The 123,103-nt window shown below is 39.9% G+C and overlaps 2 protein-coding genes and 1 long non-coding RNA gene across 8 annotated transcripts; 1 reads left to right on the top strand and 2 right to left on the bottom strand.

The window, feature by feature from the left end:
* Positions 1-1,945: 1,945 nt before the first annotated feature.
* Positions 1,946-7,187, bottom strand: LOC132019466 (uncharacterized). Its single transcript, XR_009404788.1, has 2 exons — positions 6,588-7,187; positions 1,946-2,856 (listed from the first exon to the last, which is right to left on the bottom strand). It is a non-coding gene; the product is annotated as an uncharacterized LOC132019466 (long non-coding RNA).
* A 4,427-nt stretch (positions 7,188-11,614) lies between these two features.
* On the bottom strand, positions 11,615-98,127 carry RIMKLB (ribosomal modification protein rimK like family member B). Of its 2 annotated transcripts, none has more exons than XM_059402558.1 (6): positions 97,120-98,127; positions 60,685-60,916; positions 28,353-28,583; positions 25,015-25,101; positions 22,884-23,087; positions 11,615-14,074 (listed from the first exon to the last, which is right to left on the bottom strand). In XM_059402558.1, the coding sequence occupies exons 2-6, from the start codon at positions 60,857-60,859 to the stop codon at positions 13,611-13,613; spliced, it is 1,161 nt and encodes a 386-aa protein (XP_059258541.1). In that variant the 5' UTR covers positions 60,860-60,916; positions 97,120-98,127; the 3' UTR covers positions 11,615-13,610. The 2 variants fall into 2 exon arrangements, with proteins under 2 accessions (XP_059258541.1, XP_059258540.1); XM_059402557.1 differs by lacking the exon at positions 97,120-98,127 and adding an exon at positions 73,509-73,824.
* A 5,607-nt stretch (positions 98,128-103,734) lies between these two features.
* On the top strand, positions 103,735-118,826 carry MFAP5 (microfibril associated protein 5). 5 transcript variants are annotated; one of them, XM_059402552.1, is made up of 10 exons: positions 103,735-104,532; positions 105,024-105,110; positions 106,081-106,116; positions 110,931-110,975; positions 111,466-111,498; positions 112,101-112,136; positions 114,018-114,047; positions 114,771-114,858; positions 115,441-115,514; positions 116,954-118,826. In XM_059402552.1, the coding sequence occupies exons 2-10, from the start codon at positions 105,053-105,055 to the stop codon at positions 117,064-117,066; spliced, it is 513 nt and encodes a 170-aa protein (XP_059258535.1). In that variant the 5' UTR covers positions 103,735-104,532; positions 105,024-105,052; the 3' UTR covers positions 117,067-118,826. The 5 variants fall into 5 exon arrangements, with proteins under 5 accessions (XP_059258535.1, XP_059258538.1, XP_059258539.1 ...); XM_059402551.1 differs by having other exon boundaries at positions 103,786-104,532; positions 105,051-105,110; XM_059402555.1 differs by lacking the exon at positions 110,931-110,975 and having other exon boundaries at positions 103,769-104,532; positions 105,051-105,110.
* The last annotated feature ends 4,277 nt before the right edge of the window (positions 118,827-123,103 follow it).

Here is a 123,103-nt window from a genome sequence, read left to right as displayed (position 1 = left end):
GCAGCGGCTTAACCCACTGAGCCACCCAGGCGCCCCTAAACTTTTATTTTTTAAAGACTGTATTTATTTGGGATGTTTGCATTGCTCAGTTGACTAAGTGTCTGCCTTTGGCTCAGATTATGATCCCAAGGTCCTCGAATCAAGTTCATCAGTTTCCTTGCTCAACAGAAGGCCTGTTTCTCCCTCTGCCTGCAGCTCTCCCTGCTTGTGTGCTCTCTGACAAATAAGATCTTTAAAATAATAAAAATATATTGTTATTTATTCTAGAGAGACAGTGGGAAACCACATCAGAGAGGGGAAAGGGACAAAAGAAGAGGGAAATCTCAAACAGACTCCAGCACAGAGCCCAACAGAGGGCTTGACTCCACAACCCTGAGGTCATGATCTGAGCCAAATTCGACACTTAACTGATTGAGCTACCCAGGTGTTCCTGAGCTAAGATTTTTAAAAAAATATTGGGGTGCCTGGGTGGCTCAGCAGGTTAAAGCCTCTGCCTTCAGCTCAGGTCATCATCCCAGGGTCCTGGGATCGAGTTCCACATCGGGCTCTCTGCTCAGCAGGGAGCCTGCTTCCTCTTCTCTCTCTGCCTCCCTCTCTGCCTACTTGGGATCTCTGTCTGTCAAATAAATAAATAAAATCTTTAAAAAAAAAAGATTTTTAAAAAATATTTTTGAAGGGTTATTTTATAGGCGGTTGTAGATCACTGAGAAAATTTGTTTTTAAAGATTTTATTTATTTATTTGACAGTCAGAGATCACAAGTAGGCAGAGGCAAGCAGAGAAAAAGAGAGGAGGAAGCAGGCTTACCGCTCGCCGAGCAAAGACCTCGATGTGGGGTTTGATTCCAGGACCCTGAGATCATGACCTGAGCTGAAGGCAGAGGCTTTAACACACTGAGCCACCCCGGTGCCCCCAAGAAAATTTAAATTTTATGACTGAATCAGCTTAGACCATCGAGAGGATTTCTTTCTGAGCTGGCTTTAATGGATTGCATTTTAGTGTCATAGTACTGATCTACATCGTGGGATAGCTCAAAATCAGAACATACTGCCTCAGTTGCCTAGGTGGCTCAGTGGGTTAAAGCCTCTGCCTTCGGCTCAAGTCATGGTCTCGGGGTCCTGGGATCGAGCCCTACATCAGGCTCTCTGCTCGGCAAGGAGTCTGCTTCCCCCTCTCTCTGCCTGCTGCTCTGCCTACTTGTAATCACTGTCAAGTAAGAAAGTAAAATCTTAAAAAAAAGAGAACATACTGCTTCTCTTGTGCAATTAAGATTTATTGTGAGCACAAGAGAGAGCGAGCATGCAAGCAGGGCTCAATCTCACGATCCTGAGAGCACAACCTGAGCCAAAAATTAAGAGTTGGCTGCCCAACCAAGTCATACAGGTGTCCCTGTAATTTTCTTATTCCACTCTTTGCCAATTTTGTTACACCTCTAAGCAAATGTATAAGACCTAATCCTATGTATGATTCTAACCCTTCTTTTACCATTTTTTGCCCTTTATTATGGCTTCTCCACCATTTGATTTGGTACAACTTTGGTAAGTCACATTAAATCATTTTTAGGGAAACAAGTCAGACTATCCTAAAATTACTCCTTATGGTGCGTGGTATGCGTATTCCTCACTTGTTTAATTCTCCTGATTAAGAAAAAGTTATTGTTATGAGCTGGCAGGGAATAACTGGAGACGATATGAAATAAAAGTTTTCTTATATAAAATTCCTTAGTCAGTCAATGAAGTGTAGAGATAAGGAATAATCAGTCTAGGAGAAATGCCACAAATGTGTACACACACATACATGCATACACACAGTGTTCCAACCACAAAATCTTATGAAAGGAGCTTACATAGGAAAACCAAGGAGTAATCAAGAAAGAAAATCTTATGGACTTTAATTCTGAGATGAAAAGATTCAGCAGCTCTTGAATAAGATATCAATAACCAAAATTTACAGAATTAAAGATCAGTATTTATTATTCAACTATGTGCTAAGCACTATACATGTATTATAGCAAAGCTATACTTATACTTTAATCTAGTAAAGTGGGTACAATTATTCCAATTTTACAAATACTCCCTTACAGCTTGAAGAGGGTGATTTGTCCAAAGTCCATGTAACCAGTAAATAATGGAATTAGAATTTGTATCAATATCTGACTACAAAGAATATCAGTATTTTTTGTCTTAAGTATTAGGGCTGCCTCTGTATACACACATATGTTATCAGATCTTCTAAAGACTCTAGTTAAAGAAGATTAAAACATAGTGAGTGATACTGTGATGAGTGTATGTCAGGGAGCTGTCAGAGTGAAAAAGAAAAAAGTTGCACTTCTTCAGAAATTAAAAAAAACACAGAAACAATTGTTTGGCATGGACATATAAAGTGGGAATGGAAAGAGGTAGGAGTAAATCCATGTAGCACATATTTACATGTAAAATGATACATATTTTAGTGCCTATGTACTAAAAGGAGAAAGTAATCATTTCCAAATATATCACAGAAAAATCAGTATGTCAAGAACCAAAGGAGTTTGCAAAGTAAATAAAACAAAAGGATAAAGAGAATGACACATGTGGAGCTAGACTTCAAGTCTAGCCATATGGACTGAAGTGAATTCATAGAAGATGGAGTGGGCAGGAATAACTGCCAAAAGAACAAATCACACTCCATACTATTTCATTCCCAGTTCTGATGTTTTTATTTTAGAGAACACATCGATCAAACAGGTTAGTGCTACTGCTTCCTTGTTCTGGGTATTTCTATACTCCATTTCAAAAAACATACAGTCAAATCTATCTTCGTCCATTCTGTGAATGAAGTAATAAGCAAAAAGGATCACTGGTTACTTCAAAAGAACCTAGAGGGGAAAAACACATACAGCTCACTTAAATCAGATTTAAACAGTCTTTATAATTAAGATGAGAAAAAAGAAATAAAAACTGAAAATTAACTAATGTGACAATAAAATATTACAAACTGTCTAGACTACCAAAAAAATTTACAACTGTTTTTTTTTGTGTGTGTGTGATTACCACATTTGCCTTTGTGATCTCATCTGAAAAAGATATACTAAGTATACTAAGGCATGGTCTGTTTTTCTGACATATAAAGATGTATTAGCAATATTATCCCTTAACAATCCTATTAATATAGACAACTGTGATTTTAGTCAGAAAAACTGTACCAAGAGGAAAACCTTGAGGCAAAAATAATTCTTGCAAAACTTCACACAAAATAAAACACAAAATTATAGTAGAAAACCTCAACAAATAAAATGAAATTTAAATGTTATGCTCTTACCCTATTACCCTAGGTAATTTTTTTTTTTTTAATTTTAAGTAGGCTCCATGCCCAATGTGCAGCTTGAACTCACAACTCTGACATCAAGATTCACATGCTCTATGGACTGAGCCAGTTAGGCCTCCCTACTTTACATTTTCAGTAAGTTATACAATAAACAATTAAATTTTGTTTCAGATTAAAATTCAAGCTGGTCATCTTCTTTCAATTCTAAAGCACTGACATCTCTATATGAACTATATATGAAAATTTGTAATAGAAAGAAAACTGTCCAAAAAGATTTAGAAATTCCAACCGTATTAACTTAGGGTGTATAGTTTTGTGTTCCATAAGTATTTCTTAATAGAAGATAAGTTCCTTTTATACCTTTTTTTTTTTTTAAAGGAAAGAATACTACATATTTAGACAATGGTATCAGTTATTCTAGCTTCATGTTACTATTCATCCATGGTATAGTGATCTAAGGAATCCATTCCTCTTCTCCTTAACCTGAAACTGCAAAGAACCTGAAGGTTCTTTGTGTCTTACCTTAACAAGGGATACCTTTTCATTACCAAACCTTACAAATGATATGCTCATTAATTTTACATATAAGCCACCTAAAATGGTCACCCATAGCTTGCCTTAATAACCTTTATTTGAACAGATTCCCCACCATAGGAGATAACCACAAGCACAAACAGTGGTAACTTTTTATTGGTATATCACAGCTCTCATCACAGAGCATTTCATTTCTTCAGATACTACAACAGATTTAGAAAAATGCATGATATATAATGCAATGAGCACTTTATTAGCAGGTAGGAGACTTGGGCCCTTGTTGTGGTTCTATAACCTTGGGAAAGTTACTAACTTCTGTGAACCTTAGTTTCCTTACCAGCATATTCAAGATTGTAATATATAGCCTCTAAGCTTTCCAGCTTAAAAACTCTAAACTTCGGGGCGCCTGGGTGGCTCAGTGGGTTAAAGCCTCTGCCTTCAGCTCAGGTCATGATCCCAGGGTCCTGGGATCGAGCCCCGCATCGTGCTCTCTGCTCAGCAGGGAGCCTGCTTCCTCCTTTCTCTCTGCCTGCCTCTCAGCCTACTTGTAATCTCTGCCTGTCAAATAAATAAATAAAATCTTTAAAAAACAAAACAAAACAAAACAAACCTCTAAACTCAATCACAGGCACTTGTATGCGGTAGTTCAATCTGTTATTACATATGTTAACAGGAAACAGGACTCCTTTTCTTTAAATAATAATTTCTCTTCTGGATACCCTGTTTTTACCATCTATAAAACTTGAAAACAATTATTTATGTACTACTTTAATGAGGCTAATTAACACTTCTAAATGTTTACATGTATATCCTAGAAAAAAAGACTTATTGTTTCAATTACTTTTATCTGAACGACTAAACGTTTATTTTCTCTCCAGTGATAAAATACCTAAGTCATAATGCCATACTGCATATTTCAAAGTTGCTGAGAGTAGATTTTTAAAGTCCTCATCACAAGAAAAAAAGAATTCTGTAATTACATATAGTGATGCATGTTACCTAGACTTACTATGGTGACCATGTCCCAATGTATATAAATATTAAATCATTGTGTTGTACATCTAAAACTTATATGTCGATTATATCTCACTAAAAAGATTTATTCTCTAGTAAACATCTATAAATTAGTAACTGCTTTCCTGATTTCATTAGAAACTTGAAAAAAATCAGAATCAATCTGAACTTAAGTCTAGATGAAATTAAGAACCACAGGACTTTTCTTTCTGTCCAATTGATCTTAGAACAGCTTGTTTCCAGCAACAATAGATACTATAGTTAAAATAAACTCGCGGCTGAATGAGTAAATGGATCTGCATCTTACTATAAATTTCAATTCTGAAATTTAATCTTTCCAGGGACTTTAAAAATCCCCATTTCAGGGCACCTGGGTGGCTCAGTGGGTTAAAGCCTCTGCCTTCGGCTCAGGTCATGATTCCAGGGTCCTGGGATGGAGCCCCGCACTGGGCTCTCTGCTCAGCAGGGAGCCTGCTTCCTCCTCTCTTTCTGCCTGCCTCTCTGCCTACTTGTAATCTTTGTCTGTTAAATAAATAAATAAAATCTTCAAAAAAAAAAAAAAATCCCCATTTCTTCTATGTAGCCTCTCCAAATTCTAAAATAGGTAATTACAATGTGGATACTCTGATTAAAGTGTCTTAAGGTAGTTGTTGATGCAAAGAAAAATAAAGCTATTTACCCTGAAAGATATAAACACAGAGAACGCAAATGAGAAGGGGAGGACACACACATACAGAAAAAAAAGTGAGGCAGAGATGAAAAATGTCAACACTGGGGAAGTTAACTTGAGGAAATGAATGAAAGAAGCATACAGGGCGACCAAGAGGAGGAAGAATACACAGATAGGGAAGAAAAAACACAAATCAAGAAAATGCAAGAGAGGGGCGCCTGGGTGGCTCAGTGGGTTAAGCCTCTGTTTTAGGCTCAGGTCATGATCCCAGGGTTCTGGGCTCAAGCCCTACATCGGGCTCTCTGCTCAGTGGGGAGCCTGCTTCCCCCATTCTCTCTGCCTGCCTCTCTGCCTACTTGTGATCTGTCAAATAAATCAATAAAATCTTAAACAAGAAAAAAAGAAAATGGAAGAAAGTAAGCACAGAGACAGAAAAGCAATGAAGAAAGGTGAACAGAGTAGAACGGATAAGCAGACACAATGACAAGGAAATGGGACTAGATAGATAAGACAACTAGTTAAAGAAAAAATTATTTTCACCCCATAAGTTTTCCAAATTACCTACTTTTGTTGCTATCTCCCCAGTGTTGCTAATAAAAAGGAGACAGTTTATTTTCTACAAAATGGTTAAACAATATATATGTCATTTATCTGGCAGATTTTTAAAAACCTGACTTACTGTGAGAGGCATAATTTTTGCCATCATTGAGATTCACATGTTAGATGTGAAAGAATAACTTGATTGGGGGGGGATACTCTTACAATGTATACATCTATCAAATCATTATGTTGTATACTTTATATATCTCACACTTGTCAATTATACCTCAATAAAGCTGGAAACGTTCATATATATCAATATACTGGGGAAAGGTCCCTAATTTTACATACTGCTAGTTTTTTGTTTTGTTTTTTCTCCCCCCCAAAATAAAAAAAATGATAGTACCTTCGTTAGGCCAAATTCATCCTAAGGTAAGGACCTATAAAGCCATTTATGATTTCATACCACAATGCCTTATATACCAGTAGACTGATTAACACATTCTTAGTAGAAAATAACTTACCATTTAGAGTCAAAATCCAAACATTTTAGTCCTGTTTCCATTTTTTGCCCCCTTTCCTTTACTTGGTATGTTATGCTCTATCTCTTCTATGTAGATTCTTTCAGTAGCCGTCAATCTGAAGAATTCCTTCTTCTGCTGCCACCTACCAGTTTATCTCTCTGCTGCAGCAGAAGGGTATATAGAAAAAGTTCTTGCTTACTATTCAGAATAAATGGAAAAATTCCTTTAACATTTCATATTTTCACATGTGTATGAGCTTCCTCACTGATTCCCCAAGATCTCCCCACCCAAGTCAAAACAACAAAAATCCCAATCACAAAAAATTAAACAATGTATGATCAATATTCATGCTAAGCTGGGAATTTTTTAAGAGGAAAGATGTAGATACTCAGCAGTTGCCATCTCAAGGAACCATTTATTTTGTTATACTTTCCTTTTTCACCTATCCCTACAATCTTATGTATAAGTGAGCAACTTAAAATTTTAATGAGAGAGTCCACAACTCCTGTAAATTTTAAGTTCAGAGACTATTAAAGAATTGTGGAAGATGCAGCAATAAAGGAATTTTTAATAGTAATTCTAGAAACTAAAGGCATTAGGTGCTTTACCTGCATGAGTTTTCAATGTTCTGGACTGCTTATTGCTCAATGGCTCTGAATACATTAAAACACGAACACATACGCCACCTATATTTAAAATAGGGTAGCATTTGTATGCCCATATAAACACTGGGTATATCTTTTGCAAGATTAAGTCACTGAGTCCTTTTAAAAGGACTGATCACAAATGCACATTTCCTCAAACTATATATATATACACAAAAAAAATCAGGGTGAAAAAGGGAGACAGAGGGACAAATGTAATAGCAATTGTAGAACTGGAAACTAACACAACATAAAATGTTTTCTGTTTGTTAAAGTCCTGAGATTAATTTCTATTCCCATTCCCTTTGTCACTGAAGGTTTAGGTTTCAAGGTTATTCTTTATTAGCTATTAAAGAACAGTATCCACTAATGAATAATAATAATGGCTTGTTTTTGTTCCACCCCCCCCTACTACCTTTACCCCAAAATAGTTCTGCCAACATAAGAAATAAAACAAACACTGACATAAGCACCAAAGGCTAGTCAACAGTGGCATTGCAGTTACATTGTTTCTACTTTCTCATTCCTTCCCCCGATCTCAAACCCCACCCTTTGACCTCTGTATATGGGATGAGCCTGAGCAGGAGAGTTGGTGATGTCAGGACTGCGCCGTTCCCACGGATGCTCCTAGAGGCCTGCTGTGCTTCTGGGAACTGGGGCACAGTGATGTCTGTCTGACTGAAACCTAAAACAACAACAATTCACCCCACCCCTCATGTTCCCAAACCCCACAGTAGCAGCCAGGTATATACACTATATAAGGCCCAGCTAATAAGTTTGAATATGATGAAATCTGAAAGCAAGACCGTTCTTAACAAGTCCGTGACTTTCATGGGGAAGCTGAATGGAGACTGTGAAATTCTCCAAGTCCCACACAATCACATAGTCCACACATTCTAATGCTTGCCATTCTTAGTAAGAGAACAAGGTTCTCTGGTACAAGCCCTTTTTAGTATATATCACAAATTCCTTCAGGAGGCAGTTGGGATTCCTCTGTTAGTAAATTTTACTTCAACACATACATATTTTTGTCTTAGGATATTTAGGGGAGAGATGGCCCTATCTTATATGAGTGAATTGAAGCACAAAACAGGTTAATGATTCATTTTATGCCTTCAGCTGTAAAATGCATAACAAGCCATGATATCCTATTAGCTAACTAGTGAACTTAAAACCTCTTCAGATAGGATATCTAAAGTCACAGAATAAAATTGTGCAGAAGTCTATCCTGAAAAGGTCCTGATCACTGTCACTAAAGTTCTACCTAACAGGAAAGAAAAAAAAAAAAAAAGATTATCTTCCCAACAGCAACAACTCATATTAGAACTAAAACTTTGGTTAACACAGGAGGAGAAAAGAGGAAAGGGTAAGGGACTGGTGTAGACAGAGAAAGGTATACTACATTAAGTAACAGAAAGGCTATATTAAAATGGACAAGTTGTATTGCTATTCCTGCCACTAACTTTGTTTTATATTTTATAGCCTTGGTTAATGCACTTAATGATTTGTGCTTCAGAAATGCCCTCCAATCTGTTTGAACCTGTAATTTAAAAAATTTGAACCACTATGATAACCTGAAACTGTTCATATCTACCTCTTTGTTAGAAGAATTATCTTAGAAATACTAAAATGATTAGTTCCTGAGATCACACTGTTCCTAAAATAACTGAAATGCTTTCTATTATCTTTGTCTCATCATTCCTTTTCACTTTCATAATGATGTCACAGAAAGAGAAGCACTAAGATCAACTCAACACTATGGTGAGTTTTTACCATATATATAACCTAGAGCCTAATTTTACCTTTTCAAAACTCTAGTTTTCCATACCTGTCAACTCCTAATTGATGTCTTTATACTGTGAGCTCACTGTGTATTCCGAACACCAACCCCTGAAAAAGCTTAAGCCAGAGTAGCACAATGGAAGAAACAAACAAACCCAAAACAAAAACAAAGCCAAAAGTCACACTCTGAAATAATTATAGACATATAAGCAAGGAATGGAGTTATCTAAATGGCTAAAGTAAATCCCCAAAGTCCTGAGTTCATCCCAACCAATTCAAACTTTACCCCCAAAAGTTCTTCCTTAATCAAATTATTTGTTAGATATACTTAGGCATTATTTTCTATACGAGAGTTTTTACAAATCCATGGTTGCCTTTTAAAGTACATAAAGAAAGAAAAAACTTTAAAAAGAAAGTAAAGTTAGCCTTGCGATGGAAAGAAAGGAGAATCAAATTACCTGCAAGCAGGCTGGGGCTGTGCCTGAATCCAAACCGCTGCATTTACCATTCATTATACAGCTGCATTATTGGGGGAAGGGGAGTTTAGAAGGGCACTGACCCCGAAAGTTCTCAATACTTCTCACTCATCATCAGGAAGGGGGAAGAAGGAAAGTTTTTTCTCTGGGTATTTTTTTGTTTGTTTGTTTTTGTTTTTTTGGCTCCTGAAAAGGCTGGCAAAGAACAGTAACAGTGCAAGCAGTTAGAATATTTCTTTAAAAACAATTTTAAAAAATGCAAAACATTAAGGAATTTAAAACACCAAATTTCCGTTAATATAGAAAGAATTTTCACTAGAGTTAGGCAGCCACCCCAAAACAGCATGGCAAAAGGGCACTGATATAAAGGAAATAAAATACCACACAAAAATCCAAAACAAAACTAAAAACATTTCAAATTAAACCTGGAAGACTAGAAGATTCCAACAGCAGATTTCTGGCCACTACTGAAACATTCCAAAATCCAAGCTTCAAAGGCGCCTAAATGTATCTTAAATGAAACTTTGGTGTTTTTTTTTTTTTTAAAGAGAAAAAAAAAAAAAGAAAGAAAGAAAGAAAGAAAGCAGTGAACCTGGTTATAAATCCTGCAATATATTACATTTAAAAATATCCTAGTACAACAAAACAAATTTTAAAAGAAATTAAACAAACAAACAAACAAATAAAAACAGTAGCAGCAGAGGTTACCTGTCTGAGCACCTACATTTTCTTAGGAGGGGATCGTGTCTCACCAGCCATATAGCCCATAAACCTTCTCAAAAAGAGTGAGCCAGGAGAAAAATGTAACACAAGATTTGATTTCACAATGTCTCTACGCTCCCCAGACCCCAAACTGGGGATTCACTGAATGAAGAGAATTTGTTTTTCCACTGTTTTCTTCTTGAGAAAAAGAAGAGATGATTTTGAAAAGTCAATTCTTTCAATGCCTTCGATACCTTCTTAAAAGTCTGATAAAGTGCTTGATGAAAACAAGTCTCTTGGTGATTTTTTTCTAACGTTCCAGCATATTTTCTTATTGATAGCATATACACAAAGATTTCAAAGTTCAGTGGAGCAAAAGCCAGCAGAAATGACCAATCAATTATTAGGCACCAAAAAAAGAAAAAAACTATTAAAAATCTTAAGTGAATAGGTCGTGCGTGTATGTGTGCATGTCTGTGTGTGCGCGCGTGTATGTAGTCCAGTTTTCATCATAGGTAACATAAAAACAGTATCAGAATTACTTTTAAAATACAATTAAGAATTACAATTTTAACAATACACAATTTCACAATAATTCAGATTTGGGCATAAGAATTACACATAATTGATAAATACATTTTTACCTCTCATAATAGCAATGAAGATTATACAAATTATTAAACAATATGAAAATATATTTAACTTTCACTTAAATATCTGAGGTGTTTCATCTGGGTTCTTCCAGAATGATTTGTTCATATTCTTTACCTTAATTTGAGGGAGTTCAAGAAGATATTCACGTTTTTAAACTCTAAGATGATCATTCCTAACGTCTTTATTCTAACGTGTGTGTACAAATCCAGAAATAGGTTGGTAAAGCTATGTTTTAATATAGTGTGAATGCACAAAACATTGATCAGTAGTGAATAAAACTAAAGGTGAAATAATCTGATAATCGTATATGGTTAGTGTGGTAAAATAGTTTTAAAGGCTATCTACATTTTTCCTGATACCTTATCCCACCCAACACAAACCCCTGAACTTTTTATCAAGTAGAGAGGGTGTTCTATTAATGTTTTTAAATTTGCAAATCTATATACATGTGATATATGTAGGTATTTAATGTATCATAATTTATGTGACAACCAGATGCTCTCTACACGATCATATAAATGAATTAATTAAGCACTTCTTTCTCCCTCATTTATTTCTCTATCCCAAATATGCATCCTCCTATGGTCATTCAGTGAAAGAAGTACCAAGTATTTCTTTCTGTTAATGAGTCAGAGGTACTTATAAACATACGTAAGGCCCAAAATAACCCTATGCAAGTCAAACTCTTTTATATGCGATTAGAATATATTAAAATAAATTAGAAAATCTTATTATCATCTTTTTGAGGTGAAATGAGACACTGCACAGATTAGAGGTACTATTCTATTTGCCAACAATCAACCTTTCACTCAACTTTAATATTATTTAATTCTATGGAAAAAAAACAAATTTTATTACATTCCTTTTTAAAATGGGGGCAAAACTGTACAAGCATGATCAAACCTCTGTTAGAGCTGGTTAATACTGATCTTTATTATTGCCTCGAAGTCTCTCTAGTAGTGTCCGAGAAATTATGTTTAAGGTCCATCTGAAGGAAAAAAGCACTGGAGAGGCAAGAAAGGACTCGGGTAAAAGCTTCAGAGGATTGCAGTAAGATGGAACTTGCTGTTTAAAAAAAATTACGTTGAGCTCTGGAGCATCTCCATTTCTTAACACAGCTTCCAAACCCATTATTCAAATAGATTTACCCATGTTTTAAAGGCTCGTGTTATATGCCATTTGGGGCTTTTATAAATTCAGAAATTAAAGGAATATAAAAAGTGGACAGTACTGAAGGCTTCAGAGTTGGGCTATAAGAGACTTAATACTGTAAAATAAGTCCCCAAACAAAAACGTCCAATCCACCCCACCCTAAAACCTATGTATAATAGGAGAAAATGCACAGCCAGAAGCATAGAAAAGCATGTAGCCTTAAAGAAATCATACACTGAACAGTCTAGAACCAAAGAAAAAACCAAACAACATACATATACATAAAAAGGCCTAAGAAGCATCTAGTCTCTTTATGTCTTTAGTGAGTACCTCTAACCCAGTGTAGCTATTAAAACAAGTTATCTGATATTTAAAGTAAAAACTGTGTTTCCCCATCATGCTCCATTTTCTAGAATCTATCCTTTTTTGACTGGTTGGTGTAAACAAAAAGCAAAATACATACACATGCATGCGTGCACACACACACACACACACACACATATATATATATATACTCCCTCCTAAAATGTGAAAAATGCAAATATATAATGCTGGTATTATAAAATCACTTCAGCTTTATACTTAAGAACTTATAGGCCCTTAATCTGCCCCCCAAAAATATTTTTCCTTGTCCTTATACTTTAAATGCCCAACCACCAAAAGAAAAAAAGGAAGGCTTTAAATGCACATGTTTCAAGTCAGTGTCTTGTTAACAAAAAAGGTAGCACTTTCTTCACTTTGGCCATTGTTAAAGATGCAGGCATAGATCAGGGAATGTTAGACTAGCATGTATTAAAAAAAAATTGCAACATTAACAGAGCATATCTTTCAAAAAAGGTTAAAACACTAACAAATACAAGTCAACGCACATATTTTAAACTAGTGTAATTTTATCTACATTGGAATAAATGTCATTTTGTGTACCACACATTGCAATACTGTTCATTTCCCTTTCATCATACGAAAATGCCAATTCTGTCATTAAGAAACCTTTATTGGATTATATCAATGTTGCCCTCCCACCCAAATTAAAGGAAAACCAAAAAACAGAAATAATAAAATTCCAGTAAAAGAGCGCCTCAAGACTTCATAAACTATGAACATAAACTTGCTAGTTAATATGGTAGAGGCAGAACTTTCAGATTTGTAAAAATTCCTATAATTTAGGTAGATCTTTTCCTCTCTCATTACAAACCTTTGCAACGTAATGTGAAGTTACGCTATGCCAAAATCTGTGCAATTGTACAAAAGCAAAAGCGAGGGGCCGTGAAAAAAACTGTTCTTCATGGCCTTCATGTGAGAGCACACACACTGAGTAATTTTAAAGGGTAAGTATAAAAGCCTGACACTTCTCTGTGTCTCACCTCTTCCGCCATTCTACCTGTGGTATCTGTAAATGAAAGTCAATAACATCTTAATAGCAGAGGTCTAATCTAGCTCCCCTTGCTTCTCTCCTGACTAACTCTACTAAATTTTCTCTCATCTTCCTGAGTACCTTCCATGAACAGCATTGCAAGTTGGTTAAAAAAAAAAAAAAGAAAGAAAGAAAGAAAAAAGAAGAAAAAGAACATGAGTTTTACAAGGGAGTTGTTGGTAATTATTTACCGGTGGAGTCACTCCACCAGGAGTTTGATCTCATTGGCTATCAGCTGGTTCATGTTGAACAGGCCCCCTGGGAGCTTGGTGAGCAGCTCTCGCTCGGTGCTTTCAGGGTCGCTGTCAACAGAGCTGGAACTTGCGCTCATGTTGTCGACAGCAGTGCTGGCTGGGGGACCCAGCTCCGGCTCACTAGTCTCACTGGCCGTGGACACCACGGAGAGCAGGGACATACGCCGGGTGAGCCGGCCAGAGGGCAGGAGGGAGGCGGCATAGTCCGCTATGATACCAGCTACATCTAGATTACAAGCCTTATCAAAGGCGATGAAACCTACATTTGCATTGGCCTCGCAGACACAGAAGGAGCCGTCATCTTTCATCAATAGGTCAATGCCACACACATCCATCCCCAGGATATTAGACACCTGGATAGCTAGCTGCTTCCCCTGTTCACTCAAGGAGCACATCATCCCCACACCACCTGGCAAAAAAGAAACAAGGTAAGTTACCAAAATGATAAATTTCTGGAGTAAAACTAAAGCTTGCCTGTAATGTTAATTGTCTTTTGAATCAGTAGTGATAACAAATGACATTTTACTGTACCACTGTGACTTCCTAAGCCTAAGTTTCCTTCATTAGAGAATCCCTGTCCAATTCAATCAAAGAAATAATTTAGTACTTTTTATTATTTTTTTAATTTTTTTTAAAGATTTTTATTTATTTACTTATTTGACAGACAGAGATCTCAAGTAGGCAGAGAGGCAGGCAGAGATAGAGGAGGAAGCAGGCTCCCCACTGAGCAGAGAGCCTGATGCGGGCCTCGATTCCAGGACCCTTAGATCATGACCTGAGCTGAAGGCAGAGGCTTTAACCCACTGAGCCACCCAGGCGCCCTACTTTTTCAATATGCTATTCTGAAGATGGCATTAAACTTTCACAGAAACCTATTTTATTTGAAACAATACAAATTGAGGCAAAGGTATTTTAAAGACTTTATATTTTTATGAAGACAGAGGAGAGGAGAAAACGGAGAGTATCAGAGAAAAACTATTCTCAAATAACAGGAAGAAATACGTGTCTGATTTAAGCATAGGGAAAGAGAAGTCAACCATTAATGGAATGTAAAACCACGGATGAGCATCCAGATTGACCAATCTGGGGTGGAATCAGAGTTGGAAATGGAATTAATGGTAGGTTACAAACCAGAGAACTTAATAGAACTGAAGGAATAAAATGAATTATAGAACTGAAGGAATAAAATGAATTATATTGGCAATTACACTAAAACAAACTGAAATTTCCCACAGTATAAAAGACAAAGTTTATCAGGGCGCCTGGGTGGTTCAGTGGGTTAAAGCCTCTGCCTTCGGCTCAGGTCATGGTCTCAGGGTCCAGGGACTGAGCCCCGCATCGGGCTCTCTGCTCAGTCGGGAGCCTGCTTCTTCCTCACTGCCTGCCTCTCTACTTGTTCTCTATCAAATAAATAAATAAAATCTTCAAAAAAAAAAAAAAAAGACAAAGTTTATCTATATCCTATACCAAAATGAAAAAATTTTTGAAAATAAAGGGATGGGGAAAGAGATAACGAACAAAGGCAAAAACAAGCTTCACTTAAGAGCCTTACAGTATATATCCATATACCCATTTTTCCTTTATCAAATATTGACAACAATCAATCATGTTTTTGCCCAAAACAAACAAAACCTTAACTCTTTTTTTTTTTTTTTTAAAGAGAAAGAGAGAGCTTGTGAGTGGGGGGTTGGGACAGATGGAAAGGGAGAGAAAGAATCCTGTGGAGGCCCCATGCTCAGCTCAGCGAGGGATCTCACAACCCTGACATTAGGAACCGAGGGATCTCACAACCATGAGATAAGGAACCGAGCATAATCAAGAATCCGATGCTCAGCCGATGGAACTGAGATGCCCCAACACATTATAAAACACTTTTTACAGGCAACATTCTCTGACAATAACGCAAGATTAGAAATTAGAAATTAATGACTTAAGTAACCAAAAGGTTAAGGACTTAGAAATTGGAACACTGATCCCCTAAATTAAAGGAAAACAAATACCATCTGTAAAAACACTTCATACCAAAATTTTTATTTTGAAATTAGAAAGAAGAAATTAAGTACTCTTAGAAAAAGAAACTAAAAAGAGAGTTTTAATAAAAGATTGAATAACTAGAATAGAAAAAATAGAAAGGAGAAAAAAAACCAAATGCTACTCTGACAAAATTATGAATGATATCAAAGACGGAATTGCAGACAAAAGAGAGATTCAAGTAAACATAAGCAATCATCTCATAAAGAAATTGAGACTGAAACCTTAAAAAATGGCTGATTTCTAAGCAAATGAGAAATCACCAATACTGATCCAAGAAGAAGCAAACTTTATTAAACAGGCCAATCACTATTACAGAAGAGACCAGAAAAGGTGATAGAAGAGCTACTTCTACAAAAAGAATCAGGACCTGATGGGTTCAAAGTGGAGTTGTCTTTAGCTATCCTTTAATCCGATGTCAACTTTACCTGTAGAATGCCCTAGGAAAAGACTGAAAATTCCAATACACTGATTAAAACCAATGTTATATAACCTTGATATCAAAAGTGATCAAGACATTTTAAAAAGTAACATTAGAGACCAATCTTCAATTAAAACAGATGTAAATATTTTCGTAAAATACTAAAGGAGGGGCGCCTGGGTGGCTCAGTGGGTTAAAGCCTCTGCCTTCGGCTTGGGTCATGATCCCAGGGTCCTGGGATCGAGCCCAGCATCGGGCTCTCTGCTCAGCAGGGAGTCTGCTTCCTCCTCTCTCTCTGCCTGACTCTCTGCTTCCTTGTGATTTCTGTCTGTCAAACAAATAAATCTTAAAAAAAAAAAAAATACTAAAGGAATCCCAATTTTAAAACATGCTAATACCTATTTAAAGGTTTATTCTAGAAATGCAAGAATAGTTCAAAAACTGTTTTAAATTTAAAATTTATCAACATAATCCATTACACATCAAGAAATTAAAGGTGGAAAGCACACTAATCAATACAAGGATTCCAAAAGGCATAGGATAAAATTAGACAGTCATTCCTACTTAAAAACTCCAGGAGAATGAAGCTACTTAAATATTCTGAATAGCAAAACATTAAACAATCTCAATGAAAATCAGAAACTTAGATACTTAAAATCATTACTTAACACTGTTCTAGAGGTACTCAAGCAGTGGTTCTCAAAAGGGGGAGAATTTAAAAACTGAAATGTGGCATTTTGGATTGGTCAACTGAGATTAGAGGAGGAGGGCTCTATAGCAGGCATTTAGTGGTTACTGGAAATGTTAAACAAAAAGAGATGACAAATATGATAAAAAGCAATTCATATAGAAGTACATATAAATTACCAAGAAGCTATGAAAAATATGCCCATCATTAACAGGGAAATAAAATTAAATTAACCTATGCCTGGGTGGGTTAAGCCTCTGCCTTCAGCTCAGGTCATGATCTCAGGGTCCTGGGATCAAGCCCCACATCGAGCTCTCTGCTCTCTGCTCAGTGGGGAGCCTGCTTCCTCCTTTCTCTGCCCACCTCTCTGCCTGCTTGTGATCTCTGTCTCTCTGTCAAATAAATAAATAAAAAATAAATCTTAAAAAAATTAAAATAATAGTGAGATAGCATTTAACTTCATTAAATGGGCAAAAACTTAGGATAAAAAAAGTAAGAGTTCTTATGAGGGGGAGAAGAAAAAAGGGTATTTTAATATGTTAGATATAGAAATACACTTCTCGCCTTCTGGTAAATTAATCTGACTACATCTCAAACAATTAAAATATTTTGATCCAGCAATACTAATCTTGAAGACTCCTCAACACAAAAGTACCAGTACGTAAAAGCATTATTCACAAAGATATGTATTTAAAGTAAATGCTCACAGTGGCAAAAAACTGAAAATAAGTGCAAATCAATAAGGGGACAGATGTATACAGTAGGTGAAAGGAGTAGAAGAGGTAAGGAAAATTAGGGGGGAGGATGAAAGGATGATATTTAAATAATTTTATAAATTATTTCTGTGTATAAAACTAAAATGTTTTAAAGTCAACCAAAACCTATTCATTATGGAAAAAACCAAAAGTCTTTGCAAAAACAGCTTGAAAGCTCATTTCCAGTACTAACCATAATTATCTAACATTTAGTTAACTATCCATCAGATGTGTCTACATAATTTCACATAACTGAGATCATATTATAGTTAATAAACATTAAGAGTACAGAGGCACACAGCTTAACAGTTTAAAAAAAAAAGCTAAATTCATGTCATTTACTTGGAAATCTAAATGGTATCTGTAATCCATGTAATTTTTTCAATTTTGGAAATCAACATATTCAAAGAGTTGTTAAGAGCACAACTCTGGAGCCAAATAGTACATTTGCATTCTGGCTGCACCATTATTAGATCTGTTATCTCAAGCAAGTTATTTAACTGTTCTGGGCCTTCCTCATCTCTGAAATAAAATGGGAATACTAACAATACCTAGCAATACCTAAAGAAGTTAATAGTCATTAAGAACTTACTACAGTACCAGAACTTGAGAGGTATACTTTTACTGTAAATATTGAATGTAAGAGAATATTCATATAAAAAAAGGCCTCTGAACAACCTGCTGTCAAAGGGGAGAGGGTGGGGGCTGGGTAATATAGGTGAAGGGGATTAAGAGGTACATACTTCCAATTATAAAACAAAGAGGTCATGGTGGCGCCTGGGTGGCACAGTCCTTAAGCACCTAACTGGTTTCAGCTCAGGAGATTTCGGGTTCATGATTGAGCCCTGCCCCTAGGATCTCTTCTTTGCTCCCTTCCTCTTCTTCACCCGCCCTCCCATGCAAACATGTGTATATCTTTATAAAAAATAAATAAATGAATAAACGGGTCATGGAGATAAAGGTATAGATGAAGAATATAGTCAGTAACAGTGTAATAATGTTATATGGTGATTACTATGCTTATTGTGGTGAACACCAAGTAATTTACAGAATTATCAAATCACTGTGTTGTACACCTGAAACTAGTATGTCCACTACACTGCAATGATAAATATTTTAAAAATGTGAGATATGGGGACACCGGGCTGGCTCAGTGGGTTAAGCCTCTGTCTTCAGCTCAGGTCATGATCTCAGGAACCTGGGATAGAGCCCCTCATCAGGCTCTCTGCACAGCAGGGAACCTGCTTCCCCTTCTCTCCCTACCAGCCTCTCTGCCTACCTGTGATCTCTCTGTCAAATAAATAAAATCTTTTAAAAAATATATGAGATACAAACACACACACACACACACACACACACACACAGAAGAATATTTTTTTTAGCCATTAAAAAAAAAAGAAGTCCTACCATTTGTAGCATGGATAAATTATACTAAGTGAAAAAGTCAAACAGAGAAAGACAAATACTGTATGATTATATGTGGAATTAAACAAACAAACAAGCTCACAGAAACACCTAACAGATTGGTGGTTACCAGAATGGGGCTAGGGGGAAGGCAGGGGAAATGGGTGAAGGTGGTCAATGGGTACAAGCTTCCAGTTATAAAATAAATAACTTCTGGGGATATAATGTATAGAATTGATAGCTACTGTTAACAATACTATATTATATATTTGAAAATTGCTAAAAGTAGATTTTTTAAAAAGATTTATCTTATTTATTTCAAAGAGAGTGAGAGAAGGGAGACCTCCTGCCAAGCACAGAGCCCCACAACACGGAGCTTAATCTCACAACCCTGAGATACTGACCTGAGCCAAAAATCAAGAATCAGACACTTAACCGAATGAGCCAGCCACACGTCCTGAGAGTAGTTTTTTTTTTTTTAAAGTTCACACACACACACACACCAGTAATAAATGAAGTAATGGATGTGTTAACTAATCTTATTGTGGTAATCATTTTGCAATACATACATATATAAAATCACTATGTTGTACATTTCAAACTATACAATGTTATATGTCAATTATATCTCAATAAAGATGGAAAAATAAATATCAGGATTTAAAAAAAAAAAAGGCCTCCCTGAGGACAGAATAATGAGGGCATTCAATTTTGGAGAATAAGGCAGAGGTACTTTTGCTCTACCAGATAGTAGGCATAATGGTAGAGGAATTCACATTGCTAATCATACAGGGAATGAAGAGTATATAACAGACCACAGGACCCTGAAACAGAAGAAAGATGGCATTATAAATCAGTAATGAACAAGCCATTCAATAAATAGTGTTGGGAAAACCAGGTGTTACTCATTTGGAAAAAAGAAAATGGGAATCTCTACCTTACACTGAACAAAATCAATTTCTGGTTGCTTAACAAACATAAACATGGAAGCTAAACTTCAAAAAATTTTAGAGAACTATAATAAGAATAGATTACAACCATGTGGTGAAAAAGAATTTCTTTAATAGAAAATAATGTAAAGAAAACCATGAATATGCTTGATACGAAAACTGTAAATTTCTGTTCACTAAAATATATAAGCCAAAAAAGATGAGGAGTGCCTAAGGGGGGGCCTAATCGATTAAGCAGCTGCTTTCAGCTCAGGTCGAGACCTCGAGTCCTAGGATGGTTGGGCTCCCTGCTGGGTGGGGAATCTGTTTCTCTCTCTGGACTCCCCTTTCTCTCTAAAATAAATAAAATCTTTGGAAGAAATAAAAAAGATGAGATATCATAAGCTGGGATGAAAAACTGCATTTACAATTCATGTAAACGATGAAGGATCTGAAGTACATAAAGGACTCTTTTCCAAGTCTTATTAAAAGAACAACAACAAAAAAATTCCAGTAATAAAGGAGGTAAAAGACCTCAACAGGCAATTCAGAAAAGATAGCTGGATAGGGTCAGGAGTACAAATTAAAATAACATAATATACCATCATACCAGGCTGACAAAATGTTTAAAGTCTATCAATATCCCAAGTTGGCAAAAAGGTGGCACTATAAGAAACATATAATGACTTTGGACACTCATTTGGTAATATCTAGTAAAGGTGAAGTTGTATAACTCACTATGATACAGAAATCTCACTTTTGAGTGAATGGGTTAACCTAGAAACACTCTTGGGCCTATATCTAAAGATACAAAAAATTTCCATAGCAATACTGTTTATAAAAGGTCCAAATTGGAAGCAGTTAAAAGGTAAAATTACGCCGCAGGCAAAATCAGTCAACTACTGCTAAATGTTGAATACACGAATCTCAAAAATAATGGTAAGGGGGGAGGGCGCCTGGGTGGTTCAGTTGGTTCAACTGCCTTCAGCTCAGTCATTATTCTGGAGTCCCAGGGTCAGAGTCCCAGGATCAGGTTCCCGCATTGGACTCTGTGCTCATCGGGGAGTCTGCTTCTCTCTTTGCCTTCTCCCCTTTCATGCTCTATCATATAAATAAATACCATCTTTGAAATATATATATATATCGTTATAAATCATTTATATAAGGTTTTATAACATATGAAATAATATCTTGTTTAGGAAAACAGAAGAACTGAAAGTACTTTTAAGGGAAAGAGAAACAGGAAGTTCAGAACTTGGGGAGAGGAAGAAATGAGCAGGAAAGGGAGTCAACAGAGAACTAAATCAACAACTTATTTTGCAAGCTGGTTAATGGGTACAAATAAATCCTTTATATTATCCTTCATACTTTTCTGTAATTCTCAGTTACTTCAAAATTTTAAAAGTATTACTTAATATATAATTAACTTACCTTTGTTATTTCTTTGCTTAAAGGATAAAAATTGTTAATTAAATTTCACGGTAGAATACTAAGAAGGTAAAGATGTCCCAGAAATGAAAAGATGTCATTCAGCTCTGTAGCTGCTAATAAGCATAATATGATGGGACGGAAACTGGGATATGAAGAACTAATGCCAGGAGGCAGAAATTATTTTTTCAAGAGTACAAAAGAGGCTTTATATCACGATTACCTTTCAAATTCCCTGTGCTCCTATTCCATGGCACTATGCTGAATTTCACACTTGTCAGTATTGTTTTTCTTTACACCTGACTATGTAAATTTCTATTCCCAGCAAACTTTGACTGATTTTACATATATTTAAATTTTATATAAATGGAAAACTATAGGTATTCTCTTCTAAGACTTTCATTTCTTGACTCAACATTATGTTTCTGAGATTTACTGCTGTAGCTGTAGATCTCAGTAATAACCAGGGGTCAAATCATGCAGGGATTGTTAATCTACTGTAAGACCACTATAGACTACTGTACTTTGAATGAAACAAGGAACCACTGGAGGATTTTAAACAAAGCCTGGCTTGAGATGTATTTTAAAAAGATCTATCACATTACTGCGGTGTTAGACTGTAAGAGAATAAAGGTTGGAAGCAAAACAACCAATTAGGGGCTACTACAAGTAATCCAAGTATGGTAAAACAATATTAACGGCAGAAATAATGAGAAATTGTCAGATTTGGATACACTTTGAGAGTAGAAATAAAGAAATTGAAATCTGACAGTTTTGATTTGTGGTATAAGACTTGAAGACTAAGGATTTTGGACTAAATTGGAGAGACAGAGTTGTTGTTAAATGATAAGGAGAAAACTGGGAATGAAATACACTGTGAGGGGGAGTTTATATGGGGAGTACACTTTTGGACAGGATTGTGTTATACAACTACTGGTAGAAAACTGAACAGGCAGCTATTTTTATGTACTTGGAGTTCAGAAAGAAAGCCCAACGTGGAGATATAAATTTGAAAATAACAACACAGATAGTATTTAAGGTCACAATCCAAGTCAGATGACTAAGGAAATGAAATACACAGGAAAAACACCCAGACTAAGTTCTAAGGTACTTTAACAATAAGACATCAAGAAAATACACAGTAAAGTAAATCAAAAGCAGTAATCTTCTTTTGACCAATGGGTAAAACAGGTTAGGACCCAGCCTGAGTGAACTACAATTACATGCAAATTAAATATTATCACCAGATGGAATCTTTAACTCTGGTCAGACATTTCATACAAGTGTGAACTGGGTTACAAATTGAGCATAGGTAAAAAGCAAATTTATGTTTCAGAGAAAACCAATTTTATTATTAGAAAACAACTCAAAAGTACATTTATTATATTCATATAATAATATAATTATATTATAACTACTGATCATAGTTACAAGTGAAAGTTAATGTTTTTAAACTTAAGTTTATCTTAAGTTTACCTTAAGTTACATGTAGTTACATATGAATACTCATTGGAGAAGCTATAGTATTATATATACAAGAAAGACACCTGTACTGTTTTTACCTAGTGAGCAGTTGCTTTGCATCCTTCCATCTGTTGAACAACGTAACATGGTGCCAACCACACGGCCTCCCACAACAATGACACGCACATCCCGTCCATGAGACTCCTTAACATACTTCTGGAACAGGTATGGAGCTTCATGGCGAATAAGATGGCTTAGATCAGCCAAATGGTGCTTATCTCGAGCCAAGAAAACCGCTTTGCCTGTGGTTGAAAAAGAATAAAAAATATATGTAAGTGAAACTGCTCACAGTTGATGTGCACCACCTGCATTTTCTTGAGTCTCAACCTGCTCTTTCAGAATCTATTATCTTTTAACCTAAGTAACAGTTATAGTAATGAGTGAAACAATGCAAAAATGTGTATAAAGTTAATTCTCTCCTACCACTACCTTAATTCCTACAGTAATCTAGAGTTTATTTTGGTATATGTCATAAAGCAGGGGTCTAACATTTATATTCCTCCAGGTCAGCCAATAATGCCAGCCTAATTTATTAGCATAACATTGCCCTCTGAGTAAAAATGAGTCATATATTATTATAAATATATATAACATTTGCATAGAAAAAAATAGCAGTATGTTACTACATACCTAGTTTTATTTCTGAATTCACTAGTCAATTCCATTACTGTATTTGTCAATTCTGGTGCCAAAGCAAGTGGCTGGCTTTTGTTTCTTTTTAAAGATTTCATTTATTTATTTGACAGAGAGAGAGATCACAAGTAGGCAGAGAGGCAGAGAGGAGAAGTAGGCTCTCTGCTCAGCAGGGACTCAATCCCAGGACCCTGAGATCATGACCTGAGCCGAAGACAGAGGCTTAACCCATTGAGCCACCCAGGTGCCCACAAGTGGCTGTTTTTCAAACACCGGTGTGGGGCACTTGTGTGGCTAAGTCAGTTAAGTATCTACCTTCAACATGATCATCTAGATCATGATGCTAGAATCCTAGGATCAGCCCTGCATTACGCTCCCTCTCTTCCTCTGTCCCAGTGCCCGCTTAAGATCGTGTGCTCTCTCTCTCTCTCTCTATCAAATAAATAAATAAATAAATAAAATCCTTAAAAAAAAAAAAAAAGGGTATGAATCCTTTGACATTCTTCCCACGAAGAAGAGGGGGGAATCTTTGTCCCTTTGAATCAAGGAGGGCCTGTGATTGCTTCAAACAACGGAACACAGCAGAACCTTTTCTGTATGACTTCTGAGGCTAATTCATAAGAGATCATGCAGCTTCTGTGTTCACTGGAGCCTCTCTGTGGAGCCCTAAGACTTCTTGGCTGCCATCCTGTCAAGGCATTAAGCTTTATGAAGTACTTGGATTCATGAAAATTTTATGCCTTAAGAAATCCTTACTCTGGGGGCGCCTGGGTGGCTCAGTGGGTTAAAACTTCTGCCTTCAGCTCAGGTCATGATCTCAGGGTCACGGGATCAAGCCTCACATCAGGTTCTCTGCTCAGCGGGAAGCCTTCTTCCTCCTCTCTCTCTGCCTACTTGTGCTCTCTGTCTTTGTCTCAGGGCTCTGTGAATGAGTCCCGCATCGGGCTCTCTGCTCGGTGGGGAGCCTGCTTCCCTCTCTCTCTCTCTCTGCCTGCCTCTCTGCTTACTTGATCTCTCTCTGTCAAATAAATTTAAAAAAAAAGTAAATCCTTACTTGAAGTCATTAAGATATCTTTATATACTTTCTTCTGTAGCTTCATAGCTTTACTTTATATACTTAAGTTTTCAAGCTATATAAATTGGGACAGGGATCACTGGAATTAGTGATCTAAGGTCCTTGCATTATTAAAGAGGAAGATAAAGATATAATTTGAAAGTTGGTCTAAATTAAATATGCACCTTAAAATCTACAGGACAACCACTAAATGAATAGAAATCGCTTCTAGCCAAAACAGACTTCCAGAAGCCTGAAGTACCATGCACCAACAATTTCCTTTTATTCTCCCGAAGTCCTTCAAAAGCTATATATTTCAACTGGTAAGACTGTCTAGTCAATAACCATGAGAAAATACAAAGAAAATAATAATAGCATTGATCAGATTAAGAAAAATTTGTTTTATTTTGTATAACCAACCTCATTATTAATTCTCAAGAATAATTTCAAAATGATGTACCATAGGAACAATTCATACACACCTCTATGACCTCGTGTATTCTTCACTACCATTGGAAACTCCAGTACTTCTGCTTCATCAATCATTTTAGCAAAATTTTCATGACCGCCTGGTTTGAACAAAAAAGAAATTAAGAACAGTAACACAGGTGTTTTGTGATAAGTTTTATCTATACTAAAGTAAGCAACACAGAGAAGGTAGAAGATTAAGAACCTGATGGCTAAATTTTGTTTTTCTTAAAGAAAGTTATTAAAAGTTGACAGGTGCCTAGGGCACCTGGGTGGCTCAGTCAGTTGAGCATCTGCCTTCGGTTCAGGACATGATCCTGGGATCCTGGGATTGAGCCCTGCATCAGGCTCCCTGCTCAGTTGGGAGTCTGCTCCTCCCTCTCCCAACTACTCACTCTCGTTCTCTCTCACACGCTAATAAATGAACAAAATATTTTTATTTTTAAAAAAAGAAAAGTTAAAACTGCCTGGGTGGCTCAGGCAGTTAAACATCCAACTCTCGATCTCAGGTCAGGTCTTGACCTCATGATCTCACAGTTCTGAATTCAAGCCCCATGCACATCATGGAGCCTACTTTAAAAAGCTGTAAGGTGCCTGGGTGGCTCAGTGGGTTAAAGCCTCTGCCTTTGCCTCGGGTTGTGACCTCAGGGTCCTGGGATCGAGCCCCGCATCCAGCTCTCTGCTTGGCGGGGAGCCTGCTTCCCCCTCTCTCTCTGCCTGCCTCTGCCTATTTGTGATCCCTCTCTCTCTCCCTGTCAAATCAATAAATAAATAGGTATTAAAAAAGAAAAAAAAAAGCTGTAAGAACAGTTAAATACTAGTTTAAAATAACCCCTTTTAAAATGGATGAAAGGGGGCGCCTGGGTGGCTCAGTGGGTTAAACCTCTGCCTTCGGTTCAGGTCATGATCTCAGGGTCCTGGGATCGAGCCCTGCGTCAGGCTCTCTGCTCAGTGGAGAGCCTGCTTCCCTCTCTGCCTACTTGTGATCTCTCTGTCAAATAAATAAATAAAATCCTTAAAAAAAAAAAACAAAACACACTTATTTAAAAAAAAAAAGATGAAAGCTATCTTAAACTATAAATATTCTAATATCAAACTTAAAAAATTAATTATCTTTCCACTCAGTTACCTAATTCTATACAGTATTTTATATTTTTATCCCTTATTCTTCCGCTACACAAGATAACAGAAGCACCAAGTTCTTCTTCAGTGTACTCATTGCCCAGTTTAGATTAAGAAACAGAAGACTAAGTCTGGGGCGCCTGGGTGGCTCAGTGGGTTAAGCCACTGCCTTCAGCTCAGGTCATGATCTCAGGGTCCTAGGATCGAGTCCCGCATCGGGCTCTCTGCTCAGCAGGGAGCCTGCTTCCCTCTCTCTCTCTCTCTCTGCCTGCCTCTCCATCTACTTGTGATTTCTCTCTGTCAAATAAATAAATAAAATCTTTAAAAAAAAAAAAAAAAAAAGAAGACTAAGTCTGTTTACAAGACTTATCCAAGGTTGATGCTACCTGTGTTCTCTCCCTCTCATGAAACTTACAAATTAATTTTTCTTATCTCCATTAATCAGAGTTCTTTCTACACTGAGCCACCCAGTACCCATTAGTTAAGTTTTATCCTTTACTGTTTTTATTGCCTAAAAACAAATGATACAGTAACAAGATTAGAGCAAAAATGAACTACAGCTATAAAAACTCAGCATGGTGATATAAAAGAATTTAACCCAGAAAAAGTTCATTAATCAACTGCAATATCATACATTTGCAGCTTAGAGACATTAAGATGATTCTGTCCCCTAATTTTAAACCTTCAACATTAGAGTATAAGTAACATTTGTTAATTTGTTTAACCCTTTTCTCCTTTCCACTTTCCTGAAATCCAAAGTATAGACCCCTAATATAAGCTAGATCCCAAAAGCATCTCACAGAATTCTCAAACTATTCATATTGTCTCTTCTTGTGCAATTGCTAAAATCATCAACTATATCCACACATGCCATACAGACTTGGGGAGCTCCTTTCTATAAAATATTTAAGTTGGGGCCCCTGAGTGACTCACTCAGTTAAATGTCTAACTCTAAATTTTGGCTCAGGTCACAATCTCAGGGTCATGAGACTGAGCCCTGTGTCGGGCTCCAAACTCAGTGCAGAATTTGCACATCCCTTTCCAATGGCTCCTCCCCACACGTGCGTGCGTGTGCGTGTTCTCTCACTCATAAATAAATCTTTTTTTTTTTTTAAAGAGGCCTCATTAACTCTCCAAGAACACTACTGAACATTTATTTGAAGAATTGTCTTTATGGAAAATTGTGATAATTTATAGCAAGTCTGATCCTTTCCAAACAAAAGAAATGGACAGATAGGAAATATACTAACATAGTATTATTTATGGCAGTGCTACTCAAAAGTGTCCGGTAACCTGTGCCTGCTTGTAACTTCTCTACTACTGATATGTGACCAGATAAATATGAAAAGAGTAGCACTGGAAGCTTGTATAGCCATCTTGCATTGCTCAGACATTTTTATCATATTTCATAAGAGTACTGAACCAAAGGGGCACCTTGATGGCTCAGTTGTTAAGCAGCTGCCTTCGGCTCAGATCATGATACCAGGGTCCTGGGATCAAGCCCCGCATCGGGCTCCCTGCTCAGCGGGAAGCCTGCTTCTCCTTCTTCCACTCCCATTCCCCCTGCTTGTGTTCCCTCTCTCACTGTGTCTCTCTCTGTCAAATAAATAAACAAAATCTTTATAAAAAAAAAAAAAAAAGAAGTACTGAAACACAGCATGTTGGTCTTAAAAAAAAAAAAAAAGACCCTTTACCTTTACCATAGACAGTTTTGGAGCACTGGTTTTCAAGTATATCTAGAATACTGTCATTTTTTTAAAAGAAAACAATTTTTGAAGAATTATCATGAAAATATAATCAGACATTAAACAGAGATGTCACCAAATTGTATTATCTTTTACCATGGCATTGGCAAACTAAGGCCTTTAAGACAGATTTGGTCCAGTGTCTTTTTTTTTTTAATGAAGTTTTATTGGAGCACAGCTTTCACACTACAACAGCATTACTGAGGGCCACAAGAGAGAACTTATAGCCCAGAAAGTGCAAAATATTTACTATTTGGCCCTTTACAAACAGTTTACTAAATCCACTCTACAATATCATTGAATTAAATCTTAACGCAGAATATATAATTCTTGGGCCCAGTTTGTTAAGACTGAAAGCTATTTCTGTAAGAAATTCCTTCATGTTCACAATTTCCTTATATCACATAACCCTATTAATTTAGTACAGCTTTCGGAACTATAAGTGGTGTAAAACTTGGGCTATAAATTCTTATTAGTGCACTTACCATAAGAGAAAGTATCTGGCAGAGGAACACCATGGCCAGCCAACTCTTGAAAAGTCCAAAATTTATTAACACAGTTCAGGATGGCTTGAGGTCGGTTCATCAACCGACATCCCATCTTCTCTAAATGGCGCAAAACAGTTATGTCACTATCACTTTGCACCCAAGGGGTTGGTACTCTCACTACCACCACTTGGGGATAGGCAGTTATTAGTTCTCCATTGATCCGAAGACCTGAAATACATAGGAATGAAGCCAAGATTATTAAAAGGGAATATACCAAAATATTTAAGAGTTTGGATCACAAAACTAAAAGTACAATTTTGTTAAGATTTCACTGGAACAAGACGTCTATTCCTTATATTCTTTACAAGAAAAAAGAAAACTTGAGAAAAATTCCTGCAGTGATTAAATTAGTATGTGTCAATAAAATGAAACCCCAAAAAGCCTTTAAAAAAAAGTCATGGGGCACCTGGCTGGCTCAGGTGGTAGAGCCTAGGACTCTTGATCTCAGAATCATGCATTCAAGGCCCCACATCAAGTGTAGAGCTTACTTAATAAAACTAAAAAGACCGTCATAATCTCTATGTTCAGAGACAAAAAAAAAAGTCCAGATATATATGCTGAATTTTAAAAAAAAGTTGGGGGGGCGCCTGGGTGGCTCAGCAGGTTAAGCCTCTGCCTTCAGCTCAGGTCATGATCTCAGGATCCTGGGATCAAGTGCCATATCGGGCTCCCTGCACAGTGGGGAGCCTGCTTCTCCCCACCCTCTGCCTGCCTCTCTGCCTACCTGTGATCTCTCCCTGTCAAATAAATAAATAAAATCTTGATGATGATGAAAAGAAGAAGAAAGAAGAAGAAGAAGAAAGAAGAAGAAGGAAGGAAGGAGAAGGAGAAGGAGAAGGAGAAGAAGAAGAAGAAGAAGAAGAAGAAGAAGAAGAAGAAGAAGAAGAAGTAGTAGTAGTAGTAGTAGTAGTAGTAGTAGTGAAAACTGGCACTTGAATGTTTAAAAAGCAAATCTTGGGACACCTGGCTGGCTCAGTTGGTACAGCCTCGATCTCAGGGTTGTAGGTTCCAGCCCCAATGCTGTGACTAGAAATTACTTATAAATACTTAAAAAGGGGGTGCCTGGGTGGCTAAGTGGGTTAAGCCTCTGCCTTTGGCTTGGGTCATGATCTCAGGGTCCTGGGATAGAGCCCAACATCTGCCTGCCTCTCTGCCTACTTGTGATCTCTGTCAAATAAATAAATAAAATCTTAAGAAAATATATTAAAAAAAGGCAAATCGATGTATGGAATTGAAGCACTACACTGTACATCTGAAATTAATACGACACTGTATGCTAACATTAAATTAACTCTATTAATTTTATGTGTTCATTTTAGATAAAGCAAAAAAAGGAAGTTGCCTTCTTTTATGGTTTTTGTTATGAATTTATACCTAGGTGTTGCATTTTATTCAACACCTGTTAAAATGTATTCTTTAAAAAAAAAAATCCAAGGGCACCTGGGTGGCTCAGTGGGTTAAGCCGCTGCCTTCGGCTCAGGTCATGATCTCAGGGTCCTGGGATCGAGTCCCGTGTCGGGCTCTCTGCTCAGCAGGGAGCCTGCTTCCTCCCCTCTCTCTCTCTGCCTACTGTGATCTCTCTCTGTCAAATAAATAAATAAAATCTTTAAAAAAAAAAAAAAATCCAAAACCTGGGAGCCCAGGAGTCTCCTTGGGACTGCATGTAACCCTTGTTCTCCAGGTTGTAAGTCTGAGCCCTAAGTTGGGTATAAGATTACTTAAAAATTATAAAGTCTTGTGGTGCCTGGGTGGCTCAGTGGGTTAAACCCTCTGCCTTCGGCTCAGGTCATGATCCCGGGTTCCTAGAATCAAGCCCCACATCGGACTCTCTGCTCCGCAGGGAGCCTGCTTCCTCCTCTCTCTCTCTCTGCCTGCCTCTCTGCCTACCTGTGATCTCTGTCAAATAAAAAAATAAAATCTTAAAAAAAAAATTATCAAGTCTTAAAAAAAAAACCTGTTTGCATTAAAAAATAGTATGCTTGTTTTAAAACATTCAAATACAAAAAATATATAATGTATTTAGCTCCCAATCAACATCCTAGGTACTCAGTGTTTTGTTTTGTTTTTTAAAGATTTTATTTATTTGATAGACAGAGATCACAAGTAGGCAAAGAGGCTGGCAGAGACAGAGAGGGGGAAACAGCCTCCCCGCTGAGCAGAGAGCCCAATGCGAGGCTTGATCCCAGGATCCTGGGGTCCTGGGATCATGGCCTGAACCGAAGGCAGCAGCTTTAACCCACTGAGCCACCCCGGTGCCCCGGTACTCAGTGTTAACAGTGGTATATATTTTTCCCACTGCTAAGTATAGAAAAATATTTAAGATATTTTACTCTCTCTCATCACTCAAAATTATATCAGAGATCTCTTCCTCTATCAGTACATTTAAAGTTTTATTTCCTTCTCTTTTTAGTGAATTAACTGGAATTCTATCCTTTCAGAGATAAACCATATAACCAATATCTTACTCATTCACTTACTATTAAGCAATTACTGTGTGTCAGATTATTTTGTAAAGATTAGAAATAGATTGGCAAATAAGGCAGGTCCTTATTGTTAGAAGAATCCACTCTAGTGGGAGAGACACTTTTAAATGGAAGTTCTGATATAGGAGAGAAAAGTAGATTAACACCTGAGTTAGGTATGTGTGTGTTTAAAGAAAAGAGGAAGAAAACTTCACATTACGTGAGCTGGAAGTCACAGAGTAAAAGATCAGTAAGAAAAATACGTGGTTCGGGGCGCCTGGGTGGCTCAGTGGGTTAAGCCTCTGCCTTCAGCTCAGGTCATGATCTCAGGGTTCTGGGATCGAGCCCTGCATCGGGCTCTCTGCTCAGCGGGGAGCCTGCTTCCTCCTCTCTCTCTGCCTGCCTCTCTGCCTGCTTGTGATCTCTGTCTGTCAAATAAATAAATAAAACCTTTTAAAGAAAAAAAAAAAATACGTGGTTCAACTACAATTTTTACAGGAGCACCTGGGTGGCTCAGTGGGTTAAAGCCCCTGTCTTTGGCTCAGGTCATGATCTCAAGGTCCTGGGATCGAGTCCTCCATTGGGCTCGGCAGGAAGCCTGCTTCTCCCCCTCTCTCTGCCTGCTTCTCTGCCTACTTGTGATCTCTGACTGTCAAATAAATAAATCTTTTTAAAAAACAACAAACAACTACAATTTTTACTGACAGAATGTAAAAAATAAGGCTGGTCATTTAAGGTGTCAAACATGAAAAGCCCAAGGTTTTTTTTTAAGGTATCACTGCCACATAATACTGTATTAGTTTTAGGTGTACAAAAGAATGATTTACTACATGAAATACATTGGGAAAGGATAACTGCATCTATCACCTCACAATTACAAATTTTCTGTGATCAGATCTACTCTCTTAGCAACATTAAAATATACAATATAGGAGTCTCTGCATGACTTAGTCTGTTGAGCGACCAACTCTTAATTTCAGCTCAGGTCTTAACCCCAGGGTTGTGAGACTGAGTCCTGTGTCAGGGTCTACAGTGGGTGTGGAGTCGGCTTAAGATTCTCTATCTCTCTCCCTTCCCTTCCTTTTTTTTTTTTTTAAGATTTTATTTATTTATCTGACAGACAGAGATCACAAGTAGGCAGAGACGCAGGAAGAGAGAGGAGGAAGCAGGCTCCATGCTGAGCAGAGAGCCTGATGTGCTTGATCCCAGGACCTTGGGATCATGACCTGAGCCAAAGGCAGAGGCTTTAACCCACTGAGCCACCCAGGCACCCCTCCGTTCCCTTCTGCACCTCCCCACCCATGCTCTCTTTAAAAAAGAAATATACATTACTGTATCGTTAGTCACAGTCACCAAGTTGAACACTACATCCCTAAGATTTACTTATAACTTGGAAGTCTGTACCGTTTGATCATCATTTCCCATTTCCCCCATCCCACTACCCACCACTGACAACAACCAAACTGTTTTCTGTATCTATGATCTGTACATATGAGTTCAGCTTTTTTTTGATTCCACATTTAAGACTGTACAGCATCTGCCTTTCCCTGTGTGACTTATTTCTCTTAATATAATACCTGCAAGGTCCTCTCTATATTGTCACAAGTGGCAGAATTTCATTCTTTTTAATGGCTGAATAATATTCAAATATATGTACATATATATCACATTTTCTTTATTCATTCATCTGTCAACGGACACTTAGGTTATTCCTGTTTTACCTATCATAAATAATAATGCACTGAACACGGGGCATGCAGATAAATCTTCAAGACAGTTTCATTCAGGTAACTACTCAGATCTGGAATTGCTAGATACAAAATTCTAAGCTAAAGAATTTATATTTGTTCTAAAGGAACTGAGGGTATGCGCTGCATACTACCTGCTGATACTTCACACTATCCGCCCCCCCACTTTTACAAAAATTCTATTTACCCATTTAACAGACAGAGACACAGTAAGAGAAGGAACACAAGCTGGTGGAGTGGGAGAGGGAGAAGTAGACTTCCCGCTGAGCAGAGAGCCCGATTTGGGGCTCCAACCCAGGACCCTGGGATCTCATGACCTGAGCCAAAGGCAGATGCTTAATGACTGAGCCACCCAGGCGCCCCTATCCTACCTTTTAATCCTTCTCAATATGGCAGGATCTAGAAGCATTTCCCACACTCCCTTACCAGCAGGGTTCAATTCTGAAAATCTACCACCAATAGAGAATTACACAAAAATTTAAAGGTCAAAGAGAAGTAGAAGTCATTATCCTCCAGGGTCAGCTGCACCATAGGTAGGTGGTCATCAGGAGATGTGAGGTTTTGTCAGTGTATTCAGGGATTCTTGTAACTGTTCATAGTACTGCTACAAGTATCTTGAGATTGGCACCACAGTTTTCTGCAATCCCACACTTTCTCATTAAAAAAAAAAAAAAAGTTTTTTATTTATTTGAGACAGAGTGTCATGATCCCAAAATCACAACCTGAGCAGAAATCAAGAGTCAGAGGCTTAACAAAAAGAGAGAGAGAGAGGCTTAACTGACTGAGCCACCCAGGCACCCCTGCACTTCTCCATTTCTTAGGTTTTCTCAGTGACTTGCATCAAAAGGCAAATGTAAAAAGCATTTTTTTTTAAGTCAGAAGAAACTTAATGATCAGACTGGGAGTTACAAGTTTTTAAACTAGGACATGAAGAATGGGAAATTTAAAAAAGAAAAGCCATTTTAGGGCAAAAGATGCTGAATTCAGATATAAAAGATTTTGGTGATAACATGAGGACATCAAAGTAGAACTATTCTGTAGGCAGAAGTGTGTGTTAAAACTATACATATGTTTGTGTACATAATTCATATTGGTAATGTGGAGTATGTATACATGTGAGCATAGTTACTTATTTGTCTGTTTACTGGAATTTGCCCACAACATAATAGCTAAAGAAATGGATATATAGGCTGAAAAGGGTGGGGGGGGGGTGAAGAAACCTAAGACCAAGATTTGGTAGATTCAATAAAAGTCAGGAAAAGGAACTGAAAACCTAAGGGGGAAAAATCAGCCAAAAAACTAGGAAAATCTTAAAAAAAAAAAAAGATTTTATTTGAAAGGGAGAGAGACAGCCAGAGAGAACACAAGCAGTTGGACTGGGAGAGGGAGAAGCAGGATTCCCACACAGCAAGGACCCGGGGATCACGACCTGAGCTGAAGGCAGATGCTTCACCACTAAGCCACCCAGGTGCCCCTAGGAAAATCTACTTTTAAGTAATACTGTGAAAAACGAGAAAGGTCAGTATAATCAGGAGAGAATGATCAAATTCATTAAATAAAACAGAAGAAATAGGAAGGCTGAATGCTAAGAAGTTTGAGTGATCAGAAAAAGATATTGTGAATTGCCAAAAGAAAAATTCAACCATCATTACATTTTCATCGCATTTCCCTAAACTGCACTTTTAAGAAATGTGGTAAATTCAGGGCACCTGGCTGGCACAATTGCTTAAGCAGTCAACTTGGTTTCAGTTCAGGTTGTGATCTCTGGGTCATGAGATCGAGCCCCAAGTCAGGCTTAGCACAAAATTTGCTTAGGACTCTCTCCCCTTCCCTTGTGCATTCTCTCTCTCTCAAAATACACATAAAAGTTAAAGAAAGCAATGGAGATACTCCCTCGCTTAGTCCACACCACCAATAGAAACCACCTATCTGTTGCCACCAAAACTTGGGAGTATGGGAGTACTTTACCCAAAGTGCAGATCTGCATACTACACTATGGGGTATTACTGATGAACAGAAATTCATCATCTCTTATTATCAGAAACAAACACTTCATTATTTTAGACAAGTGGAAGGTGAACCAAGGCTAGAAAGAAGGGCAGGTACAAATCAATGTGAGCCCCAAAAGGCAAAGCAACTTCTCTCACAGCTCTGCCTTAAATGTTACTCATCTCTTGGGCACTATTAGCAAAAGCTACCATTATCTTTGATGTAGAGCTTATAAAACTGAAATATAAGATCCCTGTTATTCAGTACATACATGCATGTAAATGTGTAGAATTTTCCCCACAGTTCTACTACACTCATTATATAACAGGTAGTGCAGATGAATGTGCTACCACTCAATTTGACTCCACTTTCTCAGAAATATATTACCTTTTTTACTTAACTTAAACCTCACCTTGTGAAACTGTTCATCTAATTTTATTTTGGACTGGGATGAACATTTCAGTACAAGTATTTCAGAGTTTATATTTTAGATTAAGTGCATGATCAAGCATTAACAGCCCATAATAAGTGAATCTTAGAAAAGCAAAATTCCTCTATTTTTGACATAAAAAATTTATTATGTAAGGGCACCAGGGTGGCTCAGTCAGTTAAGTACCCAACTCCTGATCTCAGCTTAGGTCTTGATCTCAGGGTCATGAGGTCAAGCCCTACAGTGGGCTCTATGCTGGGTATGGGGCCTACTTAAAAAAAAAAAAAAAAAGTAGAAAAAAGTGTTGGCATAGATTTTGAGAAAAAAGAACACTCTTGCACTGTTGGTGGGAGTGCAAATTGGTGCAACTGCTGTGGGAAACAATATGGAGGTTCCTCAAAAGGTAAAAATGGAAGTACCCTATGATCCAGAATTGTATAGACAGGGTATTTACCAAAAAATTCAACAACAGTAATTCAAAGGGATACATGCACCCCTCTGTTTATTGGAGCACTATTTACAATAGCTGAACTATGAAAGCAGCCCCAGTGTCCACTGATAGATGAATGGCTACAGAAGATGTGGCATATATATAAAATGAGTTATTATTCAGCCATAAAAAAGAATGAAATCTTGCCATTCACAATGACATGGATGGAACCAGAGAGTATTATGCTAAATGAAGTTGAGTCAGTCAGAGAAAGAAATATATGATCTCACTCATATGTGGAATTTTAAGAAACAAAACAAATGAGCAAAGGAAAAAAAGAGACAAAGAGACTCTCAACTATGGATAACAAATTGATGGTTACCAGAAGGGTGGGCAGGTAAGGGACAGGGAAAAAGGTGATAGTAAAAAGTATACTTATGATGAAAAAAAAATTTTTTTTCAAAGTCTGTTACATATTAAAAGCCTACTGTTTTTGTGAAAAGGTGTTATGGGCTGATTATTTTCCAAGCTGAATGATTCTTTTGGGATATTAACAATCTCCTTGCTAAAAATTAAGTGGAGAATCTCTTATGTAGCTCTAATGTAAACCTGTCCTTTCTGAGAGTAGAATTTGGCTATACCAATAAGAGTAAGTACTAGCAGTTTTTTTGGTGGGGAGGGGGGCACTAGTGTTTTTGTCCTCAGGAAACAAGAAATTGGTTCTTTTCTGACTGATATTTTTTTTTCCATCTTCTTCTTCTTTTTTTTTTTTAAGATTTTATTTATTTATTTGACAGAGCTCACAAGTAGGCAGAAAGGCAGGCGGGGGGCAGGGAAGGCAGGCTCCCCACTGAGCAGAGAGCCCAATGTGGGGCTCAATCCCAGGACCCTGGGACCATGACCTCAGCCGAAGGCAAAGGCTTTATTTAACCCACTGAGCCACCCAGGCACCCCTTTTTTCCATCTTCTAATGTTCCAGAGGATTCTTAAGGATTTCTGAGATACTTAGAGCTTACAGAATTTTAAGAATTTTATTTATTTATTGTGGCTCTGAATATTTTATCTTCAAAAAGAAAAAAAACTGTCAGAATTTTAACTGGAAGTTTTAAGTGAAAACACTGTATGTGCACAATTAAAAACCCACACAATCTCTTATGTCAGAGATCATGAAGCACTCAAAGACTAAGGGAGATGTGTCCCTAAAACACAGGTGACAGTTTGGAGGGGTTCAAAATTAGCCAAATTTCAGATGATATGACCATCAAAAAGGTCAATTAACTAATAACATTTTTTTAAAGATTTTATTTATTTGACAGACAGATAATAAGTAGGCAGAGATGCAGGCAGAGAGAGAGGAGGAAGCAGGCTCCATGCTGAGCAGAGAGCCCGATGTGGAGCTCGATCCCAGGACCCTCGGATCATGACCCGAGCCGAAGGCAGAAGCTTTAACCCACTGAGCCACCCAGATACCCCAGCTGATAACATTTTAAATTAAAAAAAAAAAAAAAAAAAAGTTCATGAATTCATAATAATTATAGAGAAGGACCAAAAAAAGGGCCTCATTTGCTATCACTTAAGGGACTACTACATAATTCCTTATTCTAAAAACAAGTAGTTAAGGAAAAATTACATTTATCCCACCATTTCTGCAGGAACTACAGTTTACTAAGAAAAGCTCTTTTTTGGAGATGAATGCCATTAACATAGAGTAACAAAAATTGAAACCCTCATGCAGCAAGTGAATCAGGCAAAGATCAAAGATGTTAAAAGCATTAAGAAAAGATCGATGAATATTTGTATAGTGCTAAAATATCAGAGATTTGCTAGGCAAAAAGTAAAAATAGGTTTTTGTAATAGACCACACAGATTACTTACCCAGGAACCGAACTCAGCATCACTATCAGTGACAAACAGCCATTTTGTGCCTCCTGGTTAAATGCACTATGAAGTACCTACCATCACCCTGTCAGTAATTTTTTGCTCAAAATGCATAACATGTATGTAATCACGCCAATTCACAGGAAACTTCAGAAGGCAGACATCACAAGGAAACTATCAGACAAACCCAGAGTATGAGACATTAAAGATAACTGTTCCGATCACTTGAAAAATTTGATGTCACTGAAGAAAAAAATTGAAAAACCATCTCTTGGTCTTTCTAACTCTAGAAAGACCAAGACATTACATCCAAATACCTTTGCATAGACCCTTACAGAGCCTGATCTAAAAAGAATAACTGAAAGATATTTAGATTCAGCTATAAATATCCAACTCTAAATTATCAGATGCCAGGGGTGCCTGTGTGGCTCAGTGGGTTAGGGCCACTGCCTTCAGCTCAGGTCATGATCCCGGGTTCCTGAGATCAAGCCCCGCATCAGGCTCTCTGCTCGGTGGGGAGCCTGCTTCCTCCTCTCTCTCTGCCTGCCTCTCTGCCTACTTGTGATCACTGTCTGTCAAATAAATAAAATATTTTTTTTTAAATGAAATAAATAAATAAAGTATCAGATGCCATTAAAGAGTTACTCATTTCTTAAGGTGCGCTAATGGTATTAAAGTATACAGGACAGTGTCCTTACTTTTTTAGTTACAGATACTGAAACATTTAGGGGGAACTTGAAAATAGCTACTTATTGTAAAAGGCTAATAACTCTCTCAAAAAGCTGTGTTTAATGTATATAATATTTATACATATTAGGAGAAAGAGACATAAAGAACAAAAGGTTACTACTGAACACTCCATCTAGGCATCGAGAATATAGCTGCCCGTAATTCTTTTCTTTCAACTTCTCTATTCACTTACAACTTTAAATACAGGGGCGCCTGGGTGGCTCAGTGGGTTAAAGCCTCTGCCTTTGGCTTGGGTCATCATCCCAGGGTCCTGGGATTGAGCCCCACATCGGGCTCTCTGCTCGGCAGGGAGCCTGCTTCCTTCTCTCTCTACCTGCCTCTACCTCTCTGCCTTCTTGTGATCTCTGCCTGTCAAATAAAATAAATAAAATCTTTAAAAAAAAAAAAAATAAACTTTAAATACAAGGTGGGGGTTGAGTGGGGGCCAAAACCAAGACATCATATCAAATTCATCTAGAGAAAACTGATACTGGTCATTCCTATTTAAAAATCTCCTGGGTCATGGTACCTGGGTGGCTCAATGGATTCAACCTCTGCCTTTGGTTCAGGTCATGGTCTCAAGGTCCTGGGATTGAGCCCCACATCAGGCTCTCTGATCAGCAGGGAGCCTGTTTCCCCCTCCCTGCCTGCCTCTCTGCCTACTTGTGATGGATGGATCTCTCTGTCCAATAAATAAATCAAATTAAAAAAAAAAAATCTCCAGTGTTTGTTGCACAGCTTTCCTCTCTTATTTGTTAATAGTTTTTCATCCTTTCACCAATACTGAAAGTTCATTTACTGTTCCACTGCTATCCTACTTTCCTTGCCATTTATGTTCAAAATGTTATTAGTGCAGTAAAATTACTTATTAGCTCATCTTGGAAGAAGTGAGAATGGAAAAGTAACTAATAGCTAGAATAGCTTGCTAAAGGTAATCACAACCAAATCTAGGACGTGAAATGTTTCTCAGTCTGTGAGTTCTAGTTAGAAAAAGTACATTTACAGTATAAGAGATTAACAAGTTTGAGCTCCATACTCCCAGCTAAATTCACATAAAAAAATATAATTGTTTGGGTCAACACTCCAGGAAACTGTTCCAATACTTAACTGACAAAACTACTGAAAATTTACCACCAAAAAGTGGTATTTCCCTCATTTTAAAAGAGTCATATCACCAAAAAACAATAATAATAATAATAATTAAGAACATTTTATGATACTCAAGACATTAAAACCCATTTTCCAATTGGTCACACAGGATTAATGCCTACCATTAAATACAAATTGCATATCTGTCTTCACATATATCTAACACATGAGAAATGTCCTCTTAAATTTTTTTTTTTTAATTACTGGTTTGTTTCCCTGACCAGGTTCCAAACTGTCAAAATGAAGTAAGAAAATTACCTAAATTTCAAAGAGCACAATTGGATAATGGGAATTTATAGTACAAAAGGACAGATAATTCTGAAGAATTATATAAAACACTGGAAAGTCTTTATTAAAATTGGGTAAGAATTCAAATAGCTACTAATTATCAAACACCAAAAACTGGAATACTAAGAATCCATTCGACAAAGAATATATATGATGTCTTTCCTATTTGCTTACTTGCTTCCTAACAGGATATATTTTGTGTTTCCTATCAAAATATCCTTCTTTAACCCTTCTCAGCAATCCTTTTGCCCTACAATTTGTTTCTCAGTCTTAGCTAATAATCTCAGGTAGAGACAAAATTATTTTTCTCAAAGGTAAGTCCTTTTGGGAATGATGAAAATTCCTTTTCAGATCCCTCACCAGTGGCAGAGAAAGAAACAATTAACTACTGTTAATAGTCTACCTCATCATCCCTGAGCACTGCTGCACTGCAGCTAACAGTCATGTGTTTTAAGAGAGAGTGGGCACCTGGGTGGCTCAGTCGTTAAGCGTCTGCCTTCGGCTCCGGTCCCGATCCAGAGTCCTGGAATCCAGCCCAGCAACACCTTGCTCAGCAGGAAGCCTGCTTCTCTCTTTCCCACTCCCCCTGCTTGTATTCCCTCTTGCTGTGTATCAAATAAATGAAATCTTTAAAAAAAGACAGAAAGTGGGTGAACTATTTGGTAGGGTTTTTTCTGACTTAAACAAAATGAAGAAAAGTTTTAAAGAAGAGAAAAGAAGAGGGAAACCAAAAGCAGGTAAACAAGCAATCAAATTATCACTGTCCATTTTATAAAAGCACCTTTATTGAAGGTTGTGACTGGTAGTTTCTTTTCCAAGTATCTTTAACAAATAAAGAATCTGAGGTCAATATAACCAACTCTATACCAAAAACTGGCAGAAAGAGCTAAGACACCAATTAACAGAAATGTGATGGTACTAACTAAAATAATCCATCTCTTAAAAAAAATAAAATTATTTATCTCCTTAAATTTTATAGATGCGGACATTCAAACTCTGCAGGTTTGAGTACATTCTCTTCAGCATTTCCACATATAGTTTTAAGATAATTATCTTAGGAGAAATACTTCCTGAAATTGATAAACAAAAAAGACAAAATAGCTTTAAGGGACTCTTCCATTTATATAGTCCTTCTTTCATCTGTTCAGAAACATTTGCTGAAAACCCACTTTAATATAATCTGAGTCTCGGGATAAAATCCTAGCCCTACTTGAGAGTTTTTAAAGAGGACAACAGTTGGGGGGTGGGGGGAATGATGCATGTATGTAAAGTACTTAATAAATGATTGGCATATAGTAAGTGCTTAATAATTGTTATGGCTATAAATTATTCCGAGTTTACATTGCTGGGGAGGGTAGGTGGATAGCACAAATGGTGACTGTTAATAGCAATAAAACCTGGGAACTTGTTTCTTTGTTCCCTTTTGTCCCTAGTCCCAATCAAACTGATTTTTAAAATATTTGACACACAAGAACTCACTATTAGAAACAAGATATACTTCTATTTTGCTAACTTAGCATGAAAGCTTTATGAAGTTTACCTCTACTATCCTAATAGGATTTAAAAATTAAAAGCTGGGTGCCTGGGTGGCTCAGTCATTAAGTGTCTGTCTTCAGCTCACGTCATGATCCCAGGGTCCTGGGATCAAGTCCCACATTGGGCTCCCTGCTCCCAGCTCCCTGCCTGCTTCCCCCTCTCCCACTCCCCCGCTTGTGTTCCCTCTCCTCCTGTGTCTCTATCAAGTAAATAAATAAAATCTTAAAAAAAAAAAAAAATTAGAGGTGCCTGACTGGCTCAGTGGGTTAAAGCCTCTGCCTTCGGCTCAGGTCATGATCCAAGGGTCCTGGGATCAAACCCGGCATTGGGCTTTCTGCTCAGCAGGGAGCCTTCTTGCCTTCCTCTCTTTTTGCCTGCCTCTCTGCCTACATGTGATCTCTGTCAAATAAATAAATAAAATCTTTAAAAAAAAATTAAAAGTTGAAATACTATATCTAATCTAATTAATATATTTTGTTCCCTCATAAAATAGTATCTTTCCTGAAATGGTAAAGAAAGGCTATATAGAAGGTAAGTAAATGTATAATTCAAGTCACTGTAAATGACTTGTAAAAGCCATAAAACTTTGGGGCGCCTGGGTGGCTCAGTCATTAAGCATCTGCCTTCGGTTCAGGTCACGGTCCCAGGGTCCTGGGATCGAGTCCCACATCAGGTTTCCTCCCTTTCCCACTGTTCCTGCTTGTATTCCTTCTCTCGCTGTGTCTCTGTCAAATAAATAAATAAAATCTTAAAAAAAAAAAGAAAAGAAAATTTACTGTAGTCTTCCAGCAATAGACTGCTATAGAAGAAAGGGGGGTGTGTGGGCAGCAGAGCTTCCTTGTGATGTAGACAAAGCCCCTTCCATCCACTTTAGAAAGGGCAAACTTCTTTGTAACAGTGGTTCAGGGTTGAACACAAATATATCAATCTGTTCTACCAACTTCTGGCAATCAATACCAGCTTATACATCTAATGATAACTTAAAACTTTCTGAAAGCAACTATAATAAATACAAATATACAAGTATATTTATATAATTTTATTTATTTTTTTAAGATTTTATTTATTTGACATGTATCACAAGTAGGCAGAAACGTAGGCAGCGGCGGCGGGGCGGGCGGGGGGGCAGGCTCCACAGCTTAACCTCCACAGCTGCCACTCTCTGCTAAGCAGAGAGCCTGATTCGGGGCTTGATCCCAGGATCCTGGGATCATGACCTGAGCCGAAGGCAGAGGCTTTAACCCAGTGAGCCACCCAGGCGCCCCTATTTATGTAATTTTAAATAAATATAAATGAAAGATTATGGAATAATTAATAAAAAAGGAACTATATCAAACTCTCTGAATACTGAATGTTCCAAAGAAAACTACAGAGAATGTAGGCGATTAGGGTTTTTCCTCTCAAATGTTTCGTTTAGACCCAAAACCAGCAAGGAATAATGGTGAGGGGATAGCAAAGGCAAAAAAAAGAAAGATCTATTGCCAAGTCCTCTCTGGCATGCCTATAACAAAAACCCCACATCTGATTCGAACCTAGTTCCACCATTTATCCACTGTGCAACCTCAGGCTAAAGTTACTTTACTTATCTGTGTCTCAAGTTCCTCATCTGTAAAACGGGAAAAGTAAAAATAGTTCCTTTACAGAGTTGCTGTGAGAACTAAGATGGTTAACATTAGTGAAAAAGTACCCGGCACATAACAGGCACTAAACTTAATCATCACTGTCATCGACTACTCCCTCTTGCAGCCGGGGAAAATCAGAGCTAGAGAAAGTAACAAGTAAATTCCATAAGAGTAGAAATCTTGACTATCTTCTTAACAGCTATGTCTCTCAGCACTATATGGCATATAAGAAAAGGTCAATTATTATTTATTGAAATCTGAACTTATCTCACAGTTTTCAAGAAGGAGAAAAGGGACTGAAACCCATGTCTGAGCCTGAAGCTATACTGTCAGAAAACAAAATTGTCTCTATAAACTGCTTTAGAAAAACTAGGGAACTTGGGACACCTGGGTGGCTCGGTCAGTTTAGTGTCTGCCTTTGGCTCAGGTCATGATCCCAGGGTTCTGGAATCCAGTTCCACTTTGGGCTTCCTGCTCAGGGGGGAGGCGGGGTGCCTGCTTCTCCCTCTATGCTCTGCCGGTCACTCTCCCTGCTTGTACTCTTTCTCTGACAAATAAAATAAAATTTTAAAAAGAAAAACTAGCAAACTCAATACACTAAAGAGAAGTCAAATCACATTAACATCTAAAAAACCCAAAGAACAAGGAAACAAAATTTAAGAGCAGAAATTAATGGAATGAAAAGCCAACATCACTAGAAAAGACAACCAAACGAAAAGTTTGCCCCCCAAAACAAATACATTTGTTTAAATCCCTGGTAAGACTGATATAGAGTTAAAAAAAAAGGCACAAAGTTGAGAATGAAAAGGGAGCTTCACAGTATATCCTGTAGACATTAAAAGGATAATGAAATGATTCTATAAATAACACATCTGAGAACTTAGATAAAATGTACAAAAATTTCCAGAAAAAAATACAATTTACCTAAACTGCAAGAAGAAATAAACCACTAAAACAAATTACCCATTAACTAAAACTTTTCCCAAAAAAATCTCTAGACACAAAAGCTTTCAAAAATGAATTCCAGTGGCACCTGGGTGGCTCACTGGGTTAAAGCCTCTGCCTTCAGCTCAGGTCATGATCCCAGGGTCCTGGAATGGAGCCCTGCATCGGGCTCTATGCTCAGCAGGGAGCCTGCTTCACTCTCTGTCTTTGCCTGCCTCTCTGCCTACTTGTGACCTCTGTCTGTCAAATAAATAAATAAATAAATAAATCTTTTTTTTTTTTTTCTTAAGTGAATTCCATCATTTAAGGAAAAAATAAAGGTGTTACCATATTGTCTTCTGGAACAAAAAACACTCCCCAGCCCTTTTTGTGAGGCCAAACACAACTTAGCAGAAACTGAAAATGACTAGTTCGCAAAAGTAAAGTTACAAGGCAATCTCATTTATGAACATAAATGCAAAATTCTTCAACAACTATTAACAAATTAAACCCACCACAATAATAATCATCATCATACAGAAGTTGGGCTTATTCTAAAATTTTTAGTTTGGTTTAACTTAAAAAAACCAACCAAATAATTTACAGTACTATAAAAATATGTATAACCATTTAATAGATGTATGGACATTGATAAAACTCAACAAGCATTCAGTATTTTTTTTTTATTCTTTTAGCATACATACAGAAAACTTCCTTAATCTGATAAAGGATATCTTAAAAATCCTATAGCCAACAACATTTTTTTTTTAAGATTTTATTTATTTATTTGACAGACAGAGATCACAAGTAGGCAGACAGGCAGGCAGAAAGAGGAAGATGCAGGCTCCCTGTTGAGCAGAGAGCCCGATGCAGGGCTCAATCCCAGGTCCCTGGGATCATGACCTGAGCCAAAGGCAGAGGCTTTAACCCACTGAGCCACCCAGGTGCCCCGCTAACAACATTTTTAATGGTTTAATGTTGAAAGCTTTCCCCTGAGATCGTAAGACTAAGATATTCACTATAACTATTTAATCCAACAATGTCCCAAAGGTCCTGCTCTATGCTGTTAAGAAAGTGAGATATAAGGATTGGAAATGAAATAGAAAACTGTTATTACTTGTAAATGATATAATTTTAAAAGCAAGTAATTCAAAATAATCATAAATTACTGACATAAATGAATTACCTATCAGTATATTATTAAACTTAACCAGCAATGAAGTAGAAACAAAAAAACTTTTTTTTAAGATTTTATTTATTTATTGGACAGAGGGAGATCACCAGTAGGCAGAGAAGCAGGCAGAGAGAGAGGAAGAAGCAGGCTCCCCGCTGAGCAGAGAACCCAATGCAGGGCTTGATCCCAGGACCCTGGGATCATGACCTGAGCCGAAGGCAGAGGCTTTAACCCACTGAGCCACCCAGGTGCCCCGAAACAAAAAATTTTTATTGTTACCATTTATAATAACAACAAATTCACAGAAACAAAGTTACATCTAATAAAAGATGTGCAAGACATGTGGGAATAAAATTACAAAATATCATTAGAAACATTAAAGAGAACGAGAGAGAATGAACCCAAGAGCACATGTAAACATCTGCATAATGAAGGTTCAATAGTATGAATGTGTCATTTCTTCCCAAATTGATCTACAAATTCAATAAAAAACTAATCAAAATTTCAAATGGAATTTATGTGAAACTTGATAAGCTGACTATAAAATTTATGAATCGGGGTGCCTGGATGGTACAGTTGGTTAAATGCCCGCCTCCCAGTTTCTGCTCAGATCATGATCTCAGAGTCCTGAGATCAAGCCCCACACTGGGTTCTACATTTAGTGTGTTATCTCCTTGAGAGTCTTTCTCCCTTTGCCCCACCCCCCGCTCATCCCCTCTCTCTCTTTCTCTCTCTCTAAAATAAATAAATAAATCTTAAGAATAAAATTTATATATATAAAATGCAAAAGAACATGAATAACTAGATAATCTTGAAAAAAATAGAAGACTCGCTTTACTGGATTCTTAACACTGTCGTGATTAAGCCTCTGTCAAAGCTGGTGAAAAGAATCAAAATTAGGCAAAAGAGCAGAATAAATCCACCCATGTATAGATACTTGATTTATTATAAAGTAACACTGGAGAGCGGGGCGGGGGGAAAGGTCAGTCTCCCTTACTACAGAGTGCTGTGACAACCAAACATTGAAATGTAAAGAAAATGAAACTTTATCATTACCTATCACCATACACAAACATCAATTCTAGGTGGATTATAAATCTACATGTAAATGACAAAACCCTTAGTTAACTGTCTAAAAGCTAACATAGAGGTTATCTTCATGACCTCAACACAGGAAAAAAATATTTTATGTAGGTTATGGAAAGAATCAACCATAAACAAGATTAGTTAAAATACATTAAATTCTTTTTTTTTATCAAAACATCATTAAGAAGGTAAAAAGCAAGCTACAAATGATGCATTTAGAAAAGTAAAATAATCAGACAACCAACCCAACAGCAAAATAGACAAGAGATTGAACAAGCACTCCACAACAGAGGATACCCAAATGAATATATAAGAAGATAACCTTGGAGTGCCTGGGTAGCACACTCCGTTAAAGGTTGTCTTAGTTTCAGCTCAGGTCATGATCTCAGGATCATAAGATAGAGCCCTACACCTGGCTCAGACTCAGTACAGAGTGTCCTTAAGATTCTCTCTCCCTCTGCTCACTCCTTCCCCTGCTCAAATAAATAAATGAAATCTTAAAAAAAAAAAAGAGAGATATTCAACCTTTTTTTTTTTTTAAGATTTCATTTATTTATTTGACAGAGAGACACAGCAAGAGAAGAAAACAAGCAGAGGGAGTGGGAGAGAAGCAAGCTTCCCACTGAGCAGAGAGCCTAATGTGGGTCTCGAACCCAGGACCCTGGGATCATAACCTGAGCTGAAGACAGACACTTAACAACTGAGGCACCCCAGATATTCGACCTTATTAGTAAGCTGGGATATAAAACCACAAAGACACTATTTCATACCCACTAAAATAGCTAGAACCGACAGCTGACCATTAACAAGTTCTGATGAGTATGTGGTTTAAAGAGAAACACTTCAGGCAGTTGGATGACTCAGTCACTTAACTGCCTACCTTAGGCTCAAGTAATGATCCCAGTACTGAGCTCACTGCTAAGTGGGGAAACTGCTTCCCCTCTAGCCTGTTCACAATCTCTCTATCTCAAATAAATAAAATCGTTAATAATTTAAAAAATAAAAAAAGTTTTAACCACTTCTTTGGTCACCAGGAAGAAAAGGGAACTTTCTTGGTAAAGGTTATTTGCCAAAAAAATTTTATAGTAAGTGCCAGGTTTATTTACTGGAATAAACTTAGAGTACTCCCTTTTAAGATCAGGCAGAAGAAAACTGTCATCATTTGCAGGCATTATTTGCATAACATATTCTAGAGAACCTGGGGCACCCAGGTGGCTCAATTGGTTAATCATCTGCCTATGGCTCACGTCATGATCCCAGGGACCAGAGATTGAGCTCCACGCTGGGCTCTCTGCTCAGCAGAGTCTGCTGCTCCCCTTGCTTCTTCTCCCTCTCTGTCAAATAAATACACAAAAATCTTAAAAAAAAAAAAAATCCTAGAGAACCAAAATGAGGAAAAAAACAGGAAGGAATATTTATAATATACCACTTTATATGTGGGAAAAGAGAAGAAATATGAATATATTCCAAGATCAAAAGACAGACTGCCTGATTCTAAATCTTGACTCCAGCACTTACAGCTTTATGATCTAGGGTAAAAAACATTTAACCAATCTAGGATTCCATTTTCTCATTTGTAAAACAGAAACAAATAACACCACTAACCTCATGGGATTATGGCCAGGATCAAATGAGTTGATATTTGTAACAGGCTTCGTATACTGCTATGTGAGTGTTTGTAAAAGAAATTTAATTTTATAATTTGAATTCTAAGACCTCAGACTATTATTCTTTACCTGAGTTTAGTAACTACTAGTTAGTTTAGTAACTACTAGTTTAGTTTAACACTACTACTCTAAGTTCTCCGGTGACTTGTCACTAGGGTACCTATCACAGAACAGTCATCAAAAATCAGATCATCCAATTTCACAAGTATCGAAAATACTGTGTGTACAGGGCACCTGACTGGCTCAGTCAGTACAACATGTACATTCTTGATCTGAGGGTTGTGAATTCAAGTCCCACAAGGGATATAGAGCATACTTAAAAAATAAATACAAAAATAATGTTTAAAAAGTACTCTGCATAAACAGAAGATTATCATGTTTTCCTGTTGCCAATTAATAACAGTATCATTTACTGTATACTTACTACGTGTGAGATACCATGCCAGGGAATCTTATATACAGCTAAAGTAATCCTGAGTGCAACATTATAGAGTAGGCCTTTAAATTTTTATTCCACTTATTATAAAGAGAACCTACCAACAGATTTAATTTTCCAGCAAATAAATGAAACCATACAACCAATCTGACCAACTGACAAAGGTTTAATAACTAGATCAGCCAGGACAATTAAATCTAGCTAGTTCTAAAGCACAACCTCTTTATGTCACGTAATTCCCAACTCTAGCTGTGCTAATTCACTAAGCAGCATGATAGGTGGCAGTCTCTTTTCAGCAGGAATATACTCTAATGGTTAAGTTAGACCTATAGTCCCAGATACGAAAAAGCCCCTGAATTTTATTATTTGCCTTAAAAAAAGAATTGAGATATTTGAACTAATTTATTCCTTTAAGTTCCTCCAATTCCTTCAAAAGGCCATTCTAGTCTCCCACTTCCAAATTCCTTTTTTTTTTTTTTTAGTTTATTTATTTATTTGACAGAGAAAGAGAGATAGCAAGAGAGGAAACACAAGCAGGAGGAGTGGGAGAGGGAGAAGCAGGCTTGGCACTGAGCAGAAACCCAATGCAGGGCTTAATCCCAGGATCCTAGGATCATGACCTGAGCCAAAGGCAGACACTTAACTGACTGAGCCACCCAGGTGCCCCCAAATTCCTCATACTTCCTTAAAAATGTTTTCTGTGGCAACACCAACACAACCATGGTTCTAAGTAAATAAAGGTTAACTACTTAATCACCATTTTTAACACTGTGTATCATGGGTTATTAGATCACCATTCCAGAATTATCCTAATTTGATTTCTATCCTATCTATGCCAAGTAATCAATTCTCTGAAGGTCTACAATCTGCAGTACATTCTCTGGAATTAATTTCTGCATTGTTTAAGGTTATCTGATTTGTAAGGAATAAATTATCTCTAGTTAAGTTGAGCAAGAAAAAACAATTAATAGTTGGACACAGGATTGTGTTTAGAATTAAAAAGAATGATGATGGAACAAGCACAGAAAAAAGACAAGGGCCATTCTGGGAATCTAAGACCAAGAACGAACCTAGAATCTCTAGGTGCATACCAACATTATTAAATTTCAAACATTCTCCTTCTATCCTTTAGTTAAACTGCTCAAATTCCAAGGGAAAAGAGGGTCCCTGGGTGGCTCAGTAGGTTGAGCACCCAACTCTTATTTTGGCTGAGGTCATGATCTCTGGGTTGGGAGATCAAGCCCCACATGGGGCTCCAAGATCACTGCAGAGTCTGCTTCAGAGTCTCTTACTCTCCCCCATTGCTCCACTCTTTCTCTAAAATTAAAAAAATTAAAAAAAATTAAAAAAAAAATCTTAAAACAAGGTGGGATATCTGGGTGGCTCAGTCCTTTAAGCATCTGCCTTTGGCTCAGGTCATGATCCCAGGGTCCTGGGATGGAGTCTCCCATGGAGCTTCTTGCTCAGCGGGGAGCCTATTTCTCCCTCCCAACACTATCTGTACTCTCTCTGAGAGAAATAAATAAAATCTTAAAAAAAAAAAAAAGGCAGGGGAGGAGGGTGGAGAGGGACAAAGACTTCCAAACTACTACCTAGCTTGACTATCAAGGGGCAAGGCACCATTGACTTACAGTCCCACCAAGACTGTACAACATAGTGGTGTATGGGTGGTTCAGTGGGTCAAGCCTCTGCCTTCAGCTCAGGTCAGGGTCTCAGGGTCCTGGGATGGAGCCCACATTGGGCTCTCTGCTCAGCAGGGAGCCTGCTTCCCCCTCTCCCTCTGCGTGCCTCTCTGCCTACTTGTGATCTCTGTAAAATAAATAAAATCTTAAAAAAAAAAAAAAGACTGTACAACATAGAAGAGGGAATTTCTCAAAAGAAAATCCGTATGGTGTTTCTACAAAAGCAGGGTGGGGGTGGGGGGATAGATACTGAAGGCCAACAAATAAGAATGTACCACAGGCCAAGAACTGAACCAGCAACTTTATCTACATTTTATATAGTCCATACAACTTAATAGTATTTGGTAAGACAGTTTTGATTATCTTTAATGAACATAGTTTGGGGGCACTGACCAGGGATACTCAACGTCTTCATCACTATCTCATCCTATATCATAACCAAGGGAATTATTTTGACATGGCATCTATAATTAAGAACCTGCTTTTTTACTTGCCAGAATATCACATCTCTTAATTTATCTCACTTCTTCTCTGTAAATTATCACTGTAACTTTTATTCATATGAACATACATTATCTATTCATACCTTAATCTATAATATTCAATATCATATGTAAAAAAGACATTTGCCTAAGAAAATTGATCCCTAAATCAGAAAGTTTAAAGCATTAAAGGTACAACTAATCCAACTGCTTCACTTTCCTGAACTACTTTGGAAAGGGATATGGGATAGGCAATTGCTCTGATTTCTGACTGGTATAGGGACATTTGGTGCTGTTAGAGAAGACAAAATTTGATTCAAGTATCCACTGGAGAATTAATAAACATTCAGACCAATTGAGCATGGAGACTAAACATAATCAAAGCTCCCAACCATTTTGATAATGGGAGTAGAGGACCTGAGCTCAAAAAAGAAAAGATATTTCTTCCTGACGACTGAAGACATTAAAGGTTTTTCCTTTGATACTCAACTTATTTTCTGACTTAAGGAAATACTCAACTGTAAATCTCACTGTCCAGCTGGGTTTGGAATCACAGTCCAAGTTCCTAAAAGATTAAGCAGAAAAGTGATTCAACCAGGGCCATTGTTGTCTAACATTAAAATGCAAACAATCACAATGAAAAGGATACTGAAAAAGGACAGAGTAATACAAACTTTCTGGAGGACAGTCTGACAACAGCAATTCCTCTTCCAGAACTACCTAAAACCAACACATATAGTCTCCCTCTCACTGTAACTCTGGATAATGCCTACTCATCTTTCAGGTTTTATTATTTTTAAAGACTTTTTTTTTTTAAGATTTTATTTATTTATATGACAGAGAGAGACACAGGGAGAGAGAAAACACAAGCAGGGGGAGTGGGAGAGGGAGAAGAAGGCTCCAAGGATCAGGGAGTCTGATGCGGGGCTCAATTCCAGGACCCTGAGATGATGAGCTGAGCCCAAGGCAGAGGCTTAACCCACTGAGACACCCAGGCACACCCATCTTTACGTTTTAGTTTCACTTCCTTGAGAGGCCTTTTCTAATTTTTAAATAAATTAGATTCCATTGGGGAAACCTGGCTTAGTTGGTAGAGCATTCCACTCTTGATCTCAGGGTTGTGGGTTCATGCCCCGATATGGGTATAAAGATTACTTAAAAATTTTTTAAAAATCTTAAAAATAAAGTCAATTCCCTGGTTCCATCTGATTACTGATTCCATAGATCACATTTTATTCCCATATCACACTTTACTTTTCTTTTATACCACTTAAGTGAATAATTATTTCATCTTTTCTATAATGTCCATGTCTCCCACTTACCTTAAAGAGGGCATGAAGCAGTTAATACAGGGCTATTTTGCTAAACTCTGTATGTCCAATACTTATCTTGGCACACAGCTAACAACACTGATAAGCAAAAAATAATTTAGCGAACAGTATTGTTACAATTCATTTCTGTGTATGTATTTAGCACTGATTTATGGATGGTAAAACTATCCAATGATATTTGCTTTAAATTGCAGTACTGTTTATGTCACTTAATAATTAATAAAAATATAAAGCTAGGGGCGCCTGGGTGGCTCAGTGGGTTAAAGCCTCTGCCTTTGGCTCGGGTCATGATCCCAGGGTCCTGGGATCGAGCCCCCCATCGGGCTCTCTGCTCAGCAGGGAGCCTGCTTCCTCCTCTCTCTGCCTGCCTCTCTGCCTACTTGTGATCTCGGTCTGTCAAATAAATAAATAAATAAAAATAATTTTAAAATAAATAAATAAATAAAAATAGAAAGCTGTTAGTATTTTTAAAAAGAGAAAAAATGAGATATATGTGCCTAGTGCTATGCTTTATATAGTACTACTCTCAAACTATTCCTTTCTCTTTCCTTAGCAATCAGCTAAGAGGAAACTTCCCGGGAATGTTTAAGGAAAATCTTCAGAATAAATTAAAATATTTTAATTATATGAAATAACTGTTATTTGGGGATAGGTTTGTCAACTAATGCAACAATGGGGGAAAACTGCCCAAAAGTGGGAATTAGACCAATAAATTAGGGCCTGCTGAGGTGTCACTGGCAGTAACTGCTTCAAACAACCAAATCAATTTTATGACAGCACTATAACATCAAGAGTGGGGTGGGTGGAACATGGGCGGTGGCAACAAAGTATATGTCTAATTAAAATGAGGTAATTTATAAATCTAGAAATTAAAACCAAACACCAAAGTAAAGCAATAGATATAAAAGCAAACGGATTTCTTCTTACAAAACCATTTTTTAAAATGAGAAAAAACTAGGGCACCTGGGTGGCTCAGTGGGTTAAGCCTCTGCCTTTGGCTCAGGTCATGATCTCAGGGTCCTGGAATTAAGCCCCACGTGAGGCTCTCTGCTCAGCAGGGAGCCTGCTTCCTCCCCCCTCTCTTTGCCTACTTGTGATCTGTCAAAAAAATAAATAAAATCTTAAAAAAAAAAAGAGAGAGAGAGAGAGAAAACTAGACTCAAATTTCCAGACTGAACATCTTTCCAGAGACAACATGTGAAAAAGAGATTACAGACTATTTCAGGTATGAAATGAGTTCTGGAGAATATAAATCAAGTTGTTGCCATCTCTTCCTAAAGAAGACAACAAAGGTCGTCATGGGTAAAGTATAAAATCACAGGGTCCCAGCAAAGGTTATAATTACATATAGGTCTCCTTTAGAAAATGGTACCATACGGTATGTCTTTTTCTCCAACTTCATAATTTCACTTAACATTGTCATATTTTATCAAGTAGATATTTCAGTATGTGTCTCAAAGGAATTCTTGGGTTCATAACCAGGACACAAAGAGCATTAACCAAAAAAATATAGGGCACCTGGGTGGCTCAGCTGGTTAAACATCTGCTTTCAGCTCAGGTCATGATCCCAGGATCCTGTATCACATCCCAGGTCCCAGGGCTTTCTGCTCCACAGGGAGTCTGCTTCTCTCTCAGCCCCTCCCCCACTCATGCTTTTTCTCTCTCTCTCAAATAAATAAAATGTTTAAAAATAAAAAAAGAAATATCAATTGTTCCTAATTAAAATTAACAACTTCCACCCACCAAAAGATTCCATTAACAGACTGAAAAGGCAAGCCACGGAGTGATTCACAATATATATATATCCAGCAAGAGATTTACTCCCAAGGGGCACCTGGGTGGCTCAGTGGGCTGAGCCTCTGCCTTTGGCTCATGTTGTGGTCTTGGGGTTCTGGAATCAAACCCCACATAGGGCTCTCTGCTCAGCGGGGAGCCTGCTTCCCACCCACCCCACCCACCCCCCCGCTTCTCTGCCTACTTGTGATCTCTGTCAAATAAATAAAATTAAAATAAATAAATAAATACATAAAAAGAAATTTACTCCCAAAATAAAATACAAAGCAAAAAAGAAAAAGACAGAGAAGCAATAAAAAATGACAACATAGTAGTGCCTGGGTAGCTTAGAGACTTAAGAGCCTCTTTGCCTCATAATTCAAGGGTCCTAAAATTGAGCGCCACATGGAGCCCTACATTGGGCTCACTGCTCAGCAGGGAGTCTGCTTCTCTCTCACCCCGTCATCCCCCCACCAACTCATGCACACACATGCTCTCTCTTTTGTTCTCTCAAATAAATTCTTTAAAAAAAAAATAAGAGACAATTCTGGGAAGGGTGGAGTAGGGTACACCAGGAATTGGTCAGCCACCCCTAGACTTTTACTGCACTTGAAAAATCTGTCATATATAACTGTGTTAGAGTCCCCAAGTCAATCCTAAAGCACACTATGCACCTGTTCCTGGGGCAACTGACAACTTGCAGAAGCCAGCGTTCACTAAAAGGACCCTGTCCTTCAGATATTGAAGACCTCTCCTCTGATTACTGGTTACAACTTTTGATCACAGAATTGCAAACCAAAAGGGCAGTAGCTGTCACTGTTGTACTATCTCCACCCATGGTTATAAGCCCCTCCCCTTCCAGGTAAAATGACTTCCAGGGGATTTATTTCTTCAAATAACCTCTCTGCTCCCTTATGTCTTGTCATTTTCCCCTTTCAGGAGCCAGACATGAAAGACTAGGACATTATTAAAAAAACTGCAGGGGCCCCTGGGTGGCTCAGTGGGTTAAAGCCTCTGCCTTCGGCTCAGGTCATGATCTCAGAGTCCTCGGATCCAGCCCTGCACTGGGCTCTCTGCTGGGCAGGGAGCCTGTTTCCCTTCCTCTCTCTCTCTGCCTACTTGTGATCTCTGTCTGTCAAATAAATAAATAAAATATTAAAAAAAAAAACAAACCCTGCATATATGGGAAAAATTACAAAGTGACCATACATAACAAGGAAAGGTTTAGTCCTGAGAAAACGTTCCATTTACAGCCCAGGCTAATCTGCAGGACACAGACCATCTATAACAATAAGAAAACAAAGAACAGTAAACAAAAACACAAACCCTGGGAAAGGAGGAGAGTCTGATTTCCAGAGTTACTACATTATTAGATTCAAATGTACAATATTCAACAAAAACTAAGAAGGCATACAAAGAAACAGGAAAGTATAGCGTTTCAAAGCAACAGGTAAGTATAACTTTCAAATGAAGTAAAACAACTGTCTCAAAGATACTAAAAGAACTAAAACATGAGAAGGAAATCAAGAAAACCATGGTTAAAAAATGCAAAAATCAACAGATCCAAAATACAAAACAAAACAAACAAAAATCCCAACAAAGACACCAAGGAGTAATCGCAGACTGAAATGGAAAGTCCAATAACAGAAATGAAAAAGAATAAAAGTTAAAAAAAAAATTAACTTGAGGCGCCTGGATGGCTCAGTGGGTTAAGCCTTTGCCTTCGGCTCAGGTCATGATCCCAGAGTCCTGGGATAGAGCCCTGCATTGGGCTCTCTGCTCAGCAGGGAGCCTACTCCCCCTGACCCTGTCTGCTGCTCTGCCTGCTTGTGGTTTCTCTCTCTTTCTCTGTCAAATAAATAAACAAAATATTTTTAAAACTAAAATAAAATCTTTAAAAAAAATAATAATAAATAAAAAATCTTTAAAAATAAAGAATGCTAGAAGGCAACACAAAAGTATAAAAAAAGAGCTCTTGGGTAAAGGTAAATATATAAATACATAAAGAATCCTAAAATACTCTAATGGTAGTGCATAAATCAGTGTTATTACTGGTATAGCATTTGAAATTAAAAGCATACAGGGTCACCTGGCTGGCTCAGTAGAAACAGCATGGAACTCTTGATCTTGGGGTCCTGAGTTCAAGCCCCATATTGGCCTAGAGCTTATTTTTAAAAATTTAAAAAGTTAAAAGCATACAAAATAACTATGCCTATAAAACTGTCAATGAATACAAAATATAAGATATAATTTGTGACATTATTAACACAATATTAGGGGAAATTCATAGGGGTAGAGTTTATATATGAACAAATTTATCACCTAAAATAAAATTAAAACCATACTATGTTTTATTATATAATCTTCACAATAATGATGAATAAAACACCTACAGAAGATACATAACAGATAAATAAGGAACTAAAGCATGCCACGACAACAAATTAACAAAACACAAAGGAAGGTAACAAGAGAGGAAAAGAGACAAAATAGGTATAAGACATACAGAAAATGATAAAATGTCTTGCTTTTTCAGTAATCACATTAAAAGTAAGTATCAGAGAGGTGCCTGGGTGGCTCAGTCAGTTAAGCACTCATCTCTTAGTTTCAGCTTAGGTTGTAGTCTCACAGGTTGTGAGATGGAGCCCTGTGTCCCTCTCTACACTCAGTGAGGAGTCAGTCAGCTAGAGAGTCTCTCCCTCTGTCCCTCCCCACATCTGTCTTTAAAACAAAAACAGATAGAGGGACAAAATGGACCTTAAACAATGCCTGGGCAGGGCCTGGATGGCTCAATCGGTTAAGTATCTTCCTGTGGACCCTGGGATTGAGTCCCACATCCAGCTCCCCGCTTGTCAGGAAGTCTCCTTCTCCCTCTCCCTTCTCCCTCTGCCTGCTTCTCTGCCTATTTGTACTCTCTACCTCTCTGTCAAATAAATAAATAAAATCTTAAAAAAGAAAAAAACAATGCCCACATATATGCTATCAACAAGAGACTCACTTGAGATGTAAGGACACTCAAAGGCTGAAAGTGAAAGGCTAAGAAAAGATATTCCATGCTAATGGTTACCAGAAGAGAGAAGTGGTCCTACTTATGAGACAAAATAGGCTATAAGAGAAAAACTGTCAAGAGATAATCATCATTATTATGATGAGTCAATTCACCAGGAACTTATAACAATTATAAATATGCAGGCACCCAATACAGTACCCCCATGTATGAAACAAACCGTGAGAAACCAGAGAGAGAAATGGACACTAACAATAAGTGAAAAATCCAAATACTCTACACTTTTAATAATGGATCGAGCAAACAAACAGAAAATTTAATAAGGAAACAAAGTAACTGGAAGAAACATTACATATCAAATGGACCTAACATATAAAAAATACTCCTAACAACACAATTCTCATTCTTCAAGGGCAAATGGAATTTTCTCCAGGATACATCACATCTTAAGCCACAAAATAAATCTCAACAAATTTAAGAATACTGATATAATACCAAGTATCTTTTCTTGTTAAAGTTCAATGGAATGAAACTAGAAATGAATTAACAAAAGGAAACTATTTACAAATATCTGGAAATTAAGTAACAATTATTTTGAGGGGAATGGAGAGGAAGAGAATCTTAAGCAGGCTCCATGCCACGCGCTGAGCCCGATGCAGTGCTTGATCTCATAACCCTAAGGATCAGGACCTCAGCTGAAACCAAGAGTTGGATACTTAACAAACTAAGCTACCCAGGAGCCCCTAAAAATAACACTCACTTAAAACAAATGAGACAAAAGAAGTCACAAGGGAAATGAGAAAGTATCTTAAAACAAAAGCAAAACACAGCACACCAAAACTTATGGTATGTGGTGAAAGCAGTGTTAAGAGCCAAGTGTACTGTTATAAAGATGTACATTAAAAAAAAAAATGCACATTAGGGTGCCTGGGTAGCTCAGTGGGTTAAGCCTCTGCCTTCAGCTCAGGTAATGATCCCAGGGTCCTGGGATCGAGCCTGTCATCAGGCTCTCTGCTCAGCAGGGAGCCCGCTTCTCCCTCTCTCTCTGCCTGCCTCTCTACCTACTTCTGCCTACTTGTGATTTCTCTCTCTCTCTCTCTGTCAAATAAATAAATAAATAATCTTAAAAAAAAAATGTACATTAAGAAAAATCTCCAACCAACAACCTAACCTTACACCATAAACAAGCAGAAAAAGAACTAAACCCACCATGAAGAGAAAAAGAAAAATACAGATTAGAACACACATCACTGAAATAGAAAAAACAGAAAAAAGTCAACACTAACTTTTGGAAAGACCAACAAATTGACAAACCTTTAGCTAGACTAAGAAAAAAGAGAGGCCTTTAGTAACAAAAATTAGAAATGAAAGGAGATATTAACAATGGACGTCACCAAAATAAATGAGATTTATAAGAAACAACTATGAAAAATTATGCCAACAAATTGGATAACCAAGAAAAAATGGATAAATTCCTGCCAATATACAACCTAGTAAGACTGAATCACTAAAAAATTTAAAAAATCAGGATAGACATATTGAACCAATAATCCAAAATCGCCAAACAAGGAAAAACATAGCACCAAATGTTTTCACTGGTGAATTCTACCAAACATTTAAAGAAGAAGTAACACCAAGCCATCTTAATCACTCCCAAACATGTGTCATTCTTCTTAGATATATATGCAGGAGTGGGATGGATTCTATGGTAATTCTACGTTTAACCTTTGGAGGAACTGCCAAAATTTTGCCCAAAGAGCCTACATTATTTTATATTCCCCTTAGCAATGTAGGAGGGCTCCAATTTCTCTATATTCTTGCCAGTACATATTATGCAGCCTTTGGTTTTCCAACCTTTAAAACATAATAACACCTCTCCCTCTGCCTGTTGCTCCCCATGCTTGTGCTGTCAAATGAATAAATAAAGTCTTTTAAAAAATAAATAAATAAAACACAGAAACATATACCCTAACCCTGTGGAAGTGGTGTTTAGTGAGCTATGTACCACACCGCCCTTTAAGCCTCTTCTCACACATACTTCAAGAGCATGGCTCCTAACACAATACAGTATCCAAATTTCTGACTCCAATCTCAACAACTGTACATGCACTTATGTTGAAAAGCTGTGAACTCTAAAAGCATGTGACAGATTTTGAATTTTATTTTTTTATTCTAGAGATAAAATTTGTATTTATATGAGAGAGAAAGAAGGTACATGTTCATGAACAGGGGGAGGGGCAGAGGGAGAGAATCTTAAGCAGACTCCCCATTAGGCACAGAATCCAAAGAGGCTGGAGCCCAGGACCTGAGATCATGACCTGAGCTGAAATTAAGATGCAGATGCTTAACCAACTGAGCCACCCAGGAGCCTTAGATTCAGGATTTTAATTTATTTGATCAGGAGTATCTGTCATAGGTACAGTACAGGGCACGGGGGCAAATCCACTCTACTCTATTTATAATTTACCAAAGTTATAACAATTTTACACTTATTTGCATGATCACTTGATTAATGTTAATCTTAGCCTGTTTCATTTTGCACACCATACCAATTAACTAGCACATAATAAATACTTTCATTATATTTATGAAAGAATGAAAGAAACAGGCTCTATCCCAGATCTCTAGAATCTGAATAACTAAGTGCTAGACCTAGGTGTATACATTAAAAAAAGAAAGCCTGACTGAAATAAAATACTGCGCATCTTTCCTGTAAAGGTAGTAACTACTTATACACTAAAGTGAAATAATCTAGAAAAAGTTCAGTTCTAAAGAAGTTATTTCTACAGCAACAATAACTTTTGATCTTAAATTAGCATGAGGATCATTTATACTAAAATGGGGAACATTCTGTTTTTCTATTAAGTCTTTGATATAAATTAATTTACATATTAAAGATCAGCTGACAAAACAGTAACTGCTGAAAGGTACTGAGAATGAATTAAATGTCAAGAGGGCAGAGTAAAGAGTAACTGCTAAGAGATTCTACCTACTTAAACCATAGTACCATGTTATCATGTAAGATTCTAGATCCATTAACTAAGGTGTGAATGAAACTACCCTCATAGCAGATTTACATATTGAATAATATTCTTACAATAACCATCTCTCTCCACTTTACTGATGAGAAAATTAAAACACATGGTCTCATCATGATTCTAGACACAAAGCGAGTAATGTAGAATCTATTTTAAGTGTTTGTCTTATACCCTAATACTATCAGTAAACTATGAAGTATTTTCTGAAAGTTAATTAAAAATGCCATGTATATGCCACCATATAATGCTCCTTAACAGAAATGACCAACTTAGCTATAACAAGTCTTAATTTTTGGGCGCCTGGATGGCTCAGTGGGTTAAGCCTCTGCCTTCAGCTCAGGTCATGGTTTCAGGGTCCTGATATCGAGCCCTGCACTGGGCTCTCTGCTCAGCAGACAGCCTGCTTCTTCCTCTCTCTCTGCCGGCCTTTCTGCCTACTTGTGATCTCTCTGTCAAATAAATAAATAAAATCTTAAAAAAAGAAAGTCTTAGCTTTCTAAAGATGTAAAGACTCCTAAGTCAGTTCTAAAGAATGTCTGTATTTCTAAGATATCTTCCCCTTATAACCCAAAACCAAACATGAAATACTGAAAATACCAGACTTCTCACCAACTGAGTCAAATCATTAGGACATTTCTAACCAGCAAAAAGAATAAAATTCTATTAGTATTTTATACTATATGTAAAAAATATTTTATGAAGAAAAAAGAAAGTAAGAATCACATGTGAAATTTTTTTTACAGTATTTTTTTTCTTTTTTAAGATTTTACTTATTTATTTGAGAGACAGAGATCACAAGTAGGCAGAGAAGTAGTCGGAGAAGCAGGCAGAGAGAGAGAGAGAGAGAGAGAGAGAGAGAGAGATAGGAAGCACGCTTCCTGCTGAACAGAGAGCCCAATGCGGGGCTTGATCCCAGGACCCTGGGATGATGACCTGAGCTGAAGGCAGAGGCTTTAACCCACTGAGCCACCCAGGCACCCCTCACATGTGGAATTTGATGAATTTACTAAAAAGACCACCATGAGGTAAATTCTCGTATGAGCACTTTATAAACAAGGTCTTTAAAAATTAGAAGGCAGCAATAATGGGAAAAAAATTAGTAGATCATCTTTAATTTCTCTCACAACTATTTCCCACATAATAAAGCAAGAGGTTCATTAAGTACTACTGTTTCCATTTCTTCCATAACATATAGTAGATTTGGGGGTGCCATAATATTGGGTGTCTCAGTTGGTTAAGAGGCTTGTGCTCTCTCTCTTAAAAAAAAAAAAATGCTAGATTTTAAGATTAGATGATACTTCATAATGATAAGGCTAGTAAGAATTCCTTCCTCCAAACTATTCCTAAAAAATGTGGATTCAAAACATTTTAAGGAAAAATTCCATTAAACTACTTAGTATAGACTTACCCAGGTTTCCTTGCTCGATTGTCAGTACCACCTCATCCATCACCACAGCCCTAAAGTCCAATTCCTCCTCACAACATTTGGCCTTTAATGCTCGTAAAATCTCTTTTTGGGGATAGTCTTCTCTGATTCGACGATCTGTCAAAAACCACAACTTGGCTGCCACAGAGCTACACATCTTGATCTGCTTGGTCTTCCTTCTCTTGAATTATTTCCTCCTGAATGCCGATTCTTTCTATACAGAAAGACAAAATTCACAGAGTAAATAAAGAATTCTTACTTAAGGAATTTCATGTTTGTGGGGCTCCCCTGTATATATGAAAATAAGTTTCACTTCCTCATATTAAAAAAAATCTATTTGGGGTACCTGGCTGCTGGGCTCAGTTGGTAGAGTGTACAACTCTTGATTCTGGTGGTCTGAGTTAGAGCCCCACATTAGGCATAGAGATTACTTAAAATTATTTATTAACGGGGTGTCTGGGTGGCTCAGTCGGTTAAGCATCTGCCTTCGGCCCAGGTCACAATCCAGGGTCCTGGGATGGAGTCCTACATTGGGCTCCCTGCTTAGTGGGAAGCCTACTTCCCTGCTTCTCCCTCTCTCTCTGCCCCTGCTTGTGTAATCTCTCGGCGATTGTAATCAAATAATGTTTTATTTATATATATATATATATATATATATATATATATATAATAAAATATAAAAAATATATTTGTATATAATAAAACATTATTTGATTATTATTTATATCATATTATAACATATATTTAATATGTATAAAATATATGTTATATATAATATATTATTAATATATAAAATAAAATATAATTTATATTATTTATATTATATTTATTATTTATATTACAAATAAAATATTTATATGTAAGATAAAAAAGAAATCTGATTCTTGGCTTTCACACAAATAAATGCTGTGATTATATATTAACTATACAAATAAAAAATGAATAATGTAATATGATGCCTTTTCCCTTTCATTCAAATAAAAAATTTTTATACCACTAGAAATATAGAAACTCACAACTTCCCATGAAACAACATTTCTCCATCGTCCACTGGGGAAGCTACCACTGCCATTTTATAATTACAGCAGATCACTTAGTACAAGTCCCATTTTCTACATCATGTTCAATGTCATTCCCTTTATTATATTTAATTATATATTAAATACCTTGATATAAAATAGATGAGACTAATCATCAGTATATCCTGATCCTTCCCAACACAATTAACTCTCTATATATTCATATATCTGTAGTTTTTTTATGCAATTTTCCTCCCTTATTTTGTCATATTTATTTTATTACAAACATATTTATAGGAATGTTTTAAATAATGAGATAGTAACACTTGTGTTACTAGAGAAGTATCAACACTGAAATCATTTATATAGCAACTTTAATCAAAATAAATAGTTCAAGGGGTGCCTGGGTGGCTCAGTCGTTAAGGGTCTGCCTTCTGCTGGGGTCATGATCCCAGGGTCCTGGGACCCAGCCCTGCGTCAGGCTTCCTGCTCTGCAGAAAGCCTGTTCTCTTTCTCCCACTCTCCCTGCTATGTTCCCTCTCTCGCTGTGTCTCTCTGTCAAATAAATAAATAAAATCTTAAAAATAAATAAATAAATAGTTCAAGAATGAAGCAACTTAAAAAAACATTAAATGCTGGGGTCCATTCACTAAAATTTATTTTAATCAGGGGATAGCATACTCTTACTCAAGGTTTTCATGCTTCCTTTAAATAGAACTTTTTTCAACAGACTGTTTACTAGAATACAAAAAAGGACTTTCTTCCACAGAGTGCTGCTTCTCAGAATCTGCATCATGAGCAAAAGCTTGTATCACGAGTAAGACAACAGTTCAAAATTTCCCTAAGAAGCAAAAAGTTTCAAGTTTTACTAACAAATGTTAACAGGTGGTTTCAAACAAACAAACAAACAAAACTTTTCAAAAATAAAATTCCTGAGGCCCCTGGCTGGCTCAGAAGTACAGCACGTAACTCTTGATATCAGGATCCTGAGTTCTAGCCTCACTGGGGCATAGAGCCTACTTTAAAAAAATTCCTAGTATCACCCCAGATGACATGGCAAACCTAACACAGAAAAAAGAATGAGGGTAAGAACTAGAGAAAGGAATGACCATACAGATGGCTTCCAGCACCACGACTGAAAGTGATTCCTCATGCACCATTCACACACTCTCCAGGGTCTCGGTCAGAAGGGCCTGTTCCATAGATGTACACCATAAGACCAGAACATCACGAGCCAGATGCACCACCACACACATACACACAGCCCCAACCCCAAACACACACACTCACACCTGCCCCATAACCCAGGGTCTCAAGGCATCAATCACAAGAAAGCAGGGAAGGAATAAAATAACATGGGAGATACACTTAAGAGTATGACTTACTTGTACCTGTGGAAAAGCAAGGGGAGAGCTCTCAAATGTGGCAATGCATCAGGCCAAGACCCAAGAAATCAGCAAAGGGGATGACTAGTGCCTAGAGGCTTCTGACCCCTTGTGTTATTGTTCCACAGCTGTGGACAAAAACATGACCTCTTAAAAAAAGAACATGCCCTCTTGAGCCTTAGTCTAAATATGAACTGAAGATGTGGTCACTGAAAAGTCTCAAAGGAAAAGCTCCACATAAGAAAAGTCGCATCAGAGTACCTAATGCCTCCCCAGTTTCCCTTGAGAGAGGCATTATAAAATGACCTTAAGATATTTAGACCAAGTAGTTTTTGGACCACCCTGTCAAGGACATTTAATACTCCAAAGCCATCTTGGTGCCTTCCCTGACACTTAGGTCTTGAACATCATCTGTTCACTGATATGACTGAATTTCACTGCATGAAACTGTATTGAATGAGTAAAGCAGTTGTGGCCCCCAACAGAACTCGGGATAGGATATTAAAGCCACTGGCAACTGGGAAGTAGAAATGTTGGCCAATACTGGTATATCAACTCATGGAAAATGCGCAGGCCACAACATTAACACAACATGTTATGTTCACTGATTCTATAATTGGACAAAAAAACACTCCTGGGCTGCAATCTCATGTCGTTGTGCAGCAACTCCCAACAGATGATGCACATAAGCATCATGTCTGACTTCATCCTGCAGCTCTTAAACCCATGCATAATCTTTGGGTGTTTCCACACTGGTATGCCACCATCAACTAACTGCAAGTTCGGGTTAGCCTCCCTATTTCTTTTCATTTTTTAAAAAAACATTTATTAGAGAAAGTGAGAGAGCATAGAGCATGAGCAGCAGGGAGGGGCAGAGGGAGATGGAGAAGACGACTCCCCACTGAGCAGAGAGCCTGATATAGGACTCAATCCCAGGACTCAAGAATCACGAACTTAGCAAAACACAGATGTTTGACTGACTGAACCACCCAGGTGCCCCTCCTTTCATTTCTCCCAATGGAGCAGCCTGATCTCTGCAAGGCTTTCATAGGGGATACCTGCACCCCCAGATCTGGAACTGGAGAAATGCTCTGCAGAAGACTTTATGAAATATATGGACACTGTCTTGAAGAGGTCCAACATCAATACCAATGACTACAGTTCCTCAAATCCACCTAGTGGCCGTCAATACGGCAGCATCTGGGGATCATGACCTTGCCCTGCACTGAGATTAGCCTTCTTCATATGGAATACATTTTCTTTATCAGCTTCAAAAGATTCTTATGTTATGTCTTACTTTTCATGTGAACAATCAGAGGTATGCCATACTGTATTCCAATGTCCACCAAGGAGATGATGTCCCCAGCCTGAAAAAGGCAAGTTAGCTTAACAATCTCCAGCTTATTATTTACGGTTTCATTTGTACTGGTATCTTCAAGTGATACCTGTCCAATTTTTTTTTTTTTAAAGGAAATGGCTTTGGTTTTTTTTTTTTCCAAGATTTTTATTTATTTATTTGACAGAGAGAAACAGCAACAGAAGGAACACAAACAGGGGGAATGGGAGAGGGAGAAGCAGGCTTCCTGCTAAGCAGGGAGCCCAAAGCGGGGCTGGAACCCAGGACCCTGGGATCATGACCTGAGCCGAAGGCAGTAGCTTAACTGAATGAGCCACCCACACATCCCCAATTTTTTTTTTGCACCCCCAATTTTTTATCCATTTTAATTTTACAGTGAACTCCAAGACCAGTTTATTGCCAGGGAAATAAAGAGCACAACTCTCTCCTCCAACCAATGGTCCACTCCTATTTGGAAAGGTACCCAGGGTGGCCTTATCCTTATCAGGCTGCCCTATTGGGATTCACATCTAAGAATAGCCAGGAAACAAGAGGTAAAGACTCTCCAACCACAAAGGCAGAGGCTCTGTATTCCCCCCTCCAACCCACTCCCATGGCCCTCCTGGTCTGGGAGGCCACCTTCCTGCGGGCCAGGTGGAGGCCAGCATCTCCTCCAACATATCTACTTTTCTGTTTATCCCATTAATAAACATCCAGGAGAAAAAAAAACTGCTAAGAAGTCAAAAGCATAATGGTATATCTACAGTCCAGGAAACCAAAAGTACACAAATAAAATGATAGTCCTGAGTCTCAAAAATAAAAAACCTCAGATTATATTCACTATTTTAAAAGACAGTAGAGTCCCTTGTAAAAGTAAAATGGTTCCTCCCACACACACACAATATTAAGGAAAACAATGCACAAATATCAGATACCAAATAAATGCTACTGATAAACTGCTAAATCAGTTTTTCTTTTTTTAACAAAGAGACATGTGACAAAGAAAATTTACATTTATATTAGACATAGTTCTCCCATGCAACTTCTGGATACACATGTAAATAAAAGTCTCTGTGATCTGTCAATAGTCTAGGCAGGGCTAATTAAATGGGAATCATAAATAAAGTGCTTCTTTCATTTTTCTCATGAGACCCCCTTCCCAATGGTACTTATTCTGCTAGGAAAAAAGCACAATTATAATCTACCATAAAGCTATTGAGGCACCTCTTACTCCTAGGAACATTATTTATTCCAGATAAGACATAGCATATAAACTCAGAATCAAAAGACTGAGAATGAAAAAAAGGTTAGATAAGGAAAATATACATACTAATGTACAATTAAGAATTTACTCCATTTGGCAATTACTACAGATGTGCTTCTGATGACTTCATTTCTGTCTTGGATGGGGAATATAAGAGTTATGTCAGGCTTCCAGAGAAAAATAACAAATTTGCATATATTGAGTTTAGGCACTCCTTCAGTCTTCTTGTACGTGACCCTTCTCTCCTGACAGTTCTTTTTCTATACATAATCCCTAGGACTTCCTTCCTGAACCCTTCTCTCCTTTCTCTGTAACTGTCATCCTCACCAGGTTTCAACTATTATTATTGAAATTTGAATATATCATTGACCTACTAAATCTTTTTCCAACCAGTTTCCAACTAAATTTGAGAGATCCTATTTCAATCTGCCTAGTGTACATTCCTAACTAAATGCCACCGACTATTCCCTCAGCTGAGCAAGTAAAAAGTTTTTATTCACATACCTGCTTCAACACCTGGATTTTTCATTTTGTTAGTTCAACTGTGTCAGCGTGGCTAGACAATGATGCCCAACTGTTTGCGCTAGTCTATATGTTGCTATGAAGATATTTTGTAAATATGATTAAAGTCTGTAATAAGTTGACACTGAGTGAAGATTCCCTCTATGTTGTAGGTGGGTCTCATCCAACCAGATGAAGGTCTAAAGAGCAAAAACAAGTTCCACAAAGAAGTAACTATGCATTAAGACTATAACAGAAGTCCCTCCCTGAATTTCCAACCTACTGGCTTGCCCCATGAATTTCAGACTTGCCACAATCATACTAACCAATTCCTTAAACTTAACTTCTATTTCTTTCTTTCTCTTTCTCTCTCTCTTTCTCCCTTTCTTTCTCTCCTCTCCCACTATTAGCTCTAACAACCACCTGGACTCTTATGGACAGGAGTGAACCCTAGGAAAAGCACAGCTACCTATTAGAACTTGAACCCCGGACAGCTGTGTGGTGCCATGACCTTGGACTACCTACTACCTCTTTTGCTTATGTCAGTGATATTTGGGAATTATTACAGGCCACAGAACTTTTTATTTTAAGTATTGTCTGTCATACCTTGCTCAAAAGTTTTAGGAAATTATTCCTTTAACATCAAAGTCTGCATGTCAGCATGTAGCAGTACTGTTTGTAAGAGGGATTGTGTTACACTAACAAGATCATCTTACATTTGATCCATTTCACTTTTACATTTATTTTCACAACATCCCTGGAAAAGTATCCCTCCCTCCAAAGAAGCAAATTGTTCAAGGTCAAAAATCAGTTGTAATCTCAGATCACCTAAGACTCTAAGTACTAAATAAACAAAGTATTTGATTAAATAATATATTCAATTAATATTTGATTGACTACTATGTACTCTAAAAATATTCTGGTAGGGGCGCCTACGTGGCTCAGTGGGTTAAAGCCTCTGCCTTCAGCTTGGGTCATGATCTCAGGGTCCTGGGATCAAGCCCTGCATCAGGCTCTCTGCTCAGCAGGGAGCCTGCTTCCTCCTCTCTCTCTGCCTGCCTCTCTGCCTACTTGTGATTTCTGTCTGTCAAATAAATAGTCTTTTAAAAAAAAATTCCGGTAAACGAAACAGACATAATCCTAGTCCTCACAGAGTTAAAAACTACCTGATATTAAAATGTCCACAAAAAAGATGCTCAACATCAATAATCATTAGGAAAATGCAAATCAAAACCATGTTAAGTAAAATCACACACACTGGATGGCTACTATCAAAAACAGGAAACAAATGTTGGGGAGCATGTGGAGAAACTGGAAGCCTTGCAAACTGTCAGTCGGAATGTAAAATGGTACGACAGCCATGAAAAACAGTATGGCAGTTCCTCAAAAAATTAAAAATATAACTACCATATGATCCAGTAATTCTACTTTTGGTATATAACCAAGAGAAATGAAAGCAGAGTTTTCAAAGAGGTATCTGTACACACATGTTCACAACAGCGTTACAATAACTAAAAGGTGGAAGCAACCAAAGTGTTCATCGAAAGATGAATGAGTAATACAGAATATATATACAATGCCTTAAAAAAGAATTAAATTCCAATGGATGCTACACATGGATGAACCTGGAGGATATTATGCACTAGTATATAACTGCCAAATTCACAGAAAGTAAAATGATGGTTGCCAGGGGCTGGGATGTTGGGGGAATCAAGACTATTTGTATGAAGAGTTCTAGAAATGAATATGGTGGACAATTGCACAAGAATGTGAATATAGTTAATACCACTAATGTGCGTTCTTAAAACATGACTAAGATGGTAAATTTCGTGCTATGTATTTAACCACAATAAAAAGAAAACTAGAGAAGAAAAAAATGTCATAAGCAAATTAACATGCAAATTTTTACACATATTTACCTAAGGGTTCAGAAAAATGTCACCTTTACTTAATTTACCTGTAGCTTTATTACTAAATTTCTCAAAGCAGTCTGTGATATACAAAACTAATTACACTTTTTAAAATAGTTTCCTCTGCATGGGGTACCTGGCCAGCTCAGTTGGTGGAGCATGCCTCTCTTCATCTCTGGATTGTGGGGTCTCGCCCCACGTTGAGTGTAAAGATTACTTAAAATCTTCCTTAAAAAAAGTGTCCTCGGGGGGGGGGGGGGGGGGGAAGCTTTCTCTGAATGGAATTTAAATAAAATTTCTAATGATTTCAAGGCACCTGGGTGGCTCAGTGGGTTAAAGCCTCTGCCTTTTCAGCTCAGGTCATGATCCCAGGGTCCTGGGATCCAGCCCCATGTTGGGCTCTCTGCTCAGTGGGGAGCCTGCTCCCCCCAACCCCCACTGCCTGCCTCTCTGCCTACTTGTAATCTGTCTGTCAAATAAATAAATAAACTTAAAAAAATTTTTCTCAAGATTTCACTTAATATAAGAATGTTAAATCAACCTATCTCTCTCTGGAACATCGTACAAAATCTACAAAATCTTCCCGAGATGCAGTGCACAGTGTGGCTCCCTCAGAGTCCATCATGTTTAGGGGCGCCTGGCTGGCTCAGTCAGTGGAACATGCAACTCCTGATCTCAGGGTTGTGAATTAAGAGCCCCAAATTGGGAATAGAGACTACTTAAAAACCCCAAAATCTTAAAAAAAAAAAAGTCTCATCATGCTTAACATGTTAAAAATGTTGGGTCTTCCTAATTTTCTTGCTGGACAATATACTGAAAAAATGAGTCAGGAAACTATTAATATAGTGAAACTGAAAAAAGTCTTTATAGATATGGCTAACTATATGTCAAAGGGATAAACTCAGGAAATATTTAAAGCCTGCTATTTAGACAAATCTGCATGAATTTCCAAGATGTAGTTTTCCGACAAACTATCAAAGTCTGAAATGCTGCCAAATGTGGGACAGTGGAGCAGTAAGAAAGAACTGGTGTGATCTAATATAGCAAATCCATGTTCTATTTTTGGAGACCATATTTTTATATGCCTAAGAACATGAAGCCAAGAGCTAGTATGAGAAAGGGTTAAAACAAGTGGAGGGTGGTGGTAAGGAGCTGAATAGAGTAAAAACATTAAGGGGTAGATTTGGAATTTTTTTTTTAAAGGTTTTATTTTAATTCCTGTTAGTTCACATAAATATTATATTAGTTTCAGGTGTACAATACAGTGATTCAACAATTGTAGAATTTTTCACAACTTGGAGATGTACTGCCACTTTTGAAAGAAAGGTAATAAAAATCATTGACAAAAAATTGACAAATTGGTACACATTTTACAAGAATCTAGTAAACGCCTCCAAACACTGCTGGGAGAACAGACTGCCAGATGAAAAGAACAAGGATCAATGAAATTACATTGTGAGCTCCATGAAGACAGATTCCGTTTTATTCTGTATTATCCCCAGCAGGTAACAGAACCTTAAGTATGACAGACAAATGTTAAGGCTTAGGGGTTAGGAATTATTTTAAAGGAGTTTGTTTATTGAATTGTAAGGCAGTACCTCCCCCGTCAAAAAAAGCTATTTCAATATTTAATACCAAGTAAATATACCCATTAGATCTAAACACAGCTGTCAAAAATTCACAGTTTATCAGGAAGCCTGGATGGCTCAGTTGGTGACTCTTGGTTTCAGCTCAGGTCATGATCTCATGGGCCTTGGGATCAAGCTCCATGTTGGGCTCTGCCCTCAGCAGGGAGCCTGCCTAAAGAGTCTCTCCCTCTGCTCACCTCCTTTCTTTCTCACAAATAAATAAATCTTTTTAAAAAATTCATAAATTATGGGGTGCCTGGGTGGCTCAGTAGGTTAAACCTCTGCCTTCAGCTCAGGTCATGATCTCAGGGTCCTGGGATCTAGCCCTTCATTGGGCTTCCCCCCCGCCCCCCGCCTGCCTCTCTGCCTACTTGTTATCTCTGTCAAATAAATAAATAAAATATTTTTTAAAAAATTAAAAATTCCTAATTTATCTTTTCAGTTTCTCATAAAAAACAAACAACGCAAACCTAAACCTACTTTCCACTGCCATTATACAATTCATCCTTAAATAATTAGCTTTGTTAACAATTAAAGTCAGAGGAGGAAAAAAAAAAACCTGTAATTTTAGTAAAAGGAGTAAAAAAGATATAAGCAGATGGGTTCCATGCAGACGAGACTCTAAGGGAGTAGTGCTGGCTAGCTCTGTGGCTTTTGTCCTCTAAGCCAATTTTGTTTTTTTTTTGTTTTTTTTTGTTTTTTTTTAAAGATTTTATTTATTTATTTGACAGAGAGAAATCACAAGTAGACGGAGAGGCAGGCAGAGAGAGAGGAAGGGAAGCAGACTCCCTGCTGAGCAGAGAGCCCGATGCGGGACTCGATCCCAGGACCCTGAGATCATGACCTGAGCCGAAGGCAGCGGCTTAACCCACTGAGCCACCCAGGCGCCCATCTCTAAGCCAATTTTGAAAGGAAAAAAAAAAAATTGGAAAAGAAAACATTAAAAAAAAATACCACAGCATGAGTTATCATGAAGCCAGAAACTCTGTTCTTTTCTGCAAACCTAGTATGTACAAAGATACATATGGTACATGAATCTAAAATACATTATGTACAGGTATTTTGATGTAGTATATTATTATTTAATATACTAATATACTATTTAATATACTATATTATTTAATATACTAATATTATCCTTAATATGACAAGCAGGAAAATTCCCGAGTAATGAAAGACAATTTCCTCATCATCTGTACCTAATCTCTCCTATTCAACCTCTCTCGAAACAACTGCACATCCCACAGTACAGTTAACTAAATATCCTTATCACAATCTCCTCCCAAATTTTTTAAAAAATTAGATTATAATTTCCCAAGGCTCTTTTCCCATAAGCTTATGACTTAACCCCACTTGCTCTTTGTAATACTCTTTGTAAACTAACCTGTCATAAACCCTCTCTACAAATGCACATCACTAAAATACACCCCCAGACCAGTTGACAGTAGTAAGCAACAAACTCCTTCCTTTGCTTTATGTTTAGTTTTCTCTCACTCTTCACATGTTGTTCCTGGGTACAGAAGTTCTTCCCCCACCCTCTTTCACTTAGTTTAGGACTCTATGCCTGCTTCCCAGAGGAAGATGACAAAAGCTACTTCTCCATCTGTGGAACTGGCTCTGTTCTCTCCCCTCCCCCTCAACCCATTCCAGTGTTCATCTTCTTCTTTCAGCTCATAGGGAAGGGAGAAGTTGAGAACTCAGTCTAGAGACTTACTCCATTAGCAAATCCCAGATGGATACATACTGAGGAAAGCAAGAATTGGGAGAGGTTTTTTAAAAAGCCATGTTCTGTGCTGTACCCCAACACACTAATGCCTGAAGCTTGGTTGGCATTCATTGGTCTCAGGTAAAAAAAAAAAAAAAAAAAAAAAAAAGTTCTCTTTAGTGTTTCTTCGTAACATGGCTAAGAAGGGGTAGACAATTTATAAAACACTTCTAGCAATTTCCCTTTGGAGAGGAAAAGGGGACCGAATGAGAAGGAAAAGAAAAAAAGGGAAATTTGCTGTCACTCTCCCCTCACCTTCAGACTCTTTTGTATTCAATATGGAATCTAAGAAAATGGAAAAAAAAAAAAAAAAAATGAAGATATCCACCAGAAACTAAGGTAAGTGGCATTTGGCTGGTAGCCCCAAGTCTAAAGGTTAGATACATACAATTCTTCTTTACCCCCTGCAGGGGCATAGGTGGAAATAGAAAGAAAGGATCTTCACTGAGTGGAGGATTCTATGTGACTGGATTTGCTTTCCCCTCCTGGACACTCTGTTCTCAAAATCATAGAGTGCCCCCTCCCTGACAGATAGTGCTCCGGCACCTAGTGGGGTAAAAGAAAACAAGAGAGGAAAAAAAGGAGAGAAAGATAGAAACATCAACAGCCATCTTGCCAAACTGACAACTGAATATATTATAGGAAAGAAGGAAATTAACTGCACTAACCAAGATAGAAAGTAATAAAAGATTACCTCTAAAGGTAGGTAAAGAAGGCCTCTAAACAAAATAGGCCTTCTCCCCTTTGACACACTAACCAAATATCACACAGTAAGTATTAGAAAGGAAATTTATGATTGTTAATTTTTAAAATTAGAGGCTGTCACTAAAAGTTAGAAAATAAATGCTCAACCTCCATGACTGGAATTTGTGTGTTTTATTCCAAATGCATATCTTAAAGTATTTTGACAATGAATTTTTTAAGAAACAAAAAATAAGATTTTTAAACTACCCAATGCTGTGAAAGAAATGAGATCTACATAGCATTTAAATTCTAATGGTTACAGTTAATAATTACAAACTTCGTTAAATATAATAAACATCGCGCCCACAAAAAAGGAGTATTTTCCATATTAGGCTGCCCCACGTACTTTCCATACAGATTTCGAATTTAACCCAACTCCCCAAAGATGTGAGAACAATTTATGTAATTAATGGGAAAATAACAGCACGCTGAAAGAATTTACATCAAAGTTAAATTCAACACGGTTAGCATAATAACCCACTCATTGAATACAATTAACGCCCCATCTCTATTCATACCCACAATTGGGATAAAATACCGGGATTACAAATCTGCAACCAGAGATAAGGATACATTAGTAAGGCAAATCTGAAGTTATTATCTCCAACCATTCCGAGGTTTTTACAGGGAGGGGCTAGGGAGGCAAGCTTTGCACCATGGTCAAATGCTTAAGGGAAAAAAAAAATCAGGTCCAATTATTTGTCACCCCACTCTTATTCAGAGGACTGTCAAAAGAGAAAGAATGACTCTCACACTTTCTAAAATCTGATGCCTCAGGAGAAGAACAGGGAATCCACCATGCTCAAGTGCAGGACGAATGTCTGATGGAAGCAGCGACAGGAGAGATTACCACACTCTCGAGGACAGGTTGGCACAACGTGTTTTACTCCACCAAGCATTCCCAGGGTTACCACACCCCCTCAACAAGCGAGGAAGCACACTTCACGACCGAGGCCGCTGCCTCTCTCCAACAACAGTTCTCCCGTCACACGCACACGGCTCCCCTCAGCCCCCGCCCAGCACCACCACCGGCCCGGGCTCCCCCCGCCTCCTGCTGCGAGCGACCCCCGGCCTTCACTATCTCCCGCGCCCGGCGCGTCCCGGGCCCGCTCCCCGCCTCGGCCGAGCCCCGGCTCGTCGTCGAGTCCCTCCGACTGCAGTCGCCCACTGGGGGGAGGGGCGCGGGAGGCGGGGGCGGGCGCGCCTCCGCCTCACGCCACTACACCGGAGGAGAGAAGCGATCGCACCGCTCACCTGGCTCGGGCGGCTCCTCCCTCGCTCTCGGCCAGCGGAGCCGGGCGGTGGCTTCCGACGGAATCGCGGGCTGCCGGGCGGGCTGGAGGTCCGAGAACGAGAGGAGGGGGGAGGGGGTCGGGATGCCGGGAGCCGCCTCCTTTCTCCTCCACCACCGCGGCTCCCGCAGCCAGGCCGGGCGCCCTCGCACACTCGCCCACTTTCTCACAGCCTCGCGGTCGGTGTGGCTCTCCCTCACCCCCCACTCCCACACACACTCGCCCCCACCCTCACACACACTCACACCCGGCCGCCCCTCGCTCCCTCACTCCCTCACTCGCCTGTAGTGCGCGCGCGCGCGACCCCGCTCACACACAGCGCGCGCGACGCCAGCGGAGACCGCCCCGCGCTCCCCCAGACCGAGGCGCCGCGCGCCGCTCGCCCGCGAGCAGAGGACCCTCGCGCGCCCCGGCCCCGCCCTCCAGGCGCGGCGGCGCGGAGGGCAGGGGGCGGGGGGGCGGTGGCCGGCGGGGCAAGGGGCCGGGCCAGCGCGCCGAGCCGAGCTTAGCGGATCCAACACCTGCGTCGGGACCCGCCCTCCCGGCTCCGGGTCCCCACTCGCAGCCATCGCCGGCCTCTCGGGTGGTGAAGGGGCGATGGAGGGCGCGCGCTGAGAGGGAAATGGGGGCGCGAGAGCGCTTCGAGGACGCGCTTTCCCCACCCGCCCCCAAACCGTCCTCACTAAGGAAGGAAAACGGGTGGGGGGGCGAGGTTTGTTCCCAACTCCAAACCGCAAGATTGATTCCTTCCGTTGTACACCCTCCCCACCCTCACAGTCCCTCCTAGGGCCCCATTCATCCACACTGCGAACCCTGACGCCAGCCCACCAAGCCTCTTGGGGACAGTGTGCTGTCTGCGTGTCCACGCCCAGCCCAGCTCAGCCCAGCCCACCACCCGCGCAGCCTTTCCGGTGCCCCCGCCTAGAGTCCCCTCAAGCGGTGGTCTCCCCCCCCGCCCCCACCCAGAGGCAAAGACTGGGAACAAAGATCAATACCTATAAGGTCCTTATCCGTGTACGGAATAAAGACATTGCCTCTGTACATTATGAGGCAAAATTTTAAACTACAATACACCATATATTCTCAGGACTTTAAATATCTAGACGGGGTAGTGTGGTACAACCAGCTTTGCTACTTGGAAACCAATATAACCCCCCCACACCCCCTGCTAATCAGTTCCCTTGACTTCCTCCGAGCCTTTGTTATGAAAAGCTAGGAGTATATTTCAAGGTTCCTGTGAGAATGAAGTATATTTAGGAGCATTTTGAAAATCCTCAAGATGTCTATAAAAATTATAGTCCAAAGGAAGCTAGGAATGTATGTTCAGCTATGATACTACTGTTATTTTTTCTAGATCATGAAGAATGAAAACAAAGGCAACAGATGACTGTGCGACTCTATATGGCAAATGCATTTCTAAATAACCTTAGTCATTTATTACCACCAAGATCCCAGATATGAAATACCATAATGTCCTAACCAGTTTGCATTCTTCCAAGTCACATTCCATTCTGAATAGCCTCAGCCAACAAATTCTTTCCCCCCACTCGGTTCCCAATCTTTATGGTCTGCTGTTTTTTGCTGATTTCACTCAGTACTTAGTCATTTAAGAGATACAACATAACCCAGGGTGGTAATTTCTGGACTGGATTAGATTTAAGTGATCTTCTAAAGTACCCTGACTTCTCTGTATCTTACTCTACCTGATTACACGAGTTATCTATAAAAATATTTCATAGAGGGCGCCTGGGTGGCTCAGTTGGTTAAGCAACTGTCTTCAGCTCAGGTCACGATCTGGGAGTCCCAGGATCGAGTCCCACCTCCCGCTCCCAACTCCATGGGGAGTCTGCTCCTCCCTCTGACCATCTCTCCTCTCATGCTCTCTCACTCTCTCTCTCTCTCAAATAAATAAATAAAATCTTTAAAAAATATTTATAGAAACTATAAAAGTAGTTACTTCATTGAGTTAGTATAAGGAGTAAAGGAGCTAATAAGTGTATAAGACTTAAGGCCTGGAACAAATTACAAATTACAGTGCTACTGTAAGTGATTACTGCTGTTATGTTTTGCCACTGATAGTGAACCTAGGATAATGAACAGTTTTCACAAAGGACACATTTAGAGGAACAAATGTGCTACAGGACACACTACCTTCAGAAGAAAGGAAGAAAAGTTTACAGAGCTAAAATGTTTCTATTTATTTCCACCCTGATATTCATCTCCTGAAACAAAGTATATTCAATCTGAAGACAAAAGAGAAGCATTTTGTGATCAAGGAAACCTGGATCACAGAGATATTAACACAATGAGAATCTGGCAAAAGATAAAGGAAGAAATTGACACAGGGAAAAGGTTGCGTGACTGGCCCAGGAGATTATCAATAATACCTAGCCTGTCCATTACTCTTAGCGTTAAGAAACCCAATTTGGGGTAACCATGCATCACCCAGAAAAGGAAGGGTGAAACTGTGGGTAGGAAGTATTAGACTATTAATTCACCCGCCATCTGCCTTTTAAAAAATGCTATCTATAAACATACTGTCATTAGATGCCAAATACATCCAAAGAAATTAATAATGTATGTAACATTGCTCTCCACTAAAAGTAGAAAGTAACAAAAAACAGAATGGGTTTTTCTATTTTTTTAAGATTTTGTCTATTTTAGAGTGTATGTGCACAGGCACTGGGCGGGGCGGTGGGGGGGCTGGGAGAGAGAGAATCCTCAAGCCCACTCCCCGACGGAGAGCAATGTGAGCTCAATCTCATGACCCTGAGATCATGACCCCAGACAAAATCAAGAGTCTGACACCTAACCTACTGAGCCACCCAGATGCCCTGAAAAAAAGCCTAGGATATGGCTCATTTTAAGCCAACTGTTATTATATATTTACATTAATGATAATCAAATTCATACTTTATATTTTTGTATGAAGTAATGAGGGAAAAGCAATTATTTTTGGTATTTCCATAATGAAAAGGAAGGCCCAGAAAAGCTTGATTTCCTAGACTCAGTTGTAATCTTTGTACTTTTATGGTTGATATGTTTAGACTCACATCTCCTTTGAGTAGCAATGTATGCTCGAAAGTACTTCTGGGGCACCTGGCTGGCTCAGTGGGTAGAGCATGTAACTCTTTATCTTGGGGTTCTGAGTCTGAGCGCCATGATGGGGTAGAGCTTCCTTTAAAAAGTATTTTAAGTAGCTTATCTTGGTTTTTAACCACTCATTTTTTTTTAAAGATTTTACCCATTTATTTGACAGACAGAGATCACCAGTAGACAGAGAGGCAGGCAGAGAGAGAGAGGAGGAAGCAGGCTCCCTGTGGAGCAGAGAGTCTGACCCCAGGACCCTGAGATCATGACCTGAAGGCAGAGGCTTTAACCCACTGAGCCACCCAGGTGCCCCTTAACCACTCATTTTTAACCATCAAATTAATATTCTTCAGCCAGTTCAATCCCTTGAGAAGACATAATTAGCCTAGCATCTCTAGAGTCAGATAAATTTGACTTGAAATCCCAGCTTTATTAGTGGCATGTGATTGCTGTTTCAAATCTATAAGCCTCAGCTATCTCATCAACAAAATAAAGATGAAGTAACTCAAACATAACGCAGTACATAGTAAGTGCTCCAAAATATTAGCTATTGGAATGGCTGGCTGGCTCAGTGGTAAAACATATGATTCTTGATCTTGGGGTTTTGAGTTTGAGCCCCACATTGGGTGTAGAGATTAAAAATAAAATCTTTGGGGAACTTGGGTGGCTCAGCCAGCTAAGTGGCTGCTTTCAGCTCAGGTCATGATTTCAGTCCTGGGATGGCGTTCATACTGGACTCCCTGCTTGTCAGGGAGTCTGATTTTCCCTCTTATTCCACGTGCCCACTCTGTCTCAAAAAAAATAAAATCTTTACAAATAAGCAGATAGGGGTGCCTGGGTGGCTCAGTGGGTTAAGCCTCTGACTTCGGCTCGGGTCATGGTCCCAGGGTCCCGGGATCGAGCCCCGTATGGGGCTCTCCGCTCAGCGGAGAGCCTGCTTCCTCTCTCTCCCCACATGCCTCTCTGCCTGCTTGTGATCTCTGTCTGTCAAATAAATAAATAAAATCTTAAAAAAAAAATAAGCAGATAAAGACTATTTAGAGAGAGTGCAAGAGAAAGAGCACAAGTGGGGAGCCAAAGAAGAAGCAGGCTCCCACTGATCAGGAAGCCCACCTTGGGGCTCGATTCCCGGACCCTGAGATCATGACCTCAGCAGAAGGTAGATGCTGAACTGACTAAGCCACCCTGGTGCCCCAAGAAACACTTCTAAAAGTTCCTGGGTGGAAGGCACATAAAATTCAACGAGTGGGCGCCCGGGTGACTCAGGGAAAAGCATCTTTCTGCTCAGGTCATGATCTCAGAGTTCTGGGACCAAGCCCCGCATAGGGCTCCCTGCTCAGCAGGAAGCCTGCTTCTCCCTCTTCCACTCCCCCTCCTTGTGTTCCCTCTCTCCATGTCAAATAAATAAATAAATCTTTTTAAAAAACAAAAAGAAAATTCAACGAGTTCATGAAAACTAAAAAATCTCCCCTAACAAAGTTGTCCAGGTCCAACCAACTCCCTCTCTCTGATCAGATTGTGTTGCACTGGTGTTATCTCTACATCAGGCAGAAAAACAGAACTCATATATTATTACCTAAAATGCACATCAAACAAAAAAAACTCTTTAAGTACCCCCATAGACACCATCTGGTGCAAATCTTTCCCTCCCGGCTTTAGACAAGAAAACAAGCTGGGATTTGACCAAAATTAAAGTCCTCAAAGTAGTAAAAAGGAGAATTGTAAACAGGAATGAATCCAGGATTGTATTCAGTACCTCAAATAGTGTTCTTTAGGCTGTTAGCTAAGTGATTACTGTAAAATTCTTATTGGTGGAGAAAAGTGGGTGTCACATCAGAACCTACACTCGCAAATAAGGAATGGTGGCAGCAGCTGCGTTGATCTAGCTCTCCCCACTGCTTCCTCTCCCAGAACCAGCCGGCTAGAACCAGCCCGACAGTCTTCACAGTTAGCATAGCTAAATACTGATCTAGCCTTTCCCCACCCACATCCCTCCTCCTTTTCCGCCACTCCATTTCTACACATTAAACTGAGCGTCTAACTATGCTAAGAAAATGCCAGTGCCAGACACAAAGGAGGATGGGGGCGGGGGAGGCAGTGAACACCGTACGTTTGCTGAATCAGAAGAAAAGGGTGTAAAGAAAGACAAGACTTAAAAAGAGTAATGTAGGTTTCCCTCTCCTTTTTTAATTGTATCTGGTTGTTAGGAATATTTCTTTTTCTCTATTACACAGGAATAACCTGGAATGCTTGTTTAAAATGCAGATTCCTTGGCCCTCACCTCTGACCTTTTGACTCAGCCTGTGTATCCACATTGTTTTTTAAAGATTTTGTTTACTTGAGAGAAAGAGAGGTGAGACAGAAAGAGAGGAGAAACAGAGGGAGAAGCAGACTCCCCGAGGAGCGGGAAGCCAGATTCGGGACTTGATCCCGTGACTCCAGGATCGCCACCGGAGCCCAAGGTAGTCACTTAAGCAGTTCGCTTAACCAACTGAGCTACCCAGGTGCCCTGCGTATCTGCATTTTGAGACAAACTCAAAACTTACAGAATCCGCCATGACTGTATTTTTAATTCGCATCCTAAGTAATTCTTAGACACAGGAAAGTTTGAGATTAATGTCTTAAAGAGAAAAATAACCATTTGTAAAATGTTATTTAAAGCCATCAACATTTATTAACTCATTTTAGCTTCAGACAACTTGGTAAGGTTAAGCTTAGATTTTGAGTCCCGTCTGACAGAGAAAAGTGAGGCAAGGAGATTAAATCATTGTTGGTAATTTCCTAGTCTCTTGTTCCCTCTTTACTGGAGTATCTTAAAAGTTTATCAGTCCGGGAGCGCCTGGCTGTCTCATTTGGTAGAACATGTGACTCTTGATCTTGGGATTGAGTTTAAGCCCCATGTTCAGGGTAGTCCATGCGTGGGGGGGGGGGGGGTAACTGGGTCGTAGGCATTAAGGAAGGAACATGATGTAATGAGTACTGGGTGTTATATGCAACTGATGAATCACTAAATTCTACCTTTGAAACTAATACAGTATATGTTAACTACATTGAATTTAAATAATTTTTAAAGATTTATGTATTTATTTATTTAACAGAGAAAGATCACAAGTAGGCAGAGAGGCAGGCAGAGAGAGCAAGGCAGGCAGAGAGAGAGCGGGAAGCAAGTTCCCTGCTGAGCAAAAAGCCCGATGTAGGGCTCGATCCCAGGACCCTGAGATCATGACCTGAGCTGAAGGCAGAGGCTTTAACCCACTGAGCCACCCAGGCACCCCAATAATTTTTTAATCTAAAAAAATTTTTTTAAAAGTTTATCAATCTGGAAGAGTAACAGAAACCTTAAATGAATTAGTAGACACTTCAACCACAGAAATGCTGATGATTTTTTTTTTTAAAGGTTTTATTTGGGGCACCTAGGTGGCTCATTAGGTGGAATGTCTGCCTTCAGCTCAGTTCATCATTCTGGAGCCCTGGGATCAAGTCCCAGGTGGGGCTCGCTGCTCGGCGGGGACACTTGCTTCTTCCTCTGCACCTCCCCTGCTTGTTCTCGCTCTCTCTCTCTCAAATAAGTAACTTCTTTTTTAAAACAAGATTATTTATTTATTTATTTATTTCACAGAGAGAGAGAGACAGACACAGAGAGGGAACAAAAGCTGGAAGAGTGGGACAGGGGAAAGCAGGCTTCCCACCAAGCAGAGTACCCGATGTGGGGCTCAGTCCCAGGACCCTGGGATCACGACCCAAGCCAAAGGCAGACCCTTAAACACTGAGCCACCCAGGAGCCCCAAATAAATAGAATTTTTTAAAAAACATTTTATTTATTTATTTATAGAGAGATCACAAGTAGCAGAGAGGCAGGCGGAGAGAGAGGTAGAAGCAGGCTCCCTGCTGAGCAGATGCCCATGTGGGGCTACATCCCAGGACCCTGAGATCATGACCTGAACCGAAGACAGAGGCTTAACCCACTGAGCTACCCAGGCGCTCCTTAATAGCATTAAAAAACAAAAAAGATTTATTAATTTTAGAGAATGTGAGCAGGAGCAGGGGGAGGGCAAAGGGAGAGAGAGTATCTCAAGCCAACTTTAGTGTTGAGCACAGGGTCTGATGTGGGTCTCCATCTCACAACCCTCAGATCAGGACCTGAGCTGAAATCAAGTGTTGGAGGCCTAACCAACTGAGCTACCCAGGGACCCCTGGGTTTTATATATAAAACAGTATTTTATATTTTAAAATGTATATTTTAAAAGATTTTATTTATTTGACACAGAGAGAGAGAGAGCACAAGTAGGCAGAGTGGCAGGCAGAGGCAGAGAGAGAAGCAGGCTCCCCGCTGAGCATGGAGCCCAACAGGGGACTCAATTCCAGGACTCTGGGATCATGACCTGAGCGGGCAGCAGCTTAACTGACTGAGCCACCCAGGCATCCTGAAAGACTGTTTTTTTGTTTGTTTGTTTTTAAGATTTTATTTATTTATTTATTTGACAGGCAGAGATCACAAGTAGGCAGAGAAGCAGGCAGAGAGAGGAGGAAGCAGGCTCCCCGCTGAGCAGAGAGCCTGATGCAGGGTTCGATCCCAGGACCCTCCTGGGTCATGGGTCATGAGACCCGAGCTGAAGGCAGAGGCTTTAACCCACCGAGCCACCCAGGCGCCTCCTGAAAAACTGATATTTAAACCACACAAGGGCTATGCGGACCTTTCACAATTTATCTCACTATCAGTGCCACAAATTATTAATATTTACATATTAAATAAGAATTCTAGAAGCAGCGCACAGTATCTTGGACCAGGTCCCTTTTTGCTGTCCCCGTGCTTTCTTCCTCCCCCGTGTCCAGCCCTCGGTGGCCACCGCCCCTCCCCCACCCCGTTGGTGTGATGATTTCATCTGTTTGATGTGGCTATTTTGCATTGCATCGTGTGCTGCCCCTGCCCGTCCTCAGTCCCTGTGCGCGCGCCTTCTGCGATGTATGCCCCTTGCCCCTCCCCCACACTAATAATTTATATATATATAAGTATCTATATGACGCTCTTTAAAAACATCCCAACCAAAACCAAACAAAAACATCCCCCCGACCCCCGGGGGGGGGGGGGGGAGAATTCTAGAAGCATTCTAATGATCTAGCACCACCATGACTGTTCCGGTCAGCTTTGCTGTCTTCTGCACATTAAAAAAGTTAAACTGTGAAGCCCTGTTCCTGAGTATAAATTCATTTGTTCTCCTCAGTGCAAAGAAACAGAGCAATTTGGGCGGGGGGGGGGATGAAGTAACTGGGTAGACATTAAGGAGGACAGGTGATGTAATGAGCAATGGGTATTATATAAGACAGATGAATCCCTGCCCTCTACCTCAGAAACCAATACTACTTTATGTTAACTGAATTTAAATAAAAAGAAACAGCAGTATCTATTCTGTCCAGATTCATTTTATTTTATAATCAGATTTATTCAGAGAGGGAAGAAGGGCAGAGGAGAGGGAAAGAGAGAATCCCAAGCTGACACTCACACTGCCCCCTGCTGGGCACGGAGCCTCTATGCAGGTAGGGTTCAATCCGATGACCCTCAGATCAGAACCTGAGCTGAACAGATGCCTAACCAACTGAATCACCCAGGTGCCCCTTTTATTTTGTTCTTAGATCACTTCTGTTTTCTTGGCTTTCAAACCCCAGATTAATTGTTGAGTTAATTTTTTTTAACTTTTATTCTTTTTATTTTTTGAGTTATTTTCATATTATTATTTTAAGATTCATTTATTTGACAGAAGGCGAACAAGAATGGGGAGTAGAAGAGGGAGAAGCAGGCTCCCCACTGAGCAGGGGGCCTGATGTGGGACTTGATCCTAGAACCCTGAGATCAAGACCAGAGCTGAAGGTGGCCTCTTAACCAAATGAGCCACCCAAGTGCCCCTGAGTTAGTTCTAACTCTTCCTTGCTTTTTTAGTTAGCCTCACTTCCATCAACTCTACCTGAATTCCCAAACTCTTTGATTTTTCTCTTCTCTCTCTCAGTGCTTTGGAATTTTTATCCTAACAGCACAATATAAGTCAGAAGAGACAAAAAAGAGAGAAAGAAATCCATGTTGGGTGGCACAATGGAATTACCAGACAAAACTCTAATACACAGGTTCTAATCCTTCTTGCTTGTTTCCAAGAACTTTTCTGGACAGCCAGAATAGACAACCTAGACTAAAACAGAGGATCTATAATAGTGACTTGCTTAGTAAAGAAACGAATGAAAACATAGGAATGAGAAAATTACCAGAATAATACTTGAAACATGTATAGTTTATAATTATCTGTACCCAGACTCATAAACCTAAAATGTCTAAAGATTATGGAACATGCTCAGAGCTTTTAGGGAAGCTTTTAGAGCTTTTAAACTTTGTAATAACCCTACTGGATTTCAGTGTTTTCTTTTACAAGTGAGCAAACTGAGGAACAGAGAGTCCAAATAACTTTTACAAACTCACACAGCTTTAAGTGACATAACCATAGCTAGAGTCCAAGCATCAAACTACATACTCTTAACCATTTCTTCTAATCCCTCCAAAGGCTATAAAACTGGTTTTCTCTGCGGTCCCCCCCTTCTTAGTACAGCAGCCCCCCTTACCCGTGGTTTTGCATTCTGTGGTTTCCGTTACCCACAGTCAACCAAGGTCAGGAAGCAGATGATCCTCCTCAACAGCAGCTTAACTCAATGTCACAATGTCATTCATCTCACTTCATCTCATCACACAGGCATTGTGTCATCTCACAGCATCACAAGAAGGGGGAGTTCGGCACAAGATATTTGAAATCACATTCATGTAACTTTTTTACAGTAAATTATTTTAATTGTTCTCTTTAATTATTTTATCACTAATCTCATACTATACACAATTTATAAATTAAACTTTATCACAGGTGTGTATGTATAGAAAAAAACATAAGTCTCGATACTATCTGTGGTTTCGGGGCCCCATTGGGGGTCTTAGAACATATCTCCGGTGGCTAAGTGGGGGATAAGTGTATATAAAGTTTTATTCAGGTATCAATGCCTGCGGTTTGGGCTTATGTCTTCAGTATCATATAGAGAATGTTTGCAAATACATGTATCAGAATTTGTCACAAAGGATCTAAGAGTCCATTAGCCAAGCATACCTATAAAGACTGAACAAAAATTACTAATACCTGTTATTGCCTGGGTGGTTTAGTCCTTAAGTGTCTGCCTCTGGCTCAGGTCCTGATTCCTGGGATCAAGCCCCATATCAGGCTCCCTGCTCAGACAGAAGCGTGCTTCTCCCTCTCCCACTCCCCCTGCTTGTGTTCCCTCTCTAGCTGTGTTTTTTTCTGTCAAACAAATCTTAAAAAAAAAAAAAAAAAAAAAGTACTAATCCATTTCAGTTATAAATGAATTTGCTGAAGTCATGAAAGCTTTATCATTAGCTTTTCCTCAACGGTCAAGGATTACTGCCTTACGAGGGACCAGGAAATGTGCTGAGGTTTAAAAAGGGACCCAATGACACACTAGGGCAAAAAGTAGTTAAACCAGAAACTCGGAGGTTAGCAGAGAAACCAGGGTTTGGTGCCTAACAGAGGTTAAAAGTAGGTCAGTGTCCCTGGGAGTCACAGCTGATGTCATCTGAGAAATGTGGTGGGAGAAGGGGAGGTAAAATTTAAGGTGGAAAAGTAGCGAGACTCTTTGAGGGGGAGAGCTGTTAAGCGGGCTGGTGAGGAATTTTGCAGAGCAGAGCTTAAATCAGCCTTTCAGCCTTTCGTAGGCCGATGGCAGAAAACAGCAGACACACCATTTCCTCCTCCCCCTCCCAGCCTGCCTTCGCCCAGGCCTCATCCCTACCTCCATCACCATCACACCCCCTCTGCTGGAGACAAAGACGGCAGAGAAAGGAACAAGGAGAAAGACAAGCCTGAAAAATAATTAGTTTGATAAAGGAGAGACAGGTGAGGAAAGAAGTGAAAGAGAGTTTTAATCAAATCCAGGGAACCATGATGGAGAGGAGGAAATAACAAAGGAGAGAGGCAGATTTAAAAAAAAAAAAAAAAAAAAAAACAGTAGGAAGGGAAGGAGGAAAAGATGGCTGAATGAAACAAAAGCCTTATTAATTAATGGGGCAAAGGTAGCATTGGAAATGTAATTATAATAATTTCTAACCTTAAAAAAATGACGTGAGTAAAGAACTGAGAAAGACACTGTAATGATTACGATTTGAAACTAAAAAAATGTAGTTAGTGTTTCGGCAATAAAGCAAAACTGGGACGCTCCCAACTGGAACTCCTCCTCCCCAGCCTGCATCCAAGTTCAAAGTGATGCTGCCTCTGTGTTTATCTGTCTAGGTCTACAAGTTCTTTTGCCGAAGTTAAATATTTCATTAGTTCCTGTTAAATTTTGTCAATAATTGTAGTATTACTTTGGAGGGTGGGGATAGGGCATGTTCCCACAACCCCTGCTTTTGAAATGTCATGCACGTTATTATTTTAATCACCACAAAGGTAATTCTTTAATCCTGTTCAATTAAATCTCTCTCTCTCTTTTTTAAAAGATTTTATTTATTATTTGACAGAGAGAGACATAGCAAGAGAGGGAATACAAGCAGGGGGAGTGGGAGAGGGAGAAGCAGGCTTCCCATTGAGCAGGGAGCCTGATTCAGACTCGATCCCAGGACTCTGGGATCATGACCTGAGCTGAAGGCAGACCCTTAAGGACTGAACCACCCAGGCACCCCCCAATTAAGTCTCTGTTCAAAACTGAATGACATTCCATAATGTCCATCTGCTTTCCTATTTAACAGCAACAACAACATGAACCCTCTTTTATCTTTTTAAAAACCATTAATGCTCCTGTTTGGATAACCGTTAAGTTTTAAAACATCCCCCAGAGTAACCAAAATATACCTGTAATATTCATGTTTACACAGACCCTGTCTCGAGAGAAATAAGAAAAACTAGGAACCATCTCACCAAGGTGCAGGAAGAACTAGGGAAATATAATGCCAAGATTAGGAAGAATGCTACTTTTCTCTCCCTCCTCTTCTCAAATTCCTATGGAGGGAATGTCTATTGTTTGATCTTCTATTTTCTCATTCCCTCTTTTTCAAATCTTTTTTTTCTCTTGTTGAAACAGATCTCTTTATTTCCAGCTCCTGTTGCCCCCATATTTCCTTCGGACTTTGTTGTGACTTGGCTTAGTCGGCTAGACTTCACTAAACTTTCAGAACTGGAATCAGAACAGTGCATTTGGCAAAAAGTCCATCACACATACCACACAACCACAAACAAACACTCTGACTGCAAAATCCTTTCAACAATACATTCCCGTTTCCTGCATTCAGCAGTTCACACAGACCCATGATCTGAAATCAGCAGCACATGCATTCACATACATTCTGCATGCACAGAGCCTCTGCAGTCAGCTCACAAAGACAAAGTATCTGCAGAAAGGTCTTTGCAGGCAGCAGGCGCCGCCAGTACATTCTCCTCCTCCCCTCTTCTAAGCTCTTCCTCACTGGCTCTTTCTCCCAGCCACCTCCCCCCTGCTCGCTGGCAGAGGCTCCCCTCCTTTTCCTGCAGTTCTGGAAGTCGTAACTGCAGTGCCATCCATCACCCTCCCAACAGGTCCTCGGGCAAAGGAATTGTTTCTTGAAGCTCGATTTTCTCCTGACAGAGAACTTGCTTCACCAAAGGGTCTATCGGAACAGAATCTTCTTCTGGAACACAACACTGTAGGCTGAGTCCTAGTGACCTAACTTATTCTAGTGGAGCCTCATTTCGACATGGAGAAAGCAGGGAGGAAAAAAAACAGAAAAGAGGTTAAGAAGTGGAAAAGAGAAAGTCCTGGTAGAAATTTCAAGAAGGACAACTGGAATAAAAGCAAACAACAACAACAACAACAACAAAAACCAGACTTAGGAAGGTCAGAGGGGAGAGCTGAGGAAGAGAGAAAATGGAGCTGATGTGAAAGTAAAAGGAGAAACAAAGAACCAAGATAGAATTATGACAGATCAGTTAAAATAGCTTCTCAAACTTTCTGTTACCCAGTAAGTTACTGTGGTAACCCTAGAAGTAGAAGAGATTAGAAAGTTAAAAAGAGAATTGGTGAGGGGCGCCGGGGTGACTTAGCTGGTTAAGCATTTGACTCTGGATTTTGGCTCAAGATTCCCTCTCTCTCCTTACCCCTCCCCCCGCTCTCCCTCTTTAAATTAAAAAAAAAAAAAAAACAGTGATAAAGAAAGACTACTGATGAGATTATATATTTTGAAATTCCCTTAAAAGACAGACACCCATCACATATCTGACAAAAGGAAGATTCAAACAACCAATGTGAAAGTATTTAACGTTAGTTGGAGAGAAGGTACATTTAAATATCAATTAAAACAGATATTTGTTGCAAATACTGCAGTATTTGAGATATATTAAATATTTATCTGCTGTTTATCTGAAATTCAAATTCATTTGGCTTATCTTATCTACCAATCATATCCTCAGGGGATCTTGACACAAGCTCAGGTCAAGGCTGAGAAACACTGGAACAAAGTAAGCAAGCAGGCATTTAGCAAGACCAAGAGGAAGTGGTTGCAAAGTGTAGATTCCTACCCTCAACACAAACATACGAAATCGCCAAAAGAGCTCAGGAGTTTTTGACATGCACTGGATAATTTTGATATACTTAAGTTTGATAACTCCTGATTTTCTCAATTCTTCCACAGAGCCCTTCCTAAATCTACATGAAATATGTTAAATTAACTAATAAACAAGGGGACCATTAAACTGAGGCTCTACATAAGAAACCATAATCAACCTATAAATATCTCAAGGTTACAAAATTTAAAGCTAAGGACAGCCAGTCACAAATGGCCAAATCAACTAAATGATGAAGCAATTAATCTCCCTGCTTTTGCCTTTTTTCTCTAAAAGTCTCTCTCAGGGGCACCAGGGAGGTTCAGTCGGTTAAGCAGTCGGTTAACTTCTGCTGTGGTCATGGTCTCAGGGTCCTGAGATCGAGTACCACGTTGGGCTCCTGGTTCCGCGGTGAGTCGGCTTCTCCCTCTCCCTCTGCTCTTCCCCTCATATTCTTTCTCTCTCTCTCAAATAAATAAAATCTTAAAAAAATTATTTAAAAAATTAAAATAACATAATAAATATAAATAATTAAAATTATTTAAAAATTATTTTAAAATTTTAATATGCCTCCATTTATATTTTTAATAGTTCTGGTTATCAAGGAGATCCCTCATAACCCCCAAGGCAAAGAGCAACCCAGTGAGCCAGGTAAATACCCAGTGAGCCCGATAAGTTCACTGCTTTTTCCCTATATCTGGACGTTAGGGGTTCATGCCTCTCTGACCTTAGCTCTGTAACTTTTGTGTTATGAGCTTGATTTGAGCATTTCTTTTTCCAGACTGGCTTCAGGAATAAGCCAGAAATGAAGTGGGCCCAGCTTGGTGTTGGCAGAGGTCATCAAGAGAACATGACCTCGCCCAGCTGACTGCAAGGTGGACTTGGATAATTGGAGGGCCCTCTCCCTCACCCCATCTTTGGAATGTGCATTCTGTTTGCCTTCCCTATTCCCAGAAGCTTCCCCAAGGACACAGCCTTCAGACAGAAGCATGGTGTTGATGTGGGAAGCAGAGGCAGAAGAAAATTATTAAATTTGCTTACCTAATGACAAGCCCTTGAAACAGGCAGAGTGACTCTCCTCTAGGGACTCAATTACCCTCACCTTGAGGCTTTGCTAAGGCCAAAGGACAATCCTAGCCTGACTGATCCCCTACCCCCAACCAGGATCCTGTAAGTCACTTTAACAATTCCTTAGGAAACTTTATCTCTAAACCTCCAAGATAGTGTCGACAATCATTCCCAAGCATAAGGCCCACTGATAAACATCTAAAGAGAAGTTTTTATTACTGGTAATGAATAACCTTTTCCCCCAGACAATAGCTAGCCCCTCAAGACCCTAGAAACCTTGCTTCCCAAATTCCTTAGAGACTTATAGCATCCCTAATCCCCTCCCCCAATTTACAAGTATGTAATAGACCACTCCTCATGTCCCCAGGGCAGCAGCTCTTCCTGCCCAAGGGTCCTATCCTATGCTTTAATAATCTACCATTTTGCACCAAAGATGTCTCAAGAATTCTTTCTTTGTCATCGGCTATGGACTTTATCTCACCGAACCTCACCTATGTTCTAGAACTTCATCAGTGTTGAGGCTATCTGAACTACAGATGTGACTAAACCCAGGTATCAACTTTTAAGATTTGGCAGGTAGGTCCACAGATCTACTCATCCTGAGGCCCCCTAAGACAAACCTTGTAAGATCTTTTGCTTCTGAATCCTGCCATTTACTCATCTGGAAAAGTCTGCCTTTCCGTCTCTCCTTGTCCACTCCATATAGGTCCAATGGGCAACCCAACAACTGGTAACTGGCGAAAAAATGGGCCTTGGGAAAGAGGTGTCTACAAGGGAGATCCCACAGTGGTACTGCCTTCTAAGTCATCGGGAGAGGTGGCTTCTATGTTTGATGCTTATAGATCACTGTATGAGAATAAGGACACCCTGAAAATGCAGGCTGGTTTGATGTGTTTATTTGATGAACTGTAGAGTATTCTGCAGAAAAGGGGGACACATGACCGCTGTGATGGGCTGGCTTCTCCCGTGGACAGCCTAGCCGGCCACCAATATCCAACAAGACACTGAAGCTGGCGTTAGAGCTGGAGGAAGAGCTAAGAGAAGGGCATGAAGGTTTCCACTCTTCTGCTAGCTTTGGGGCTAGCCTAGCTGACAAAGTGGAATAGCGGAATAATCTGGAAACCTCAGTGTGTCATTTTCAAAAGCGAGGGGGGGGGGGGTGCAGATTAAGGTCTGACTGCTTGTGACAAAGCCTGATTAGGATGCTAAATGGTAGAATTCCCTGGAAAAGGGATGTGAATGAAGAGGGTGTTGTGATGATTGACAAGGAAAGGAATAAAATGCCCAGTGCTGTCAATGCCCAAAACAAAAGCAATTTTTAAGTAGCAATCATCCCAAAATGCCTAGGGCAAAAATTTAACATTCTTTTGCTGCTGCCTTGAAACTGTAAATCTTATCATGTCTTTGAAATGTAAAGACCTAGGGGTTATCCAAAACTTTGCAGGAGGAGGCTGAAGATAAAAAAGGAGCAAAAAGAGAATTTTTCAGATACAGTCCTTTGTAAGTTCCCTTGACCCTAAAGTACTACACCGTAGCCTCCAAAAGATCACAAATATCAATAAAAAGCTTTAGCCATGGGAGTGAAATAAAAGTTATCTGTACTGATGTATGTTCTGTATATAATCTTTCTTTACCCTCTAGGGTATTGCCAAAATTGACTTATAAAACAGGCAAGGAATGGGGCACCTGGGTGGCTCAGTGGGTTAAAACAGGCAAGGGTTTTTTGTTTTTGTTTTTTTCAAAACTACTAGAAATAATAAAGGTGGAAGGAAATGACTGCATGAAAAGAAGGTAAGGGAAGTAGAATGTGATAGAATTTTTTGAGAGGGTAAAGAAAGATGTGAAGGACATGGTGGCGGGGCAGCGGGTTGTTGGGGGGGGGTAAAGGCGGAAAGAAAGTAATTTTGTCCTAAAATAAAGTTATTGTTCCAAGATGAAAAAAATAATAAGATAGGATAAAGCTGAATGGATACAAAAACTTTTTTTTTTTTTAAGATTTTATTTGTTTATTTGACAGAGATCACAAGTAGGAGAGAGGCAGGCAGAGAGAAGAAGGGAAGCAGGCTCCCTGCCCAGCAGGGAGCCCAATGTGGGGATCGATCCCAGGACCCTGAGATCATGACCTGAGCTGAAGGCAGAGACTTAACCCACTAGCCACGCAGGTGCCCCGATACAAAAACTTTTTATTTATTTATTTTATTTAAGAGAGAGACAGAATGAGACAGTAGCAGAGGGAGAAGTAGACTCCCAACTGAGCAGGGACCCTGACTTGGGGCTTGATCCCAGAACCCTGGGATCATGACCTGAGCAGAATGCAGACACTTGACTGACTGGGCCACCCAGGCACCCCTGAATGGATAAAGAAAATTGAGAAAGTTTGTGGGAAAAGAACATTAAAGAATTTTACGTGTAGTCAAGCTAAGATCAGAACGTACTTAAAGTTAAAAAAGAAAAGGACAGTTTTAATATCAAAAGTACACTACTGCATAATTAAAATTTTGCTTCCTTTCTGTTAAATACATTTTCTTAGATTTTTGGTTTGCTCTTAAATTGTAAACAAAGGTTTTTATTTATCTGAATACATAAAACTTCAATGTAATCTGCCAAAAAAAACAAAGATTCTGTGTTTTGTCTTTATCAGGTCTTTGATCACTTAAAAAAAAAGGAGTCTTCTCTCAGAAAAACTGGGTTTTCACAACTATGTAATTTTTATTTTATTTACAGTCATCTCTCTATACCCAACATGGGGCTTGATCTCCAGTCCCCAAATCATGCTCTATTAACTGAACCAGTCAAGGACCCCTGTCCTAAACATTAATACATTTGAATGGTCAACCTGTAAGTCCTGTTGACCCATAATTTTTTTTAAAGAATTTATTTATTTATTTGACAGAGAGAGATCACAAGTAGGCAGAGAGGTAGGCAGAGAGAAAGAGGAGAGAGAGAGAGGAGGAAGCAGACTTCCCGCTGAGCAGAGAGCCCGAAGCGGGACTCGATCCCAGGACCCTGGGATCATGACCTGAGCCGAAGGCAGAGGCTTAACCCACTGAGCCACCCAGGGGCCCCAAGGCCTGTTGCCTCATATGCTCATATGCCAGACTGGGGACCCCATCAAGGCACCCAATACTGTCAAGGTATGGAAGGTACAAGAAACTCACCATGGATCAAGGGGTTATGCCCCTGAGAACACCAAACCTCATCATGCCTGAGAAAGGAATTATCTCCTAAAATTTGCAATGGGACATTGCACAGGATGGATGAGTTACTTTGCATCCCTAGGTAATGGGGAACTACTCAGTCTCCACTGAGGATCCCATTGTCCTGCGGCAAACCAGAGCTGTAGAAACCGTTAGCTAACATCATGCTTAATAGTGAGATACGAGACAGTTTCCCACTAGGATCATAAACAAGGCAAGGTTATCTCCTCTCATCACTGCTTTCAACATTATTGAAGTCTAGCTATTGCAGTAAAACAAGAACAGCAAAGAGGTGTATGCATTGAGAATGAAGAAATAAAATTGTCTTTATTTGCATATGACTCAATCATCTACGTAGAAAATGTCGAGGAATTGAACAAAAAAACCCTCCTGGAACTAATAGGGATCATAGCAAGGTTGCAGAATACAAATAATAAAATACTCTTTTTTTTCATATACCAGTAATGAACAACTGGAATTTGAAATTTAAAAAATACAATTTATGGGGTGCCTGGGTGGCCCAGCAGGTTGGGAATCTACCTTCTGTTTTGGGCTCAGGTCATGAACTCAGGGTCGTGAGATGGACCCTGAGCTGGGCTCTTCACTCAATGTGGAATCTGCTTGAGATCCTTTCTCTCTCCCTCTGCCCCTCACCCTGCTCTTGGGCTCTCAAATAAACAAATAAATCTAAAAAATTTAACATTAATGATAACCTGAAAGGAAAAGCCATTTCTTCTCTATTCACAGAAGTTCTGCCAAATGTGTAGGGTTATTTAATTCATTAATCAATTGTCAAACTCCAAGTGGGTATCCCACAGTTAAATTCGACACCAGCTACCTGGAGTTAAGGTCAGATTCCACAAGTCAGAGGCTCAGTCCCACCGATGACTCCCATCTATCAACTGACGTCCTGCCTCCAGTACTTCTAACAACTAGAAATCAGGAGTCCATCCTGGAGTTCAATAATTTGCTAGAATGGCTCACAGAAATCAAGGAAGTGCTTTCCTTACTGCCCACTTATTACAATGAGTACAACTCAGGAGCAGCTCAATGATGAGGTCGCATAAGATAAGGTATGAGGAATGAGTGCACAGAGTGATGAGGGAGCGGAAGGCTGGCTGAACACAGCACAAGCAGATACCCTGCAACCCCCACCCGGCTGGGTGGGACATGTGTGACATTTTCCCAGGAATCTCCCATCGATCTTGATCTTATTGTTAATACCTTCCTAGAGGGGAAAACCACCTTAATTTGATAATGGCGAGGCCTCTGGTATTTTGCACGTATATCCTCTTTAGCATATGAAATTTCTTTTGAACCCTCCCCTTTCCTTACTGCCCCCAACTCCACTCCTCAAGACCCCGGTGCAGCAGCTTTTTCTACCCATGGGTCTGTCCCCATGCTTTAATAAATCACCATTCCTCACCAAAGGCATCCCAAGAATTCCTTCTTGGTTGTGGGCTCCAGACCTCACCCCACCGAACCTCACCTATATTCCAAAACCACCTCAAGAACTTCCATGTTATCCCAGAATGTGTTCACCCAAACAGCAGCTCTTCAAATCCGGCTGATGGAGATTTCATTACAAAGGGGTAAATGGATTTCATTACATCAAAGGCCAGGAGGAGTTACTGCTTCCCTGGAGGTAGGACTCAAAAGTTCCAGCCCTCTAACCACGTGGTTTGTTCTCCTGGCAACCAGCAATCCATCCCAAGGTTCTCCATCCTTGAGCCCTGAGCTGGCAACCACCAGTCACCTCATTAGCATAGAAAAAGACACGAATCGATGCCAAGAGTTTTAAGAACTGTATGTGAGGAGTTAAGACTGAATATATATTACTTACGATGTCCCAGCACCAAATAAAACCAATACTTATATACAAATCTGAAAAAACTTAGTATAAAGCTACGGTAATCAAGACAGTGTAGCATTGGCAAAGGAATAGACAAATACATCAAAGTAACAGAACAGAGGACTTAGAAATAGACCCACATAGAGTCAGCTGATCTTTGGCAAAGGAGCAAAGGCTATACAATGGATCAAAGACAGTCCAACATATCATGCTGAACAACTGGACCGCCACATGCAAAAACAACAACAAAAATCCACTAATCTAGAAACAGAACTCACAGGCTTCTCATGATCTCAGGGTTATGAGTTCAAGTCCCGTGTTGAGCATAAAGCTTACTTTTAAAAAAACTAGGCAGAGCACTTTTAGGGCAGTGAACCACTATGATACTCTAATGGTGTTGTCATGACCACAGAACTTAAAACAGAAAAAATGAACCTTAAGGTAAACTCTGGGCTTTGGGTGATAGCGATGTGTTGATGAAGAGTCAGTGATCCGGCTTTAGAATACAGGAGAGGTTCGGCGGGGTGAGGTCCAGAGCTGATGACCAAGAAAGAATTCTTGAGACAACTTTGGTGCAAAATGATGGTTTTACTAAAGCAGGGGGACAGGACCCTTGGGTGGGCAGGAGCTGCTGGCCCAGGGTTTAGCGGGGACTGATTAGATACTTGGGAGTTGGGGGAGGTAAGAAGGGTGGTTCCAAAAGAGCGCCCATAAACTAAAGATGACCCATAGGATAATGCTAAAGAGGACAAGGTAAGGCTATTTTCACCTCTAGCAAGGTATTAACATTAAAATAGTTGGGAGATTCCTGTAAGAAGGTCACATAGATCCCACCCGGACTTGGGTGGGGAGCGGTTTGCAGGGTGTCCATTTATGCTTTGCCCTCTGCTTCCTTAATCAGTTGTTAACAAATGCTTGGCTCTAACAGTGGGTGAGGATGTGAGCGTGGGGAGCAAAGCGTATAGAGGAATTTTCTGTACTTTCCACTTAATTTTTGTTGCAAACATAATACTGCTTAAGTCTGTTACAGAAAGAAAGAAAATCAGTGGGTTTAATATGGATTAAACTTCTCCAGGCATCCGAGAATAACTTTGGGTAGAATTAGCTGTGTTCATGGTGATCTTGCTCTTCAAACATTTCAGTCATTTAAGAGATTCTGCCTTATCTGCACCCAATAACTAACCATTCTGCTATTTCCTTTTTTTTTTTTTTTTTAAAGTAAGTTCTAGGCCCAAGGAGACTTGAACCCACAAACGTAGTGATCAAGAGTCACATGCTTTAATGGACCGAGCCAGGGAAGCCCTCTCACTGCTCCATCATCAAAATGGATCAAGTCACTTGTTCTTCGTATGTCAAGGACTAAAGTTCAGGATCACTTCTCTTTCCCACTAAACTGACTCCTTGAATGCAGGAACTGTGACTGATAAAACTTTTTTTTTTTTTTTTAAGTAATTTATACACCCAACATGGGGCTCCAACTGATGAACCTGAGATCAAGAGTCACATACTCTACGGACTGAGCCAACCAGGTGTCCCTGATTCATCTTTTTGTAATTACCAGTACTTAGTGAAGTGGCTGGCATTGAGATACCAATCAGAATATAAATGAAGTACAGTTCTGAGTCATTAGAAATCTTCCATCTCATTAAGCATAGCTCAAGAGTCATCATACATGAATATCAATAGACAGTTGGAATAGCAAATGCTTTGCGAGAAAAACCAGCAAAACTGCCTGCCGGGCCTAAAGAAGTTATTTGCTGCCCTCTTGTGATCAGTTTTAGGAACTACAGCTTCTCCCCTTTCCACTCCACTTCTGATGCACAGATTGAGTCTCTACGCTCAGTTTTGGGTATACAACAGTAAACAATCTGTCCACACTGAGCCACTCATTGTAGTGGAGACACTCTTGAAAGCAATCTTAAGGAGATATTACCTAAGCTGAGGTGAAAAGGATGAGTAGCAATTAGCCAGATGAACATAAAAATTGTGGGAAATTACCTATGGTGGAGGTGTGGCAAAGAGAATGTAGCATATACAATGGCTTAGAAGAGAGAACCTGCAGCTTTTCAGAAGTGCAAGTAGGGGCGCCTGGGTGGCTCAGTTGTTAAGTGTCTGCCTGCTCAGGTCATGATCCCCCCCACTGGGCTCCCTGCTCAAAGGGAAGCCGGCTTCTCCCACTCCTACTCACTCTGCTTGTGTTTCCTCTCTTGCTGTGTCTCTCTGTCAAATAAATAAACAAAATCTTAAAAAAAAAAAAAAGTGCAAGTAATTCAGTATAGGCGGTAAGCAAGGTGCAAACATTCTCGAAGGAGTGGGTGGGCTGGAGCACTGGTGATGAGAGATAAAAACATTTTATTTATTTATTTGAGAGAGAGCACAAGTGGGGGGAGGGGCCGGGAGCGGGGAAGGGCAGAGGCCCAGGGAGTATCTTCACTGAGCTCAGGACTCAGTCCCAGGACCCCAGAGATCAGGACCTGAGCCGAAGGCAGATGCTTAACAGGCTGAGACACCCAGGCACCCTGAGAGATAAAAAATATAAATAGCCCTGTATACACACTAAGAATTCCATCCATACTCTAAGGATGAGGAACCTTTGATGTCTTTAAGCCAGAAAGTGACTTCATTTGACCAGCGCTAGAAATAGGGCTCTTTGTGCTTTGTGTTATTAGGAACGAGAGTGGAGAAATGTTGGAACTGGGAACAATGGTTGGGCTGAACTCAAGTGGTGATGGCAAGAATGGACAGAATGGACGGATCATAAAGATGAAGGAAGTAAGATCCGTAGAATTTTGATGACCAAGGGTGTGTGAGGAGGACTCAGGGTTGAGGGGAAAGAGCAATGGGGAGCCTGAGCTTGACTTGCCATACTTCAATTCAGTAGCTGGCCAGATATCGGCAGCACAGTCCTAAGGCGGATGGAGATGAGACCACAAGGGGAAGAAGATGACTTCACTTTAGACACCAAGCCATCAGGATTTAACTTAGTCAACATTTATTTCAACCTCCTTCTTGGGTACCTCCCTGCATTCCACGGCAGAAAACTAAAAACCACACACTCTAGACTCTCCTACAGCTGAAGCTAGGATGTTACTTAGTTCCAGCAACCATGTGCACTAGGAGACTTGGGGTCAAAACCAACATAAGTGAGGCAGAGCCAGGGTGGTTCTAGAGCCGGAGTGGTGAGCTCTCAGTCTAGAAGGTACCCTTGTGATGCTGTGAGGGGCACTAGAGTCTCCTGGTAGTCACTCCTGAAAGCTCAGCCAGAGTCTGCTCTGCTCTTTAGCTTTCTCTCCTGTCAGGGGAAGTCTGACTGACTCAGTGTGCCTGTGGGACCATCATGCCAATAGAGACGTGCTGTTGGACTCACAGATGTGGAGCTCAGGGGACAGATGTGGGTTAGAGTAAGGTGTGGATCTGGGAGCCTAAGTCTGTAGAGGGAAAACACAGACACGGGAGTGAATGTGACTGAGAGATCAAGTATAATGACGAGGAAGGACCCGGGCAAGCACCTTGACAACTACCAGCATTTAAGTGTGAACAGAAGAAAAAGTAATGTGAAAGGACACTGGCCAAGGCAAAGAGAGAAAAAGGGATGAAGGGTCAGAGATGCCCAGGGAAGGGGATATTTCAACCAGGAGGACGGGTCAACAGTGCAGAAAACAAGAAAATGAGAGCGAAGTTGTCCTTTGCATTGTTTAGAGAAGTGAAGGAGGTCTCCAGGAAAGCGCAAAATACAAATGTCGCCCCTAAGGCACTTACCTAGGCTGTTGAGAAGATTCGCTGCAACCTCAGAAACACGAGGTAAATGAAGATGGCTACGCATTTTCTGCCACTCCTCCCAGGAAGAGGGAGTCTGTTGCTCCTCCCCCAAAATTGGAACTGACGCTCGAGACTTGTTTCGACCAATAGAACGTGGAAGAGGGATGCTGGGTAACCTCTGAGGCTGAACCTTGAGAGACCTCTGCCTCGTCCTTTGTGTCTTGGAATGCTCTATCTCAACCCGTGGCTATGCTGTCGAAACCCAAATGAGTCAACACGGCATGGAGAACCATGGCCCGCGACCGCGTCGTGGATTCCTGTGGGCAGCAAGCAGCACACACCACTCCGGGAAAAGAATACATGTTTTGTTAAAGAGCACTACTAAGGGAACTGGGGAGAAAATCTTCAAGTGGAAAGATACCAACTGTTCATGATAACCAATCGGAATGCAGTGTTCGAATGTGTGGTACTGCCCTCCTGCCTATCACCATCTTCCAGACAGCTCTAAGAGCCCCCTTCCCTCTTCTGCCAGAAGAATTACAGGCCAGCTGGCTGGCTCAGTCATAGCGCCTGCCGCTCTGGATCTCAGGGTTGTTGAGTTCAAGCCCCACATTGGGTGTGGAGCCTACTTATGAGGAGTTCCAACTTTAATGACCATCCAGTCCATCATTGTTTCTAGAAATAGATCAAGGTTAAGTCACTAAAGAAGTCTATCAGCAAAGAAAGAATTACCATAGCTTGCCTTAAGAAATGTAAGCAAAATAATGGCAAAATATTGCCCACTTTATTTCTACTCTATTTCAAATGTCTATAAAAGAATGGCGGGAGTGTAGGAAGTTTTACCTGTTTGTTGAATAAATATTCTATATTATTTATTTATGAAAGTTTTTGTTTTGTTTCAGTAATCTCTACACCTAAATTGGGGCTCAAGCTTGCAACCCCAACATCAAGAGTCTCACACTTGGAGCACCTGGGTGGCTCCGTTAAGCCACCAACTCTTGGTTGGGCTCAGGTCATGATCTCAGGGCAGTGAAATGGAGCCCTATGTGAAGCTCAGGGCAGAGATGGCTTGGGATTCTCTTCTCTCCCTCTGCTCCTTCCCTGCTCACATCTGCTCAGGCTCGAGCACTCTCTCTCTCTCAAATAAATAAATTAATAAATAAAATAAAAATAAATAAATAAATAAAGTAATACAAATCCACTGACTGAACTACCCAAGCAAAGTGAGTAGGTTTATTTTAATTACTCATAGTCATTTATGCAGGAACTCACTCCAATATATAAACTAAACACCAAAATAAATTCATTTTTACAGTGTCCTTTTATTTGTGGAAGCGGTACATTTAAATTTACAAAAATCTTCAATAGCACATTTAAAAATTTAAGTTCCTTTTTCAGGTTTTTTCCTCCAGGCAAATTACTTAAATTCTTTTAGTTCTTTCTTGCAAAACAGATTTTCTAATTGTTTGGATTTTTTTCTAACATTTTATTCTTTTTTAAAAATTTTCTTAAGATTTTATTTATTTGAAAGAAAGAGAGGGAGAGAGAGACTCCCCACTGAGCAGGGAGCCTGACACAGGCTAGATCCCAGGAGTAGGCGATCACGACCTGATCCAAAGGCAGAGGCTTAAATGACTGAGCCACTCAGGAGCCCCTAACATTTTAAAGTAATCTACACACACACTCAGCATAGGGCTTGAACTCACAACCCAGAGATCAAGCATCAGACTGAGCCAGGCAGGTGCCTCAAATTGTTTGATTCTTTTTTTTTAAGATTTTATTTATTTGACAGACAGAGATCACAAGTAGGCAGAGAGGCAGGCAGAGAGAGACGAAGGGAAGCAGGCTTCCTGCTGAGCAGAAAGCCCAATGCAGTGATGCAGTGCAGGCCTCCGTCCCAGGACCCTGGGATCGTGATCTGAGCCGAAGGCAGAGCCTTTAACCCACTGAGCCACCCAGGCAAACCTGGTTCTTTTTTTATGGCCTACATTTCAAGTAAATTGTACCACTAAATTATATAAACTCATAGTGGATATTAAAGGATCGTTCTGTGATTTCCCCATGAGTTCTATCTCTTCCATCTTGTTTCTTTCTCCTTTTCTTGTGTCTTACTGTGTGTGTATTTCCCTTCTCTTCTCTCCCCTCTCCATTACCTGTTGTTTCCTTTCATCTCTCTTTTCTCTATGCTTTCCTATAAATGTGCTAATTTCAAAAGGAGCATAATCATATTTTTAACATGGTGTCTTCCATATGGTCAATGTTCCATAAAAATTAGTCATTACTATTAACTAGTCTATATTAATAGCTAACACATAATAATAGCTAATTTTGTCTTCCATATAAGTGTATCAATATTATAAGACATTATTATATACTATATACAGTTAGAAATCTGTTATTTATTTATATAATAAATGAAATGGTTATGATTATAGGATAGGACATATTCCTTATCTATTTAGCAGCTTAAAGCACCAAAAATTTATTTTCCCCAAGTTTATGTTGATTAGGAATGCAAGTGCAGCTTAGCCATGTACCTCTGGCTCAGGGTCTCACAAGGCTATCGCCGAGATATTGGCTGGACCTGCAGTCTTCAAGGTCCAACTGAGGGAAGATCTACTTCCAAGGTCATTCACGTGGCTTTTTGTGGTCCTGAGGTGGATGACTGTTGTTGACTAAGACACATGCTTTCTCTTGCATGAGCATTACTATAGAACAGCTCACAGCACGGCAGCTGGCTTTGTTCAGAGCAACAGCAAGCAAGAGATCAAAAGAGAGCACTAACGCTAGAAGCCAGTCTTTGTAATATCATGTGGGAAGGTACACGCCATGCCTTTGCGGCATCGCATTTGTTAGTGGTCCCAAAATCCAGCCCACACTCAAGGTCATAAAGCACAGGAGGTGGGGATCCCGAGGCGGGGGCATGGGTGGGGGGTAGATCCTGCAGGCTGCCTAGCACATATAATCTCTAAAAACATAAATATGTATCGTATAAATCTATCAAACTTATGAGCTATTGTTATTTTATACCCTGAACGTTCCCGTTTCTTTCCCCGTATCTGCAAAGTACACACTTTCTGTTTTGCTTGTTTTCTGATGCGTAGAACAGGGAGATGGAGATTTCCTGCTCAGTGTGAACATCTAGTATTTGTCCTATTTTGCTTGTTTATAGACACAGTTATTTATAAATTTTGTTGTTGTGGGTTTCAGGAAACTTAGAATCCTGAACCTGGATCGAGCATCTTTCCTCATTTTACATTTGTGTCGTCAAGAGAGTGCGGGGGTATGATGCAAGACCACCAGGGCCAACAGACTCACCCAAACCAAAGTGATGGGACCCAAATACTAATCACTGTAGATATAAATCACATGTATCACATGCACTGACTTTACAGCCTTCCTGCCAAGATTCCTTTGTTTCTAGACTAACTGTTGCCCAATTCCTGGGGCTATTTCCTTTTGCTCTAATTCCCTTCTGATCACTTCACTACATTGACTATTTGTTTTACTTGCTCTCCTCCTTGTGTATACTCAAAATACTTTCTTCTCTAGAATTCTATCCTCTCTCCTTCTTTACACTTGACTCAGTTTTTGAAATTTTTGTTAAAGGTTTATTTGAGAGAGAGAAAGGGAGAGCATGAACAGGGGTCGGGGCAGAAGGAAAGGGAGAAGCAGACTCCCAGGGGAGCAGGGAGCCCGATGAGGGGCTCCATCCCAGGACGCTGGGATCATGACCTGAGCCGAAGACAGATGCCTAACTGCCGAGCCACTCAGGCACCCCAGTTTTTGAAAGTCTCTACGTGGAAATCGCAAGTTACAATTTTAAGTCATCATCTCAACTCAATTCAAATGGCCAAATTTTGACTTTTCAGTGCTAATCATAATATCAGCCAGAGATGAGTAAGACCTAGCCTCTGCAATCAAGGAACATGGTCTAATCGGGAATAGAAACATGCAAATGAAAGAATACAACAGAGTTGATGACATGATTATAAAAATAAAGAGGTAGCTCAATAGAGAGAATGATAAGCTCTTTGGAAGCAGGGGCACCTGGCTGGCTCAGTCAGTAGAGCATGTGACTCTCAATCTCAGGGAGGGGAGTTCAAGCCCATGCTGGGAGTAGAGCATACTTTAAAACAAAAAACGGGGCACCCGGGTGACTCAATTGGTTGAGCATCTGCCATGGGCTCAGTCTGTGATCCCAGGGTCCTGGGATCAAGTCCCACTCTGGGATCCCTCTTCAGTGGGCCTGCTTCTTCTTCTCCTTCTGCAGCTACCCCTCAGCCCCGCCCCGCCACTCATGTTCTCCCTCTCTCTTTCTCTCAAATAAGTAACATCCTTAAAAAGCAAACAAAAAACAAAAATAAAAACAAAACAAAACAAAAATTCTTCAGAAGCAGAGGAGACCAGGAAAGATTTGTGGGAAGAGAGAGCATCTAACCTGGGTTTTGAAGTACCTATGAGCATTTATTTACTGGTGTCAGAAAGGAAGTCTTGTGTCAGAAAGGATGGAACACAAAGTCCAAAGCACAGAGGCACGAAGTGAGTTACAGTTAGTCTGGGCTCCTGGGAAGTGGGATGTTGTCTGACGACATATGTTTGCTAGCGTCTGACTCCTACACTGAGTCCATCTTTTCAAGTTTGGCTGTTACTAGTTTATTGCTTCATTTCTCTCCACACACAGCTCTCTGCCTTTTCTCCTTTCCCACCTCGTATAATTCTCCTCCCTTCTTGCCTTCCTTTTATGGAAATCCCCCCCCCCCCCCGCATTAGGCCCTGGATTTAATTTAGCTAGAGCAGACTGTAGTAATAACGTTTCTGTACATTTGCCCAGAGGCCTTCGGTTAATGGGTGCATTCTTTACAGACCAATAAACAGAAGAAGAGAGTCAGCGTGCCGTGCTGTCTTGCATGTCTGCCTCCCTTCTGTTTCCTTGCACTTTACCCATGAACTGGACACCCTTTTGGAAAACAACACTTTTCCTAGGTAACCCAAACGTTTCCTTGCCAGCATGGAGTGGCTTCTGCACCTGCTGGTCAGTATCTTGGTGCACCTTCCTGCTGCTGGAGAACCTGCTCTCCACCCCCAGAGATCAGCCTGTGTTAGATAGCAGCACAGACTGCTACCCCAGAAGTCCTTCCCCAGTGTCAGTGAGAACCTCAGAAAATTATAGCCTCGGGGCTCTGAATGGCCGATGCTTATTTTTGACTATTGGTGACGATCGCGACGCCGTGTACTTCAATGATAAACTGATATCGGAATAGAAAAGAGGCTCACCAAATCACCTTGAGAAAAGGAACTCTGAGGTTCTCCAAACCCGAGGTTCTAAGCCTAGGCTCTGAAAACAGAAGGGGAACAATGCAAGAGGAAAGGGGCCACCACAACCTCAAGGAAGAAAAAAAAAATTCATCAGACTACTTTAAAACGAACTGTGTTCTTGAATGCCCATAAGCCCAGCATGAACAGATGATGATGGTCTCTACTTTCCCCCACTCCGTGTTTACTGGATTTCCTCTACTTTCCTTCTAAGCCGCTGCTGCCTGCCCTCTCCCTGTGCCTTATACTATGAACATTCTGTTCCATTTTCACTGCCCCAACTCCAGACTCCCTCCTATGACCCCAGGAGAGCACCCCCTCCTATTGCCTGGGGAGGTTTTCCTATGCTATGGTGTCAAGTTGGGCCAACACGTTGAGGTCATTGCTGTCCCTGCCAAATGACTGGCCCGAGTTCAGTTTGTCCATCTGTCTGAGCTTCATGGAAAACATGATTGTTGCTCTAAGCTCGCTATTATATGTCCAGCCTTAGTTCTGCTTCACATCTGGCTTTTTTTGTTTCTTTCCCCACCCCCACCTCCCTGCCTTTTCTCTCCCTCTCATCAGACTAGAATCACATCTGTTTTTCCAGGATCTGCACTCTCACTGCAGAGCAGATGGGCGAAGAGCAAGTTCTCAGCCAGGCAGATGAGGAAGAGCTCAATCTGGTACTCAGCTCTGTTCTAGAGGCTGGCCAGAACCCACATATCTCAGAGATGGGCACGTATCTGTCCTTTGGAGGAACCAAAGGTGCTATTTCCTTATTTCTGATTATGTCCATTGCTCTGCCTTCCTCCCAACTAACTAGCTTCCATCCTTCCTCTCTTTTCCTCCCTTCCTTCTCTTTGTTACTTTTTTTCCTTTTCTAATCTATACTCTGCGAACATGATCTGCTCTGTCTACCTGTATTCTCCTCTAATGTAGCTCCTCAGGGAGACAGACAATGTAGACTTAAGGAGCTCACACGGAATGAAACTTACACCCTAGTAAATGCACAGCAGCTCAACAATCCCTCAGATTTGCATTTCTGTAATTCAAATTTATTCCCTCCAAAGTGGAGACATTTTTACCAGCGTAGCCCCTCAGTCTCAATGAATAAGAACAAATACAAAGTCTTTAAAACTCCTGGATCACAGAAAGTGTCATCTACTTATGACATGATGTGGGGGAAAGTACTGTTGGAAAATAAGGCCAGAAAAGTGAGCTTGGCTCCCAGTTTTCTTTGGGCTTCTAATGGCCTTTTCTCCTGAAGATTCCAGAAACCAGGATTCTGAGCATAAATCTAAACAAAGTCAAAAGACAGAAGAAGACTAACATGTCTTCTCACAGAGCTCCTCCCCACTTCAAAAGGATTCAGACAGTACTATATTTTTCAACTTTTCCTAACAGCCAACCCTCCTCTTGGACAAAACTCATGTGGTATCTGTGTGTGTTTGAATATGGAATAAATAGGATTCCCGGGGGTGGGGGAACCACATTCTTGAATGTGTGTGGGTCAAGAAAGAGAAAAAAGAGAAAGAGAGAAATATAGGAACATAAAGGAATTTGTTGGTGGTGAAGAGATGAATGCTGAAGAAGACAGCGAGACAGGAGGATGGAGAAGATTCAAACATGGAGGACGGACAGAGAAGGGCAGAAGAAGAAGGATGGCCGACCATCCAAAGATGAAAAGGAACCCAAGGCAGAAAGGGGCTGGGGACTAGGGACTGGGGCCAGGTTGCAAGAGGGAAAAGAAGCTCATGGAAGAAAGGCTTTTGCCAGCAGAAGCCCGGCCTCCCAGGGAACAGCAGCATCCCTCACTGGTGTGGTCATAACCTTTGGAATGAGGGTGTGAGTGACTGCAAAGCCCCAGCCCCCTTCTCATTCCCGCCTCATCACACTCCTCCAGCCTGGCTTTCTCTCTCTCTCTCTCTCTCTCTCTCTCTCCCCCCCCTCGCTCTCCCTCATCTCATTGTTTCAGAGTAGGCCAAATTTGAAGTCCTTCCCAGGGAGTGGCCCTGTTCATCTTATTCTCCAGCCAAAGTAGAAACAGCGTGAGAAGGAGAGAGGCCCATTCGGCCGCCAAAGGACTCGGTGGACAGAGCAGAGGAAAAATACACAGTGAGTTGTTTGATTGTACAAAACCCTAGACAGACAGAGGGTGTGCGGGGTGAGAGTGTGTGTGTGTGTGTGTGTGTGTTGAAACTGAAAGGCCGGAGGGGGGCCGTGGGGAATGTCACTGACTTGGATTGAGTGAATACCCCATTTATCCTTGGAATTCAAGACGAGACACCAAGATAAGTGGATGATATTTAAAAGTCACGGATATCAAAAAACTAGACACCGGGGGTGAAAGTGGCCACACACTGGGGGCAACCATGCACCATCGAGAGTATATAGTTTCCTCTGACTTCGCAGAAAAAAGGCATGAGAATGAGAGTAATGGTAAGTGATCAAAGAGAGAATTTGAGGGAGAAATGTTGGGTGAAAGAAAAGAGAAAAGGTTGGAGTTGCACAGGGGACCAGGGAAAGCCCTGGGCAGACAAAGAGACAGGGACCCTCCAGGCAGCCCTGCCTGGGCCTCAGATGCTGATGTGTCCTGAACATCACAGCTTCTCCTCTCCCAACACCACTCTCAGATATGCTGCTCTTGGGACCCAAGGTGCTGCTGTTCCTCACTGCCCTCCTCATCCCCTCTGGTGAGTCCCTCCCTTCAATCTTTTCTCCAGCTCCTGGGGGGAATGTGGAGCTGTAGGTTATGGGGTGGGATGGTGATGGGGACTGGCAGCAGTTGTTCTGGCTCCCGAGTTCTAGAACTAATATTCAAGAAAAGGGCAGATTTGTGTCTGACAAGCAGGGGCTGGGATGAGACCAGAGATGATCTCAGACTTGGGAAGTATGTGGAGGGTTATGAATATAAGATCCACACAAATGCTTATTAACCCCAAAAGAGGGTCACACACACACATCAATGTACCGGTCAACAGAGGAAAGAGAAGCTGACACGCCAATGTATTTGCAAACATACAGAGACAGCTAATAAGAAACAGTTAATAAGAAACGGGACCAAATTCAGTGCGTGAAGGGGCACAGTGGGAATATATACACTCACACCTACCCACACTAGCTCCGGCACACACACATATGCATTCACATGCACACAAACGTGCCAAGCTATGCGCTAAAGAAAAGCTATCACAGATGTCACAGAACAGAGCTGAAAGATTGGCCATGGAAAGGGAATCTTGGCACCTTGAAGAAATCCTGCTCTATTTTCTCATGCTGCCAGGTCCACACTGTCAGAAAATTACTTTGTGCCTTGTTCATAGTGTAGTTCGGACTATGGCTGTGGGGTTAGGACAGGACACTTCAGAAAGGCTGTTAGCCCCGACTGCTGAACAGGATCTGACTCCTGCTAGGGAATGAGGGCAAGAGGGCATCCCATGTCAGGGCTTGGCAAAGCAGGGCTTTATTCTCAGGAATGTATTTTTCTTGAGGGTTTCCATGTCAGCACTAATGGTCTGAGTGATTTTGTACTGAACTATACAGAAATAGAATGCAGAAAAATAAAGTACAACCATTTCCCATCATTTTTTGATTCATCCTATAAAAGCTTGATGGGGTGTAGAGCTGGAGTCATTTATCTCTCTTCTCTGTCCTTTGGTACAGATTGGACACCACTAGGAGTCCGTGGTCAACGAGGAGGTAGGTAAACCTTTGGAACTGGACTCTTCTGTGTTTTGAGTATATATTTACGGAATCTCTACCCCCAGTGTGGGTTTGAACACAAGACCCCGTGATTCAAGAGTAATATGCTCTTCCAGCTGAGTCAGTCATGTGCCCTATCTGCTGGGGATATAAGAATAATGCAGATGAATGGTCAGAGTTAAAGCATCTATGATATAACAGAGAATCACATTGCCTAAGTATGGAAAATCGGATTCAGCTCACCAGTTTCCACAACCCTGTTATCCTGTTCATCAAAGTTCCTTGCCTTTATTTTTTTTTTAAGATTTTATTTATTTATTTGACAGAAAGAGACACAGCAAGAGTGGAAACACAAGGAAGGGGAGTGGGAGAAGAAGAAGCAGGCTTCCCACCCAGCAGAAAGCCTGATATGGGACTCGATCCCAGGATTCGGGATCATGACCCGAGCTGAAGGGAGATGCTGTACAACTGAGCCACCCAGGAGCCACAAACCTTCTTACTTTTTATTTTTTTATTTATTTATTTTTTTAAAATATCATTGTATATACTATTTTTTTAAAAGATTTTATTTATTTATTTGACAGAGAGAAATTACAAGTACACTGAGAGGCAGGCAGAGAGAGAGAGAGAGAGAGAAGGAAGCAGGCTCCCTGCTGATCAGAGAGCCCGATGCGGGACTTGATCCCAGGACCCTGAGATCATGACCTGAGCCGAAGGCAGCGGCTTAACCCACTGAGCCACCCAGGCGCCCCCCTTCTTACTTTTTAACAAGTGAAATACCTTGCCTAAATCCTCCTCTATACCCATCTCTTGTTTCCTCTCTCCTATATGTAGCTCTTATCTCACTGAGAAAACCCTACTAATCTTAACAGCTTTTTCCTATCCATGTAGCAACAGAGAAACTAACATGCAGACAGAATAAAAAGTCATCTCAGTACTACAGCGAAATTCTGGCACTAATGGCAGAAACCAGAAGTTTTGGTTTCCAAGTGGCCACTTCCTACAGCTTGATGATGGAAACTCCAATCAAACATCTCCACTCTGCCTCTAGACATTCAACATTATTACAATTTATCTCTTACTTTTCCCAACTCCTGAGAACACAGCAGTATGTAACCCATTAATGGACCATAAAATCAAATTAGCAGATCACAATGGGTAATTTTTAATGAATTAGTACAGACTAAAATAAAAGCGGGGTACATTGCAAGAACATTTCCAGAGTAAAGCATTATCTTTTTAAACTCATTTCAGTTTTCTATGTGTGCATTGGGGCACAATATAATTTCTTTCTGTACATCGTGGTACAGAAGATAAAAATAAAGAAACACAACTTTTTTTTTTTTAATCTGTTTCAGGTAAAGAATTCTGAATCCGAAATTTTCTGAGCCTTCAGAGTTCAGCATTAGCAAAGAACTTTTGCATTCATTCTCTGGGCTGGTTAAAGTCTAGTCCTTGTCTACAAGTTTGGGGTGCTTTTCTAGAAGAAATATGATATGATTAAAATGCTTACTTAAGGGGCACCTGGGTGGCTTGGTAGGTTAAAGCCTCTGCCTTCCACTCGGGTCATAATCCCTGGGTCCTGGGATGGAGCTCTCTGCTCAGCGGGGAGCCTGTTTCTTCCTTTCTCTCTGCCTATCTCTCTGCCTACTTGTGATTTCTGTCAAATAAATTAAATCTTAAAAAAAAAAAAATGCTTACTTAAGGGGCACCTGAGTGGCTCAATAGGTTAAGCATCTGCCTTCGGCTAGGGTCATGAGCCCAGGGTCCTGGGGTTGAGCCCCGTGTGGGCTCTCTGTTCAGTGGGGAGTCTGCTTCTCCCTCTCCTTCTGCTGCTGTTCCCCCTGCTTGTGCTCTCTCTCTCCCCATCAAATAAGTAAAGCATTTAAAAATAAATATAAAATAAAATGTTTATTTAAGGGGCTCCTGGGTGACTCAGTCAGTTAAGTGTCTGCCTTTGGCTCAGGTCATGATCCGGGGGTCCTGGGATAGAGCCTGCATGGGACTCTCTGCCTCACAGGGGAGCCTCCTCCTCCCTCTGCCTGCTGCTATCTCTTCCCATGCCCCCCCCCCCCCCCCCCCCCGCTTGAGCCATGCTTTCTGTCCCTAATAAATAAAATCTTTTTTAAAAATTGCCTACATAGGGGAAGGCTCGGTAGCTCAGGGGTTAGAGCACTGGTCTTGTAAAAATTGCCTACTTAAGGGGTGCCTGGGTGGCTCAGTCGTTAAGGGTCTGCCTTCAGCTCAGGTCATGATCCCAGGGTCTTGGGATTCAGACCCACATCAGGCTCTCTGCGGGGCAGGAAGCCGGCTTCTCCCTCTCCCACTCCCCCTGCTTGTGTTTCTGCTCTCCCTGTATCTCTCTCTGTCAAATAAATAAATAAAATCTTTTAAAAAATTGCCTACTTAGGATTTCTTTTCAGAGAACATGAATCCTAGATAAGCATTTATGCGGTGGTAGCTCACGGGAAAGATGGATAATCTGAGGAATACACCAAAAACCAGTACTCCATCCAGAAATTCTGAGGTGACGGCAAGGACTCATTCTTAACCCCTCTGCTCACCCACCGGTTCACTTGCATATCTGTGAGCGACTGGACTGGAATGCAGATAGAAAAGGAACTGGCGGCATTTAGCTACACCCTGGAAAGGCTCCACTCCGCTCTTAAGGGTTTTTGGAAGGACTCGCGCTAGGGGTTTTTCAAACGTCCTAGGGATTGGAACAGACTTCGATTTCTTTTACCAAAATTTCATCTGAAATACGAAAGCTAATGCTGAGTGTTAACTATAAAAGGGCTCTTTTGTCAGATCTGATGACTTTCTACCTGGAATTTTTTTAAAAAGAGGATTATGTAAGCAGCGGGGGAAATTGCTTCAGAATGCATTATTTGCGTTTTGCCTCTGCCACAGTGGTCAATAGCTCTGGCGTGCTTTATAAAAACGCTATTTTCTCCAGACAAAACGTAGCATTTAGACGCTGAAGTTGGAAGGAAAAAGTCAAAGCAAACTATTTGCTGACCCCTAGTGGGCAAACTAGATTATGACGATAAGTCATCTGCAAGAAAGAGTAATTATAGATGGGATATTTAAATAATTAGGTGTTAACATTGCGTTGTTATTTTGCTTTTTAAAGTTGAGACGATTTGGGGCGCCTGGGTGGTTCAGGGGGTTGGGCCTCTGCCTTTGGCTTAGGTCATGATCTCAGGGTCCTGGGATGGAGCCCTGTGTCGTGGGGCTCTTTGTTCAGTGGGGAGCCTGCTTCCCTCCTCGGCTCACTGCCTGCCTCTCTGCCTACTTGTGCTCTTTTTCTCTGCCAAATAAATTAATAAAACCTTTAAAAAAATAATAAAGTTGAGAGAATTTGTTTTAAGTAGTGCTGTTATTTATAGTTTCAGATACAGTTTTCTTAGCATATCCTAATAGATTCCACCTTAAGACCTGGACCATTTATTTTTTTTATTTTTCCTACTGCCTTTACTTTCCAATGATTAACTGCAAGGTATTCTCTACAAACACACCCTCTCTTCTCTCACCTCACTTCTTCTGAGCATCGGAAAATCATCCACAGAGTGCCTGGGTGGCTCAATGGGTTAAAGCCTCTGCCTTCGACTCAGGTCATCATCCCAGGGTTCTGGGATCAAGCCCTGAATAGGGCTCTCTGCTCAGCAGGGAGCCTGCCTCCTCCTCTCCCTGACTGCCTCTCTGCCTACTTGTGATCTCTGTCTGTCAAATAAATAAATAAATAAATAAATAAAAGAAAATCATCCACATTGCCTTGGGTGAGCATACTTGTATGTAAACATATCAGCAAACTGATATCTAATTATTTCAAACCTGTAATTATCGGAATCAGTGTCTTTGGTAAAGACAATTTGCACGTAAAGTAAGTATTGCAAAGAGATCATCAATCCGTTGTACTTGCAACAAGCTGTATAACCTTGGGTAAATTATTTACTTGTTGGGTGCTCAAATTTTATCCTCTGTAAAAACAGATTTTTTAAATAGTGCCTGGCACCTAGTAAACCCAAATTAGCTATTACATTATTATCTGATAGGACAATGAAATATGTTATTCTTCTATTCCTAAACTTAGGGGATGCCTGTGGAGGATTATCTGATGGGCATGTAGGTAAAGGAGACAAAGGGAAAAGGATATTCTGGGCTAGGACCGTATGTGTATATTCATGGAAGTGGGAAACTGACATTTGTTTGGTTTGTGGGGAAAGGACTTGGGTGGAGAAACAAACAACGAAAAACAATTGTGGGATACTCACTGTGCATTGGCAACTGTGCTAGACAGATTTCACTTACTGCGAGTGCAAGAATGGGAGGGGGACAGGGAATGCTCAGAAAGTGTTTTCTGGGGGCCCCTGGGTGGCTCAGTTGGTTAAACATGTGCCTTCAGCTCAGGTCATGGTCCCGGGGTGCTGGGATCAAGTCCTAGGTAGAGGCTCCCTGCTCAGTGAGAAGTCTGCTTCTCCCTCTCCCTCTGCCCCTCCCCACTGCTCATGGGTTTTTTTTTCCTCTCTCTATCTCAAATAAATGAAATCATTTTTTAAAATATTTTATTTATTTATTTGACAGAGAGAGATCACAAGTTGGCAGAGAGGCAGGCAGGAAAAGGGGGGAAGCAGCCTCCCTGCTGAGCACAGAGCCTGATGCGGGGCTCATTCCAGGACCCTGAGATTATGACCTGAGCTGAAGGCAGAGGCTTAACCCACTGAGCCACCCAAGCACCCCGCAAATAAATAAAATCTTCAAAAATTACTTTAATTAAAAATAAATGTTTCCTGCTTTTTTTCTTTATTCAGATGATGTGACTCCAGTGACTCTAGAGACATTCACAGAAGATCCTAGTAAGCTACCCTTTTTCTTTGTTTTCATCCTGGGAACAGAAGGATTGAGGATGATATCTGTACAATGATAAATGAGGCATAGAAAAGAGGTCAGTGGGCACTCTGAGCTCATGCAGACCCAAGTGTCTGTCTTAGATACCCCTGATGCTGTGAGGATATGGCCCAGGAGCCCACATCCTTTCATTTCAATCTTTCTTGCCTCCTTTTAGATCAACCCTTTTTGCTGCTTCTCTTTCCCACTTTTTCTGCCTGTGTTTTTTAATATATTTTTTAAAGATTTGTTTATTTGACAGAGAGAGAGATCACAAGTAGGCAGAGAGACAGGCAGAGAGAGAGGGGAAGCAGGCTCACTGATGAGCGGAGAGCCCCATGTGGGACTCAGTCCCAGAACCCTGAGATCATGACCTGAGCTAAAGGCAGAGGCTTAACCCACTGAGCCACCCAAATGCCCTGCCTGTGTGTTTTTATTTCCTGTGCTGTGTCTTTGCAGATCTGGTGAATGAGCCCTCTACAGATGAAACAGGTAAGTCTTACTACTGCTTTTAAAATGGCTTGAGTCTTGTTAATATCCACAATATATTCCAGCTTTTGAATTAGTCCTGTATTTTTGTCTAAGAAAGGAATAGAGGGATTGGGGGTGTTTTGTTCAGTGACAGTGGGATAATGGGAAGGAGTCCCCCAGTCCTCTAAAAAGATGAAACAAAGTGGATGAATACCTAAAACAAGGCATGTATTATAAACTATAATGTCAGTAGGCCAAATATTCTTCAAAAAATTTCACAATTACTTCAATTAGCCCTAATCCTAATCCCTTGGATATAACACACAAACCCAGCCACAGCCTTGACTTTGCCCCAATACCTCCATTCTCCCTTTTTCTCAATCTTTTTTTTTTTATGGGGGGAGGGGCAGAGAGAAAATCCGAAGCAGGTTCCAGGCCCAGTGCAGAGCCCAAGCTGCAGTTTGATCTCAAGACCCTGAGATCATGACCTGAGCTGAAACCAAGAGTCAGACACTCAACCGACTGAGCCGCCCAGGCACCCCTCCATTCTTCCTTTTTCTCCTCTGCCTTCCCCCTTGCCAGTTCAAAGCCCTCCTCACACCTGCTGTTTTGTGCCTTTTCAGTTCTGGCTGATATCGAGCCTTCCACAGATGACCTGGGTGAGTTCAGATGGGGATCCCAGGGCCACTGGGGCCATTCTGGGCTTTCCCCAGAGCCCATTCTGGAAGGCAGTACAGCTGGTGAAGGATCCGAAATAGACGCGACTACAGTTCAATGAGCACATTCTTCCAACAGTTCAATTTAGATGAATGGCATTTTTGATCCCGTAACATGCAGGGATTGTGCTGGCTGTTTGATGTACAAAACACCAATATGTGATCTTTTCCTCAGAGTTTCCGAGCCTGGGTGGGTAAAGGCAAGACAAATATATAAACAGTCAATGTTTGGGAAGCTAAAGGGAAACTTCCTCAAAGTAACGGTTGAACCGATTCTTGAAAGAAGAACTGGAGCCAGCCAGGCAGTCAAAGAAGGAACAGTATGTTCCAAGATTTGAACACAAAATAGAGCTTGGCACATTGAAGAAACATTTTTTTAAAACAATTAGGGCAAAACCTACAAGAAACAAGGGGTAGGATGTGGGAAAAGGAGACAGAAACTAGATTTTGAAGAAATAGTTATTACAAACTTACTACTGAGTATCAGGAATATAAAGATGAACAAAACTGATTTTCTTTTACTTGGTTTTTTTTTTTTTTTGTCTACTACACAAGATAAACAAATGTGTAACTTTATTTAATTTCACAAAAGGCCATAATCAGGATAAGCAACAGAAGGAATAGAAGACTAAGAGAGTCCTTGAGTATAGTCAGTGCCGGGGCTTAGGAAAGGGTTCTGTGGAGGACACACTGATTAAGTGGCTTCTAGAATGACAACTGAAAGTGAATCGAGTAATTAGGGAGAAGAGCTCTGGGGTGAAGGAAACACGATCCAAGAAAGGCTTAGGACGGAACTAAAAACCCATCAGAATAGTTTTAGACAAAGAAAGGTTCCCATCAGATTTGTGAATTGGAAATCCAGCCAGGATGCTATTGCACTAGTCCCAATAAAAGATGATGGCCTGAACTCACTGAGGTGGAGGCAGGGAGAATTAAGTTTGAGCTATGATAGGGGACTGTTGAGATGATGTCCAGTGTCCTGTTGGGTAGATGGTGGGACCATTCACTGAAGAGCATGTTGAATTGGTGAAGGGTAAGTAGGACAGTTTAAGACATGTTAGATTTGAAGGATCTTTGAAAAATCGACAAACTCTTCCATAAAATGGCAGGTGGCTTTATAGGTTGGGAGCTTGAAAGAGATCTGGGCTGGAAGTAGAAGTCTGAGATTTCTCAGCATGTAAGTCTGCCATTGAAACCAAGGAATAGATGAGATCATGTAGCATTCTTCCCATAGTATTCTATCTACCAGCAACTCTTCCAATGGCATTTTGACACATAAATCCCATGGTTAGTGTCTTCCCAAGACTCATCTTACTCCTATTATTCATTCTACAAGTTAGGCTTGTATTTTACTTGACCTTAGATTAGGTTTGGCTATGGCTGTGACCTTTGCTATTCTTTGCTGAATAACTTTTATCTGAGAGAACCCTCGATGATGTATTTGATTTACAGAGAAGAAATTTTCTTTTATGAGTAAGAGCTTCTACAGGGTAACAATCTTTTCTCTCCTTAGCTGTAGGATAAAGCTCTTCTGGGCATAGGGATCCTTGCATGGTGTCTCCACTAAATGTGCTTTTGGTCAACAAAACAAAGATACATTTTCAATTCTAGAAGAGGAGAAAGGCAAAATCAGATTTCCCATCCTAACTTCTAAATCTTTCCAGTTTTGTGGAACAGTACAGCCCACTGTGGGTTTTCTGTTAGAAGTTGCTAAAAGCACTATCAACTCCTTTGGTTTTTTATTTATAAGTGAGGTAACATGACAGTTGCAGAAGTAGTGACTTCTAGAACTGGTAATAACTGAGTAAAATTTCTCTCTTCCAGCTTCTCCTGCTGATAAAAATACCACAACAGGTATGAATGTCTTTTGCACATCTTTTTCTTCAGCTTTCTTCTCAGGGATTCATACCTCCTTGCTCTTTGGAGGATACTTGATATACCTTCTAGCTTGCTTCCAGTTCTTTCTCAGGGAGTATTTTTAGTGCCCTTCATTTCTACTTTTTTTTTTTTTTTTTTTTTAAATAAAGTCTTATCCTCAAGCTCATGGGAAAAAGATGGGACCATTGTTGGATGGTCCTGAAAGATTCCTCTTCCTAAGCTGGCTTTGGACTTTCTGTGGTGGTTAATGAGTTAGGAAGTGACAGCAAGGACTCAGTATTACTCTGGTTGCCATGCCCAAAGTTGCTCTCTCTATTGTACTGATGATTCTGATGTGCATCTAGGATTGGAAACTACTAAAACAGAAACTGTGGCCCCCCTAAGAATTCTGATTCTTTAGAATGGGGTTAAAAGCATCTCAGTTTATATTTCATATGGCCACCTGGATAACCCTAGAAAGACTTTCCTAGAAGAACCCTGAGATTATTTTATCTACTTTTGCTTCCAGGTAGGAAAGCACCTAAATTTTATTTCAGCCAATTTTCTACCATTCTCTTTTGGCCAATAGGGAGGGCATTCCCCCAACTTGTAATAATCCTGTGTAGAGATCACTTTGTATTTTTTTCCCCCATTCTGTCTACCTTCTTCCGTCTCTCGAATCCTTTGTGGATCCCTGTTTTCTCTGCTGGACTTCTTCAGACTGCCGGGATGAAAAATTTGCCTGCACGAGACTCTACTCTGTGCATCGGCCAGTTAAACAATGCATTCATCAGTTATGTTTCACAAGGTAAGGGGTCCCAGGACAGGTAGAAAGCATCATCCATGGTAGTGGTTTCATGTCCGTAACTGCTTAATGAACACCCACTCTGGGGTTTCACTTTTTGGAAGCTAGAAGGAGTTTTTAACATGATCCTTAGCTATTCCTGCTGGTGCCAGATAGAACCTGGAATCTGAACTGAGGTATATGGAGAACAGATTGACCAGTATGACTAGATGCTAGAAGGCTAGTGAGATGAGAGCTGGGGAAAAGATAGTCATGAGAGAAGTACTGGTACAGTGAAATCTAGTACCTCACGGAAAAAGGCTGAAGCGAAAGATCCAATAGCGGGGAGGAGTATTCAACTTAACTCTAGGTGGGAGTGTGCAAAGTATCACTAAGAAGAATAATTAATACCATTCCATCCCCTGCATTCCTCTGGGAGGGAAGAAAAAGCAGTCCAGAAAAATTAAGGAAATCCAGAGTGGAGGAGAACAGTTAGGGAAAGTGGGGAATACAGAAGTTGAGCAGGCAACCTTGGCCTAGGCTAGTTCTCCCTCCCAATGCTCTTTTCTATCTACTTTCCTAATCATGTTACTGGGACTCTGGCAGTTTACGACGTATGTACATCATCAACAATGAGATCTGCTCTCGTCTTGTCTGTAAAGAACACGAAGTTATGAAAGGTAAGATGATGGCTGGGTGTCAGTGGGAGGGGCAGTTATGAGAGAGAGGAGTAGAAACATGGTCCTAATGGTTCCAAGGTCTGGCTTCTGAGGAGGGCTTTAGGCCACCTCCTTAACCCCCATCAACTCCCTGGTTTGCCAAGTTATGCTAAATAAGCAATCTAAGTAAAGAAGTATGCTTAATATGTAAGAAAACGGTGCTTGGGTCTCTTTCCAGCTAGGTTGTAACCCCCACCTTCTCCTACACATAGAGCTTTCTGAAGCCCTAGCTGCTATGAAGCTCACTGGGGTTCAAGGTGAAAAGCACAAGTCAGGGCCCGCTGGCTGGCTCAGTCTGGAAAGCATGCAACTCTTGTTCTTGGGGTCATGAGTTTGAGTCACTCATTAGGTATAGAGATTACAAAAAAAAAAAAAAAAAAGAAAGAAAGAAAACTTAAAAAAAAAAATGCCAAGTCAGCCATTACAAATAGTAGATTAAGAATTGGCAGCCATGTTCATAAAGGAACAACTTTGTAAAAAAAAAAAAAAATCTACTAATTTGGAGACACTGATGTTTGTATAGAGCCTATGAGTAAATAATAAAAATAAACCAGATTGGACATTTTGAAGTTGGCAACATTTTAAACAGTCTGCCAATTCCAAGAACCATTGAAATTACTTATTGTGAAAATTTAGAAATAAATGAGGGTAGAACAACTTTAAAAAAGAAAAACAAGATTACAAGAGTCCAAAGTGTGTGGTTATAAACCATGCATTGTGGGAATAAAGATACTTCTCACCTTCCCTATGGCCAGCCCCGAACGCTAAGTGTGGTTGGTGAAGGCACCACAGACACAGCCCCTTCTGACTCAGCAGCCCATCCTGCACTGAGCTTCTGAGTAAGAGCTGTAGTTAACTTCGCAGAAGGAAACTTATTACTTGCCCCCACTGGCCTTGTGCAAGCACCTGCAAGGGAAGCACCTTGAGACTGAGGGATGAGTACTTTGGACTCTAGGCACTTTCAAATGTCTCAGGGGATTTACTAAAATTAGCTATTTGCACATAGTAAACAGATAGTCAATGACTGAATCTCATGGTTTTTGCTATTAATAAATCCATGATTATAAGAACTGGGAGCTAGGCGTCCAGAGGAACCTAAAATTTACCTGCCACCTGGGCTAGGTACTTTGCACATATTATTTCATTTTAATACTCACAACTACACTGTGGAGGCTGGTATTTCATGCTTATTATCCTGGAAGGGATAGTGTGATTCAACAAAGTTAAGGAAATTTCTAGTAAGTAATAAATAACAGTAAGCTGCACATCTGAGGTTGTAGCCCAGATCTAGTTCTCTTCAGTCTTTCACTACAGAACCCTACGGCCCTCTATCTCTTAACATGGAAGCCCTTGTTACCTATTTTGCATTCCCAACCCATTATGCTCTGCTTCTCTTCTAGATGAACTTTGCCGTCAAATGGCTGGTTTACCCCCAAGACGACTCCGTCGCTCCCACTACTTCCGACTTCCACCCTGTGAAAATGTGAATTTGCAGAGACCCAGCGGTCTGTGATCACCAAGGAAGAGGAAAGAATAATGTGTGGGTGGGAGGAAGAGAATGCCCTAACAAGAGGGAACTCCTTCTTGTCCAACCATTGTCCGCTAACCCATAGACATTAGTATTTCTTAAACCAATCCCTTTGCAGTGCCTAGCTTTTGCCTCCATTCTCTGACTGATAACACAGTCTGTATTATTGCATGGTTTTGCTGTTTCTCAATATCATAGATGTAGATTAATGATAACCATGTGGCTTATATACAAACACCCTACACACAATTTCAAAGGAAAATAAACTTTAGGTTAATATTGACCATCGGATCTGTCTGAACTAGATCTTAGGGAGGAAGAAGCTGTTGCTGTCCATTTTGGCTGGCCTTAGAACTCCATTTTTTTTTTTTTTTAAACATTTTCAAGAGCTTCCTAGATTAACATGTCATTCATTTACATAGACTTTTTTACTCTTATTTTAACTATTTTGCTGGGTTTGCCTGCTTGGATTTTTTCAGAAGAGTCATGGTAATTTTTGTAGTCCTAGAGAATTCTCCAGAACGCAGAGCTACACAATCCTACTGGCAACACATAAAGACCCAAGATGAGGTCTGCTGCGTTCAGAGGCCAAGGAAAAAGAGAGAGGAGTAGGCTATGTATGGAACTGGGACTCATGGTTCCCTGTTCACTTTTTCATGTAGTTGTCCAACTGGCAGGCAGGGGTACAAAGTCTCATTTACTTGTTTTTGGTCATATGGCGGTTAGCCCACCCTCTCAAATTAGACAATTTAATGTGAAATAATTTCTGAGTTTGGTCAGGGTTTTCCTGATTTGTCGCTACTTCTTTCATCATCATCACTAGACAAAATCTGTAGAAATTACCATGCAAATGGACTCCAGAATAGCTTGATTTGGTGCTTAAGAAGAGCATTCAGACTTAAATTTTAATAGGCAGGCCAAGTTTGCCAAATGGTTTATAAGAAAGAGTAATAAAACACAATATTTACACAACCTACATTTTTATGTTGGCTCTAACAGTAACCTGGTAAACCAGTAAACTAGGTTTAATTTCCCATCTTTAACACTACAAGGTTAGATTTATGTTGATTCCAAGGTATCTTTTCCTTCTGTAATTCTCAAGATTTAAGTGGATTATTCGTATTTCTTGAAGCCTAGATGCAGTCTAATTCATAGCCTTCATGTCTGCTTATAAGAGGAGAAATTTCATGTTAAGACAGTAGTCCACAACACAACAGAAAAAAAAATCCTATTACAGGTTACTGATTACACACTATAGATGCTTCTATTTGAATAACTTAATAACCTTCCAAAGAAGCCCACAAAAATCAATGGAAGTAAGACACTTTGAGGCAAGTTACACACTCAGAATTCCTCTCTGCTTGGTAGGGTTGACTTCTTTTCCTCTTGAAAGAAAACTATGTAAATGAGCATCAGATTTTGCTGTTAAGAAACAATTTAGTTTAATGGGATTTGCACAACTGATTAAAGAGAAATGCTAGGAAAAGACCCAAAGCATGTAATCTCTGCTCTATAGCCTCTAAAAGTAAATATCCTCATATATAAATAGACTTATTAAGTGGATATTATACCCACTGTAGAGAAATCTCAACAGGCACAGAATTTCCAAGAATCATTTAAGAATCTCACCATGAACATGACCCTCCTACCATATATTGAATGAGGTGGCATTCCCACCACAAAGCACCTCAATCCCAGTATTGAGTATATTGCAAATTAAACATTTTAAAATAAGTTTTTCTTTATTCCTTTTCTGGATGAGTGGTTTTGTATTTGTTTGTTTCTTTTTCTCATATGTTTAAAATGACAGGAATTTGTGCCTTTTTTAAAAGATTTTATTTATTTAGGTGCCTTGTTAGCACAATAGGTAGTGCTTCAGTCTCAAAGATTTTATTTATTTATATGTTTATTTATTTGAAAGAGAGAGAATGAGAGAGAGAGAGAGAGAAAGAGGATGAGAGGGGAGAGGTCAGAGGGAGAAGCAGACTCCCCACTGAGCAGGGAGCCCAATGCTGGACTTGATCCTGGGCTTCCAGGATCATGACCTGAGCCGAAGGCAGATGCTTAACCAACTGAGCCACCCAGGCGCTCCACGAATTTGTGATTTTTAAAAAATTTTTTTAAAAGATTTTATTTCTTTATTTAACAGAGAGAGAGATCACAAGTGGGTAGATAGGCAGGCGGGAGTGGGGGGAGGGGGTGGGGTGGGCAGAGAGCAGAGGAGAGCCCGATGCAGGGCTTGATCCCAGGATCCTGAGATCATGACCTGAGCTGAAGGCACCCAGGCACCCTGCTTTTTTAATTTTTAAAAAATTTTCTTGGGGCGCCTAGGTGGCTCAGTCATTAAGTGTCTGCTTTCGGCTCAGGTCATGATCCCAGAGTCTTGGATTCAAGCCCCACACCAGGCTCCCTGCTCAGCAGGAAACCTGATTTTCCCTCTCCCACTCCCCCGGCTTAGGTTCTCTCTCTCGTTTTGTCTCTCTCTATCAAATAAATAAATAAAATCTTTAAAAAACAAAAAACAAAAAAATCTTTAAAAAACAATTTTTTATTTTTCAAGATTTATTCATTTATTTGAGAGGGAGAGAGAGTGCGTGAGAGGGGCGGGGTGGGGGCAGCAGAGGGAGAGGAACAAGCTAAGCTCAGAGCTGGATCTTACGACACTAAGATCACAGCCTGAATGAAATCAAGAGTCCATCCTCAACAGACGAAGCCACTCAGGCGCCCCAAGTTTTGTTTTGTTTTGTTTTGTTTTTAAATTTATTTACTTTAGAGAGAGAGCACGCAGAGTAGGGAGGGGCAGAGGGAGAGAGAATCGCAAGCTGACTCTGTGCTGCGTGAAGAGGCCAACTAGGGGCTCCATCTCACAACCCAGAGATCATGACTGGGGCCAAAAACAGAGTAGGAGTCTTAACCAACTGCATCACCCAGGTGCTTCTCTGCCAACTCCCCTGCCCCCTGCACCAATTTACGCTTTTATCCCACTTTGCAAAAGGAGCACCAGCATTGCTCTATCCCACTATTCTCTATTGTAACCTTCCTCACTCCACCATTTTGCCATCAGTTCTCCAACACACCACATTTACTCTCCTCCAGGAAATTCCTCAATTCATCAGAAAATGATTTTCCTTTTTTAACCCCTTTGGACCCAACAGTCGAGCTAGGTAAAGCTTCTTGATTTACCCTCGCTTCTCTTCTACTTGATCATTTTCCAGTGTTTTCCCATTTCTCGTTGTTCTTAGGTTCTCTACCTTTTTTATTCTTGATATGTAAACCAACATTTCTAATTTGCTTCCCATTCTTTCCTTATGCTTCTAAATTCTTATTTCCCACCACAACTTTCCCATGCGAACAGTTCCAGATCAGTTTCAAGAGGTTGATTTGGTCCTGTTTTTTTTGTTTTTGTTTTTCAGCTTTATTTATTTTAGAAAGAAGGTGGCGAGGCAGTGGAGGGAAGGGCAGAGGGAGAGAATCCCAAGCTAACTCCCTGGTGGGCACGCAGCCCCATAGGGGGCTAGACTGGGGTGAAGGGGCAGCATACATCTCACAACCTGTGCGGAAACCAAGAGTAAGTCAGTCAACAGACTGAGCCACCCAGGAGTCCCACTCCTGTTCTTTCCATCTTTTTATTGTTTTAAAGATATTTATTTATTTATTTATTTGACACACAGAGAGAGAGAGATCACAAGTAGGCAGAAAGGCTGGCAGAGAGAGAGGGGGAAGCAGGCTCCCCACTGAGCAGAGAGTCCAATGCAGAGCTCAATCCCAGGACCCTGAGATCATGATCCGAGCTGAAGGCAGAGGCTTAACCCACTGAGCCACCCAGGCGCCTCCTTTCCCTCTTCTAAAAAAAAGGTTTTATTGGGGCACCTGGGTGGCTCAGTGGTTTAAGCCTCTGCCTTCAGCTCAGGTCATGATCTCAGGGTCCTGGGATCGAGCCCCGCATCAGGCTCTCTGCTCGGCGGGGAGCCTGCTTCCTCCTCTCTCTCTGCCTGCCTCTCTGCCTACTTGTGATCTCTCTCTGTCTATCAAATAAATAAATAAAAATCTTAAAAAAAAAAAAGGTTTTATTTGTTTAAGAGAGAGCACAAGAGAGTACGTGTGAACATGCGAGGGTCAGAGGGAAAAGCAGACACCCTGCTAAGCGGGGAGCCCTACATGAGGCTCAATCTCAGGATCCTGGATCATGACCTGAACAGAAGGCAGATACTTAACCAACGAAGCCACCCCGGTGCCCCCTTTCCTTCTGTATTCTTACCCACTGTTTTTTACCTTCATCCCATTTCTGATGTTCTAGTTTTCATTCCTTGTTCCTCCCATGAAAGGATTTGAAAACCTTTTACTCTTTTAGGTATTAATATTATCCATTTTCTGGCGAACACCAATGATAACCCTCTTCAGTGAGGAATTTATATTTTGATGAAAAATAATTACTTGAATCAAAACAGTGCATTTTTAATCTTGGAATTAAAGGATTTGGTCAAAGTGTCTTTAGGAAGGAGTGCCTCAGTGGCTCAGTTGGTAAGCATCTACCTTCAGTTCGCCTTTGGCTCTGGCCATGATCCTAGAGTCCTGGGATCAGAGCCCCTTGTTTCTGGGCTCCTGGCCCAGAAACAGATCTCATTGTTGTAGGATTCAGAAGCAGGGAGTCTGTTTCTCCCATTCTCCATGCCCCTCCCCCTGCTCATGCTCTCTCTCGCTCACTCTTTCAAATAAATAAATAAAATCTTAAAAAAAAAAAAAAAAAAAAAAGAATGTATCTTTAGGCAATTTTTGGAATTGAATCCCTACCTGGTACCTTGAAAGATGACAGCTTCATCTGCCTAGCCGGGAGGTTTACTCCCATTTTCTCTTCTAAAAATTGAGCTAATTCTGCTCTGAGCCTAACTTTTTCCACACTGCATGCTTATGAAAATTCTCCTTTCTCCTTGAACGGGAAATTCAAGTGTGCACTCTACTCTAAATATAGTTCTATGCATACTTTCTCTTAGTATTCATTTGACTCTCAGGCAGATGGTGCAAACCCCAGCTGGTCTCCCGACTTTTGGGCCTTGCTTTTGATGACATCGAGAAGTAGATGTTGCTAGCCACAAGCTCCTCCCTCCTCTGCCCCAGGGTGTTTGTGTCAAACCAACTACCTGACACCCGGTCAGAGGTGCAAACAACTTGCAACCTCTAAGGTTACCTTTCCTCCAGTACTGAGGCAGCTGTAACCCAGGCAAGAAAGAAATTTGAGAATGAACAGAAAAGAAGACAGAAGAGTGCTGGACAAAGGGAGTTAGCAGATGGGAGAGTAACAGCAGGTTGGCATCATCAGGGCAGGGGACCAGGATGCTAGAAGATGGGAATTCTTAGCTCTGATGGGGAAAGGGAATTTGGAAAGTGAGGGGAAGAGGTACCGAGAGACCTGTAACTTTGCAGGGTAGAATGGAAAAACTTCAGGATCACAGCAGAAGGGAGGCAGGATGGTCCACAGGGAAGCAAAGATGTGGTTGAAAAATACAACAATCAACATTGAAATCCTGTATCATTTACCATTTTCACTAACCAAATATCAGGGAAAGTGACTTGTTGAGGTTCTCTGTGGTAGAGAAAGGAACATGTGGCCACATTTTTTTTTTTTTTTTTCTAAAAACCAATGAAGCAGAACCAGAAACAGCAGTCAGACAACCACTTCTGGGCAGAACCCAAGATGGAAAAAGCAAATGCTGTTTATATAAATAGAGGTGCAGAGCCCATAGTTTCCTGTTGACAAAATGAGCTTCACTTCACCTCAAACCCTCAATTATTTTTTACACAGCCGATAAAGGTGTTTGTTTTTTTTTTTTTCTTTCTTTCTTTCAATTTGTCCAATCACTTTCAGGAAGGTTCTGGGTTTTTTCCTAATGCAGGGAAAAAGACCTACAGGTCCTTTCTCTTATCTCTGCTAATTTTCTCCTTCCTCTCCCTTTTCCTTTCTTCTGTGGGTTTACCTACCATATGTGTAGCTTTATGGAGTACATGATTAAATTTACACGAAAAA

This window comes from Mustela nigripes, chromosome 6 (genome assembly GCF_022355385.1).
Source record: "Mustela nigripes isolate SB6536 chromosome 6, MUSNIG.SB6536, whole genome shotgun sequence".
Taxonomy (NCBI): Eukaryota; Metazoa; Chordata; class Mammalia; order Carnivora; family Mustelidae; genus Mustela; species Mustela nigripes.
This window is presented reverse-complemented; position numbering and strand designations above follow the sequence as displayed.

Coding starts and splice junctions, on each gene's coding strand:
- RIMKLB (XM_059402558.1), bottom strand. CDS start 60,859: ATGTGTAGCTCTGTGGCAGCCAAGTTGTGGTTTTTGACAGATCGTCGA. Junction 25,102..28,352: donor GCCAGATACTTTCTCTTATG/GTAAGTGCACTA, acceptor TGTTCAAACCAG/GCGGTCATGAAAATTTTGCT. Junction 14,075..22,883: donor GCAAAGCAACTGCTCACTAG/GTAAAAACAGTA, acceptor CTTTTTTGCCAG/GTGGTGTGGGGATGATGTGC.
- MFAP5 (XM_059402552.1), top strand. CDS start 105,053: ATGCTGCTCTTGGGACCCAAGGTGCTGCTGTTCCTCACTGCCCTCCTC. Junction 111,499..112,100: donor GCCCTCTACAGATGAAACAG/GTAAGTCTTACT, acceptor GTGCCTTTTCAG/TTCTGGCTGATATCGAGCCT. Junction 114,859..115,440: donor CATCAGTTATGTTTCACAAG/GTAAGGGGTCCC, acceptor GGACTCTGGCAG/TTTACGACGTATGTACATCA.